This window comes from Polyodon spathula, chromosome 32 (genome assembly GCF_017654505.1).
Source record: "Polyodon spathula isolate WHYD16114869_AA chromosome 32, ASM1765450v1, whole genome shotgun sequence".
NCBI classification, from domain to species: Eukaryota; Metazoa; Chordata; class Actinopteri; order Acipenseriformes; family Polyodontidae; genus Polyodon; species Polyodon spathula.
Window position 1 is genome coordinate 5,041,109 of NC_054565.1, and position 122,272 is coordinate 5,163,380.

Genomic DNA, 122,272 nt, shown 5'->3' on the forward strand with positions numbered 1-122,272 from the left:
AATAATGAACACTAAACACTCCCCTCTCATCTCTCCAGCACTGTCACTACCAGCACCTTAATAATAATGAACACTAAACACTCCCCTCTCATCTCCAGCACTGTCACTACCAGCACCTTAATAATAATGAACACTAAACACTCCCCTCTCATCTCTCCAGCACTGTCACTACCAGCACCTTAATAATAATACTGTCACTACCAGCACCTTAATAATAATGAACACTAAACACTCCCCTCTCATCTCTCCAGCACTGTCACTACCAGCACCTTAATAATAATGAACACTAAACACTCCCCTCTCATCTCTCCAGCACTGTCACTACCAGCACCTTAATAATAATGAACACTAAACACTCCCCTCTCATCTCTCCAGCACTGTCACTACCAGCACCTTAATAATAATGAACACTAAACACTCCCCTCTCATCTCTCCAGCACTGTCACTACCAGCACCTTAATAATAATGAACACTAAACACTCCCCTCTCATCTCTCCAGCACTGTCACTACCAGCACCTTAATAATAATGAACACTAAACACTCCCCTCTCATCTCTCCAGCACTGTCACTACCAGCACCTTAATAATAATGAACACTAAACACTCCCCTCTCATCTCTCCAGCACTGTCACTACCAGCACCTTAATAATAATGAACACTAAACACTCCCCTCTCATCTCTCCAGCACTGTCACTACCAGCACCTTAATAATAATGAACACTAAACACTCCCCTCTCATCTCTCCAGCACTGTCACTACCAGCACCTTAATAATAATGAACACTAAACACTCCCCTCTCATCTCTCCAGCACTGTCACTACCAGCACCTTAATAATAATGAACACTAAACACTCCCCTCTCATCTCTCCAGCACTGTCACTACCAGCACCTTAATAATAATGAACACTAAACACTCCCCTCTCATCTCTCCAGCACTGTCACTACCAGCACCTTAATAATAATGAACACTAAACACTCCCCTCTCATCTCTCCAGCACTGTCACTACCAGCACCTTAATAATAATGAACACTAAACACTCCCCTCTCATCTCTCCAGCACTGTCACTACCAGCACCTTAATAATAATGAACACTAAACACTCCCCTCTCATCTCTCCAGCACTGTCACTACCAGCACCTTAATAATAATGAACACTAAACACTCCCCTCTCATCTCTCCAGCACTGTCACTACCAGCACCTTAATAATAATGAACACTAAACACTCCCCTCTCATCTCTCCAGCACTGTCACTACCAGCACCTTAATAATAATGAACACTAAACACTCCCCTCTCATCTCTCCAGCACTGTCACTACCAGCACCTTAATAATAATGAACACTAAACACTCCCCTCTCATCTCTCCAGCACTGTCACTACCAGCACCTCAATAATAATGAACGCTAAACACTCCCCTCTCATCTCTCCAGCGCCTACCAGCACCTCAATATTGAACATTAGTTCTAAACACTGTGTTCTCAGCTCTCCAGTGCATATTAAAGCTGGATGCCTTCTTTGTCTCTGGTAACCGGCTCTGTAAACCATCTCAAATGGCTATCTGAAATCTGGCCTATACCTGCGCAGCTGTGCACCCAATTATCTCTAGAACGGTAGAGTCTTCGTGGTTGCTAAGCGCCTGTTGTCAGGGGAACCGATTCCATAGGACGTGTGCTTGTTCGATAATAAACCTAATCTTTAAGGTCATATAATACATGCTTTTTATGATATATCATGGATTTTATCCCTAGATTAGGCCACAAATCAAGCGGCTGGTGAAATTCAGATGGATTTCCCAGTGCTGTAAAATGCTCTAAAGCCGGCTGTAGTTTATCCGGACGGGTACAGGTTGATCAGTTATTAATAATACGTAGGGCTTTGCTCTTCAGTGTGATGGGGGCTCTCTTCACACTGACCCAATGTTAAAATAAATTATTTGCATTGATTTTCACACCTTTTTTTATTAAATAAACACTGACATATCCCAAGCGAATCAATGCGCTTAATGTATACATCAGCTGTTTATTACAATAATGACAGATCACACATGAAACAGACCCTAACTGTGAATCTCCTGACACAGAGAGTGAGAGAGTCCAGCCCTGATCATAAGCTGTCCCTGCGGTTTTCTGTGCTGGGCTTCACTTTAAAATCCTTAAATAAGAGTGCGTGCTCCAGAGACCCTCACTGTGAAACCCCGTGCTCCCTGTTAGAGAGACGAGAGTGGACGCACACATCATTACACTGCAATAAACAAATACAAATACAGGCCACTTGTACTCCAGCCTTTAACCAACTCCTTATATTCCTAATCTATGTTACAGAACTAAGAATTGATCAACTGCACAGAAGTGAAAAGACATGAATTTCATTGCTTAGTTGTTTGGGTCTAGTTTTGCAAACTGATTTTGTTTTACTTATTTTCCTTGATTGAGAAGCCAAACAATGTTGCGTGCAGGAGAGTGAACATCCTACCAGTGCTTTGCAGAGCTTCTAATTTTAGTGTGGTTGTGTTTTATGTTAGCCTCTGTTCGCTATTATTTCCACCTTGTTGTGGAAAAGGGGTGTGTTTGAGGGTACGGAGAAGAGAGGGGAAGGAAGAGAGCTGGAGAGGAACAGGGTAAAAAAAGTTGAATTTTGAGCGATGGTTTGTCTGTCCAGCACACTCTACAGCCCCCGCCTGCTGGCGTTGCAGGGTGGTGCAGGGGCGGTTGTTGTCTGTCTGGTGAAGCCATGCCATGCAGGCAGGCTGGTGTGGGCGGTTTTATCTTTAGCTCCCAGGCTGACACAGGCTGTGTGGCTGCATCCTCACCCTCCTGTCTGTGTGCTGGCAGAGCGAGCTGAGCATGATACTGGAGTCAGATCAGAGGATGAGGGATAATAAGAATCAAAGAGCTTACACAGAGACAGCTCGTTCGCTCGCTCTCTCGCTCTCGCTCTCTCTCTCTCTCACTTCTGCCTCTCCCCATCTCTTTAATTGAGGAACCTTTTTCTACCCAGCTTGAGCGATTTGTTTGTATCTTACACAATGGAGAATGGGGCAGCTCTGTCTTTCCAGTTTAACCTGTGTCTCCCACAATCAATTGGTGCAGTCAATATAACAGAAATATGAAATGGCAGAGTCTCTGCATGGGTCTCTTCTCTGCACCTGCAGTGAGGTGACTGCAGGCTGCACTGTACTGTGCTCAGATTTCTGCAGCCTTCTCTTTTTGGGCCTCCCTGCCTCTCTTCCTTCATTTTCTTTCCTTCTAGAACTCTCCCCCCCTCTTATTTAGCCTTACAAAAAAATGCAGTTTTCTCTATCGCCTATTTGAACACACAGCCTGTCGTCTCTCCTCCCTGTCATTCTCTCTTACTCTTTCTTCTCCTCTGTTCTTCCTCCTCCTCCCCTCTATTCTATTCTTGTCTCTCAGTTGAGACCCTTGATTGCACTGGGCTCTGGCAGGGAGTGCTGTGTGATGCTAAGCATCTGTGACTCACTGAGACTTCATCCTTATCTATTTGTTTGTTTCTAAAATGAATTATTGACGGGGTGTTAGCTAAACACTCAATGTCAGATTAATCTTGCCTTGTCACACATGTATACTGGATCAAGGCGATACTGTTAACATGGGCACAAATGCAACTGCTTTGCCTGAACCTGAGAAATATTGTAATAGGGTTGTCTGCTTTGTGCTGGCTTGTCATTTCGCTGCACTGTTATTGTGAGCAGGAGGTGTTTATGTAAATCAGTGTAAATTCCCTGCCTGCTCCTTACTTTACTGATCTCCTGGTCCTTCCTAAAACACAGGCTATGCACACACGTTTGGTTAGCTTTCCCTGACTCCCTACAATGGTAAACATTCAATTATTTTACCTCTAAAATATTGGTCCATGCAGTCTTCCCTGGTAAAGGCGCGGCTGCGTGGTGTACTGGGCAGTCAGGGGAGCGCAGGTTCCTAGCTGTGTGAACTCACCCAAAATATATTTGAATCACACAGTATCTACATTGGAGAGTACATTACTCATTGAGCCCTGATTATACTAATATACACATTAATAAATACAAGAAGGCATCTGCTGTTTCATTAGACCCTGGCATTGCTCATTATGAAACAAATCCACACGGGAGAGCTTTAGTCTGAAAGGAACAAGGAAAGCAGGTGTCGCTGGGTAGCAGCATGAGGCTCCAAACCGGCCTTCAGGGCTCTTCATCTTTCAAAGAATCAACCGATCGCTGATTCAATCTTTAGCCATGTCTCTTTTGTAACATTCCCACGGATTTTACTCCTGTCTAAAAAGAGGAGCGCACTTGAGAGTGCAGTGAATGCTTCAGTCCACTCCACGCGGCGGCCGGACGCCTCGGCTGTGCGTTTGGGGTCCCGAGAGGCAGACAGCAAGGCGAGGGTTAAGCCAGCTCCCCTGTGCCTCTGGAGGCAGTACTGCTCTTGTGTGATAATAACTGTGCTTGTTATTCAGCTGCCTCTTGTGCTCCTCACTGGCAGCGCCTCGCTGGCATGCATTCAGGCATTCAAATATTCATCTGTACAACCATTCTGCAGTGGATTTATTCATTCAACTGCATGTTACCTAACACATGATGTCACTGTCACATGACAGAATAACTTAATCTGATGATCTGATCATGGAAGAGAGGGATCCTGATACTGTATCTCACAATGTGTCTGGTGCTGATCACGGAAGAGAGGGATCCTGATACTGTATCTCACAGTGTGTCTGGTGCTGATCACAGAAGAGAGGGATCCTGATACTGTATCTCACAGTGTGTCTGGTGCTGATCACAGAAGAGAGGGATCCTGATACTGTATCTCACAGTGTGTCTGGTGCTGATCACAGAAGAGAGGGATCCTGATACTGTATCTCACAGTGTGTCTGGTGCTGATCACGGAAGAGAGGGATCCTGATACTGTATCTCACAGTGTGTCTGGTGCTGATCACAGAAGAGAGGGATCCTGATACTGTATCTCACAGTGTGTCTGGTGCTGATCACAGAAGAGAGGGATCCTGATACTGTATCTCACAGTGTGTCTGGTGCTGATCACGGAAGAGAGGGATCCTGATACTGTATCTCACAGTGTGTCTGGTGCTGATCACGGAAGAGAGGGATCCTGATACTGTATCTCACAGTGTGTCTGGTGCTGATCATGGAAGATTGTAAACTTCAACCACATGGAGTTCGACTCGTTTTAGGAACTTTTGAGGAAGATGACAAAACATTTTAATGGCATATTCCCAAATCCCCCTAGCAACTGCCCCCTAGCAAAACCATAGCAACGTGCAATAACACACAGTGAAACCCTGTGAAAGCATAGGTTAGGAAATTTAAAAAGGTAGCCCTTCACACTGTGTCTCTAATTACTGTGCATATACACAGTAGCTACAGAGTAAATACATGTGCACTTACACAGCTACAGTGTTATTATGCATAGCTACAACCTACTTAATGTGTAAATGTTTTTGCACAATATATGTAAGTAGACAACTGTATCAGAAAAGAGTCAGATTTCAAGTTAGGATTAGGGTTAGCATGCACAAAAAAGCAGATTGCAACTACGCATAATAACATTGTAATTATGTGTAAGTACACATGTATTTACTATGTAACTACTATGCAAATACACAGTAATTAGTGACACTTAATCTAAAGTGTTACCTTAAAAAAACATGGTAAGCCTTGGTAACTACAGTTAATGCAAATTTACTGTAAACTTTTATAAGAGTCACTCCTACTTGGCTCTGAATGTGAACATTTAAGAAAATCTTATCACTGTGAACATACCAACGATAGCCTCATCCATTGTAGATGCCCCGGTGTGCTACCATTGCCCTGAAGTTACTGAACATTGTACCAGACACACATCTGAACAGAGAAGCAGTAGGAGGACTTATTGAAGTTAACCCAAACCAATAGTTTAAGCACAGCACAGGAACCAGGGTACAGTTTGAAATGAAGTGACATTTAGAACGCTTCTTTGCTCTGAGAGTGGTAGGGTATGGAAGGGGTTAACTAGCCATGCTGTTGATGCTGAATCACTGGTTTCCTTTTAGACCCAACTTGACAAAGGTTTGAGATCAATTAGCTGCTAGGAACCGGACAAGCTTAGATGGGTAGAATGACGTTCTGAAACTTTCTTATGTTCTAATGTTGCCTAAAAAGACTGCCTAGCTGTTTCTCAGCACTAGTTATCATGTGCTGTGTGTGTGTGCATCTGTATAAAAGAGTAGACAGTAGTGGGGAATCAAAACCGTTTTGCACTCATGTTTTTCTTAATCATATCAATTTCTTCACGTTTTTGGAGTTTATACAAAAAAACCTTCTATAACGGACTCCCACTCACCCTCCCTGTTTAATTCTGTGCCCTCCCTTTGTCCTCTCCATGCACTCCTGTTAGTTTGAAAGCCGAAGATGGACAGGCAGCCGTTGCCATCTGTAGTGATTCTGGGGCTTTGGGGCAGATGCTGCAGATTCCCAATAAATGATTCAGTCACAGAGGGAGGAGGGTGTACATGTACATGATTGGGACATTTTTAAAATTAAAATGTGTGTTCTCATTGTTCAAGTAACAGGTTGAAGTTCTATGCGTTCTTCAGACAAAGAGAAGGAGATGTGATACCTTTTTATTGGACTAACTAAACAACAATTAATCACAAGCTTTTAAGACTTCAAAGGTAACTTGATGTGCCCCCTTCCCCTAAACGTCTGTAATGTCAGGAGTATTGATTGCAAAGCAGCCAAGTCCAGTTGGACATTACACTGATTCAGTGGGGGACTCATCCCTTCAGATAGTCACAGGTTAAACACACATGCTTGTTTTTTTCATTGTCTGACTGTTGTTTTTTTGTATTGTAAGAATAGATTTGGGAAGGCGTCTCCTTGAACTCAGTTAATCAGTCTCTAAAAACCCAATTGTTTAAGCCTGTTTTTCTTCTCAACTGCTGCTCTATCACAACAGCTATAGAAGGTCTTTGGGCCTTCTCAGATTCCACCCCTAAGCCAGTCACCTCGTTCCACCCTGGAGCTCCACTGTGAGGTGTCCGTTATGAGGTCACCAGGCCCCTGGACAGTGGGGACACGTTAAGGATTCTTTTTAGGCCTTGTGTTAAAAGACCAGGGTTTGGTCTCAGTTTCAAAAATAAATAATATCATTTTATTGACAGGATAACGATTTCACCAATTCAAAAAGAGAGAATAAACAAACAAGCATGCTATCTTCCTTACACCTTTATCAGCAAGGCATGGAAAACACAAACAAACTCAACCAAACTCCTGCATACTATCAGTCGCTTCTGTGGAACACTTCCCCCCTTTGTCTTTCTCTCATAGCTTTTACACCTTGACCAATCAGTCTAACGAGTTACTCGCTAACGAGTAACCAGTGCTGCCTGTGCAAATTTACCAATTGACCAGTTAAGTCTTCTAAAGACCTAATCATTGTAATTTTAGCATGGAATCTTAACCTTCCCACACTAGGACTCCTGCACCAGGCCACTGGGCTTGTTATGTCAATTAAGTCCTTTACCTTGCAATGCTCCCTGTGGAAACCCCAGCGAAGGTCAGCAAACTCACAGAGCCAGAATGAGAACCTGCACACCCATGACTGTGTGGCTCACCCTGCACACCAGACGGGCCTGTCTTTACCAGGCGGGCCGCTCGGCCGTATTTATTCAGCTCCACATAGTGCTGCTGATGACAAGACAAGGAGCTGCTAACCTTGGTTAGCAGTGTGAACATGAAGGGCTGTGTTTATGAAACATGTTTATCTTTTAGGCAAGTGTAAAAATTATAACTCTGTATGAACTTAGCTAAACAGTGCTTTAAGTTTAAGTTGATTTATGAATTGGTTGAGGTTTTGTTGAAAATCCTTTTAGCCAGACGCCCTTAACTGAAAGTTGCAAGCGTGTAACTCTGAGACGTGTAAAGTTAAAGGCCTGGTAAACACCATTTATGAATACGGCCTTACGTTTTTAGAAGATTGACAGAGTAAGATCACACCAGTGAGAGAGGACACTGTATACTTTGCTGCCACCAAACTTTTCATCTTGAAAACACTGGTCTAGAACACTTTCATGAACATTGAACTGTACAGTATTGAACACATTAAAATAGAAGTAAATAACTCATAAATTGCAGCTTTGTGAACAGAGAAACTTTACAAGGCATAAAAAAATCTTGATGGTAGTTCAACACTTGAAGTTCACAAAGGTTTTCCTTGAGTAAAAGTTCTGCATGCATGTGGAAGTTGTGTTTGTCGGTTTGAGTGATACTACTAAACAACTGGTTTGCCACCCTCTCTGTCACAGCTTCATAGTCGGTTTGATTCATTTTATTCCAGAAACACTTTTATTTTAGTTTCTGTCACTCCAAAAAAAGTTGCTAAAAAAACAAGCCTAGAAAACATAATGCAGATAAATAGAGCAGATCTGCTTGATCATACTGACAGGAGATTTTACAGAGACACCCTATTTGGTGTATTTAATACAGAACATTTGTTAAGACATAATATGTACAATTATGTTTCATTACCGCAGCAACTCCCTGCTCAGCTCAGGTCAAAGTCAGTGGGAGTCCTCCCATCTCACCACCCAGACAATTGCCTCTTTACACTCAAGAGCTTCTTATCATTTGTGACTACCAGCTCCTGGAGGACAAAGGCTGCCAGAGCCAATGAGACGCTCCCTGCGGAATCCTCAGCACATATCGGCAACTTGGCACAGCCAGGATACTAACCTGCTCTCCCCTGACTGCAGGACCCTGCACACCTCACGTCCGTGTTTTTACCAGGTGAGCCACTCAAGGACTCCCTTTACATCCATTATGTTTAGAAACAGTCCAACCCACTTAATATCGCTCCTGTAATGCATTAGGACCTGGGATTAAGTGCTTGTTCCATTGGAGGAAGGGAATGTGAGAGGGACATTTCATGAGGTATTGAGGGAGGCACAACTCCGCTATCGCTATGATCAGAGGGGTCCCCTTTAAAAGTGTCCTTTAGGACACAGCTCAAGGTAACCATAACTCATCCTTTCCAGAGCCTGTGTGATTAAAGCCTCCAGAGCCCTACTGTGTCTGAGCTGGGTTTGCACATCCCCCCACCCCCCACTGATGAGCAGAGAGAGGAAAGGTCTCTTTCTCATTGCTGAAACCACTGGGGAAACAGACACTTCCACTAGTCTGGGATCAACAGCCTGTGACAATATCACTGCTGTAGCTGCAAGTTATCAGACAACCTCTTCAATCTGCCTCTGACAAGTTTTAGTTCAGCCTGAATAGATTGGAATTTCTGCTGTGAGGAAGCGAAATTTGAAAATTGAGGAGAAACTGTATGTATTTTTATCCATGTCCAGGATAAATTTGAAAATTGAGGAGAAACTGGGGTGGAAATATTTTTAGTCCTGCACTGAAACATCAATTTGCTGGACAGACCAAGGGGCAGTGACTGAAGGAGACAACGTCATTGGCAGCCATTATCGCTAACCGAAAAGCATGATAGACCCCATTGGAATCCCATTAAAATCCCATTAGTATTGTAACGAATACTATAGTATACTAGTACAGTGCAGTGTTTTGGTCACTACTGTAGAATCTTATAGTATTTTTGTGGTACTCTTAGAGATGGCCTGAGTCTTGCTGAGCCTTGCTGGCCCTTTTCTTGTTCTCAAACTGAACAAAGTAACTAGCTATCAAGAACCTAATAACAAATAATAAAAGAAATGTAATAAATTCAGCCTGCAGCAGATTTGTAGGCCTGTTGCACCCGTCTGTTTTTATTAACAGGCTGGGCAGGGCATTAATTTGGCTTTGTGAGTCTGCGAACCCTGAAAGAAATGTGAAAAAAAGAAATAAGAACATGAACCGAAGAAAGCCTGCCTTTCCACTGCCAGTCCTGAGTGTGTAATATAACAGGACACAGGCTTAGCCAACCCCCTTCCCAGTCTAATTACATGCCTGCCCTCCGGGAGACAGACAAGCCTCCCTGGAAACAGGGATCCACCAATGGGGAATACATTCAGAGCTGTGATGCTCATATTAAAAAAAAAACTATTGAAATCTATAGATATTTTTTAAATGTTTAGCAATATATAGGCATTTATTTAGCAAGCATATCAGTATATATTTATCTATAAAAGCTATATCTATAAAGTTAGATAGTTATACAAATGCACTTAATAACATACAATTGTGAGAAAGGGTTACTCAACACTACAAACCTGTATAAAAGAGAATTCAACATTGCAGATCTCTCTAGGAGTATAGGAAAGAGAACTCCACTCAGCAATGGGACTATATATCACTGAAATCATGTATATTTGTAAAAAAAAAAAAAAAAAAATTATAAAAAGGATTAAAATGGGGGTAGCTTTAATTTTAAAAAAATCCATCTGGCTCTGCTCAACTTTCCCATCCCAGATTTGCATCTTCCCTTGGCCTATTTTCTATTCAAGAAGCTGACAAACACTGGAGGCAGACTTATTTGCAGACAGAGCTGGCACACTACTGCGGGGGGGGGGGGCTGGACAGAACCATGGCAACGGGCTCTGCGTTGGCTCACACACCAGAAAAGGCACACAGCCTCTCAAGGAGATGTAGGCTGGTTCCTTAGAGACCAGCCTGGTTCTTCCCAGTGTGGCTCTTTCTCCTCTGGTCTGGAGTGGAGCATTCAGTGGTGCTGTGCGACTGTGTGTGTGTTTGGTCTACAACAACCCAACCTGAATGAAGAAATGCAAGTTATTCACATGGCTGCTATAGGTTTTATCACAGCTCTGGGAAGCGGTTCTTCAGAGACGCAGTATCTAAACAATTTGAAGTGCTGTAAGTGTGACATGCATGAACACAGATGCACCGAGGCCTGCTCCTATCCCCAGATTCTGGCAATCTCCCTGGGGTCTGTTTTAATGCCACCACCCAAAAGTTTCTAAAACTGATTTCTGCCTCTGTATTCTCATTGTGTTTAGTGATATTAACAAGCATGTTGGTAACATACAACACCCGCCACAGTTGTATATTCAAAATTCCAGCTATCAGTATGATGAAAGTGTTTATGACTTGACATATATCAACAGAATGTAAAGAATTGTATAGAATTGCAATTACCAAGGTTCTCCAGAGAGATGCTAAAGTCCCCTGATCAGAATTAATCTCACTTGACGCAGCACAAGAGCCACTTTGATCGCATGACACAGTGCTGCTCTGCGCTGTACATCATTTAAAGATGATGTTTCTTAAGCCTTTTCCCCTGTGAGACCCCGCTCAGCATCAACTGTCTATGAACAATGAGGTAATCAGGGTCTTACATCATCTCTGCTGTTGGGGGTGATGTCATCCCTCCCAAGGGAATCCAGGCCCGGTGTTACAGAGCAGATTAGATGGTAAACACGAGACACTCCTATTGCTTATTAAAGCACAGGGTTTACTTTCAACCGGCAAATTAATTAAGACAGGGCTTGAGAGGGTGGGGGGGGTCTCGGGGCAAAAGACTTTGAATCCCTGTTGTATGTATTTTTATCCATGTCCAGGTTCAGGGTTTGTAATGGTGCAGCTCTGATAAGAGGGTGCTTCCGTTAAAGGGGTTTGGATGAGGAGGTCTGTATCAACTGTTTCTGCTGTGCAGTATATACCATGACAACAGGATGGCAAAGTGTAGTAAAGAATAGACAAGGTGCTTATGACAATGCTTTGTAAGAACCAAGGCTACTGGGAGTGTTTTTTGCAAGAGTAAGGTTGGGTTAAATAATATTAAAAAATGCAGTACAATGCAATTCAATGGCAAACGTTTGGACTAGAAGTCTTTATCAATATATAATTTCAGCTCTTGGTTCTGTGTTGAGCAGAATTGGAAACTAAAGTACAATTTCAGTGACTCGCAGCCAGCAACAGTTTCACTGTAATTCTTGAGATCTCTTTAGTCATGTAACTGTTGAAGCATTATAGTAACATGCTAAAATGCATGTTGGTTTTCGAAGCCTTTATGAAGGATGCAGAGTAGTCATACAGGGATTAATTAAAGCATTATTCAGATTCATTACTAAGGAGCCACACTTTTTGTTTGCTTACTAGTATTCAGTCCTTCTCTTAGTGGAGCTTTTTTTTAATAATGTCATGTTAAAACAGCCGCTCAGTACAGTTAAACACATGTATTTTGAGTGTGTCTTGATGGGGGAAGTCTTTTAATTTCCCATTTTTCTTGGTGTAACAGTTGTCAGTTTTAAAAGAGATTTGCTTTGTGTTTGGAGACCTCTCTGTCTCTCTCCCTCTCTCACACACACACACCCACTTCCTGTAGAAACCTTGTCACCTCTCTGTGACCCTAATGTGCTTTCATTCTCAGGATCAGCCAGAAGGTTTGCTGGATCATTGCAGCTCTTGGTTTTGTGTTCTGCAGAACTGAAAGCTGTGTAATACATCACTATGGACAAATAATTCTCTCTCTCTACTACGAAAGTGATTTTTGGAAAGTGATCTTGGAAAATATCACCTTATATTGTGCCTGTTGTGAATTCAGATCTGTCCATTGAGAAGCTGTGAACCTCAGATTTTCGGACCTATGGAAAATATACCTAGGGTTAACAGATTTCCGTTGTTTTCGTTGTTTTTTGTTATTTGGCCTTGTTTAAAACAATATTTTTTTTTGTTGTTGTTGTTGTTAAAAAAGTGTTAATCATGGTCATATTTTTTTGAGCGGCCTGCAAGACTCCCTGCCTGCGGTTGCCAAGGCAACAGATCCAGCTGGTGAAAGTGGCAGGTGCAGCGCTGAGAAGCAGAGCGTGGTGGGTTGGTTTCATGCTACGAAACTGTTGTTTCCTCCCAGAAGACATGCTGCCTCTACTCAAACCCACAGAATGACAGTTTATTCTTTCATTTACTTTCCTTTCTGTACACCGTATAGTCTTCTGAAGACAGATTGATTCATAGAATACAACATAGGCTGCTGTGAATTACAAGAAAATAGTACCACAAACCCCAGAAATGCAATCATGTCTTCTTATTCTAAAGCCCTTGTGTTATTTTTGTATGTATTTTATATTACCATATTAAGTGTTTTCATCACATTATTGAATCATTTCCAGTAGACTATATTAATATTTCAAAATGGCCTGATTCTGTATTTATATCTTTTACCAGCCACTGCCTTAAAATATATTGGCAGAATAAAAATTAAAAATAAAAATCCATACACTGACTCGTCATTAAATTAGAAATGGTCTTTACATGTGGTTAGGACCATGTAGCTCCTGCTTCCTTGTTCCAAAGAGGTTAGTGCTATCCAGTGTTGAAGGTTTGAGTTGGGCCACTGTAGCACGTCTATTTCCTGCTGCAACACGTTGGGCAATCCTCCAAGCTCGGTCCATCAAGGCTCTCTTGCCAGCAGAGCTGTGCTTTCCACTGGTGGCTTTCTGCAAACGCTGCCGTTCCACGAGCACCTGGCAGTCTTGGTGCACACAGCGGTCAATGCAGCGGTTTCAATTATGCTGTCTGTTTGCTGGGACCCCTGTGAGTATGGTATGGCAGGAGAGAGCCAAGTTAACACATCTTTTATGGGATAATCAAACAGGCAAAGCAGCCACCGAGCTTATGAAACATGTAGAAATTCACACTCTGAGATCTCAGTGTCATGAGAATGACCATGGTGTATAGCAACAGTTTGTACCAAATAGTAAAGAATAAGAAATGTTTGGAATGTTTAATCACAATTCAACACGCGATTCTCCAGATATATGCAAGAGAGAAACCGCACCCCTTCTAGATCAGCTTATATCCCCAAAATCTGATATTCTCAATGGCTTAAACTAAACAGTGTTACTATTACTATTGGATCAGTGGTTCTCCAGACACAAGCAAAAAATGCAAAAAAGTGTGACTTTCCTAAGTGCGGCCGCCTGCACTATAATAATAAACAGACTCCACCAGGAATCAATTGGAATGAATTAAATGACAAGTGGAACTGCTCTGCCATTCACTTTCATTGGGATTCCAAATCCTACTATCCTGCTTTACAACACAGCTTGAATCAACAAACATCACAAAGACACCCATTCACACCACAGCACATCCTGCAGCAAAATGAGAAAGCATCACATAGCCGACCATCAAAATCCAGGACACTAAAATTTAATGTCCAAAGCTCTTGTGCTGTAACAGAGACGATCATCTCCCTTTGTTAGTATAATGCAGTTATTTCCTTCAATAGAAATATTGACACCTGCAGTATGTAGCACACACTTTTGTCTAAATGGGTGGCCCTCACATTTGTTTTTTTTTAAAGGACATCCCTGACATGGGTTCTGTAATATATACAAGCTGCATATCCCTGTTTAAAGTCAGTTTCAGTCACAATCACAAGTACTGATTGTAAGCTCTTGGTTGGTAGGTGCTTCCAAAAGGGAGGGCTCATTTCTGTTTTTATGCTTAATCACAGGTGGGGTTATCTTGGACATTTATAAGCATCTCTCGATGGCTATATAACAGTGAATGGAGTGCTAACAAAGACCTTATAATTATATAAGCACAATACTGTGGTCCAGGTGTATCTTTGCACGTCCTTTGCTGTGGGTCAGGTGTACACCTTACAGTGATCAGGTACATTTCCACAGCAGCAGCTCATGTGGTATTTAATTGAAGTCTCTTATTGATTTCAAACTAAACAAAATGACATTATGCACTGCTCATCTAAAGCACCGTTCTGCAATCAGTGCAGAAAACACTAGTGCAGGCTGACAAGGGAACTGAACCGGCTAAACCACAGGCTTGCTGGGAATCGAATAGCTTTTTACAATGTATAATTCAGAGAGAGCATAAGAAAGCTTCCAGATGCAATATTTAAAGGTTATAAAGCCCAGGAGGCTTATTAATGTTCTAAGGGAGTGGAATGCATTTTAAAATACTTTTCTCTGAGGTAAATGAAGGTTAATAGATCAAGGAAGAGTGAGGCTACCTGAAGGTAAGACATGGACACAAAGCTTTCTTTAGACTAGAACGGTTTTATTTTCAATATAGGGTTGTAATAATAAGAAGTTATTGTGATACAGTTTGTTTAGAGTATTTGTTCTACTGAAGGATTCTTATTGATAATTGCATTATTATTGATTTGTTCCTCGTACTTTCATTAGACAACTGATTTGCCCTTCTGGGAGAGAACAGTTTACTATTTTTTAAAAGACAGCAAACGAAAATCTAAAAAAAAGAAAAAGGGGAGGAACTGCAAACTAGGTAGAACATCACAGTTAATTGCAGTTAGATATGTTTCAACCAATACAATGTATTTGAACATGTCCTTTTCATCCAGCTCTGTTTCACAATCTGATTGATTTCACAAGTTGAAATTAATTATAGTAGTATTTATGTGCGTTTTTTATTCGTTGTTGAAATTTGACCACATCTCCCAAGCTGCTGAGTGCTCTAATAGCAATATACAATGCTATTGCTGCAAACTAAACGAACACAGATGGCTTTCTAAAACCCTACACCTACAGCAGTGTGCACATTTATTAGAACACTTCAAGATTTGTCATTTATATCCTTTACAGTATATACCTGCCTGCATGAAAACCTCTGGGTGTGAGAATTTCAATTTCCACTCAGTAATCAGTGATATTGAAACAATAGGCACTTGTGTGTGAAAATGTCAGACCGCTTTGTGCTTTAATTAGGCACCTTAAACAGCTTCTAAAAAGTCTCATGCATTTTATCATGTGTGGCTCTGTGTTTCTTTTCTCTTACTGATTTTTAATTAATTGCATGTATGGCCTATTAAAGTCATCTCAATTAGACAATCACTACTTTGCATATTTTGACAATTCTCCAAGCTTTCCAGCTGCAGTGGTTTGATTTCATATGCACGACTCAATGGGGAAGCATCGCGGTGCTCTGATCCACTGCATGTCTCTGTTTGCATTTCTAGTCAACGAGGTGTTTCATTCTGGAACTGCAGCTGTTTTCAGAAGGCTGTGTGCTGCTGATGCTGAGTGTGTTCAATATGATGACAAGACGAGACCCTGTCTCAGTGCTGGAGAGCCTCCCTCCCACACGAGGAAAGAGGCACGTGTTGCCAGTCACTGCTCTCTGGAACTGCTCTCTGGAACTGCACTCTGAAACGATGACATCATTTTTCTAATGAACTGCCATCATGTCTTCTGCACAGATGCATTACTGCAGATTACAGGAGCCAAGAACCGCAGCCAAGCAGGTGCAGTGATACTGATGTATACCAGTGTTACTGATGTATACCAGCTGTTTTTAAACTTTTTAAGCTGCACTGTCCAACAAGAGTTTAATTTTTTTTTTTAAATATAAAAGTAATGCTGAATGTTTTTCTATAGCTTGGTGTAACAGGGTGCTGGGTGCTTAGAGATCTCACACAGCAAGTGAAAATCTTAATTACTATGCAAAAGAGCCGGGCTTGTCTGCATTCATGGCTATAGAGCTTTTAACATAATCTCACCGATAATCTTGTTGGGGTCTCAGAGGAGTGTACTACAGTATTTATATTACTGTGCAATATGTTATTGTACAATATCTTCAATATGTGCAGTTGGCTTTTGACAGATCATACCGGACAATATTAAGTGCTGGGAGATGCGAGGCCTTAGCATCTACAGCTATGGCCAAAGCTTTTGCATCACTCTATAAAATTAACTAATTGTGCTTTTAAAGTCAAAACCGAACCTGCTGAATAATGTTATATTAATATATTGAATTACATACCACATTGTAGTTTTCCATATACTTAGTAAAACTGACAAATATTTAAAAAATTGACATTTTGAAATCTAGCAGGAAATACTATACTACTGTTATGGTTTCTGGTAGACTTTTTGCAGTATTATTTTGTAGTCTCTTTGATTGTATTGTGTTAAATAAAATATCTAAATTATGTTCATATAGTTTTTTGTTTTTTTTTATGATGTCTCAATTCTAAAGATGTAGGTGATGCAAAACTTCTGGCCACAGCTGTAGATAGACAATAATTTATTTAGAGGAGGTGGGATTATAAAAATGTATCCAATATTTGTTCTAAATTGTCCTTAGTGCACTTTCTGAAAGGAAATTAAGGCAATTAAAATTATAACAACAAAAAAGAAACAATATATAACTTTTTAATACATTTAAATAGTTGTTTCTAATTTGGTAACTCTTCTGTGTATTTTTCCTTTCTGAAAAACTGTGTTTATGATGAATTGAAGCAAATAGCTTTGAGAATCCAACACACTGTCTTTGGATTTCAAGTCTGCTTTTCAAGGTTTAACCTTCTGTTGATTACATGTTAAAACACTGACAAGCAGGTGTAGGGTCACTCTGGGCAGCCAGGACAATAGTGGTTCAATGTGATGAGTCTGCAAGGTGTTGAAAGTGATTACCACCTCGAATTCCTGCATTGCATTGGGGTTAAAATCCACTGTCAAAGTCTCCACAGAGAAGTTTTCTTTATGAAACACCAGTGATTTAAAGTTAAACTTAACCCAAGATACTACTAAAGTTAACCAAAGATACTACTTCAAATTTAGCAAAGAGAGAAGAACAAGACAGCATATGTGGATGCTGAATAAATGCATGGACTACCAGGTGAAGCAGCAGGAAAACTGAGAATATCTGAAAAAAAGGACATGATTCTGTGCTTTTAAAGGGAGAAAAAGGGAGAATAGTGAGCTGACAAGGGACAAGCCTTGGTAGACCAAATGTGCTTATCTCGTTCACTTTTCTTCGCTCTTATCCAGACGTGGATATGGAAGCACCTGCCAACTGAACACCTACTATTAAACCCTACATCAAAGTCAGATTCTGCAGTCCTCCTGCTTGTAACAGGAAGAGGCACCTTGTGTATCCCTGAATATATATTGGGGTGATTTAGCATAACAAACGAATCAGGTAAGTGAAGGACAGCCAGTGTATGGACTCAGGTGGCAGGTGTGTTACTAACAGGGGAAAAAGCTTAGATTAGTAGATTTAATCTGATTAAATAGGAGCAACTGCACTAAGACACCAGTTCAGGGGTTTTCTGATCATTAAACATTACATGATAAACAGATTCCATTCTGTTGCATCTTGACTGCATTGAAGACAGCAGACTGTTCTTGCAGAAGCCTTCAATGAGATATGTAGTGAAGATCAATGAGCCGTGCAATGCACAGGGGCTGTCCTTTGCACAGCCCTGGCATACAGTCTGATAAACTGGGTGAGTCAGCACTTAAACACTGAGTCAGGCTGGCAGGCTGCTTGGGTCAGCCTTGACCCAGAGAATAAAGTGCATGGCCAATTGCTGTCAGATATATATTTTCATATGTAGTGCATCTGATTGGGAATAATACAAAAAAAGATGACTTTGAATGAAACAAGCTACTCCATTGTTCAGGTTTGATAAAGGATCGATTGTGCAGCTTGTCTTGCCTTCAGATTCAGCATCCTGCATGGCCAGCTCTCTTTAAAGGAGCTTTGTCCCCCTTTGGAGGCATAACACATAAGATGAGAGGGTTTTTTTTTTTTTTTTTTTTTTACCTTAGTCACGTGAAATTTTATTGTGAAATTATAAAGCCCTGATTTACCAGTTATTTACTGAGATAAAGAAAGGCAAATCATTTTGTATTATTATATATATATATATATATATATATATATATATATATATATATATATATATATATATATATATATATGTATACATTAAATATGTTTAGCCATTTTTGATAAAAATCTTGAATGTAGCAAATTACGATTTTCCCATTAACATACCATGTTAATAAAGGAAAATAACTAGACTCGAAATTTCCGTTTTAAATATAATAATGGTTCTTGCAGATGTCATAGATGATCAACCATGAGATGCTGTTAGAACAAAGAAAGATACTGTACTAAATGCATGCATGCAGACACCACCCTTGCCAGACGTGACGCTTACTGTAGCTCCCGGCTAAAAAAACAAACTACAAATACCAGAAACGTGTTAAAGATGGGTTCGTCTAGCCAGCCAATAGAACGTGAGCGTGAAAAGTGACGTATGGTGGTTCGGTCTATTTTTGTGCAAACGGGCAGGTCTGGGCAAAGAAAGAAATCGGCGCGGGAGTACTGGTTTGGTTAGAAAGCAGGTTGACGGTCTGCAGCGAAGGTGGGTTCAGTGCAATACCAGAGCGGCGGCTGATAATGCTGATTAGTCAATTAAATCAAGCAGAAAAAGAGTATCTGGTGCAATTTAGGACAAGGGTTTTGGTTATTTTAAATTAATACCTTGCAGCATTTAAGAGGGTTGCATAGTAAATCTTATTGCAAAAATAGACGGATGCCTGTAGCACAGTGACTTAAGGCAGCAGTAAATAAATAAAAATGCGTTCTTTACTTATTCATTTATTGATTTATTTCAACGTGCTTGTTAATTTTATTGTCTTGCGATTTGTGCATGCAGTACTTTTAAAGGAGATTTCGCCGTGCATGTGTTACATCAATATTGTCTTTTGTTCTGGATCGAAATAGGCGGGTGTCTGGGAGATTCTGCTGTAGGATTGAAGCGGGGCGTCTGGAATATTCTAGTCTGGGTCCGAGTGAACACGTTTCTGATTTTGAAAAACGTGCTGGGAGAGGCGAGGGATTTAGTAGGATGCTGGTTTTAAAAAAAAAACAAAGACAAAAAAATTAGGAGGTGAGGCGTTGTCTTTTGATTGGGTATATTTTGATAAAGAACTGCGTATGCACTAGATGTAGAATGCAAACTGCTGCTGTTTTAAATGCTAACCAAATGCATTATTTGATTAGTGTTGCATTTTCAAGAAGCGTATTTTAAATGCATACAATCAAGTTTTGCCTATATCTATCGCTGGCAATTGAAGGCAGCAGGCCCGTTGTTAGCGGGGGTCCTGTCAATTTGGATTTAATTCAATTTGTGCAGAATGTGGAACAAGACATTAAACTAACAAAGAAATGGGCTGTAAAATGGAAGTAACAAAAGGGAGGGTGTAGACGCGCTCCTGGCTTTGTTTATAAGCCGTCAATGCTGTATTGTGTGAAATAACTCGTTCTTTGTTTTTTTCAGCCGTTGGTGTCTTCCGTTATCGCTAATGGGCTGCTTGTTCCTTGGGGTAGCAGTTTAGTGCTGTAATATTGAATGCTCTTTAATGTGTTAGTTTTGAGGTCCGGGTGTTTGAATATTTAGGGGTCGTTTAGGCGGGATAGGTAAACCAATCGAATTGTTCTGGCTTTCTTAAACCTAAAATTGTGCAGCTTTTTATGTACCGCATCAAATCCCGTTGTCGCCGAATCTGTTCTGTATCAAAAAGTACCTGCTGTCGGAGTTAATCGACAGTGCTTTTTTTAGACTATTGTCTCGTTGTTAGTCCGTCGAGGCTGATTGTTCAGCTCTACCGCACTTGTTTACCGAGGAGTAGCCGGTGTAATAAACGTGTGCCTGTGTGATACGGAAACCGCTACTCCTTTTGTATATATAAAACCGTCTGCTAAAATAATTTGGGCGGGTCTTGTTAATACTAGAGAAGGGAGTGAAACCGAATCGGCTCATATGCCGCTGGCAGGGGTAGTTATCGGGACCCCAGTGAACCGTTTGGGGTTTTTTTTTTTTTTGGGTCAAAGCGGCGGTTGTCTGCGCGCGCTACACGCGTTCGAATATTTTTTGAAAGTGATAAGCGCGGGCTTGAAGTTAAATATTTGTGTGCTGATTACCGGCAAGGATAGTATCAAAATGTAATATATACATATGAAAGTTGAGTTCATGACGGTTGCGTTTCCCATTTTTTTTGCCATTTTAAATATATTTATTGAGACTATAGCTTAACTGCGATCAGATGGTACAAAGTAAAACTAAAATCTGGTGAAAACTAGCTTTAAAGAAACGTAAATCCTAAACGGGTTTCATAGCAGTACCGTGTTAAGATAAATGACGCTGCAATTCTTGTGCTGGAATATTATCGCTCCCTGCATTCAGTGCTGCTTGGCTTTGGTTGTGCTCACTGAAAGGAGGCTTCATACTTCAAGACTTGCCAGCAGTGGGCGTCGTTCTTCATCCAACGAAGAAACAAAAGGACACTACCCAGTTTAAGGCCAAAATTCAAAATGTTGCATTTAGGGCAAAAATATGTGCGCAGTTTACAAATCAGTACACAATTCTAACCCTGTTAAGAAAACATGAAGCTATTTAAACGTCTGTCCTGAGCTTTGTATAACCAGATACTGTGCTTTGTTCTGCAATGTACTGCATTGCACCTCGTATGCACATTCCTACAACAGTACACTAGTCCTTGTGTGTATGGAAGTAAACTTGGTACACACTGTTATATTTGTAAAGCTATGGATTTAAAATGTTAAACATTTTGACCAGGTACCTTTTTTTTTTTTTTTAAGATAAACAACCTGCTTGATCACACAGTGAGCCATTAGTTATGTTTCTATCTTTTAATTGCAACAGATTGGCTTGTATTAAACAAAGCATGGTGGTTTTCACACAGTCAGGTATAGATTAACTGATGGTGAAATTGGACTGCATATTGTTCTGCTTAGTACGTGATTGAGATGGTGTCTGGGTTTTTGCAGCTACCATGTCATTGTAATTGCATCTACGCTGAGCGACTTGTGCAATGCAGCTGTCCAGTAAACCCTGTCCTCGCAATATTATATGCAGTTACGCCCCTACCCTTCCAAAAACTGCTGCATGATTCAACAGCTGTCCTACTCGCCCACAGTTTGAAGACAATGAATGTGTTTCAAAGTGATTATTTAGTGAAGCAAGTATAGGGGTAATGGCTGTTAACCACTTCTCTTTCTCACTTGTTTAGGATTTAACAAGTAGCTCTAGTCTTCAGTCGACATGGCCACATCAGGTAATTACAACACTTCAGGCTTTTTTGTTCAGTTTATTTGAAGGTGTTTGTTTTTTATTCTTGTGAAGAGAATCTACTTTAACATTTCTTGTCATGAGTAAACCATCTGTACCACCAAGTTGAGTTAATTTGGTTCCAAATGAGTCCTTAACTATACCGAACAATATCCTGTTTACGGATTGTTTTATTTTTGTGGATATCGGTTACGCTAGTTGTGCTGTGATAACTGTACTACGGCATTTACTTCATTTATTTTTTTATAAGTGTGTAAAATAAGAGGGATGTTCTACAGTTTTTGGGTGTCTTCAGATTGGATTAAATCCTTTTAGTGCTGTTATTGCTTCTGTCTTGTTTTCTGGTGCCGTTGACAGATCTATGGGATAGCTTAGACAGACATATCAAAGATGGAAACTGTTTTTTTTTTCTGACCACCTCTTTCCTCCTCAGAGATCCATGTTAAGGAGTTGGACAAGCGTGCCTCTGGCCAGGCATTTGAGCTGATCCTTAGTCCTAACCATGCCGAAGGCAGGCCCGAGTTCCCCCTTTCACCGCCCAAGAAGAAGGACCTTTCCTTGGAGGAGATCCAGAGGAAGCTGGAAGCTGCAGAGGAGAGACGCAAGGTAACATTAATAACATGCATCCTCTAGGTGGTTCTGTTGAGAAACAAGTTTTTGGCATAGAATGTTAACCAACATTAACATTAAGAAGTGCACTGTCTTTTATGCTTTGAGTACCATTTAATTTCTTCTAGTCCCATGAAGCTGAGGTTCTGAAGCACTTGGCTGAGAAACGTGAGCACGAGAAGGAAGTTCTTCAGAAGGCCATGGAGGAGAACAACAACTTCAGTAAGATGGCAGAGGAGAAGCTGAATTCTAAAATGGAGGCCAACAAAGAGAAGCGTACTGCACAGATGGCGGCTAAAATGGAACGCTTAAAAGAGAAGGTAAATGTGTGGTGCATTGATCCCTGTGCTGAGGCATTGTTTCCTTTTCAATTCAAACTTGGTTGCAAAACTGAATTAAGCCAAATGTGATTGCAGTTGGCAGTAGCCATAGGGTACAGGTTTTGCTTTTCTAACTCCAATGTTGATACACATTTATTCAAATTTAGTGAGGCATTGCAATCCAACTTCCAAATATTTGCTTTTTTTTTTTTTAACAGTAAACAAGAATCTCTTAAATTCATGCTTGATAGAACTGGTAATCTATTAAACATCTGGTGCCTAATGCAAAAGCATAGGTCCTTGTTTTACTGCAATAAAACCATAGTTTTTAAAGACTTTAATAGCTTTGGTCGTAAGTGAAACTTCAAAGCAGGTAATCTTAGGTGTCAATTAGACCAGTTGTCCCAATGCTAGATAATTGTTTTGTACACAGACTAGTGTTTTTTAATACATTTCTATTTTTAGGATAAGAAAATTGAAGAAGTGCGTAAGAACAAAGAGACCCAAGAAGGTGCTGGAAACTGAAGTTTATAATGTAGGGAATATACTTTTTTTTTTTTTTTTTTTTTTTCCCATATCCAAAGATGTGTGTTGCTTTTTTTTTTTTTTTTTTTTTTTTTTATGGCCAATATCTTTCATTTTGTTTCCAATGGTAATTTAGTTCACTGCCTTTCTGGTTACCTTGTGGGGACAAAGGAGTCATTCCACTCTAAGTGTTCTTGCAATGATATTTTGCTGTAGATAATTCTTGTTGCATCTTTTTCTACTTGTAGTGTTGAATTGCAGAGGCAAAGCTTTTAAATAAGCAGTGTTCCCCTTTGGGTGGGATGGGGGGATAAAAGCATGTCTATAGTGCATATGTCCTTAACACTGTCTGTTATAGTGCAAGCTGAAAATCTGTATCTGTGGAAGTCCAAACTGCTGTTTGTTAACCTTAATAAAACTACACGGAGCTGTTCGTTTGTGTGGGGTTTTTTTTTCTCTCTGTTCCTCTGGTTTGGCATCCCCTGAGCCTGATGTAGCCAACACCACTATTGCAAGTGTATGGATTGTTTCAGTTGCATTTGAGAGAAATGTTTGAAATGGCATGAATGGCTGGCTGTTAAACTAATGCTAGTTGTGTGGTTCTTGTGCATTTAAACCTGGTTTAGCCCTGACTACACTGACCAAAAATAAACACAATAATTTCAAAGATTTTACCGAGTTTGTTCATGTAAGGAAATAAATTCATTGGGCCCTAATCGATGGATTTCATATGACAGGGAATACAGATATGCATCTGTGCGTCACATCATTTAAAAAAAAAAAAAAAAAAAAAAAAAAAGTTAGGGGTGTGGATCCGAAAACCAGACAGTATCAGATGTGACCATGTGCATCGTGCACCGCAACACATCTCTGCATAGAGTTGATCAGGCTCTTGATTGGCCTGTGGAATGTTGTCCTACTCCTTTTCAGTGGCTGTGCGAAGTTGCTGTATTGTGGTGGGAACATCATTCCAGAGCATCCCAAACATGCTCAATGGGTGACATGTCTGAGTATGCAGGCCATGGAAGAACTGGGACATTTTCAGCTTCCAGGAATTGTGTACAGATCCTTGTGACATGGGGCAGTGCATTGAAACATGAAGGGGTGGAGAAGGATGAATGGCACGACAATGGGCCTCAGGATCTTGTCACTATCTCTGCATTCAAATTGCCATTGATAAAATGCAATTGTTCGTCCGTAGCTTATGCTTGCCCATACCGTAACCCCACCGCCATCGAAGGTGAGCATTTGGCCACTGACGTCGGTTATGACACTAAACTGCAGTCAGGTCAAGACCCTGGTGAGGACGACGAGCACACAGATGAGCTTCCCTGAGACAGTTTCTGACACTGCAGAAATTCTTCGGTTGTGCAAACCCCAGTTTCATTAGCTCTCAGAGTGGCTGGTCTCAGACGATCCCGCAGGTGAGGAAGCCGGATGTGGAGGTCCTGGGCTGGCTTGGTTACACATGGTCTGCGCTTGTGAGGCCAGTTCGATATACTGCCAAATTCTCTAAAATGATGTTGGAGGCAGCTTATGGTAGAGAAATGAACATTCAATACTCTGGCAACAGCTCTGGTGGACATTCCTGCAATCAGCATGCCAATTTCATGCTCTCTCAAAACTTGAGACATCTGTGGCATTGCATTGTGTGATAAAACTGCACATTTCAGAGTGGCCTTATTGTCCCCAGCACCAGGTGCACCTGTGTAATGATTATGCTGTTTAATCAGCTTCTTGATATGCCACACGTGTCCGGTGGCTGGATTATCTTGGCAAAGGAGAAATGCTCATTAACAGGGATGGAAACAAATTTGTGCACAAAATTTGAGAAATAAGATTTTTGTGCATATGGAAAATTTCTGGGATCTTTTAATTCAGCTCATGAAACATGGGACTAACACTTTACATGTTGCGTTTATATTTTTGTTCAGTGTAAATTGCATTGACTTGTTCCGTAAATCGCACTAGCCTGACTTGCTTAATGCCAAGCTTTGTATTGTAAATGTCAATTCAAATTTTCCAGTCTTCACCAAATGCAGGGAATAAGATGGCTCACTCCCAGATTTGTTATTTTGAATATCAATGTGGGTGTATAGCCATTAGTAAAATGTTTGCTTAACATTCCTGGTGCTCTTGGCAACTGCAGGGCACACTATGATAGCCACTGTAGAGCACTAAATTGTGGAAAGCAAGTACTTGTTGGGTAAGCTAATTATTGCACCCTTGCCCTTTTTATGGCTGCAGCTGTTTGCACATGACTGCCATCTAGTGGCTGAGTGGGGGGCTTGTGCAATTTATGTGCAAAGTGTGGTTTTCCAGTTATTTTTTTGAACCCTGATTTCAGCTGGCTCCAAATGTATTTAGCAGGCATTTTCAATTGACAGTCTAGAGCTGTTGGTATAATGTGTTTAACTACCTTTTTTTTTTTGTAACCTAGGCTTAGAAAGCCATATTCTGTCTTGCTGTAAGGCTGTTACACCTCCTCCTTCCCCCTGATATTCCTTAAAGGCAAATTTATTTATTTAAATATTCATGCATTTTAGTTTATATTCTGGTGTGTGTGTGTGTGTGTGTGTATATATATATATATATATATATATATATATATATATATATATATTTTTTTTTTTTTTCCTTCACTGACAGGCACAACGCTTAAACATTGTTCTTCCAGCTCAATTAATTTTCTCTACAACTAGTATTAGGCCTGACCTCTGCCTCAAATTCTGTGAAGCACAGTTTGTGCCTAGCAGCCTTAATACCTTCTGCACATGAAGTGGTCATGTTCTGGGAAAGTGAATTGAGTGTGTCGCAGTTGCCAACTGGCATGATGTGATGGTGCATCACCATCTTGGTAAAGGAAGGACTTGCACATTATGAATAAGTCTTTGGGAACAAAATGTTTTGAGACAAAAAAAAGCTTAGAAAATCCTTTAAAATTAAAAATACATTTTTTTCCCCCAAAAAATAAAGCCTTTGCCCATTTCTTACCTCCGTATTGTTATAAGCAGAAACATACAGCCTGTGCTTGTTTAGTCCAGTAGGCTTTGTTTTTGCAGAAGCCCTGGGGTGAATAAATTGAACCTTTTTATACCTGACACCCTGCTGGAACACCTACCTGCTGATTAGATTCCTGTTAATCCCAGGACCGTCAGGCAATTTTTTCAGCTCCAGTCTTTCTGTACATGTGAAAGCATTGTGCTACATGTGCCTTCTGGTTCTGCTTTGGTTTTGGTAACTCCCTAAATCCAAAGCTTACAAGGTGTTTTTCAGATGTCTTGCCTACCATGTGAAACACACAGTCTCTGAATCTCAAGGTGTGTTTACACTTCTACTGCATTCCACTCGCAATGGGAACCCCTCAGATTCTCTTCTGCTCGGGCTGGTTTACATTAGTTAAAGCAGCATGGGTTCATCACAAAGGATTACAGTACAGGCATGCACACTGTGAAGCAGCTGACACTGAAATAGCTGTCGGTACAAGCGGAGTGCATTAAAAAAGTGAGGGAAACACTAGGATGTAACTAAAACTTTAATCTAGAGGGCCTCCCATGAGTCAGGCACTACAGACAATGTCATACACTACTGATTAGAATGTTCTGTGTCAATTGCTTGCTGGCTATCTGCACCACACAATATGTGAATTTGTTCCACAAAGACATTTTATACCTGCAAGAAATAGAAACATAAGCATGCAGTATTCTGTGGGGTGGGGTGGGGTTTGCAGGTTTGCATTCTGGCTTTGCCAAGTTGTTTGCTAGGCTTTCCAGAGGGAGCATTGCATTGGCTCTGTCGCTCCCCAGGGTCGTAGGGCAGGGAGTGATTCTTCTCGCCGCTCTACAGCGCACCCTACTGGTCAACACCTCACTGAAGTCCACTGTCAAGCACTGGGTGTAGAGAGGCAATTGGCTTGATCATTGGAGGGCGTCCATTGATCTTCAATTCTCCAGAGCTGTTGTGGCGAGTCTCTGGTGAGAGAATATAACTGGGCATTCTAATTTGGGGGGATAAAAACCGCTCAGAATGAAAGGGTAGCTCGTGAGCCCAGCAGATAGTTCACCAGCAGAGTAAACATTTCCACTGGACACATTGAAGTTTAGTAATCTGCATGGCCTTTTAACCTGTCCACAGTGAGCTGGGTTTTTGACAGGCAAGGTAGTCAGCTAATGCATTTGAATATACACCGGAGATGCAAAGGGACAGATTCACAATCCCAAAATACTTGCTTTCTCGATCATTCACACAGAGAATCCCATCACATCCAGTCTGTATCGACTTCCTTCATCGCCTGCCTTGGCTATCACTTTCCTATCCTGCACAAACACAGCCTCCTTTTCAGCTGCCCCTCACAGCAGGTCATATACCTTTTAATTGCTGTATGTGCCTTTCTTTAATGCACAGCTTTGCACGTATGAAGCATTGTATCGTTGTTTAGAATCACTATCATTTTCTCACTGGTCTCACTAGAGCTGTTAATGTTAACAGCGCTACATTTAGAAATACTAAAAGAAAACTTAAGTTCAACGACAACATTTTGACCATAATGAACATTGAAGACAATTAGATAGTCAAAATGTATTGTCAATTTAATTTGTTAGGTTTCTTGTAATATTTCTAAATGTAAAGACATCTGAAGGGATGTATTGTTAGTGGCATTCGTGTTCTTGTAAACTTATTTTGTTTCCTGCAGTTGGAGCAGCACAGTTGAGCTCTGCATTGGTATTCCATGCTGGGAGTCCAGTCCTGGAGAACAAGGGCTCCTTTGTTTTCCCTGCGCAGCGATGGCTGTGTGATCGGATTATAAACTGGGTACCAGCGCACACAGCTCCACTACCACGCCCCCTCCAGGATCTTACTAGACCAGAAAACTGAAACTGACCTGCTTCTGAACAACCTGCTTCTCTAGAATGGCTTTCAATAGGGACGCTGTAGTGAGTTTTTATTTGAAGTACTTTCTGTGACACAGACATAGCGGTCCTCAAAAAAGATTGAGAGCATGATCCTTTTTCTCTTGAAATTAACAGCTGTAAATTGGCATACAATTGACATAATAAAATGACCATGTGGATTTATGAAATGACACAGGCAGCAGATTGTAATGCCTTCAGTTCCTCTCCTGTTGCATCGCAACAGTCGTATTCTAGGTAAAGTGAGTTGGAATAGCGGGTACAACCCTTAGTTTGCCCCCATGCCTTCCCTGTGATTATACAACACATTTAACATAGTTTCCCATGGTTTGCCTTTTTTTTTTTAACATGCTTTCCCATACCTGTGTTTTACAATGCTTACCTATGATTAATCATGCTTTTGCACTTTGGTGTTCTATGAAACTTTTCTAATGGAACGCTCTGGTCTGCCGGTAACAATTTTGCCCAGGGATACAGCTCAGGATGGAGGACAGAGGATACTGTCTAGACATTTTCGGTATACTGTTTTAAAGACCTTCAGTTATTTTAATACTGGATAACACATCAAAGCTCCCTGCAGCCTTTTACCTTGTATTCATTAAAGAGGGATAGCTCACATGTCATTGTGAATACATTTTTTTTTACTTTGCCCTTATTATTTAGGGTAGGTGGCTGGCAAGGTCATAAACGGAGCAAGGAAGGCTGTTCAGCCTGGCGCTTAGGATTCTCCAGACAAGCTCAAAGCATCTCAAAGCAGGTAAAGGCAGATTCAGTGAAAAAGATAATATTGGAGGGGCAACAGAACCAAGAGCCTCTCAGAATGACTGTAAATAGCAATCAATTTAAAAGACATGACGCTGCTCTGTAACTCTGCATTTATGCCGTAGTTTCATCATAGGGCTTTCATCCTGGTTCACCACAGTAAAGGGTTATAAGGGCCAGTTGCCCCTTAGAAAAGTTTCCCACAGAAAAAGCTGGTGAAAAAGCTTGGTAAAGCACAAGCAAACATTGTAAAGCGCGGAGAGGTATGATAAAGCATATTACAAAAATATGCCAATACCTGGTGAACCATGTTAAATGCATAGGATAACCATGGGAAAATCATGGTGGAAACTGAAAAATTACCATGCAAATTTACTATGGTAAACTTTTCTAATGGGCAACACAGTTTAGAATACTATGTCAGCTATACACCACAGAAAGAATTGAGTAACATGCTGCATAGTGCGTGTGAAAGATGAGAATGGGACTAAACAAGCACCAAGAATTGCTGTCTCTTTACTGCATTCCTCAAGAGCATTTTTAGCAATTTACTGCATTCAGAAAAATCCGTCCGTGTAGACAGTCCAGTTTGTTACACCTTCTGAAAGGTAATTTTAGATGACAAAATGGAAATTAAGACTGCCACCGTTGGCTGTCCAGTTTGTTTCCATTCCCTGACGCCAGTTTCAGTCCCCTCTCTCATCTGCTCGTGCTGTCACATGCACGCTCCTCATGCTGCCAGCAGAGCACAGTGATTATTCGTTCTTTTGTGTTTTTTCAAAATCACGATCTTCATGAATAAATTGCACCCTATGGAAAGCTGCACATTGGAAATCAAGTCATTCAGTACCTGATTAGAAGCAATAATTGCAGGGCGTGTTGACTGTACAATGAGATAAGTCTTCCGTGTAGGTGAGTCCAGCATTTCATATTGGACTAGTTCCAGCTATTATAGGACAATGACTTCTATATTACTATTTTCAAGGTCCTGGAATTGAAAAAAAAAAAAAGTCATGGAATCAGGTATTCTGCTTAGCAACAGGCTGCTGTTGCTACGGACCCTTTGTAACATTAATCCACACTCTACTGTTGTCATGGCAGTGTAACATAATTTGGAATCCAAATGAAAGTGAATGGCAGAGACATTCTGCTTGTCATATAATAATAATAATAATAATAATAATAATAATAATAATAATAATAACACTTACTGCTTTGTAAATAGCTCCATTGCTTTGTGTGGATTTGAGTGTTGTCTGGTCTTGACCACAGTGCTCTTTTGTTGGTTTGGTGGGAAATGTTCAACTAGCAGCTGAGTAAATAAAATAAATGAAACTACAATTCTCTGAACTCCTTAGCTGCTGATTCTGAGCATTCCTTGTAGCATTAAAACTAAAGAATGTACAGCACACATTTGAAATTTGAACTGTATTGTGGAAAGGTTAATGCATATTTAAGCATGCATTTATCGTGAATAAACAATGCCAGGCTTTCATGGGTATTCATCACAAAGGACTGTACAGAACCAGGACGAAGAAAAGGCCAGCTTGAACGTGAGCGAGTGAGAAGAAACCGCGTAGGATCTGAAACGCATTTCCTAGTCTAGTTGAAGCAGTGGATGAGGAAATGCATGACTGTACAAAGGACTGAACTTCATTCCACATTTAAACTGCCCATTGGAATGCCATTATTCCTGCATATGCTCCAACATTTTTAAAAAAACACCTATTTATTAAGCATTAATGTCCTACACAGAGGTCATTGCATGTCTTTACTAAGTGGCTCACTAGATGGCGCTGGCTCTTATTCCAATCAAATAATCTTTGGCTGATGTAGCCTATATAACCATGGCTGGCAATTAGAACTCTGGTGAAAGCAGCTGAACTCATAACCCATATAAAAACAAACACAGAACTGCAGAACTCTGGTGAAAGAAAGCTGAACTCATAACCCATATAAAAACAAACACAGAACTGCAGAACTCTGGTGAAAGCAGCTGAACTCATAACCCATATAAAAACAAACACAGAACTGCAGAACTCTGGTGAAAGAAAGCTGAACTCATAATAAAAACAAACACAGAACTGCAGAACCATATAAAAACAAACACAGAACTGCAGAACTCTGGTGAAAGAAGCTGAACTCATAACCCATATAAAAACAAACACAGAACTGCAGAACTCTGGTGAAAGAAAGCTGAACTCATAACCCATATAAAAACAAACACAGAACTGCAGAACTCTGGTGAAAGCAGCTGAACTCATAACCCATATAAAAACAAACACAGAACTGCAGAACTCTGGTGAAAGAAAGCTGAACTCATAACCCATAAAAAAACACAGAACTGCAGAACTCTGGTGAAAGAAAGCTGAACTCATAACCCATATAAAAACAAACACAGAACTGCAGAACTCTGGTGAAAGAAAGCTGAACTCATAACCCATATAAAAACAAACACAGAACTGCAGAACTCTGGTGAAAGAAAGCTGAACTCATAACCCATATAAAAACAAACACAGAACTGCAGAACTCTGGTGAAAGAAAGCTGAACTCATAACCCATATAAAAACAAACACAGAACTGCAGAACTCTGGTGAAAGCAGCTGAACTCATAACCCATATAAAAACAAACACAGAACTGCAGAACTCTGGTGAAAGAAAGCTGAACTCATAACCCATATAAAAACAAACACAGAACTGCAGAACTCTGGTGAAAGAAAGCTGAACTCATAACCCATATAAAAACAAACACAGAACTGCAGAACTCTGGTGAAAGCAGCTGAACTCATAACCCATATAAAAACACAGAACTGCAGAACTCTGGTGAAAGAAGCTGAACTCATAACCCATATAAAAACAAACACAGAACTGCAGAACTCTGGTGAAAGCAGCTGAACTCATAAACCGTATGAAAAAAAACAACTCAGTATTTGGGTAATGGTATGAAGAATCACTCTGAAGAGTGAGTGTATTGAAAACACATAACAGACTTGTAACAGGGCAGCGGCAGGAAAGAAACCCCAAGACTCACGTACTGCAGTGAAAAGCACTGGGTGCACACTTTAATAAACAAAATAACATAAATAACAAACAAAAGGCACACAAGGTCCAAAATAAAGGTTTAAGACACACCACAGCTTTCACTGAACTTTTACAAACAATACCACCCCTCGCCTCTCACAGCCTTTCTGCCTGCTTTTGTGCAGGTGGCAAACACCCCAATTAGCACAAATCTGCACTATCTGGAGAGTGGCCACACCTGTGGTTGTTGGCTGATGTGTGTGTGTGTGTGTGTGTGTGTGTGTGTGTGTGTGTGTGTGTGTGTGTGTGTGTGTGTGTGTGTGAGAAAATCCTGGGCAGATTTTTAGTAAACAAAAAAGAGATGACAGTAATAAAGCATAGGTAAGCATTGTAAAGCATATTAAAAGCATGGCAAACTGTGGTACTCTGTGGTAAAGTGCATAATATAACCATGGGAACAGTGCAGCATCGTACAGATCACCACCGCATATTATTACAGATCCACAGATTGAAATAGTTAAAGATTATACGGTTGCATTTGTCAGAACAGTTTGAACATCAGAACATAAGAAAAGGTGGTTCAGCCCAGCAGGCTGGTCCCTTGTTAGCACACCATTCTCCCTACTGGGAGGAACTCATTTAAAAGCACAGCGTACAATATTCTTTTTTAATGTTCCCAGTGTTATAGCTTTATAAATCTGTGTCAGAAAGTGCTGAACTTGTATTCATACACTTTTTGCAATATAACTTAAAATTCTATTTGCCTTTTTAATTACCTCATTAATCCAGGACCAAGGGACAGAACAGGTGAAAACTAAAACAGGAATTGTATAACCTGTGGTGCAGAGATTTAAAACAGAGCTCAGAACTGCGCTGGGCAGAGCCTCAACAAAACAAACAGGTAACACCTGCTATATGTAGCACACACTTTCCTGTAACTTGGCTTTTGCTGGCTTGGCTGATTATGTTGTTATGCAAATAGTATCCCTGGTATTGTGTAATACAGAAAATCTGCCATCTCCCTGTTGCAAGTCAGTTCCAATCCCAATGGGAAAAAAAAACAAAAAAAACAGCTGATCTGACTGGCTCTGAACAGAGGTCTGCTAATGGGTACTTGGTTGGCAGGTGCTTCCATAGGACAGACTGAACAAATGAATAGTGTTCCATGAGTTTTTATATAAAGCAGCTATAAGGAATTCAGCACGTCTATTAAAACCGAATGCCAGAGACAGTATGACATTTCACATGTCTGTGCATTGCAATGGTAATTCATTGTGCATGTTTTTGTTTTCTTTCTATACCACTCCCTTGAAACCCAGTCGAAACCCGACCCTTGATATATACTAGTGCAGCCGGTTATTCCGAGTCGTGCCAAGTCGGTGTGTCTCGGTTTATTGGTTGGAATGTGGCAGTGGGGACCGGGTTCTGTCTGCCTTACAGACAGAATGTGTTTAGTGATTGGCCGCCGTGCCTGTTAGTCAGCTGGAAGCGGCATGCCTACCCTATACCACACAGAGACACACATAAGGAGTGTTTCTCGTCTTGCACCCTTGCAATATTGCCCGTGCTTGAGGAATAAAGCCATCCCCCAAAGAGAGCGAGCAAGAGAGAGAGAGAGATGTGCAATGAATTAATTGAGCAAATTCAACTTCCTACCCTTTGAAACGGATCACCACGCTATAAGCCGGGTTTATTTGCCGCCGCGGTGCGTTTTTAATAAGGTATGTGCTTCAGCATTTAATTTATTTTAATTACATTTTATTCACAGACTTTACTAATTCCCCGGCTCTATAATTATAAAACAAACATATTCCATAACTGTAATTTATAATGACCGCGTCAAATATACAATTATTTTAAAAACACATGTTTTTTTTTGTTTTTTGTTTTTTTTAATTTAAATTAATGAACACATTTGAAACAGCTAGTAGCAATTTTAATATTTAATTGCGTTCCCAAGTAGAATACTCTGGAATTCTATCTGTGTACACTGGCTATGGTCACACACGCGATACGCAGTCAATAATGTATTGTCTCTTATTTTTTCATATGTGCACCTGCTTTTCATAATACGGGAAACACGTTTAAAATAACTGAATTCAAAGTTATAGTCATCTCGCATTCTCTTTTCTCGTAATTTGCAGTGCTGTGTCGCTGGCTTGTGCTCGGCGTTTTGTTTCCCTGCATCATGCAATTTTTGGTGCATTGACTGTCTCACAGATTAGGTTTCAGAATATCCTGCCCTGTAAATGTCATTTTGTCTGCTGCAATGATCATGTGAAAAGTACGGTGCAGGTGTGTTAACTGGGTACCGGTTTGTGAACATCATTAATGGGTCTGCACATCATTGTAAGGCTGATACGTGATGTAATGCATTTTTGGTCACGTTTTTTTGTTAGGCGCTTGTGCAGTACCACAGCGATGCACCATGCTCCTTTGGAGGCCATTATACCCAATACCGTTTTTAAATGGCAGTAAATAATCTTGTTATCAATTTTACACTGAAATAGAACAAATTTATCAGTAAGAAAGCAGGCCTTGTTGACGGTGCAGTTTGTTTACCTTCTCCTTTATAACCTGCTTGCCACTGCATGCTGCTGGGCAGTAGACATTTCTATGATGTCATCATGTACTGTAACAGTATCTCATAATCTCAATAAGTCAAAACTGCAACATAAACTTGTGAAATCTACAGAGATAGTTTATTTTGGAGCACAGCAGGTTTCACTGCGCTTATCCAGTAGCGTTACCTCGGGGAAGGCAAGTCAAGATTAATGCCAATCTGGTCTGTGAAACCAGCTGATAAGGGAACAGCCTTCTAAAGTGTGTATGTAAAAAAAAAAATCTGTGACACCCATAGACAGACGAGATATACCTGCCATAACACTGTCAATATGCTGTAGGGTCACCTAATAAATAGACACCATTCTGTTGTTGATTAAAGTGCAATCCTGTGCTAATGCCTGAATAGATATTACACATGAAATCTGCAATGAACGTCCGCACCATCACTTACTCCCTCCAGCAAATCAGAGCTGCGCAGGCACACCCCTCCCTCTGTCTCTGCAGGCTTCTGGGAATTTTCTTTAGCCGATCCACCAAACATGCTGCAGTATGGAGTTGTCAGCTGTTAGATTAAAAAAACGAAGCTTTTATTTAAAAACAATCTTTAATTAATAAAAGAAGCTGGTGGCAGACTGCAGGCGGTGAGTCAGCTTGTCAAGTTGCCTGGAGGGAAACATGACAGTTCCCCAACGATACAATACGCATTTATCCGAGGGGAGCATCCCAGGGCGATTTACAATAAACACTATAAAATAAAAATAAAAATTAAAAAAAAACATTGCCCAATCAATCCAACTCAAGAATAAGCTAACACACACAAATATGTTTTGAAATTTGATTTAAAAGACTTCAGCATCCCTACGTGGCTTCGGACCGAGCACCACAGGCAGGGAGCATGACAACTAACACCCTCGCTCCTTCTCATTTATACCACTTACTTGAACAACCAAAAGTTGAGCATTTGTTGATCTCAAGGAACGACTAGGAGCATCAAGTACCAACATTTCCTGTAAATACAAAGGCCCAAAACCACGAAGGGCCTTATAAGTAGTAAGCAGGATTTTAAAATGGCTGCTGACAGGAAGCCAGGGCAGTGATTCAGGAAGCAGAGTGCCTTGTTGTGAACGGTGAGTGTGTCAGCACTCTGGCACCAGCGTTGTGAACCAGTTGGAGCAGACGTCCTTTAGAATGGGGAAGGCCAGCAAACCAATAATGTAGACCAGAAATAACAAAAGCATAAGCCAGCATCTCAGCATCTTTACCAGATAGTGTGGGTCTCAATCTGGCAATGTTCCTCAAATAAGCATTGCTAACTCCTTCAGGGAAAGATGTTTTACTGTCTACGTGGGTTAACTGTGAATTAACTGAACTCAGGAATTACGGAATCGTGAAGGGAGAGAAAGAACTACAGCACCTCAACAGCCCTACCGAACAGACAGGCTTCCCACTTCAGTTTCATTCAGCTGTTTAGCTGGAGTTTTTGTTGTCCCACAATACCCTGCTGGACCCCACGTGATCAAAACAGCTCCGCCGCTGGAACTCTGCAGCAGTCGGTTTTCTCCTGAGTCATTGCTGTTCCTTCTCTGATATGGAAGCACCTACCAACTGAACATCAACTATCGGACACTATCGAAGAAGACTAGAATTAAAAACACATCACTACAGTGTTAATGTAGAAGACTACACATGTACAGTTTGTGTGTGGAAATACTACAGCATAAATAAATACCGAATATTACAAAATAACCATGCACTGTATAGTTACTGTATAAAAGATCAAACTCGACTTCACTGGATGTTCTAAACATTTGTGGATAATCCTTATACCACAGGCACTACTTCTACCACTTTTCCCAAGGTTATACTGTACTGCTACACAGAGTGATTTGCCATGTTTTTTTTAATATGCTTTATCATAGTCATCAGGGCTTCACAATGCTAATGCCTCTTGAGGCCTGGGTTTTAATCCCACAAGTGTAATGAGTGTGGTCAGTGGTTGCAGTCTAGCCCATCAAGAGGAAATAGCAAAGTGGATTGAATCAGATATGTGTATATCTTGGGATGTGGGATTTTACAGGTGCCAAAAATCTCTGGTGAAATAAGGAATCCGAATGAAGCGGTTTATTCAGTTGTGCAAATGCATTGATTTCGGAAATATTGTTATACCATGAACTGGGAATTCAGCAGTAAACCCGGGAGTATGTTCAGTTTCAAACCGTTGAATCACACACACACACCCTTTCGGTAGTTCATTTACAGTGTGGGGGAAAAAAAAAAAAAAAAAACATTATCTCCACTGGATTTTGATTTCCAGCCTCACAAAGGATGCTGTAGTGCATGTAGAAGAGTGTTTGGACTTGGAAATGGCATGTGCACAAAGGGTGAAGTGGGTGTCGGTAAAGAAGAGAGGAGGGGGAACTCTTTCAGGGTCTGCACAGTCTTGATTCGCTGGCTCCTGAGAATGCTATCAGGACCTGAAAAGTAATTATGGAAAAGAAGCAAGCCTAGGTATGTTGTGAAAAATAATATGCTATGAAAATGTTTTTTAAAAAAAAAAACGGTATAAATTGAATTGGGCAGATGCTTATTAACACTTTTTTATAAAACCGTTTTTGGGATAGCATCCTAAATTAAGTTCTATCCCACAAGCTCAGGCTGGCCGCTCTCATGCGTGTGTCGTGTTTAACGGCCGTGTTTGTCTGTCTCCAGATCCCAGAAGGAAGTGCTGCTGCCTGCCCTCCTGCAGCCATGGCGACCGTCGTCATGGAGCAGATTGGACGGCTCTTCATCAATGTGCAGCAGATCCGTCAGATCCCTCAGCTGCTGGAGACAGCCATCCCCACCCTCCCGGGCACAGTGAAGGACTGCGAGGTCCCCTGGGTCTTCAGGGAGCCCCACATCCTCTCCGGCTACCGCCCTCACCACCAGAACTGGCGCTACTACTGCCTGACGCTCTTCCAACGCCACAACGAGGCCGTCAACATCTGGACACACCTGGTGGCTGCTCTGGTGGTCCTGGTGAAATTCCGGCAGCTCTCGGAGACCGTAGATTTCCTGAGGGACCCTCACGCCCAGCCCCTGTTCATCGTCCTGCTAGCCGCCTTCACCTACCTGTCCTTCAGCACCCTAGCGCACCTGCTGTCTGCCCGCTCGGAGCTCTCTCACTACACCTTCTTCTTCTTAGATTATGTGGGAGTCGCTGTCTACCAGTACGCGAGCGCCATGGCGCATTTCTACTATGTGGTGGAGGAGGAGTGGCACTCCCTGGTTGGGAGTATCTTTCTCCCCTTGGCTGCCTTCCTGGCTTGGCTCTCCTGCACCGGGTGCTGCTATGGGAAGTACCTGAGCCACCAGCTCCCCAAGTTCGGCCACAAACTCTTCCAGGTCGTCCCGTCTGGCTTGGCCTACCTGTTAGATGTCAGCCCGCTGTTTCACCGCATTTACAGGTGCTGTATGACAGGCTGCTCAGACCCGGCTGTCTCCTATCACCAGTATCAGGTGCTGCTCTTCCTGGTGTGCGCCTACTTCTTCTCCTACCCCCACCCAGAGAAGTGGTTCCCTGGGAAGTGTGATTTCCTGGGTCAGGGGCACCAGATCTTCCATGTCTTCCTGGCGCTGTGCACGATGGCGCAGATAGAGGGAGTGCGGCTGGATTACGCCACGCGGCGCCCCCTGTACGAGCGTCTCCACGGCAACTCGGTGCACGACTTCACCGCCCTCTTCGTCTTCACTTCCTGCTGCAGCGCCTTGACCGCGTTCTACCTGCGGAACAAGGTGCGCAACAAAATCTGCAGCAAGGAAGAGTGATCACGGGAACGACTGTCTCAATTCTACAGGAAGGTGCCACCGGACAGTGGCGCTTGAAGTATTTTAAAAATTTCCTACTAGGCTAAACATTCATCACAAGACCTGTCAGTATTTAACGTATTCAGGCTCTGCACAATCATGTTTAGTAAAATGTGATGCCCTGTGTTTTGACTGTTTTCCACATTGTTCTTGTAGTTTTGTGTGCCCTTGTTGACTGTCCAGGTTGTTTATGTTCTCTATGAACTAAGCATTCAAGCTATTGGTTCTGTCCTCTAAGCGGGCTACGAGTTGTCATCTGTAACTTCTGCTGTTGTGTTTTTGTAATATATAGTTAATACCTATAAACCAGATATTTTCCCTGTGGGATCGTAGGGCATTCAACTTTCACATCATTTTTAAAGCTTTACGGGATAAAAAAAAACGTAACTGGAGTCATCAGTGAAATTCTATGATAAGTCCTACTTTCTGAAACGCATTTGGAGTTTGAGCCACAGAGCTTCAGTGTTAATGACAGGAAGGGGTGGGTACTATGTCACTATGAGTACTTGAATTCAAGACCAGCAAGCAGAGATTTCTTTAGTCTAGTGTAGTACCAGGGATCGCGTTTTCAAATCACGTTTGCTGGAGCATGTGTTTCTTTCAAAATGGCACATTTGAGCCCTACACAAAGAATGGCATTATTTTGTTCGCTGCAACCACGTTAACATTATATAAGAACTGCACTAAGTATAAATGCAATGAGTTTTTAAAAATCCATAAATATTTATTATGACAAAGGCTAATCTCAAAGTAGGTTTATTAGTGGAGCTGAATTTTCAGATATTTTGGCAGCCTTGGGTATTTTCCCTTCAATATCAGTTAACCCCCCTTTAGAACTAGCAACGTAACCATGGCTTCATCTATCTTTTGTCGAAGAGATTTCAAAGACCTGCTGCTTCCTTTTATAGTTCCAACTCACTCCATTGGTCGAGCTGCACTCAGTTGGCGTGACCTACAGCTACCAGGATATAGCAGTTTATCATTCGTGTTGTATTCGAAATATTTGCATATCCTGAATTACCAGGACAACAAGTGAGAAGATTCTCAGCACACTAAAAGGAGGTCAGTGGTAATGTTAATAGAGGAAACTGATGTCAAAGCATTGCTCCGCACTCCTGTAGCTGGTTAGTATTTAATACAGAACCAGTATATAACTTAAAGATAGTATCTGTATTGATGCTATATGAAAGTGTGCTGCGTACAGGAGACAGCACGGCATACGATATTTATATCATGGGTGGACGCATTGATACTCTTTCATCTCACACTGCCCATGACTCTAATACCACACGTTATGGTTTTTCATGACATGTCTTGTTTATGCCACACGTTTATATTTTCTATCAATAAGAATATACTGTAGAGCCCCACACTCACTTGAAGGTACTGTACGGTAATCTGTTACTTCCGACAGGGGTGCTGGGTGTAAAGTGCATTCTTCAGACCTGCTCTTTCGTAAAGTCTTTTTGAAATAAAAAAGGCTAAATTTAGATCAAAATTTACTCCCCATCTTAAAATATTCTGTAAATATCAGCAAATGCAATTGAATCCCTTCCACTCCCCAGTATCCATCGCTGGTATGAGTTTCAGGTGAGCTATGTGGGTAGAGGGCTGGCTGCTCTAGAGCTGTCATTTAAGGGTGCATATTTGCACTGTCCACTGCCAGTGAATTACAGTGACTACAGTGCTATGACTTCCAACAGCTGCAGTAACTTTAAGATACAATGGGCATGTAGTTTGTTTTGCATGTCATGTCTTTTTTTTTTTTTTTTTGTTTTCAGGATATAATCATCTGTCAGTTGTCCGAAGCTTTCCCCAACCTCACCAGCGATTGGTAGAGAAGAGCCGGTTCATAACTTTTACAATTTGATTATTTGAATTTAGTGCTGTTGGAAGATAAGGGAGCACAAGAGCGAGAGACAGAAGATAGAGAGAGAGACACAGTCACAGAGACCGAGATAGAGACAGAGACCGAGGATAGAGAGAGAGACCGAAGATAGAAAGACAGAGGGGGAGAGACAGATACAGAGGATAGAGAGAAAGTGAGACAGAGACAGCGAGAGAGACCGAGATATAGAGACAGTGAGACAGAGACCGAATATAGAGACAGTCAGAGAGAGAGGTAGAGACAGAGATAGAGATACAGAGATAGAAGAGAGAGAGACTGAGGATAGAGAGAGAAAGACAGAGCGAGCGTGAGAGATACAGAGACCGAGGAGAGCGAGAGAGACTGAGATACAGAGACAGAAATCAGAGACCGAGGATAGAGAGAGAGAGAATCTCAATCATGAAGCTGCTTGTTTTGGGAAGTGGATGCATGGGATGCTGGTTTGAGACCACTCACCAAACTCATTTCACTTGTGACCTGAGCAGTATGAGATAAGAAACTTCAAACATATATTTAAAAAAAGTGGGATTTAACAAGTACTGTGCTGTAAAAGCACAGCAAAGTGTATCAAAGCATGGTGACGCATAATTAAGCATTGTATAGACCATAGCATATAGAATATTAAAAAACATGGTAAACTGGTAGATGGCATGAGAAAGCATGGGAACACTTCACAATGATTGTGCAGTATTACTGTGGTAAACTTTTACAAAGGAATCGTTCCATTGTTGCAGTCTGTGCTGTATGATTTAAAGGGGCAGGGCTCTATTTTACAGTGGCTGATCCAAGCACCCGATAACGTTTAGAGTGACAGCATTAATATTGGCCTCTTTGGTAACTGCAGCTAACAAAATAGTCCCATGAATCTTGAACCTGTTTTCCACTTCCAGTAGCTACGTTAGCCTCAAATGTGGATTTTAATTTTAACGTATAACATGGGAGACTTACTTAGGTTATGCCTTTTTGTGGGGTTGTCTGTTTGCACTTCTTAGCCATTTAGGAGCCAGAAATAAATGATGCCAGTCCATGCTGTGTGACAGCCTTTGTGTGGAGGCAGAGAGGCGTGAAGCTGGCTAGGGTCGCCATCAGTGACCATGTGACTGTAGAGCAGGGGTCACCATCAGTGACCATGTGACTGTAGAGCAGGGGTCACCATCAGTGACCATGTGACTGTAGAGCAGGGGTCACCATCAGTGACCATGTGACTAGAGCAGGGGTCACCATCAGTGACCATGTGACTGTAGAGCAGGGGTCACCATCAGTGACCATGTGACTGTAGAGCAGGGGTCAGCCCTGGAGATACAGTCCAGACTGCCAGCACTGAAGCACAGAAAGACTGATCAGTATTGACCTTCATATAATCATGAGCTACTGATAAAAACGTTGTTTGCATTTAACACTTCCGTTAACAGTAACAAAAATGAAATAAGTGAATAAATAAAATGTCTGATGTCTAATCACATACCTAGTGGCTTTCTTTTTTTTCCAGTCAATTTATCTGTAGATCAGGCTTTACTTTTATTTTCTCTGGGTTTTTTTTTGTTTTTTTTTAGGTAAATATGGAATGAAAGAATGGGAGAAAGTATTCAAAAAGCAATCATGTAACATGAAAACATTTAACATGTTACTTTTCAAAAGTCATTTTTGTAGAAACAGAATTATCACAAAAGTATTTCACAATCTGTGGAGAAGTTGCAGAATTTCATCAAGAATAAAATATAAATATATATATTTAAAAATACTGTAGATTGTTTTCAGGCTGTATTTGCTAATGCACTGAGAAACAAACTCGAGAGCTCTGAACTATGTAAGGTAAGAGGGACGTGTGTGTCCCACAAACAACACAATGCTGACTTTCCTATTTTTGCACTGAGGTGCAGGAAACAGGTTTTAAAATTCACAGACAGGTTGCATCTGCTCATCCAAATGGTCCATTTCCTCCTCATGAGTCGCTCTCAAATGTGTTTGAAGAAGAAGCAGTTTGAACAGCCGCTCAATTCCTTGTGCTCCAGAAGGTGTTAAAAGGCCTCCAGTCACATTACTTATATATTTGATGCTGTGTAAAGTCAGTAAGGGTTTTTCTCCTTTAAAAAAACAAACAGGAGCTAATGAAAGACTGGAGTAAACTTTTTAAAATATAATCTTTAAATCTCTATCCAACTGGGGTCTGAGATTCTGTCTCTAATGATTTTTTTTTTCAAACTGGAGGAAAAGGTTATCATGAGTCCTAATAACCGTCTCGCTTCTTCCTGCGGTCACATTCGACAGTAATGATCCTCACAGAGTTTGCTCTCATTCCAGTTGACTCTTCTTATACATTTTATTTGTTCTTTTTATAATTAAAAGCACAAACTTTAAATTTCACTCAGAAGAGGATATTGTGCACAGATAGACCACTAGTGTATGGAGATAGATAAGTAACATGGATCGACTGATAGACACACTGATATTGTAAATGGCGATAAATAGATTGATACTGCATATATAGATATTGTGGATATATTAATAGTTCGATACTGTAGATAGAATGATGTATTTATAAACACTGTAGATATTGCATAGTGTTAAAGAGATTGATAATCTATAGCTTGATAGTCACTAGATGGATTGATAGATACTGTAGATGGATCAATGAATGTTGTAGATCGACTGATATACTGTACAGAGATATGGTAGATAGATCAATGATATGTGTGATATTGTAGATAGACTGATATACTGTAGATAGATCAATGAGAGTTCATGTGTGTGATATTGTAGGTCGCTTGATAGCCACTGTAGATTGCATTTAGTAACACTACATAAATTAATACTGTAGATAGTTCTTCTCTGAGAAGAGACCCCTGGCTGTATCCATCAATGCTAATACCCTGTCTGTGCTGGTGTGCTGTGAGTAATGGTGCTGTCAGTGGGAGCAGGCTATCTATTCCAGCATCTCCCCCTCCAGCACTCTGAAGATACCAATTAACTGAGCGCCCAGAATAGACTAAAACAGTCCATTAACAAACTCATTTTTATAGTTTTTAGCAGGTGTTTATTTGATTTCAACATTTATTATTATTATTATTATTATTATTATTATTATTATTATTATTATTATTATTATTATTATTATTATTGTTAATTATATACTGTTTATTATTACCCCACTGTTTATATAATTAAAGTAGACTTCATAAAAAGTCTGAAACTTTTTTTTCTTGACTAATTGCTAAAACAAATACCATTTTAAAAATGTAAGTACTTGTAATCCCTAAGAAGTGATGATATTACATATTATTGAATAGTTTATCAAACACTCATTCATAAACTATTCAATACAGCTGTGAGAAACTTATAGTACAAAACATTTTGGATAATGCATTCTTAAGTGCAGTTTTGTCAAGTAAGGATTTTTATACTGTGCTTTAAGTTTCTTAACGTCTTTTTTTTTAAATTCATATTCAGATATATAGTCTCCAGTTTTATAAATAATGAACATTTGCCAGTGCTTCTGTGTCATTAAAATGCAATGAAATATGAAATGAAGTTGAGTGAGAGGAGCTGAGTTCTGCTGTCACAGGGGGCAGGGTAATGATGTGAAGACGCAAACACATCTAGCGCTATCTAGATTACCCCTGGACTTTTAGAGCATTCTCAACACTCACTATGTCACAAATGTATTTTTAAACACTTTAATTAGCAGTATATAAGACCTGGAGCGGTCAGATGTTATTTAGCTAGATGTGAAATGGGTAGAAGCATATGCACAATAGCGAGTGCCTGTCTAGGCAGAGTATCTGTAACTGGGAAAGGTAGACTTCCCAGAAGACAACTACTGATCGGACAACCAGAGACTAGGAAGAAGATGGCTGCAGAGGACTGAGCTGTCTGAGAACACATCAGTGAATCCACGCACTAGCACAGCCTGCAGGTAGGTAGTGACCATTCAATATGGAGTGTGTACCGGACACTGGCTGACTGGTGCCGCACTGTGCTGTCAGGTCAGATATATCTTCAGACACTAGATGGCAGTGTGTCAATGGCAGAAATGCAGTTTCTGATCTGACTGATGGAACAGCTCAGCTTTCTATCACACAGCACTGGCTCCAGGGTACCACTGGACACACTTCTCAAGGTCTTTATATCAGAATGCATTAGCATTCAATTTTGTGGCTGTAAAAGCCTAATGTTATACAGCTATTAACCATTAACTTCTGCAAGCCCTTAAATTAATTGTTTTTGTAAAATGCACAATTTTATTTCTCTTTCCCCCCCAAAAAATGGTGCAAATTGCATTTTGGTGTGAAGACTGTAATGCAGCGTGGCCCATATCTCTAATATTTGAAGCAGGGATATCTATTCTCTACAGACTGAGAGCGGTTGCATTTGTTACACTGAGGAGGATCTGTTAGCAAGCACAGTGAATCCCAGTGTTCTGTTCATTTTCCATGCTTCTATATACTGTCCTGTTAAACAGAACCGGACATGCACACAAAGGTGCGCAGGCAGCCCCAGGGTGTGTCTGTTTTAAAACAGAGGTGGTTTAAACTAAGATTTCATCATGGAGAAAAGCAAACGACATGTTTTATATTGCATTATCGAAAGCTGGAACAACAAAGATTTTGCATAGTTAAGCAAGAGAGATGGTGTGGAATATTTCAAGAGAGATGGCATCACTGTAGATGTTTGTGTCTGAGCCTGCGTGCCACAGAGATGTTTGTTTCTGAGATGGCATTAGTGTAGATGCTAGTTTCTGACATATTTTCCTTTGACCAGCTTTGGTCTTATTTCCCTAGCATGATGCATGGTGTGAGACAAAGCACATTAATAACATCTGTGTTTCCTCTTTGCTTCAACAAGGTCAGCAGAAGCCCCAGATAACAAGAAGTTACATTTAAGAGTTTTGCTAAATTCTGACAGGCAGCAAAGAGCTATATCCATGCATCCCAAGGTCGAACGACAAGGCTGATCATTGCAAACTGCTGATGTGCACCAGCTATGTACAGATTAATTTTAAGAGTTCATTAACACTGCATTGATTCAGAGCTTACATTAAACTCAAGAAAATCACACAATGTTTACAGACAGTTTCAATGATTTCTTTACCATGTAAAGGGACAACATAAGCAACGGGTTGCATAATGGAAAGGAGCAAATGGCTGATGAAACAATAAGAGCTTGTGCAGTTTAACTGGAACAATGTGCACACCGCCCCACACAGGGCGAGTTATGAGGCATTCCGTGACATTTACCTAAAGTTATAGCATGTCACGTTTAATAAAAGTGAATGGTTTTAGAACCGGTTTTAATTGGTTTGATTATGGTTTGTACATACACATGCTCAAAACAGCTTATTAAACAGAAACAAAGGTTTTTTCATCCCTCCGAGGTCACAGCTGCACTCTGAGCTATGAAAAGCCAGTCACTCCAACATGGGTGTGTTTCAGGCCACATGCCAAGCCAAAGAGCTACAAGGTCAAGGCAATACATAAGCAAAATTTGAAAAGCCTTACAGTGTGTAGTATTTCAAGAGAGATGGTGTGGAATATTTCATTTTCTAGAAAAGAAAACCGCCAGTCAAGCCTCACATGTTTTGCTGTATCAGTGGAGTGACCAGTCTTGCTAAATGAGTCTGTAGGGTTACAAAGAGAATGTCTTCATGCAGCTACAGCAGTGTGCACATTTATGAGAACACCTCAAGAGTTGTCATTTATATCCTTTATATCCCTGCCTGCATGAAAACCTCTGGGTGTGAGCATTTCAGTTTTCACTCAGTAATCAATTATATAGAAACAATAGGCACTCCTGTGTGAAAAGGTTAGAGCACTTTATGCTTTAATTAGGCACCTCAAACAACTTTTTAAAAGTCTTTTATGCATTTTTCATATGTGGCAGTGTGTTCCTTTTCTCCTACTGTTTTTAATTAATTGCATGTGTGGCCTGTTTTGAAGATTTTCAGTTCCAGTGGTTTGATTTCATAAGGACAACAAATCCAAACTACCGAAGCAACGGGGTGCTCTAATAGTCTTGTACACTACTGTATTGAATATCAAACCCTTGGCTCCTGATCGTTTTACCAGTATGCATAATGGAAGGTAGCTATGAAACCCAGGACTGGGTCACAGCAGAGTCTGTAGATGTACCACCAGGAGAAGTTGTTCAAGAAGCTCCTGGGATGTAACATTTTATTCAGCAGGGGCCAGATTGTTCAAACTCCTGGCTCCTGATCATTTAAACACTTCATTTACAGTAATTCTGAAACCGAGAACTGGTTGCTGGGTGCAGGACATTTTAACCAAAAAAGGTCTGCTTTCAAACACAAATTGCACAAATCCGACTCTTCATATTTTCTCATATTTCATTTTTGTTCTCCTAATTTCTAATATCTTAATGCGTTATATGTTAGAATAAATACAAAAGGGAAACAGAAAGATTACATTTAGATGAATTGCTTTCATTTAAAAACCCACCAGACTTTATACGATGCCATTCTGTACTAGAATGAAATATTGATGGCATGCTGCGATCCTATATTCAAGGGGATTCATAATTCGCACAACATCAGCATCGTAAAAACTGAGAGGTAGGCTACAAGGAGGATGCGATACAAAGGCAGATGTCAGAGACAAGAGACACTGTGTGACTCGTCATTTGGCACCAGAAGGTTATTTAATGATGTCAACATTTAAGTAACAATGCAAAACAGCAATGTTGCTCTGTATATTGTCTATGCATTAGATCAGGGCTGGCCAGCGCGTGGCTTCTGGGTCACATGGCTTGTTGACCTCCACGATGAGGCTCTTTCCATTAAGACAATCGCTCATTGTTTGGCTAAAGCAAGACAGAATGCAGCAGTGTCTGGTTAAGAGGTCTCCCCATGACACTGCAGTAAAACCTGTCCAACTCGGCACAGCTTGGGCCAGAGTGCTGCTTTACAGAGGTACTGTCAAATCCAATACCTTACAGTACTGACAGCCACTCTGGTACAGTACATACAGTAGACTCAGTGTGCTGGTTTGTAGAGGGACTGGAAGAGACAGATTTGACATGATTTATTTCATTTGTTAACCTAGAGAAAAACCAGCTGAGCGCTTGTTTCAGTGGGGCTCAGGCTAAAAACTCTTCCTGTAGATTGTGAAGATTTGAGAAGTGCTTTGTTTTGAGTTCAGCAATGCAAAGAATGCAGGCATGCTTGGCAGCTGTCTTGCGTGGTTTGAAATGTGTCCTGGTTAGAGTTCAGAGGCTGTAGAAACACACATTTTTTGACACTCTGCTATTGAGGAATGGACTTCTGTTCTTTCAAAGTGTACAGCAGTCACTGACTGTAGAATAAGCTTGTTAACAACACTTTTAATACGTCTTCCATATCACAGGCCCTATTCACAGAGACTTAACAGTAATATTTTATTTTGGCATGGCACATATATGGAATTGATATGCAATTACCCATTTATCACTTACATTAAACATAACAGCTATAAACAATAGGGAAATGGAGCCATATGGAAGGTACTGATGCACTTCCAAAACATAACTATGTAACTTTGCAATGGCATAGATCTATTGACTTGTGTATTGACATTAACTGAATTTGAAATTAAATATTTATTTGTGCCACACAAAATACCGTTTCTTTAAAGAATGTTTTTCTGTATAACACACAGTCCAACGTTAATGAAACTGCTCTAGAGTGTGTATAAAGGACCCTAACACTTCAGAATATCAAACAGGAGTATGATGAGCTAAAATTCATAATATATTCCTTTATAAAATGGCACACAAGTGGAGACAGCAATCTCATTGGCTAACGAGTGTTCCAGCCTGTGCAGATGTCGCAACACAAGCACAGGTTGCAACTTTCAGAACCACGGCCTGTTTCATTTATCAACCAATTCACTGGGAGAGGTTGGAGCATTTGACAAGCACAATAACACACTCCAGGGTGATCAAATACAGTGTAATACCCTCAGGCCTGGACTGTGTAATGACACTTGGCTTTGCTTCATAGTAAACAACACTTTCTTATTAGATCAACTATGGTATACCTTCAGCAGCTTTCAAGATGTAAGTGCACATGTAAAGAAATAGGTTTTATTTGTATTTAACAGTATGGTGGATTTTACAGTGCTGTGCCAGGTAAAGATTTATTTTCATCTCATAGGAATCTTCTGTGAAAGGGATATAGAGGAGGCAGCAGCACGCCCGTCCGTGTGTCACACTTCACATTGCTCCATATATCTTGAGATCTTATTTCATTTTCATGAAACCTGGTATTAACATTATACAGCGTGTTATTGGGGAGATCGAATTGTGGGGATATAGAGGGGTGTCTGTCTGTCTTCATCAATCGGTATGTCACACTTACATATTTGCACATATCTGGAGAATCGCTTATCAAGACGGGGATTAAACATTTCATTGCCTTATTGTATAATATTCAATACATGCTGTTGACATATGTCTTAGCCATCCACTTTTTCATCTTGCCAATAGCAATGTTACTGACATGCTTGTTTTATTTGCTTTTCTGTAAACTAATCCAACATGAAACACAGTTATCTGATACCCTACTGGCAAAATCCCCATTTCTTTTTAATGTGACAATAATGAATCAGACAGGTCTGCAGTCCACAGTCTAATATCTCAGTGGATACACGTACCATGGCTTTAAACTGTAATATAATATTTTGCAGTTTGAAATAGCTGTGCAGGGGGGATATTTTAAGCTGGAAGGACAGAGCTGAGAAGGGGTGGGGGTGATGGCTAAGGTCCTAAGTGGGAATGGCTACATTTAGACTGGACTAGAAACGAAGCACATTCTATCTGACCAAAACATCTCCCATGGCAGGAAGTCCAGAATGTCACATGGTGATTTTTAAAGAAAAGTTATACTAGAAACATACGGCCGTGGCTGTAAATTCCACATCAGAACTGACAGATGACCATTATTTATAGGATAGTACAGAACCAGAAGGGGGTGCTCAAATGAAAATAGGATGGTATTCAAGACCTAGAGCAGGTGTTAGCATCGTGATATTTACAGCATATTGGATTCTTCTTCTGTATAAAAATACAAGTGTGAAAGACAGACAGAAGGATGAGCAGAGACAGGCACCTTCAAAAAAAACCTAAATCCGAGATGCCCAATAATCTATGCTTAATAATGTTCGTACGTAGCGTCATTCCATTTGCATTAGACCCCCCAGCTTTTAAAACTGAGCTTAATAAAATAAACAGCTGGCATCTCTTTGATTCAATAAGTTGAATGAATGGATCAGCTGTTTAAAACGTGACGTGATTTACAGAAAGGGGTCAAGTTACTGTTGGCAAACAGAAAATTTTAAAAAAAATAAATAACGTTCATGTCCACTAGATGGCAGCTCCAATCATCATTAAGTCAGCGCTTTTCCAGTATGACTAACAACATCTTCAGTGAGAAAGTAGTCCGAGTTAAGTGATCGGGCAACAAACTCTCCACCCCCAACTGTACTGCTTTCCTAGAAAAAGGAGAACATTTCGGGGTATCATTCTACTCATATACAGCTTATTTATAAAGGAGACGATTATCTATTCAGAGATACCCGGGTATTAAGTAAGTGGGTCTGAATGAGGAAAAAGGCTGGCGGGGCTGAGCTGCACTGTTGTGGATGTGAAAAATGGATCACAGCGCAACAGCGCGGTGCATTTAGTTTCGGGAATGCGGGATTCGCTAATGCGATATACGAGGGGAGAGAGTGTAAACGGGTCGCCTCCCATCGCTCCTCTTCCTGCGTCGATTCAGTACCAAGCCCGGTGCAGTGAGCAGAAGGAGGAATTGCTGCTTGTTTAGTTGCTTGCTCTGGAAAACATTGCATATGCAGCAGCAGCTGCAAGTCGTGTTCATACAAGGAAAGCAGTCTGCAGAATGTTTCAGACAAACTAGGATAAGCGATTAATGTTATATCACTCGTTCAAACAGGATATGTAAACAATGTGAAACTGCGAGGCGCTGTGCAATGTGCAAGGACGTTCTCCACAGTTTTACAGGAATATGTTGTGATATATCTACCGCATGTATACCTGTGTGCACAAACTCAGCGGCGAATACAGCTACCAGCACAGCCAGGTTGCAGGCGAAGAGACTTATTGCACAGCCACTGCAGCATCTCCGGCAGTGGCTGGAACAGCTGGGTACTGTCTTCCATTTGTTTTTATCTACGGTATGAATCTATTAGGACTGCTGGTGCCGCTACATGAAGAATCCAATTTCGCGAAATCCGAGTACGTATAACAGATGCAGTAATCAATAACAAGTAAAAGGGATCGTTTTACGCCGGTGACAGGGCTGTGGGTTCGTTTAATGTACCGTGGTGGTGATCCAGCACGGTGTGCTGTAACCAGGGGTGGCGTGCCTGTGCTAGCTCACTGTGGCTGTGTGTGCGAGTCGAGACGGCTCGCTTGTTGAAATTGGTGTGCGTGTGTTTGTATTTCCAGCTGATAACACACGCATGCTCTACTGTGCACTAGAGGGACTGACACAAGCTCAGCTTTTCATTTAAATACATTTTTTAAAAAAACTCTTTGGTTGGAAGTCGAAGGCCGTATTGATAAAGAGCGGACCACAATCACGGAGTTTATCTGTTTTCAGTTGTCAAAGCCTTTCAAAGTTTACCGGTAAGTCTACAGATGGGTCATGTTTAGGGGCTGTGGCAAAATGTAAACCAGGATAATACTACTCAAATAGATAGAGTTTTTGAAAATGTTTTTTTTTTTTTTTTTTAAGTTAAAGCAGACTCTGTTTAAACAAACTAATGTGATGGGTAGTGAGAACAAACGTGCGCATGTGCCTATATAAATATTCCACAGGTAATATATAAGGACCAGGGTTCTATGCAGTGAAAGAAACGGTAGACTGCATTAGGGTTCAGCCATGCAATTATTAATTATTCAATGCTAATAATGTGCTGATTAGGTTGAACGGGTTTAAATAACACGTTAATGACTAAACATTACATAATTGCAATAATAATAATAATAATAATAATAATAATAATAATAATAATAATAATAATAATATAAAACCACCGAATAATTAGTTAAAGAAAACAATGCACGCATTTATACAGGACACGCATTAAAGATTGAAACTATATTTTCTTTTGACTCCTGTCCTTAGCACCTGGGAGCGCTGGTTCATTTTCTTGCTGTCAGTTCATCTTCAGAATAAAGGATCTGTTCTCTATGCAATGTTAACCTGCTGGGCTTTGTCACGTTATTGAACTGTATTATATTCAATACACACCAATGCAGGGACAATCTGAAAATACTGACACTGATCGACGAAGGCAGTGCTGTATAAGCAACGAGGAGATTAAACAAGGCCGTGAACCTAATGGATTACCCGAGCCTATTAACTTATATCAAAATAAGTTGAAGTATGCACAGTCATTAGACAGTTCTCCTTTACCATAGTCTTTACCTTTACAAACAGCTCCCTAATAAAACACGTGTATTCGTTGTAGCGCAAGCTGTTGTTGTATATTCTAAGAAGGAAGGTAGAAAGCATCTCATTACTGAACCGATCGCAGAGCCGCGGTAACTGTGCTGCTTGTTGCCAGGACTGCGCTCAAGAGATCGAGGGTCCGATTCAAAGCTTCCCTTCCACGCTTATTAGAGGGGACGGCAATACTGCTGCTGTCAGAATAATTGTAGGTAGCAAAATAATACCGTAATTCTTACCCTTCGCTACTTGGCTGTCAGGTGTGGTTTTAAAGAAACACACCGTACAGCTAACATACAAATTCGTTTTCAAACACGGTACTAGTCTTACTCTCAGGAAGACTTAATGTTTCACTTGGGTCAAAGTCTATTACTGTCTGAAAACATGTCAGTCCCGAGTGGGAGCAGTTCACTTATGACTGGAGAGCAGGGGTGACCTTAGAGCAAAGCTAATGTAGCAACAGATGGACCTATGGAAAATGGAAGTGTAAAACAGCTAAGATGTGTTGAATTATTTTGTTAGCTGGGCGTTTTATAACCCTAACCCCACTGTACCAATCCATTTACTCTTGGTGTATGTACAGTACTGAAGATCCTGGGATTACATTGCAGCGTCATAATCACCATGACCTGTCATTAAGCAAAACAAAATGCCGCCCTTGCCTAGTGTGGTAATGAACCACACTCTGCAGTGTAAAGTGACATCAGCCCTTGAGAAATCAGCAGCTGGCTGCAGGGTCACCATTAGTCAATCTGCTGTAATCCACAAGATTAAACAGTATGCTTAACCCGTTCAAGTCCATACATGTTGAAAAAGGCAAATGATTGCAGCTAATAAAATAATTCCATAAGCCTGACCTGTTTTCACAGAGCCGCACCAGTCTGGACACACGTTAAAGCAAACTTGTCTTTATTTTGAAGCGTGATGTCTGATACTACCCTAGCTTGAACAAAGGTCTCTGTTTTCATGTCTTAAGCTGAGGGAACATAAAGCCACTTTGTGGCTTGGAACTTGGTTTCAGGAGACTAGGTTTCAGTCCACTGCACGACACACCAGGGGAGACTTGGGGTTTGATACAGCAACGTTGCCTCAAACTAGGTCTCCTGGAACCAGGTTTTAAGCCACTGCTCCTGAGAAGTGGCTTTGTGCTCCCTCAGCTAACTCAGGAAATGTGTTACACTTGTACTTCCTGGGTCATCACACCTCAGCAGTGTTTTCTGGTTCAAAGCATGTTACTGGCTGAAGGCATGTCTGTCAATAGGGGAAGCAGCTGATTGAACAATTTGAAAGGACCAGGCAAGTACAACACTATCTGAAAGCATGCCTTGCAAACTGAGATGGTTTTCACCTGGTGTAGAACTGGATGTTATGTTTTAAAACAGAAATGTACCCCTTGCCATGTAATATGCAGATCCACGTGAAAATTCCCATTTCTGAAAGAATAGTTTAAATATGATATTTTTATCACTTGAGATCTTTTTTTGTATGGAGTTTATGTGGTTAAAATGAAACAAGTCTTTTTGCTTTGAGTTCACATTCTCTGTTGACTCACAGTTTGTGCCAAGGAACACAAACCAGCGGTAAACACATGGAATTAAATATTTGCAACTGCATTTATTTTCTTAAAACTACAGTATAGTGAATTCATTTGCAAAAATAAATTCAAGCAGACCACCCCAAATGAAGCAGCGCTTTAAAGAGCAAGTAGCTTAAGATAACCCTGTCTTTGTGTTTCAGTGCCCTTTACCCTTTTTACAATGTTTGCAATTATTCAATTAGTTTCTTTATTATTTCTTGATATCAAAGTGTGTGTTTCATTGACTCTGTTTTTGTATCAGCAAGTGTCATAAACACAGAGCTCTATATACCTGCTTTACCAGCTTGACAAGTACTGTGGGATGTTCTGGAATCGGTCTACCCTGAAGGGACAGACGAGCCCAGCTTCATAAATAGCCCGTGCTGGCATTTCTCATGCAACTCTGGAAGTAAGTGTTAAGTAACCTGGACTTCTCTTTAGCTGGATGTCTCGGTATATCTGTCTGTCTGTGATATATCACTTTGTGTGCTGGTCTTGCTTGTCTCTGCATGTTTTGTTATTGGGAAGCTATTTTTAAAAAGTAATCCATTGCACTGAAAAATGTAATCAGATTACACTTTCATGCAATGTGTTGCATCCAGCACTGGAAATAGCTTGGTTGTAAATGTAGAGTAGAAAGCAAGGGAGGTTATGGGTCGCTTATACAGTATTACGCACTGGTGAGACCACACACATGAATATTGCATTCGGTTTTGATCATCCTCATTGCAAAAAAGGATGTTGTGGCCTTGGAAGGAATTATGAGAACAGCGACCAGGCTTATTTCTGGGCTAAAGAGTATTGAAGAATCTACTGCAGTTAGCCAAGAACAAAGCAAGTGAGGGGAGATTGGATTGAAGTTTTAAAATCCTAAAATGAGTTGACAAAGTTCATTCTAGTGGGTGGATGAAAGTACCAAGCCAAGTTGCTGAAACATATAATGCTTTCAGAAGTGACTAGAGAAAGTTCAGCAACCGAACAAGCACTGATGGGTTCAATACCTCCTCTCTTTCATATACCGGTCTGTACTGCAGCCTAACTGACCGCATCTAGTACAGCAATTCCACGGGGAGTGGAAGCAGCATCCTGTTTCAGCTGAATGAGTCACACCAACCTGAGCTACACAGTGTAGAGATGACAAGCCTACCTGTCACTAATGTAGAATTCACTGTTCTGACTTCTGCTGTAATACTGAGACACCCTTTTCTCTCGGTCTGCCTCTGACAAGCTTTGAGCTCACTGTTCTGTCTGTGTTTTTTGGGTCCAGGAAAATAATGCAGCACCGTGATCTTTCAGCACTTGCTGGCTTCTCCAGTACTCAAACCGACGGCAAGAAAATAAAAACCAGAACTTTTGGTCCAGTCTACTAAAGGGCCTTATTCAATTAACTTTTAGCAGTGATTTAGAGAAATCCGGATTTATACAATAAACTGAGGCAGTATAGACCCATCTGAATGACTTTTCTTGTTCTTGATTCTTTGCTTTGGTATTAATTCCGTTGATTCAAAGTGTCTGTTGCTCCCTGGTCCCTAATTCACTTCCCGCTTCACTCTAGTGTTCAACAGCCTTGGACAGAATCTCTTTAAAGGTGGTGCAGTGATGATATTGCTACTGCTAATATGAGACAGGATAATAGGTTGTAAAGTTGTGGATAGGACGTCTTTAAAGGTAATGTTGCTAGTGCTAATAAGAGGGAGGGGAATTGATTTTAAAGTCTCCTGTAAAGGTGATTTCTGATAATGATGCCAGTGCTAGTAACATGTAAGAAAGTAGTTTTTAAAATTTTGCTAAGCAGGGAGACTAGGGATAATGTTACTAGTGCTAATAAGATAAAGAAGAAATGATTTTTCAGTCTTAATAAGCACTTCTTTAAAGGCAGATCAGTGATAACATTGCTAGTGCTAATACAGTGTGAGAAATGGATTTCAACGCTTTGCTGAGATCTCCTTTAAAGAGGGATCAGTGAGAACGTTGTTAGGTTTAGTAAAGGATGGATTTAAAAGCTTTGGTAAGCACTCTATCTGAATGGCTGACCTTGAAGTTAAGATATTAATGCAGAGTATCGAGTGTCATTTTGGATCTTTTAGGAGATGTCAGTATTCGAAAAGCTGGAGGCTGGAGAGACAATTAGCTCACAAAAGCGCTGCCAATAACCGACTGTTAAAAACTGCATCTCCCAATGCAAAGATAAACAGGGGATATATATCGTTTACCCAGTGATTGATTGCTTGGGAATTCAGGATTAACTAAAATGGAATCTTGGGGAAAAAATCAATAGTTTAACTAAGGAATACAGTGAATTATTTATTGGGAGAATGTAATGCAATCTAAAGTCATGTTCAGCGCATTGACACTCGTACAGGTACAGTATATGTTTACTGCTTCTGAAACAAGCTCCCCCTTGACTCAATAATTCAGAGGTCCTGGGACTCAACAGTGGGTCACGTGGGACCTACAGCGACCTTGCTATTGCCCCAGGGACCCCAGCACCCCCACACAGCTTCAGGAGATTAAAAGCTGTTCTAACCGCGAATGCAGAGGAGCCCGGCTGTTTTGCATAGCGGTTAAGAAGCCCGCATATGGAGTGTTTGCCAGTTTGTGCCCAGCCTCCGCCCTGGCACACTATCTGTCTGGTATTTTCACAACAACGCACACCTTGAAGTTTCTTCTTGCGATTCAAATAGAACGGCCCGTTCCAGAAACCTGAGAAGTGTATGAAAACAAAAGCCTTTTTTGTTAAACGTTTGACTGAGCGGCAAACAGCAGCTCCACAATGGATTCAAGAAAACACACTGATTATTTCTTTTATTTTGCTGCAGCAGCTCTGTTTTTTGTTTAAAAGCAGAGCAGTGTATTCGGCACTGCCAAATGGAAAGTTTTGGTTTAGCAATGCAGAGTTTCATTACAGAATTTCTGAATGTCATTTTTACCATTTTAAACTTAAATCTCAGTCCTGAGCTGAGCACCCCTTCCCTCTGTGATTCAGTCCTGGGCCCCTCTCAAGCAAAGTCTGCCCTTCATACTGTGGCTTCTGCCATTTGGATCCCACTACTGTTCACTAAGGGCTAGTTTAGGAGAACCCAACCTACTGCACTTGTGACCTGAGCTGGAAAAAGAAATCCGAGGCTTGTGAGTTAGCCATGGATCCACTCGTTTTGTTTTTTAATTGGACAGTTTCCGAAGCTGCGTGTTATTGCTCATTCCAGCTCGAAGCTGCAGTGTCTGTATAAGGGTGCATTGTAGCTTCCAGCCAGTGGGAACGAAGGCAGGAATTCTGTTTGGACCAGTGAAGAGGAAGGAGGGGGCTTCGTCTAACCTGGGAAACTGGAGCAGGTATAGCTATCTGAAAGCGGCTATTGTGTGGAGCTGGCACTGGGAACAGTAATGTTTCCTGTACTGGCTGCTCAGCCTCTGTTTATTTTGTTAACCAGCATGCAGGCCATGCATTGGATCCGAATGTGAAGACCTGTAGTGATCTGCTGTGAATGCACATGTGTATTTCAGGTATCGCTTTAGCCTGTGTAAAAGCTTTTTCTCCAGGGGTTGAACAGTTTCTTGATGAATTAATTTCATACATTGGCTGTTATACATTTCTGTTCTGTTAGTCTTGCATATTTGGTGTTGGGAGAGGCACACGCTACAGCAAAAATGTTAAATGAAGAGTGTTCCCTGATACCGTGGTAAAGATAGCGCTCAGTTTTTTCAGTTACGCTTGCTGTTGGTCATGTCACCTCATGTGTTCAGGGACAAGGCATGTCTGCCAATTGGAGAAGCTGCTGTGCGGTTAATGACAGGAATGAGTGTGTTGAAGGATGTGGTCAGTTTCACTCTCCGGGTGAAATTACCTCGTGGGAGGCGATTGGTAACTTGTTCAAAAACGATCCATTACGTGGTACAGAACAGAAAAGCCAGAGCACATGTTGTTATGTTTTTTTTATTCTTCCTGTGTGATTTAGAGGACAAATCTCAAACCCCAGTGCACTAGAGCAGACATTTTGAAAAGAGCTTTGAAGTTATAAATGTAAAAAGTTATCAAGATTTTAACAATGAAAAGAAAAATTACAGGTACGCTATTTAAAACAGTTGTAGCAACACATGTTCAGAACTATATATATAACAAGAGTAGACTGTATAAATATTTTTTTTTTAACTAGGTTCTGTTTTGTCTCCTGTAGCCGTGAGAGCAGGACTGGGAAGGACTTTGGAGAATGAAGCCTTCTAGGAACGATGCCACTGGAGCTGCTTTTCCTGGCACGTGTAGGATCCTCTGATTGCAAGAAACACGAGTGTGACGGAGTGACTCAGAGTCCAATTCTCTGACTGACTGCAGTCCCACAGATTGGCAATTTACTTGGAAAATGGCTACAAAGTCCAGGACAATCACTAAAGTGCTTCTCGTCTTCAAGATCACTTAAGAGTTTTGAGGATTATCCTCGCCGTCGTGGAAAGTGGGCACCCTGGAGAAACCCATGCAGGCTCGGAAGAAATACATCCTTCTAGCTTTCTGTGCCTCCTGGCTCCTGGTGTTCTACTTTGGAGGGGCCCAGATCCGACTCCTGAACTATGTGTCGCGGAGGAAGAACGAGGAGGTGAGACCCTGGCCCCTGTGGGTAGACAGGCATGCCCTGCAGGGCTACGCTCCTCTCCATGAACTCCAGAACGACGGGGCTCCCCAGCAGGGCTCCCCGAAATCCAAAAGCGAGACCAGGACCAACATCTACAAGAACAGCAGGTGCCGGATGGAAACCTGCTTTGATTTCTCCAAATGCGAAAAGTTCGGATTCAAAGTGTACGTCTACCCCTTGGAGAAAGGGGACCGCGTGTCGGAGAGCTATCAGAAGATCATCACCTCCATCGTGGAGTCCAGATACTACACGCCCAACCCCCAGGAGGCCTGCTTGTTCGTCCTGAACATCGACACGCTGGACCGGGACCAGCTGTCCGTGCAGTACGTCCACAACGTCAACGAAAGAATACGAGGTTTCCCTCTGTGGAACGATGGGAGAAACCATCTCATTTTTAACCTGTACTCAGGCACGTGGCCCAACTACACCGAGGACCTTGGGCTTGACTTGGGGCAGGCCATTCTTGCCAAGGCCAGCTTCTATGTGGAACACTTTAGGCCGGGGTTTGATATTTCCATCCCCCTGTTTTCCAAAGAGCATCCCCAGAAAGGTGGGGAGAGGGGCTGGCTTGTCTATAACAACGTCCCCCCTCGTCGAAAATATCTGCTAGTTTTTAAAGGGAAGCGGTACCTGACCGGGATTGGGTCAGACACCAGGAATGCCTTACACCACATCCACAATGGGAAGGATATTATTTCCCTCACCACCTGCAAGCACGGGAAGGACTGGGAGAAGCACAAAGACAGCCGGTGTGACTGGGACAATAAAGAATACGAACAGTAAGTCATGTGTTTTTTTTTTTTATTTATTTTTTTAAATATATTTTCTTGCAAGGATTGTCTCTTTACGAAGTGTGATATCTTTTAATAAGATCAGATGAATATGTACATTAGTTTGCAGGTTTATTAAAATACCCTGTTGCTGTAATTTCGGTTCATTGTGCCTATAAAATCAAACCACTCGAACTGACAATCTTGGAAAATTGTCAAAGTAGACAGATTAGTGATTTTCTAATTTATTTGTTGACTTTAATAGGCCACACATGCAATTCATTTAAAGTAATAAGAGAAAAAGAACACACAGCCACACATGGTAAAAGGCATGAGATGTTTTAGAAGTTGTGCCTAATTAAAGCATAAAGTGGTCTAACATTTTCACACATGTGTGCCTGTTGTTTCTATATCACTGATTACTGACTGGAAATTGTCACACCCTGAGGTTTCCATATATTGCCTGAAAGAAATGTGTTGGGGGTTGGCAGGGACAGGGTTAATTTCTGTCCCTGCCAGGAAGTGTGGGGGTGTAACAGCCACAGTTGTAAATTAGTTTATTTTATTTGATTACCTTTTTAATTGTTTTATGATTTAATTAGTGTCACCTACCTGGGTTTAGCAGGCAGGTATTTAAGAGAACCAAAATGTTTATTCAAGGCAGTCTGCAGTCTGTGTGCAGAGAGAGGCTGTCATTGTGAAAAGACCTGTGTGGTTAAAAGAAGGTAGTGTGTACACCTTTTTGCTTGTGCTGTACTGTTTATGTTTGGTGGCTGGTGAACAGCTTAGCGGTCCAGTTTTGTTAGTTTAAGGACAATGAACAGTTTAGCTAGTACTCCATGTGTGAGTTAGGTTTTTGTTTTATTTTGCTTTTTTTTTTCCTGTAAAATGATAAATTTGCATGAAAGTGCTTAAAAACTTAAATTTCTGATTCTGGGTCTGCTTCAAAAGGGCTATCGAACCTTTAAAATAAGAAGAGTCTTTTACAGTATATAAAGGATATATGTGACAAATCTTGAGGTGTAATGAACTTGCACACTGCTTCATATAAAAGCCACGCGCTTGCGAGACCACAAGGTAGTGGAACCTGAGGTAAAGAAACAGGACCGTTCAGCCTCAAAGAACAGGTAACCCAGGGATATGGAAACAACTTGGTGTTTTATTGAATTTTGATTGAGTGGGGGATATTGTATTCTGTGTTTTAATTACTGCATATATGTAAAGGTGGTCTGTAGATTAATGACTCCAGGGTCATTTGTTAGAAGAACTGTGTTTCTCCCACAGATCACCCAGTCAAACAATTTGTACAGCAATATAAGTGATACAGCTTTCCCTACTTAAATCAGCCTTATGGAAATTCTCTTGTACCTTTTTCACAGACATCAAGGGACAGAAACTAAAAACTAAGGTTAAAAAAAAAAAGTACAGTACAGGTGACTGTTTCTATTACCTGAGCTGTAGAATTTGTTGCAGCCTAGTTTTGTTCACGTGGGCCAAGTCACTGTATGTGATTCCAACTGCCAGTGAAAACAACCTAACCTGTCAATTCTGTGCTTTTTATAATCAGACCTGGGGCAGGTTGAGGAGCCTTCTAAATGAATCATTTAGCAGCTGCTTCTGTTTAGATAAAACACGTGTATTGTGATCCGCATCAAGCAGTATAAAAACTTGTTTTAGCGTTGCACTGTGTCATTACCTTCACACAAACGATGCTGACAATCTGCGATCCGTTGAATTGTGAGAACAGGTGCCACTGCACAGTGTGAGGGATGAATTCACTTCAATCTGCTCTGGGGGGCAGCTTCTCCACTGCCAGTATACCTCAATGACCAGGTTTATAAGAACAGACTAGGAACGAGAAAAGGCCATTCGGCCCATCCCATGTTAGCCCACCATTCCCCGACTGGGGGGAACTCATTTACAAGCACAGAATGTAGTGTCTCTGTTTTAAATGTTCCCAGTGTTTTCAGATCCTGCTACTTCACTTGGTAGGCCATACATTAATAACTGTTAAAAAAAAAAAAAAAGTGCTTCCTACCTTCTGTTGTAAACTTGTGCTCTGCTTTCATTCATGCCCTCTTGTTCTTCTCTCTGTGTTGAATGTGGAGTCCTGTCTTGGGTTAAGGCTATCTCTACCGTTTATGATTTTAAAGACTTCAAGTCCCATCTTTCCCTTCTTTTCTTTTTTCCAGGCTGAAGAGATTGAATTCTTTTGAACCTATCCTCCTAGCTCATGTCATTAAGTTCTGGGATCAGCCCAGCTGCCCTTCTCTGTACCTTTTTTGAGTGGTGTGCGTGTTTTTTTTTTAAGTGAGGTGACCGAATGTACTGTAAGGAAAAAAAATAAAAAAAAAAAATATATATATATATATATATATATATATATATAAGGATTGAGCAAGTAAAAAATAAATAAATAAATAATAATATTGTGACATGTCATGATTTAAAAAAAATTTAAAAGTCTTAATATTGGTTTTAATCGCATCTTTAATTGATACAATTACTGGATCAATTTCATTAAAGTTTATTACTGATGCTGTTATTTTAAAGTTCTTCTTGTATTGTCTTATGTGGTCTTGGACCTTCAATATCTGCTGATCCCGTGTGTCCCTGGTCGTTCCCTGAGATCAGAAAATGCTAATCATCTGACAGTCCCTAACATTCGTATAATAATCCAAAAAATAACCTAGCAAAAAAAAAAAAAACAAAAAAAAAACACGATGTCCTATTTCTGGATGAATTTTGTTTCCCCTTCAGTTTTATATTTATTTACACAGCATTTGCTGTTAAACTGTTCAGTCAGTGAAATCAGTTTATTACTCACCTCAATGCACTTCAAATTGGACTGCATTTTCTTATCAGCTTCCTGTAAAAGGGTATCCTTTAATGATATTTCATTGCTGTTTTATATAAAAAAAATCTTATAACTTAAAATTGTCTAAATAAAACAAAGCATTAATTGGGTAATATTCTGCTTAATTGTAACTTCTCGTGTGTCTCTCTATCTATCTATCTATCTATCTATATCTATATATATATATATATATATATATATATATATATATATATATATATATATATATATATATAGAGGTCTCTCTTCTCTCATACGAGGCTTGATTCATGGACTTGCAGCTGTCCAGAATTTTCTAAAAGTGAAACCGACTGGGTTCATTCATTTGTTGTTTTGTTCAAAGTGTATTTTGACAAGTGAAAGCGTGTTTAGCACACAGGTAGTGCGTCAGATTGAATGTAGCCTCTGTTTGATACTGAAAGCTTCAGTTTGACAGGAGATGCAGCAAAGATTAAAATAAACTTCCATTCGCAATAACTGCCTTTTTAGCACTTTGTTCCGTAATGCAGCTTTATGACTAACTTTGTATGCAAACGCCGGCTGCGCTCATTACTTTGCATGCATGTGCTCGAGTATATATTAAAACGATTTCGCAGGGAGTGACCCACGGTATGCTAAGAGGGTCAAGACAGAGGAGGGTTTTTTTCCTCTGATTTTAGTGACCAATTGTTATTTGTATTTATTTTTCCCCCTAAATTTGGAATGTCCAATTATGTTTATTCTCCTCACTGCAGCGAGTCCCCACACGGCACAGATGTTCCGAGGGCGTGTGAGCGTCCTCCGATCTATTCTTTCACTGAAATTAAATACATAAATTAATTAATACATAAACACAGTTGCCTTGAGATTTACAATCCATAAAGTGTTGTACAGAATCGCATATATAAGCATTTAATGTCTATTATAAACATTGGTCAGTCTTCATGTTTTAATAGTTTCACAAATCAGTGGATTGTGCATGTCCAATTAACTAATATCGCTTCTGTTCAAATCCAGTACACGTTATTTTTATTTTTTATTATTTTGTTTTAATATTGTTTCAAGTAATAATAAACTATGGCAAACTAGGTTTGCAACATTAAAATTGAAAGAAAAAATCCTGACATTTTTTGCCAGGGAAAGTTTGTCACGAAATGCTTCGGGATAGTAAATTTCACATTGTTTTTAAACAGTACACACATGGCCAAATAGTGTAAAACTTGGAAATCACTTTATAAATCAGACGCCGTTGTTTCTAATCCACTTATACATTAGTGACTGGCTTTTTTTTTTTTTTTGTAACTTTACTAGATTGCCGCAATTAAGTTTTCAGAAACTTGAGTGGCTCTCTAATAGCAGAAGAAACATGGGGGGAAAAGACATGATCAAAACTATTTGTCCAAAGGGTATAACAACAGAACTTCTTGTTTCCTCACACAAATGTTGTTGTCCCAGGCGTCGGGCGATACCCCTGGGCTAGAGTGTCAGGCTACCATGGGAAGCCAGGATGGGACTGGTTATAATTGGGTTAGTTCCCGCGATGAATCAGAAGTTTAGTTTTTCATTGCAAATGCACACGATAATTTAAAACGGTAAACGACCGTTTGCAAAAAAGCTTTTAAACGTAGGTACAGCCCTGAGTTTGAGAACTTTGCCCAGTATGTTACCAAAGTACTTCACTCCATGGAAACAACCACTGTGGTCGTTAGTTTTTTGATTTCCTCAATGTTTAAACTAAGTGCATACAACATTGTATTGTATATTAAAAAGGCTGAGGAGATATTGAATCGGAAATAAACTGGCCTACACTGTACACTTACTACCATGGTAACACTAAGGCTAATAACATTTGACCTGCAATGGTTAAACGTTTCGGCAACATTCAAAATTGTTTAACACTTGGCTAATGTTTCAACATTTAATCTAAACAACAAAACCCCTTGTTCTTGTACAGAAGTGAATCTCACTTTAAGCTCTCTGTCCCACCCTTGATTATGGGTCCATTGATAAGAAGCAGCAGTTTTTCTAGCAGGTGATGCTTTGCAGGTCACTTGGGTCTGTCCTGGTGTGTGACTGATGGTACAGTTTTATTTTTAAAGTGGGTCGCTGGAAAACCTCTACGTCTTCTCCAGAGTGTGAGTGAGTTCAGGCTGAGGAGAGCGGGATCAGGATCAGCCAGTTTAGGGTTACTCACCTGAACTGTTCCCCGGCTCAACACAAGCTCCTGCCTGCTTGCCTTGCATCACCCGAGCAGTGATCCTCCGTTTTAAGCTTGATTTTGCAGGTTGTACAATGACTGTCGTGGGTCTGTGGGTTTTAATGCCAGTTTGCAGCTCTGACCCAGGGAATGCATCCATTTATCTAGCTTGAGTACCATGAACTCTAATCTTCAGTCTGTTTAACATGATGAAATGTCATAAATAAGATGGTAGCGTCCTTCACGTGAATAGAAAGCCAGGACATGTTTTTTGACAATAAGCTGTTTTTAAAGTCCTTTGACTTATTTTATAATACTAAAAACAGTGACGATAAGCAGAGTTAACTTCATCGGCGCTCATCTGACAAAATAAGCTGTTGAAACAGTAAATCTACCTCTTTTGCTGTAGAACTGCCAAAGAATATAGCACCACTGTATTGATTACAGTAGTTTTGTGTAGTGCAATTTCTTTAGTACTGTCCATGTACATACATTAAAACCTGAGAAAGCTGTTTACACAGTGTTCTGTTTGCTATACTGTGTGTTGTATATAGCAGCACTTACATGCTGCACAGAGACTTCCTGAAGCTTTCTAAACCTGCTTTTATTTCCCTGAGTGCTATTAGTGGAAATCACTGGCACGACTCAAATGGGATTCATATCAAGCAGAGTGTGATGATAACCAAAGTGATGTCCCCATTGACTCCCGTAGTCTGGTCGGAACATTTCAGTGCTGTGATAATAAGCAGAAGGTGTCATGAACAGAAAAAAATATGGGTTGAGTATTTCTTGAGGTGCAGGTTTGTTTGCAGTTCAGTGGTATTTAGGAGAGCCTGGCTGCTGCTCATAGCTCAGTAACTATGGTTTGTTCCAGATTAACTCCATCAGAGACCGACCCTGGAAGAGCTTCTCAATCTGCAAACACAGCCCTGTTAGGGCCTTCTTTCAGTCACAGCACTGAATTGAAACTCTGTTTTCAATTGTCATCTGAAACTGTATTGGGTTTTTTTAGTATATTTTCATTGAAAAGTAGGCAAGAATTGAAGAGAATACTGCAGCAGAGATAGGTGGTTGATTGTGATGTCACTGTTTTAGAATTTACTTTGAAGTTCTATAGAAAAAACAGTTGGTTTTTAAGGACTTGAATAGAATGCATATTTCATTTGTTTTGTAGCAAACCCTCATGTGATGTAATAGAAGGAAACAAGCCATGATGAGTCAGATTGTATTTTGAGAATAAAAGAATTTGAATAAAATCGGCCAAAGTGACTGTAGATGCCACCACAGGCTGCAAAAGCTGCACAAATTTCCATCTTCAGAATGTATGCTCTACTTGTGTGAATGCTGTAGTGCTACAGGGCTGTATACAGTAGTGTCGCCACGCGACCGTTGCCCTGGTTACAGTACAAGCCCTGCTGAGCTGTGTAGCTTGAAACGGCAGAAAACATCGCTACAGCAAGCCAATGTCAAGTCTTGTGACAATCTGTGCATCGTTTTAGTCCTTAAGTTTTGGTCTGTAAAGTCTTAATAAATCAAAATAAATATTTTATATTGGGGTGTCAGTGTCTGTTTAATTTCCTAAATGAAATTTGGGGTATGTGAAACCAGCCCAATTTTTTTTTTTTTTTAACCAATCAGAAAAGCCATCCATAAAAATCCCACCACCACTATTTGTATGTGAACAGCGTTCCATTGTATATGAGGAAAAATAAATACTGAATGTAAATAAAGTAGCCTGCTCTGTGCACTTACTGGCTGTGTGAAGGCAAATACCTGGATTCGGACAGTAGATTTTGGACCATGGTTAAGCAAAATTCAAAAATTCTTAACACTAGGCTAACCTTTAAACTTAGAATTCCAAGTTTTAAAGTGGTCTCTAAAAACTGTGCACCTATACACAGAATTAAGTGACACTGGAAGCGGTTTCCTGTACACTTAGAACGTGCCTGGGACTGTAGAGCTCACTCAGACTGTCCATAACAAAGCATTTTAAACCACACCAGGTTCTAAAAAACCAGATGAAGTACGTTCCCATCTGTTCCATCTGGTTTAGGTTTAATGATTTATGTGTTAAGTGTTCAGTGGCTACCTTTTTAATCAAGTTAGTGTACTTCCCTTCCACTCTTTGTATAAGTCGTCTGTCAATACCTGACAAAGTGTGCGTGAAATACACTCTCTACTTGATTAGAGGGAGACCCTGAACACATCCAACCATGCAATATAGGTAGAGCACGCTAGCTTGGCTAGCGATGATGAACACTCTTTATAAATGACAGTATTGAACTGTTCCATGAGTTCTTCTGGCATGTCGGTGTGCTAATGAAGTCTGCATCTCGCCAGCGTGCTGCATTTTAAAACACTTTATTTATCCAGTTCTAACAGGAAGCTGTTTTGAAATGAATGCAGGGCATGGTGTATTGCTTCAATAGTATGTCAGTCTTAAATTAAATGCATTTAGTTATGAATCTTCTGTTCTGTACTGGGACGCTCTAGCTCTAATTAACCAACAGTGTAATAGTATAAAAAAAAAAAAAAAAAAAAAAAAAAAGGTTTTTGTTTTGTTTCCAGAGCTTACAATTCAATTTTTGGAAATATCTACACAACAAATCATGATATTCAGCTGATGTTTAGTTCTGCAGATGCATGAGCTCTTGAGAGAATCAGAGTCTAGATGACAGTGGTGCTCAAAGCCTACAAGAGCAGAGTGTAGCTGCAATTCCAACTTTCATCATCTGAACACGTGTAAATGATGCCTTTGTTATTCAAATCAATGGGAATGGCAAACGCTATGATATACACAGCTGCCCACAGTAACCCTGGACCGTGCAAGTGGTGGATACTGTACTATAAGTCCTCACACCAACATCTCCATGACAACCAGTAGTACCACACCAGTAGTAGCGCCTGCTAAGAAATACATAATAAGAGGGCCAGTGGTGGCGCTAAGGCCCCACAAACATGGGGTCAAAAGCAACTTGCTGTGGTCCGACACAGGTTTAAACTTATTAGGGTTCCTAATGGGATTGTCCCACTTTTCAGCCTTAATTGTCTGTACCATTTGAAAGCAGTAAAATCGTTAAATCGTCCTGTTATGCTTTTGATTTTTTTTTTTTATTTTTTTTTTGAAAGCACAAAACCTTGTCCATGTGCTCAGTAAGTTAACAGCAGAGTAATTGATTAGGTTGTTTTAGTGCCATTCAAAAATAAAATGAACAACGTCATGGATAAGTCATGTGATTAAGTAGTAATTCTGAAGCACGGGTTTCAGACGGACAGAAGTGCAGTTTCAATTGCAATCCGCTGATATACATTTAAGAACACTGATAGGTTTTAAAAATTCCAAGCCGTTTTACTTGACATCGGTGATGCATTCATTGCCTTTGCTTCATTTTCTTGTTACATAGTCATCTATAAAATTAGTCTTTCTTTCAGTTGTCTGTTCCAACATCTGAATATTTAACCCAGCACTTAGATTTCATTAAGCCCATCTCTGCACTGTAATCCCTTTGTTTCTCTACAAAGCAGTGTATTACACTGAGGTCTGTATTCAGACCACAGTGCAAGCACACAAAGGGTTGAAGATGATCTATTCACTGGCTGGTTTACTTTCCAGGGCAGTGCAGGATCTGGTACGACCCAGGCTGGCTAGCGGCAGGGAACTGCACCCAGAGACAGAAAGCTGCAGTTTTAAAGGCTGTTGCGCACCTCCTGAACCAAAACAAACAAAGCATGGCATGAGGGATGAAGTTAAAGGGTTAAACAAAGGAACACACTTGTTGCCTTCACTACCATGTTGATAAACAATACAAAAACCACAGCACAGCCCAAACCCCTCCAACAAACAAAAGGGAATGGCCACACCTGTGATTGCTGGCAGGTACAGATTTAACCCCATCCCTGCCAACCTTACATTCCCACACACACAGTACATACATTAAGAGCTTTCACTGTGCCACAGCCTACAATCGTTTGTGTGTTAAGGCTCGCTCACGTTACCGCATTGGCCACCGTGTCAAGTTTTCTATTATATAAAAACAGAAGCAGAAGAAACTTAATTTATGCAGGCAAACATTTCATTTGATACTGGTAAAGGCAGTAGCCGAATCAGCTGTCTAGTTTCTTTTACTTCTGTAATGCTGCTGTTTAAAGTTATAGGCAAATGTATAAAAGCTGATTGGTGCTTGGTTGGCAGGTGTTTCTGTATCCAAGACTGCAGACATTCCATATTTTTCACAATAAATAAAATTATTGACCCTCTGTATGGACTGATTTCCACCGCTGGCCTCCCCCAAGGGGGTGGTATTCAATTGAGGAATAGCCACGACAGCACAAGAACAGACAGCCTGCTGATAGATGTTCGGTTGGCAGCTGCTTCATTTTCCAACTAGTACAGCTTCAAAGTCTTTAGCGTTTCAGAGAAACTACTCAGTTTAAGATACAGTTATTTATTTATTGCATTTATATAGCACTTTTTACACAAGCATCGTAAAGCACTGTACAGTACAGCAGAAAAAAAGAACAAACCACAATGAATTGTATAGCATGTCAAACATACAATTGCCAGTCAGACGATTTAAATAACAGATTCAAATAACAGTATACACAATACAAAAGCAGCAATTTTTAAAGTTGCATTTAAATTCACTAAGAAAGCTGTTTTATAAAAGTATGTTTTTAGTCTTGACTTGAAAACTTTAATGATCCCACCGTCCCTGACAAACTAAGGCACAGCATTCCATAATTTCGGAGCACAACAAGAAAAAGCCCTACTCGCATGTACTGTTTAGTTCTCCTGTCTGTGTTAAGGTGCTTCCACCAGAGTTCAAGAGGTGCTCTTCAGTTCTACAGTCAAGCCTGCTTAATATTGCTTGAAAGGGACTCTTCAACCCCAACGACTGTACAATTAAACCAATTGCAGTTCTCTTCTAGTGCGCCAATGTTCCGGGACACATTCTTTTAGTAGTAGAAGCCTCTTGAGTTGTGATTGGCACTCAGGATTGCATTCCCGTTTTTAACAGTCTTTGAGATCGTTGACAGATGCGAGACATGATCCCAGCTGGGTGAGCATGTGATCGCAAGGCTGTCGAGTACAGTGGATACTGAATGCGTCAAAATACAGGACAGCTGATGCAGGCATTCTGAAGTGATATTAAGTGGGTGGAAATCAATTATATCACTCTTGCATTGCCTTGCTATTAAGAGGAGTGTGACATAACCAAAGTGATCTTATCAGGAGCTTGTCTTCCATCGACTCCCATGATATTGTGGTCATTTTAGTTTGATAACCGAACACTTTGGATCAAGTTTATTTTACAGGCAGTCCATTGCTGTGTACTAGATGGTCCTGGTGGTTAAAAATTTAAACACTTTGTCTGATCCAACCTACATTACATTAGCCTGTCTAGAACTGAAGAGCAGCTCTTCAACTCCATTACCTTAACACCCATCAGAAAATCTCGTTGTGCTCAGATCTCAAAACAAACGACACTCTTCAGCACGACTGACAGCCTGAACATATTTAGTTTGTAGTCAATTTAAAGCACTTTCTGGTGCCTGAGTTGGAAGATTGAGATTACTGTTGTCAGAAACGGTGACAAAGCCTCCAAAGGTGCTGGTGATGCTAGAATGCGGGGTTTGATTTAGGGCCTTATTTTTTGCCCTATATTTGTAGACAAGGAAGAGGGAAATGCATTGAAAACCACTTCCTTTGTAGAGCTGGGGTTGGTTTTTACTTAAGGTGTTTTTTTTTGAGGTTTGCAGATTCATTTGACCATCTGTCCCCTCATGAAAATGAGTGGTTGAAAACATCCTGCCACAACAACCACGGGTGGGCTGTTCAGCGTACCCCCTGAAACGTGTGTTGTGCAGTAAAACTCCCACCTTGAATGTCACAAGAAACACATTTTTAAAGGGATAAAATTTCTAGTTTCTTGCTAGTTGTATTCATCTCACCAGACTTTAAATTCTATTTTTTTTTTAAAGCGCTGAATTAACACCTGTTCATTGTACAAAGCTAGAACCGAACAGCTAAGCTGTATTTCAGGTTTTCTTGTGCTACGTACACACAGGCTAAATGCGGTGGCGAGTTCACCTTTTGCTCTTAATACGGTTTGTATACGCACACCTTTTCAGTTACAAAGGGCAGCGATGACAGCACTAGTTAATCCTGTTTGGAACAACTGTCGAGTGTGGTTATTAATTCAGTTTGGTTAGTTAACGCGCACTGACTGTGTGTATTATAACTGCATTAACACAACCGCTGCTGGCGCTCAGGGGATTTCTGAGCAACTAATGATGTCATTGTTTATCAGACATTTCCATGTGATAAACTAAATAAAAATAAATAAAAATACATAGGTGCTTGATGAGCCAAGTTGACTTTATAATGTTTGTGAATAGTAAATTCATTATAGTAAATAGTGCATACATATAATCTACTTTTTTATTTAATCAAAGTACAGTTGTTTAATATTTTGTTGTAAGAAATGTATTTTTTGGTTTTACAACTTAAATAAAACAATATGGGACAATTCGTATCCCCAAACGCCACAGTGCTGCAGCAACTCGCTTCTCCACCGATGCTGAACGTCTCATCTGTGTGTTTTGGCACTAAAGGAAATGTCTCGGTAAATGGCAAAGACGCTTATATGACTCCTTAGACATGCGTACATTTTTATCCAGTCATTTGGAGACCACTCAAGTCGTTCCCACCAGAAGGTCGGACCGACTTGAATGTTTGGATCTACCGTCATGGTACTGCAGATCATCACCACCGTATTTAGCAGATAAACTAAAACAACGTCTCCGCTGGTTTTGCAGAAACGAGCATAGCTGTGCTTGACGAGCTCTCGATCGATTACGTACAGAACTTTTCAGCACGGAGAATCCGCTGCAGTGATTGAATGATGGTGATAGCGATTGCAGTTGCAGATGATTGGAGACTGTGTGAAGGGTGCTCAGGGCCGAGTGAAATATAAATTTGGCCGGAGGCCTCGTCCGCTGGTGTCCGACTGCTACTTGTGCGAGACTGGCTGGAAATACATAAACAGTTACATGCATCCCAGTGCCGCAGATAGGACGTGGTTAAAAGATGCCTCCTGCCTCCAAAATACGAGACCGCCAAACCAATGGAGAATAATAAATTAACGCACACCACAACAGCGAGATAAAATTGTCCGGAGGCCTCGTCCGTGGGAGAAAAACATGAACAGATACATGCATCCCAGTGCCGCCAAACCATACATGAATAATGAAAAAATATGTGGCACTCTGCCACCTAACCCCCAAATATTGAATTTAATGCAAATCAGCAACTGAGACACGACCCGTCCCCCAGAGCATGACTGCACTGAGGGAGAGAGCCTAGCCTCTCCAACCCGACCACTCTCCCCGCAGAACTACTAAATAGGAACCGCTCAGCACTCGGGTAAGGAAAACCTCCGAGTCACTTTTAATTTTTTTAGGAGGAAACCTCAAGGAATCCGTGGCTGAGGGCAGCCCTTCCTCCAGGCTCTAAGCGGTCAACTCCCGTTTTGGCCTCCCAGCGCTTGACTGAGCAGCCGAAACAAAAAGAAGCGACAAGAAAGGGTAATACACAGAGCTTTTAAGCGCTTGCTTTTATTCTGCTTCCAGAAAAGCAACCAAGTTTACAATTCTTCCAAAAGCATAAACAAAAAACCAGCCTCCATGTTCTCACACAACGTCCCGATCGGCGTGTATTGATGGAGTATTGATCCAGCGGTTTGTTTAAACGGCGTGCACTCCCTTCAGTAATGAAAGGTGTGTCTGTGCAACAAACAACTGCGGCAAATGCCCTTTCTAAACACGGTTGTCGAGCCAACAACACTGTGTTTACGTCGCCTCAAACTGTCAAGGTGTTTTTTTATTTTATTTTTTTTTAATAGAGGGACTATTATTTCAATAGAGGAACTGCTTTGAAAATATGATCCAATATGTTTAACCCTTTTAGTCCTGGCAGGACCTCAATCTTGCCTTAGGGCCGTATGTTAACGTTTGGTTTCTGTATTGTTTTGATAAAAGGCAAGTAATAAAAATATGATATCAGCTGTAATGTTATAGAACCGAGTGCCAAACAGGTTTTTGACATTTGAGGCCAAAGTTTCCTCAACTGTAATCACAGAAGTTATTTTTCAATATGTATAAAGTATCCTGTTCTCATGTATACGCAATAAAGCAATTCCTTTTTTAATGATATCACTTAATTTCGCATTCTTCAGCTCAACATAAATAATTCAGCACTGAAAGGCCTGTGCTAAAGGCTAAAAGGTCTGTGTTTTAAAATACACAGACAACTCTGCATCAAGGCCAGTCGGGACCAGCAAAATGTGGTTTTACAGTAGCATCAATAGGAACAGATGTGGACTGTTGAAATGTGGCCTTGAAGCAAGGTTTAACTGTAAATATTCCCTGGTCCAGTTAGCTTTACTGCTTCCCTCATCTTTGTGGAGTTCAGCTTTTCAGTTGTTTATTTGCAGCACAAAAAGGGCATTGGTAATGTTGCTGGTGCTAATACTATACGGTAAGCAAATGTTTAGCAAAAATAGATCATTTAAAAAGCCTTGGCTAGCACTGTAAGATGTGATCCAGTGGGTTTAAAAGACTGAAGCCTTATTCAGTACTCCTTTTTAAGGGGGGGGGCTGATGTTTATAATGCTAATATGTAGCGTAGTAATATTGATTCGAAGGCCTTGGTTTATAGCAAGCACAGCCTAACTCATTGTAGTTCACCAAAAGGTTCTAAATGTGGTTTTTGTAGTTGGTATGAATTAAGAGTTTAAATGATCAGACTAAATAAATGTAAAATGTTTGTCAGATATTTAACCAATAGCTACATTGAATACAGCAATAAACGCCCTGTGTATAAAATGTGTAATGTGTATATCCATTTGAAAGAACAGTGCCACTGAGTCGGCTTAAATTAGTGAATGCCTGAGTGTAAGAGGGGTTGAGGACCATGCGATTGCTTTTGGCTCAAAAAAGAAACCCTTTGAAAAAGTGTACTGTAGCTGCAACATTGGGAGATGGAACTAGCCTTTTAACCATTTAAACTATAGGTGGTCAAAAATTATTATTTGATTTTTAATAGTTTCATAGTATTTGTTAATAATAAAACTGGCGAGAGTCTCTTACATTCTTTTCCACGCCTCACTTCCTGTTGAAGGCACGAATGACACAAGTGCTTCTGGGAGTTTGAGTCCGTGTTAGAAAAAAAGAACGTGTCTTTGTTTTAGACGATGGCTCTGCTGGAGCGCGTTTTTTAAACTATACATTTCTCCAGATAAAAACCCAAAACATTCTAAATGTATGCCATGCATTTTCTTTTAAAGAACTCACTCCTGGAAGCTAGACGCATTGGTTGGCATTTTGAGCAGCAGTCACTGCTTTTGACGTGCTTTCTTTGTCGACTTAGTTCCGTCATGTGACTTTACACAGTTCTTCTCTAATAGCTTGAAATAAATGACCATTAAAAAAAAAAATCAAGTTCACCTTTTCAAATCGGAAAATCTGAAATGGTGATAATTTATATCCGGTCAGATTTCATGGAATGACTTTGTTAGTGCCACAGGCTTTCAGAGGTGACTCTATTCTAACACCCTTCTTATAGCAGCCAGGTCCAGGAAAGATCTGATGAAGGAGCAGGATGGGAGAGGCATGTGATTGGTGGGAGCCATGTGGCTCATCCCTGTGATTTTCTAATTAAGATGGCCGGGGTTGCACTGCAGTATTACAAGGTGTTTCCAGGTTAATAAGCAGACAGCATCTGCTGCAAGGAAAGCAGATTACTTGGGCAGGGAAGAATCCCCACTCTGAAAACCAGGAACAAAGAGAAACTAATGGGGCTTCACAAAGCGCTTGCCATCTCTAAAGCTTTAACTGTGTTGGTAAATCAAACTCCCTGGCAGGGGAACTAGCCAGATGCATGCCAGTGGAATTGTGGCCTGACCTCTCCAGTTCTGGAACACAGATTTCTATGACAACGGGGGCAGAATGTAAAAGAAGGCGTAGAAAAGTACAGTAACATAATCTTCTCAACTGGAGGACTTGTTCTGCTAAAATAAACACTTATCTTCTAAAGAAAGTCTACAGAGCGGGACGTTGCAAATCACATAACTGTAGGACTCGACAAAGTCTCTTATCAAGTAAAGTGCTTTTCTTTGCCTCTGCCTGTAATAGATCTGCACCCCCCTGCTGCAGTTTCAGTCACACGTGAGTAATGGAAGATGAGGGTCATTCCAGCCAAAGTGGACAAAGGGAGGTTGCTCGACCCCTTTACATCAATTTGTTAGTTTTACTATCCCAAAGACCTTGAAACTAAGTTTCAAATGACACCAGCTTACAGTGTTCTAGGACAGTCAACCCCTGTGTCAAGAAACATGATGTTTAGACACCTTCTCACCATGTGGGGTTGGGGTCCTCATGAGCTCAAATGACCCAAACAGATGGGTAAATATCTGTATAAACCTTGTACAAAAAGATCAATCCAGTTTGTAAGAGATTGGGAGCCTAAGATATAAGTAAACATGTGGTCATTGTCTTCACCATGTGGAGCGGGGCAGACAGACCATGGTCATTGCATAAGAGCCACATTTTAAACATTCCTATCCATGCATATGAGTTAATAACAGGCATTGGACATTAGGGCTTGTAGTAGTTTCGCAAGTTTACTTGTGTTTCTGATAAGAAATGGCCTTGATGAATCTGCCCATTCTGTAGGTCTCTAGGGCTAGTGTTGAAACTCCCAGTGTTGTAATCTGTACAGAGTGCTACTCAAGATGTCAAATCTGCTTCCTTACCTTCTTATTAAAATGAAAGCTTAGATCTTCCTTGGCTTTCTATGGTAAAGGTCACAGGGGCCTTAGTCTGACACAGGAAGTGAAAAGCTGCCAGCTAGAGAACACCCTACAGTGTTTACATGAAACATAGCACTTTACCTGCTGTGTCGCGTGTTGTCTGCATCACAGCGATTTTATTTCAATATTTTTCTTCATGCATCAGAAATCTATTTCTGCACTTTTATTCTGGACCGTTAACCAGGAGAAAGAATTGGTCTTGCAAGAAGCGCAGCAGTGTATGCAGATGATGCTCCCTCCTACAACATTGCTGATGGAAATGAATGGCGCTTTGTGGGAACAGAAAACAAGCATTGTTGCCGGAGGGAGCACCACAGCGTTACGATACTTATACGAGGAATTCTCTTACAAGCATCAATTAAATTTGAAAATATCTGCGATATGGGCAACACGGGATCCAACGAAGATAAAGTAAAGTTTTCTCTGTGTTAACTCTTTCATATTTCCAAAAGAGGGGACCGTGAACCCAAATACAGTAAAGAGAAAAGGTTTTCTGGATGTCAGGATTATCTCCATGCAGCAGGAAATGGATTTCTCATAAAAAGTTTATTGCAGCCTGAAACCACACTGCAGCAATTTGCTTGATCTCATTTGGTCAATATCCCTAGGGTCTGCAATCGAATTTGTGTTCAAACAGAGGGCATCTGTGTATGGTTGTATGAATCTAATGCTAGCTAATGACCTCGAGCCATCTGTAAATCTAGTAGATCAAATGTATAACCTTCTGTGCAAAAGATTGTTTGTCTTGTAAACTACCGGTATTGCATGCATTTTCAATTTAACAGTTGACTTGATTTATTATGTAGTTATCTTTTTATATTTTTACTTACAATTTGCATTTCACACACAGTATTCAATTCCAGTGGTTCACAACGTGGAAAGATTCTGTAAAGGGTGAAACATCAGTGGAAGGTCTCTAGAAAACCTTTATTAAAAGTCTAGTAACATGCTGTTTAGTATTTTTTCTTTTACTGTTTAAACCTTTATAAAAGTTTCCTATAGTAAAAGCATAGCAAAGTGGAATACAGCATAGGTAAGGAAGCCCAGAGAGGTCTGGCACATTTTAAAAACATGACCAATCACGGTAAGCTATGGTAAATGAGTAGTATAACTGTGTGCATTTGATGTGATAACCTTTTGTAAGGGAACCTTTGCAGATTTTAAAAAGGCATTTCTTTGTCTCTGGTTTCCTGGTTGAATGTTGCAGCTTTGCCTTGCATTATATGTAGGCAGTATAGGTAACGGGAGCAGCTAGTCCTCTTCCCCTGTCTGTTTCCCCAGGGCAGGTCTCTGTCTGGCTGGTATCAGTGCACTGCTAACACGGTTATTCAGCTCTTGATTGTCCTTTTGATCCGGACGGTCAGTCTGGTAATTCTATTAGAGATCATCAGCAATCTCCCTGTTCTCCTGGTGAGCTGGAGCAGACACCCGCTCAGAGTTCACAGCCTCTCAGAACTCTCGTCAGGCAGGTCTGTGACTGTGTGTCAGTGCGCTCTGATCTGACAGCCAAGAACGCCTTTGAAATATATCAGAAAGCATACATTTGGCATATCAAAAAGTGCAGGGTGCCTATTTGACCAGTCTGCATGCCTACAGATATCCCAGAATTGATATTCTCTTCCAAATGAATTGCAGGAGTAAGCGCACATTCTCTGTCTCGCCTAAAAAGGTGTTCTGGTGACGACATTACTGATATCAAATTTAAAGTGCGCCAGTCATATTTCTTTGTAGATTACACTTTGCTACAAGTTTTTGTTAATCGATTTCAATCCAGTCTGAGGCTATCGTTATTGGTGCACTAGAAACATTGTACACTTTACTGTATCTGCGTTAAGCTTGGTTGGAGAATGTGATAAATTGTCATTTCATTGACTGTTCCAACCCCTTGCTATGGACTTGATATATAAAATTAGTGCATGCCATGCAGTTTAAAACACCTGTGCTGGCAATTACTCGGTTCAGTGTATCATGGTATTAGATGTAGTCCACACTTTTGTCCCTTCAAACTCATTTTTATTGGATACAGAAGCACCTGCTATCAGCTCTTTTTTTTTTAAATCTTCTCAATGGGAAATCCCTCCAGCATCCCATGGTCCAGTGCACCAGCAAAGCTTACCCCTCTGTGCCCCTCTTCAACAAAGGCCTTGCGCCACAAGCAGCTCCTAACGACTCCTAATCATCTTCTGACCCTTTTATAACCTAATGGATTTATACTATTATACAGTTGAGAGCGAAGGAACTGGATCTATTGTATTAAACAGGAAGGATCATGAGCTGCTTCTATTATATTATGCATTCCGAGAGTTTCAAACAGTCACGTGGTGTTGTTTCCACTGCGCACCGCGGCACACAGAACAACAGAGTTCTACAGCACTGTGGAATCGCCCTGGATTGAATTGACCAACTACACATGAAGATCTTGATATTATTACAGAGGTGCAAATCGTTTTGAAACCAGAGAGACTACTGTTGCTAAATAATCAAACCCCGTCCTAATGAAGCCCCTCCCCTGCTGTTCAATTTGTTTTTTTTAGTATTTTGTGGGCGAGTCATGTGAGTAGTCCAGTTCCAATAAGCAACAACCCTCCAGAATTGAATGTGGCTGGTGCTATGAAACTTGCACCACTGTATTACTCTGTGTTTTTATCCTTACCTGCCTGTGCCTGTCTGCATGTTAAACTTAATGTTTTTCCATGTACATACAGCAGGTATAGTTTTATCCCCCGATAACAGAGTTTTGAATTTACAAACGTGGCGAGGGATGAATCCCTCATAGTTTCCTACAGTAAAAGCACAAAGTGTGATCAAGCATAACGGAATAGCAAAGGTAAGCATTGTAAAGAAAAGGGAGGTCTGGTAAATCACATTAATAAACATGGCAGTACAGAGTTATTCGTGGTAAATGCATACCACGAGAAAAGCAAGTTCAACTGCGAAAATACCGTGGTAGACTTGGATCAGGGATGTCCCTGCCGTCTGGTTTATAACTCATGGCGAAACTTTAATAATGTAAGATTAGTTTGCAGGAGCTGTGTTGAAAGACTGCTTTACTGAACCGGGATAGTTCTGCTTTTATGAAGCCCTGTGGAAATGCTGTGATATATAATTCACTGAGGAGGCTGGCTGCCAGCAGACACAGCTCCTACAATAATAACACAATATCCATTGTGAATTAAACATGAGCTCTGCAGTGTAGCCCTAGAGTAGCACACAGCCTGCACTGTGTCAATTGAAGACAGTGGGGAAGGCCTTGCTGGCTCCAGCAGTATTTACATTGAATTTAGTTGTGAACAGAAAGCTCTGTCTCTAGGTGTGCCTCAGTAAAATATAGCTTGGTCTAAACAGTGCACTAAGGCGAACAACTAGATTTGGCCTGAATATATCTGACAGCCACATAAGCATTTAGCAACATTCCAAAGCGCTTCACTCTTATAAAGGTTTTCCATAGTAAAGGCGTAGCAAGGTGTAATAAACCACAGTGAAGGCATGCTAACGCATAGGTAAGCATTGTAAAGAATAGTGAGTTATGGTAAGCATATTAACATACATGGAAAATCAGGGGAAACTGTGGTAAATGCAGAGTATAACCATGGAAACGCATGGTAAAACTGCAAAAGATCTGATGCACAAATACCGTAGGAAACATTTATAAGGGAACACTTGGTTGAAGTATAAATATTTAAACTCTGAATGGTCTTAATGCTTTCAAAACTGCATGTCTGAGACCCGTATAATAATATCTTTATATAGCGCCTTTCATAGTGGACTACCATCACAAAGCGCTTTACAGAGGTAGCCTGTGAACTGTGAATTATGTGCAGAGTCACTTACAGTAGGACATTGATTTAACATCTGATCCACAGGATGGAGCACAAGGAGGTTAAGTGACTTGCTCAGGGTCACACACAGCAAGTCAGTCAGTGGTAGAGGTGGGATTTGAACCGGTGACCGGTTGCAAGCCCTGGACTCTAACCATTGGACCACACTGCCTCAACACTGCCTACAGCAAATAGAAGTGCAGAACAGCCAGGATTTATGAAATGATCCTGTTAGTTACAATCACTAATACAGAACCAATTTGCCAGTGTAGCAGCTCTGTTGCTAACACAGCTCTGTTGTGTGAACTAACAGCATCTCTGATGTCTTTGATGTGATACAGCCATGGTGTTAGCACTTCAACTAGAAATGTAGGGTGCGGAATGAGATCAAATGAATTATTATATTTTGAAATGTAAAACAGCTGTTTAATTTGTGTTTAAGATGTTGATTTGCATTTCTAAAATGATATTTAGATGAGAGTTCCTGAAAAGGGTGGGTTTGAAGATCTCTACTCAAATTAGAAGACGAAACTGGATATGCAAACCATCCTATATCCACATCCATTTCCAATACTGTACATACCGGTTTGTGGACGATAGTGTGCTTGGATGAAGACGCGTTTTACATATTTCAATATTCATTCTTTTGAGTTTGCTGTGTAATTCAAACATTATATTATATAATATAAAAAATATAACTCAGAAGAAAAATAAGCCTATCAAAACACTTGTTAATGACGGGAGAGAAATCCTGTTATATACAGTAGAATGTGTGTCATTTATTTCAGACGTCTTTTCATTGGCTTTTTGATACAGTCATTCACACATCCTGTTATATAAGCATAGGCGTAAGTTACACAAGGGATCTGTAATATTAATCCAATTCTGGAGCTGCACACACCCTAACTAGGGAAACTGACCAATGAAAAGTGAACATGCGTGGTTCATAGTTTAAAGACCACAGCTGACAAATGTGTATACAGCCTGAGGTCACAGTAATGTTGGGGAAAATGGCAAGCGAATGGACAAAGATAGAGGCTGATGCATTACGCTGCTGTGTCCAAAACACAGGAAATGGTTTAAGATTGTAATTCACCATAGCTCGTGTTATTTACTAATGTTATCACACGAGGTTTATCTACTTGCAGTCTAACTTCTCCTTTTGAATTGAAACAGTAAACTTAAAATGGCAAAATGACCTTTGTGCAAATATAGCCATTAGTAACAACTAAATACCAAGAACTTTTATCAGTGTTCCAAAAACTCACTCTTGGTCACATATTACTAAACATTTTTAAACTACTAAACAAACAATTACGTAACGAACATTATTGTATTCATCGCAGTGAAGCTGAGTTCTTACCTGTAAACCAGAACATGTTTAAAATTTGCAACTCATGGTCTGGAGCTCTGGAGTTTTTTAAATTATCTTCCATACACTGTGGTTTGAGGTTCAAGCTACAGCTGCATATTTTAAGTGATTACTGTACTTGTTTTGTAACATATTTGAAGCCAAAGTTACACCACTGTATATAAACGAATACAAACATGTTTGTTTTGCCTCTAAATAGTTAGTGTTTAAATATTTGGATATTGTCCCAGCACTCAGAGTCAACGCCCCTGACATTGAAATATCTGTGGGAGAGCCTATCCCCGGACTAGTCTGGCAGTAAGAATCCTGCAGAATCTTCTTTGACAAAAGTTTACCCCAGAAATCTTGCTTGCTTCCTGTTCAGGGCTGGATAGAAGAGAAGAAAACGTTAGTGGTTACAAATAGTTTGTGGACTCTAGACTGCGTGGTCATTTTTGATCAGCTGCTGTGATCTGCACAGGAATTGAACTGGAGGAATTGAATTGCAGGCACATTAACAGAGGGGATGCTGTGTGATCGAGTGTGGAGCCCTGTCCCACACATTCAGCATGTGAGAAATAACGGCAGTAAGGCTGTACCCTTATAGATGCACAGTAATTAGCAGTTATTACAAGGTTACAGGTCGGTGAACCTCTATATGAGGGAATATCAGCATGAGGAGAAGTGAACGGGTCAACGCTGAAATGCGAGGTCTGTTAACGTGCCGTGTGTGTTGCTATAACCCACCCACAGACGCTAGCAGTGTACTTTGTGTATTGTTAAAGTAATTGAAACAAGCACAATTTCCATAAGTATTCCTCATTTTGAACTTAGCTGCATGGGTCTCAAATGTGCAGTTATGAAAGAAACAGCAAAGATGGGTTTTCATTTTCAAACAGACAAGTGGTACTGCACGAGGTGAAAGAAAGTTCTGTTTTGCTTCCCTTGCCTTCCAGTAAGTTTGAAATCCGCTTTACCTCAGCAGTGTTTTCTGGGTCAAGTTACTGGCTGAAACCATGTCAGTCAATAGGGGAAGCAGCTGATTGGTTATTGACAGGAAAGAAGCCAGGGAAGGGGTGGGGACAATCTGATCTTCTGGGGAAAATGACCCTAGAAGTGCAAGACATTTTAACAGCATGGCTAGTTTCTATCATGTTTAGAAAATACATGTTTGCTATAATATGTTTCTTTCAAAACTGCACATTTGAGACCTGTATAATGAATGGATGGGCATGGTGGAGACAATTGAGGGAACTAAACATTAATATACATGTTATTCCAGCTGTATTTGTTTTCTGTTCATGAACAACCTGTATTTAGTCCACTGTCACTTTCAGTGAAGAGGGGAAAGGCTGATGAATACCTTTGTGACTGAGGTATGCCACTGATATACAGTCCCTTAAATTATTCAAACACCCTGAGTTTTATATACAGCATATAGTAATAGAGATTGATTCTGTGCTTAAAAAAAAATAAGCATTTTGCATAGCAGAAGCTTAGTAGTGAAAGTAGGGATGCCAGAACATTAATAATACGATAATCAAGAGGGAGTAAATTATGATAAAATGTCCGTTATGCGTGAATGCACACAGTGTGCACAAATATAATGTATGCATAAACTGGTGATTCCAGATGGATTATTAATATTATTAATTATTATTGTTGTTAATGTATGTAGGTATTTTCTATAACAGACTCCCTTATCCAGGTTCTTCCAAAACAAACAAAATCAGATCAGTCCAGACAGGGAGCAATAGCGGTTTGATAAGCGAGATCACAGGTAATATTGAGAAAGAAAGAATAAAAACAGAAGATACTGTAACAGAAAACAAGAAAGCCAAAATGTAAATGAATTAGAAAAGGTAACAGGTACTCATATTTGTGACACCTGTCAAAATTAGAGATGGATGTAGAGAAATCATAAACCCACTTCCCAGCAAACAGTACAGATATAGCAGTTTGAATTCCATAGAATCTGTGATGGTCCTTTTTACATATTTAGCTTATTAGCCATGCTAATGCCTGTGATCATTATACACATTAGATACAAATGTATGGATGTGCGCAAATTTCATATGCTTAAGTACAACATTATTTGAATTACTCCGAAGGTCAAATTTGAATGAAAATGGCTACGTTTTGTGAGCCCAAGGGCTCAATCCTTAAAATACCCATGTAGTTTAATTCTCCAAAGACTCCCTTTCCCTTTTCATGCCGCTCACCTGGTAATTCCACACTCGGGTATAAGGACACAGCTGACTTGTTTTTATTTGATTTTTTTATGTATAGTGTAGGAGCACGGGTCAGAGCTATTCAGAACACGTTTCTGTAAAATAGACTTTGATGCACAGAGACATTTTGCCCGTCTCCTTGTGAGCCTATACTATCCTGTGGTCCATTGTTTCATTTCTCCATTTAGTAGCTTATTTATATATTTGTGGGGGTGGGCATGCAGCTTTGGGGGTGCCAATGCTATAGATGTGCTATAGTTGTGTTGAGCTTTGATACTGCATTCCATGTGCAGGTTACATTTGAGTGTAAACTCGTCTGAGAAATATACAAGTTTTACAAGAAAAAACTGCTATTTTCCAACTTCGCAACTGTTTTATGCCATGTTGGAAAATATCAATTTGTGTAAAAGCACTCATTTTTTGCGAGGTACAAATTTTGCCAGGGGATTGCACATCACTTAGAATATCTGGGCCTGTATCTCAATAATTTACAAAGAATTGCACAAATGTGATAATGCACATTTTTATAACTTTTCCTAAATTGAGCTTCAATCTATATGTAATTTAAAACTATACAGGATAATTGTAACTGTTAATAGATTATTAGTTTTCTATGTGGAGTGATCTTTCTATCTTGCATTCATTCAAATCCAGTGACATAATGACCGGGTGAATCGTACTGTTCTGGAGCTCGATTTAGGAAAATAATTCTCAGATTTTAGCTGTTTAATTTAGGTAGGTAGGTATGAGAGGGGAGGGACGCGCACACACTGTACTGGTTGTATAAACAGAATGTCTCATGACGTTCACGGAGCTCTCTGGTTATTTCACTCATGGGGGGTATTCTCCTATCCTCATTTATGGAATAACTACAATACTCCATACATGTTTCTATCAAGTGAAAACACTTGAAACTCAGTGAGGAATGGGAAACTGCAAAGTTGACTATGCAAATGTACCAAGACAAACTGTCCTTCCTTCTTTCTGCAGTAAAAGCAGCTGCATCTGTACCTCTTGCTTCAGTACGGTATTTGTCTGAATTTTGCTGTTACTGACACACTTAAAACAATTAAATAGCCAGGCAACTAATTGTTCTATTGGCATTAATTAGTTTAATTGGTGAAGTGTGTTCTTGTAACGCTCTTGGGCACATAAACTGCTGGAATAACGACTGCACAGTCATGTCCCCCGATTGACAGTGTTTTGGCAAATGTGTAACCTTTTTTACCCTCCAAATTATTAAAATGACAGGCATTTTCAGTGATTTATTCCTGCTTTTAGACACTCTAATTCCTTCTAGGAAGCTGTATTATGTTTGTTTTGAAAGCAAAGTCTGTTCTTCGGAGTGCCACCGAGAGCATAAATCGGCAAGGATTTATGTTGTCTAGTTACCAAACACCTGCACAGCCCTGGTCAATGCGACTGAAAGGATATGCAACAAGGAGATGCAGCTTTTTATATATTTGTCATTTACTGCAATCAGCCCATTCATACAGGAAGTGTGTGCTATGTGAGGCAGGTGTTTCTGTCAAGTACACTTCTTCCCAACGCTTGCCTGTAGTACATTGCTGTACCTCCCAAGTTTTTAAATCTGCTCCCAGCAATTCATTCTGCTGTGATATGTGCACTGTGCTGTGGATAACTGAGGATCGGTTTGTCTTGCTGCATTGAATTTGTAAAGCTTTCAACAAACATGTTGTATATCAGTTTGAATATGCATGGCCTTCTGCCGAGCACACCCTGTACAGCGTATACGCATGCATCGCTCATTTACTGTGCTGCTTTTACACATCCATCAGAAGTTCTGTTTTTGACATTAATGAAAAGTGGAATTAATGAGAGCTGGTCTACTGAGACTGTAAGCAGAGCCATTGGCAAAATGACAGAGAGGGAGAGAGCAGGAGATGGAGGGGAAGAGAAAAAAGGGAGGAGGAGAGATAGAGGCTGAGAAGGGAGAGGAGAGGAGAAGAGGGAGAAAAAACACTCCCAGTAAGTCTGGGAATCTAAGCGCTTAACAAATAAATCAACCATGCAAACTCATTTACACAACAGGATGTGCTACATATTGCGGGTCATCAGTCTGTACTAAACAATATAAAGCAAATGTTTCATTCTTCAGACTTTAAGTCAAACTGCCTCCCACTGCCACCTGATCCTGAAGCAGCTCTTGCTGACTGCCGTTGATAAAGTGTTGGTTTTGATAGCTGGCCCTTGTGTTGTTACTGTAGTGAGATCATGTGCTGTACTATAACAGGGCTGGTGCCTCCCTGTCCCTTTTGAAAATGATACTGATTTACAGCTTTGCTCTATCTGACTGGGAGCCAGAGAGCATTTCCTACAGACACACTGACTGCAAGTAATGGAAAGCATTGTTCAAGCCATAGCTAAGCCTTCAATGATGGGTCGATAAGCTAATCGGGACCATCTAACCAATGAAGCGCTGCACCAAAATGTGACTCTCTGTATCATGGACAAAAAATATGTATGTGATTGATTGTTTAAAGTAGCTACATTTATTTTCAGAATAGGTACAGAGCGCATAAATGGAAGCTGAGTAAAAGTAAGTTTAGACGCACTGGGAGTATTTTAAAAAATGACTAGATTCTGTGCTATTAAATGAGACCCCCCCTAGCCAGGGGCAAATGGCGTGCTACGAAGAGACAAGCCTTGATGGGCTGAACAGACTCGTCTCGTTCACAGGATTTTCCTATGATAGACACACACATATTTAATGTATTGTGGGTTTTTTTGTTTTGTTTTTTAGTTTTTAAATTTGGAATCGCCAATTATTTCTTATTTTCTTCCCAATTTGGTAAGCCCAGTTATTGTTTATTTCAACCTGCCACCCCCGTGCTCACTCGGGATAGATGAAGATGAACACACGCGTCCTCCGAAATGTGTGCCGTCCGCTTCTTCTCACTCTACAGGCCCGCCGTGTAGCCACCTTGGAGCTACAGTGTCAGAGGACCACGCAGCTCTGGGCATCTTGCCAGTCCACAGGTGTCGTGGTGTGTGGTGAGCCGAGGACACCCTGGCCGATCTAATCCCTCTCACTCAGGGAGGTGCTCGGCCAAATGTGTGCTGCCTCATGGGAATTCCCATCCACTGTCGGCAGTAGAATAGCCTGGACTCAAACCAGTAACCTCCAGGCTGTAGGGCACATCGTGCACTCCATGCGGAGCGCCTTTACCGGATGCGCCAATCGGGAGCCCCCCGTCTTCATGGGTTTTAATTAACTTATCGATGTGATTGTTTTAAATATATTTTGCCTTGGAGAGCAGTTTTCATGTATTTATAAGATGTTGTTATTGTTAAAGTGATTTGTTCCATATGTTTGCATGTCTTAGTGTTCCCTCTGGGCAGTATATCATTAAGAATCTCTGGAATGGGAGCTTTTATGAGATTGTCAACCGTAATACTGCTAATATCTCAGAAATCATTTAAGCTGGTAAATGTTCAGTGTTGTGGAAACTGGGCAACATCTAACAACACCCTTTTGACTTTTGACCTAAGATGAGCATCATATTGTGGTCATTACTTTTTGATTTCCGTTTGATAAAGAGCTAGCGCTCTAAATACTCGGTGCACGGGTGTACTCTTTGATTTTCTCGGCCCAGTTCGATCGTGGGTGTCATTCAAGAAAAAGGAGCTTGCAAAAAGTTTTTGCAAAGCTGTCCCCATCAGTGCCATGGCCTTGTATCTCAGAAACCATTTGAGATAGTGACTTCATATTGTCAGGGTTAGAATAACCCTTCATACTAAATGTGCTGGCCATGAAATTGACCTTTGACCATATTGAGTTCATGTGACTTTTAGACTTCATAGAGATAGTATGCTTTAAAGTATTGTTTAGTGCTTATTACACAGCTGTATTCTTTGGTATTGAACAATACATATTAACCCTTTTAATGCTGCATTTTGTGTGCCACAATTCCGTTCCTACAAAGCACACCTTGCTTTTGTTACTCCTTTACCCTCTTGTAGACTGTACCTGCTCTGGACCAGTCACCAAGAGCTGTTCTTTTAAAAAAACACACAGCGCTGCTGCCTGTAACATAACATCTTTATTTTTATATAGCATCTTTCATAGTGGACCACCATCACAAAGCACTTTGCAGAGGTAGGCTGTGAACTGTGCATTGTATGCAGAGTCACTTACAGTTGGACATTGATTTAACATGTGATCTTCAGGATGGAGCACAAGGAGGTTAAGTGACTTGCTCAGGATCACACGGTGAGAGGCAGGGGTGGCATTTGAACCGGTGACCTTCTGGTTACAAGCCCTGGACTTTAACCACTGGACCACACTGCCTCTTCATAATATAGAAAATGCTTTTTTTTTATATGAACAGCATTGCAGTTTGTGTGATTGCTGCTCTGTCCTGTAGAGCCGTTTGATTTGAGTGTTTGAACGTGTCTGTCCTGCTGTCTCATTAGTCGAGGAGTTAATTAAAAACTCAATAAGACAGAGCTGAGCTGTGGCTAACTCATATTGATCCCCTGGGTTCGAGGCTCAGAACATGTGTAATTGCAGGCTGCATTACCACTGGAGGGAATAGAAGAGGGAGTCTGCTGGGGCAGGCAGACTGGCAGGGTGTAGGAAGCACCCCGCCTCACTGCCTAGAATGGGAACACAAGCGTCTGATCATATTTCACATATATATTTAGGGCTTCTGTTTTTTCAAGTTTTATTAATTGTATTCTTCTCTACTTATTTTTTAGCTATTTGAGTTTTATATAAATCGTTTTTTTCAGGGCTTTCATTTGATATACTGGATGAAATTAGTGTTTCTGGTTACTTTCCAAAATGCTTTTTTTTTTTTCTATCAAAATATGTATAGTAGTATCTCAACAGTACTTGCACACTTAAATTGTATCTTTTTTCCTTTGCTGTCTTCTGGGGTTTTTGTGTGGAGGCATTTTTGTACATTTCGCCACAATTCAGTTTTAAATCCTCCATATCTTAACTGTAACACACCTTTAAATCCTGCTAACAAGCCTCCACCCTGATTGTAATCTCGTTTTGAGTCTTCAATAGAGATGTAGGAGTGTGCTGTCACTCAGTAGTCGGGGCGGGTTTAAAGTATTCAGAACGAATCAATGATAGGTGTAAGTCACGAAGGCGGGACATTGCCCAGCAGCACTGGGATATGTATTTATTATTATTTTTGTAGTAGGTTTTATTTTTTTAATAGGAAAAGGGGTAAAATCACTATGAATTGATTAACGATTTCCGCAGTTTTTCCAGTGTTTATTGGCTAAAACTGAAAATCAGAAGCCATATATATATATATATATAAGCCATATATATATATATATATATATATATATATATATATATATATATATATATATATATATATATATATATATATATATATTATTCTATACTTACTTACGGGTTCTTTGTTGTCAAATTGAGCTGCACACAAACGAGAGAAACACGTAGGTCAGAATGTATTATCCCACATTACACTGCTCTCCCATGGCTTGGCTAGCACGGCTGAGAGATGACATAAAATATTGACATGTGTTCTAAAACCACCGCTTCGTGATAAAACACTTCACACAGGTTATTTCAGACAGAGGTAAGTCCATATATAACAGGAAATGTTTTAGTATTCTAGTGATAATGTCACTGAGAGTTCTATTCTTACCTTGCAACACGACACAGCAGTGCCGTTATTCCCAGGCGACGTATTATTACAGTGATTAATATTTTTATACATTCTGTGTCTCTTTAAAATATGTTTCTTATCCCCATACCTTGGAAATATATCCCTAAATACCGTACAGTTTCTAAAGTGATTACTCATTCTGGAAAGCAGGCTGTCAGTGGGGTGTTTTTATTTTTGTACAGCTTTCACTGCTATTCTGCATAAAGTTGAAACAAACCCATTTCCTTAACATCTACACTCGCAGCCTCATATTCGTTCAGTTTCTGTTTTTCACTGGCCTTGTTTGATGTCAGATTTAGCATAGGAGTTAGAGCCGGTTTGAAATTGAAAGACATTTGAATGTAAATGAGGTGCTGGAAGTCGGTGCCAGCCCCCCTGCTGCTCCACTTGCTTTGGATTAATGAGAATCCCCACCTGCACTGCGCTGCTTCAGATACACACCCCCTCCCCAATAATGTTAAACACCAAAGAGGCGCTTCACATGCCACAAGTATGAGGAATCCTTTTTTAATCCTGAAAACCGTGCTGATACCTTTCCTGTTTGACAGCAGCTACTTAAACCAGCTAACAAATCTGAAGCATTCACTGCAGGTGCTGAGTTTAGACTGGGCTTCTGCTGCTAAATTCATGCTTGCATCGTTGTTACTGGAACAGTCTGTGTTCACACATGCTGCGTTGTTTTAAGAGTCAGTCTCCTCTTCAAACCCATTTTAATTGCTTTTAGTTTAGTTATTTACATCTTCCTGCGTGTTGTCTAGTGTTTACGATCATTCTGAGTAGTTCCGGGGTCTGCTGCTCCAAAGTTGAGAACTTATGAAGGTACAGACCACCCAAGTGGCCCACAAAAACCTGCAGACCCGCGGCAGTCATTGTGCACCCTGCAGAATAAAGCTTCTGTGCTTATGTATTGCCCTGACCTTGTAGCTCTTTGGGTTGGCATGTGGACTGAAACACACCCATGTTGGAGTGACTGGCTTTTCATAGCTCAGAGTGCAGCTGTGACCTCGGAGGGATGAGAAAACTTTTCTTTCTGTTTAATAAGCTGTTTTGAGCATGTATGTACAAACCATAATCAAACCAATTAAAACCGGTTCTAAAACCACTTGGTTTTTGTATAACTTTAGGTAAGTGTCAGAGAATGCATAATAACACACTATTGGAACACGTAGGCTTTTTCTGATTTAATACACAGCTTGGTAGGGGCGGTGTGCACATTGTTCTAGTTAAATGGCACAAGCCCTTATTGTTTCATCAGCCTTTTCTCCTTTTAATTATACAGCCCGCTGCTTAATGGTGAGAAATCATTGAAACTGTCTGTAAACATTGTGTGATTTTCCTGTTTTTAATGCATGCTCTGAATCAACGCAGGGTTAACAAACTGTTAACATCAAGTTGTACATAGCTGGTGCACATCAGCAGTTTGCAGTCCCCAGCCTTGTTGTTCGATCTTGTGATGCGTGGGTACAGCGCTGTGCTACCTGTGAGAATTGAACAAAACTCACAGCATTGTTCTTAAATGTAACTTCTTGTTGTCTGGGTTTCTGCTGACATTGGTAAAGTGAAGAAGAATGTAACTTTGTCTCACACCATTCATCATGATAGGGAAATAAGACCAGGTTTGGTCAAGGAAATTATGTCAGCTAGAGGTACAGTATATCTGTGCTGTACGAAGTCATTTCTTTGGTCAGCTCAGAAACTAACATCTACACTGATGCCGGCTCAGAAACTAACATCTCTGTGCCATGCCGGCTCAGAAAACAGCCAACATCTCTGATGCCATGAAAGCTCAGCTTGGCTCAGAAGTAAATAGCATCTACACTGATGCCAGCAGAACACCATCAGCTGAGACTTCACTGCATTTTGATTCCTGAATAAACAAAATTATTTTTGATTAATTTTACCTGAAAAAGATTAATTATTTTAAAGAAGAAATCAAACCTCTTACAAGTGGACGAAACTTGAACCTATGAGTTGGGTCATGTTGCATTGAGAATTATTGTCAAAGCAAGGTTGTCATCTTCCAGCACATTGCTGTTTTTAGAAATTAACTGAGGCTTTATATATTTTACAGTGAAGATGTGTGATCTTAATACTGAATACAGAGGTTGCATGAATACTGAAGGAGGCTTGTTTTGAATCAGGATTGTAAAAATAGTAGCGTTATGTTTATCTTTTCCTATAATGATAATGCTGATATTAAAACGTACTGTTCCTCTCATTGCCTCTGCAGCCCTCTCTCCCACAGCCTCTGCACACATCACATTCCCACTGTGTCATTGACTCAGCAGCGACAGATGGTAGTAGCATAAATAACTGAAGACCACGTCCTCTCTCTGTGCCAGCGCTGCAAACAGGCTGGCACTACCATAGTCATGTAACCTTGACAACAGATGGTGCCTGCTGTAATAAACTATAGGGGTTTACTTATAAGATCCAGCATGTATGCTGGCTTGCAAGACACGTGGTTCTCTAAAGTCGCTTCGGATCCTGGGGTTGGTTACGAGCCAGACTCTGTAAGGCTGGGTGGACGTGTACTTGTGTTTACACTCGAGGAAGAGCTGGGATTAAGTGGGGGTGTGGGGTGTGGGAGGATGTAAAGAATCTCCTCTGAGCGGCTGAGGCGTTAATAATAATAATAATAATAATAATAATAATAATAATAATAATAATAATAATAATCGCATTTCCCTCTCGGCTAGAGCTTTAGTTGAATGGTAAGACGTTCGTCTTTGAACACTGATTTGGGTCCAGCCCTTCCCCATTCCATTTAGTTCAATTGGCTTGAGATGCCAGTTCATTATAGTGGCTGCCTGTGTGGCAGTTTTAAATATATCCAGAGAAGCAATTTATTAGATTGTGATGGAAGTTAGCTTGCCCATTATGATGGTGTGCTGTTTATCTATCTGCATGTCAAACTTTCATTGAGTGGATCAAGTGATATACTTTGTCGTGTTACCGGTGTGTCTGATTCTGAATTTACAGCCGAGGCGGGGGGTGAATATCACAGACTAGTTTACATGCAGTAAACGTCTCTACAAAATGTCAATTGTGTTGTATTTTCTTGATGTAAATCAGTTTTTCATACGCTGGAGTGGGTCAAATTCTGAATGAGAATGGGGAAAAATATGATCTGTTTGCTCACAAAATATCTGGGTATGCTTAAATAGGTGTTTGACCCATCTTCAGATCCATGCAGCAGATTTTATTGAGCAAGTTGTCCTAGTGCAGTGGTGCTCCATGTGTTATTACCACTGCAGAGTGACAGGGGCTGAAGTAAATCAAGGTTTATGATGCTGCTGTAAAAATGGGAGGTTTGGCTCTAAAATGGTCACAAGCCTGCTACCAAACTGCCTGTAAATATAGCCAGGTTCTCTTTGCATATTCTTTGTTTAGAAGCACTTTCTGTATCGTTTTTTGCCTTTCAAAGTCACAAGCTAAAGCCTCAATAGAGCTCTCCAAGTTCTTCTGGTCCACCAGAGTGTAACCATTAACTTGTTCACCTGCAACACTCCTAGAGGATGGAAGAAATACGTCCAGTGCTTCATCCAACATGTCTTTATATTCGTAAGCGCCAGCACCATCTAGAGCACAGCAGTGTATTGCCAGAAAAGCAAAAGGAAACCTATCTAGTTTACTTTACAAAAGTCTATGACAGACCATTAGGACTTTGGAAGTGATCTTACATTGCAAAAAAGTAGCCTTAACTGGGAGGTGGTCTTTATACTGAGGTGGTCTTAATGCATAGATTGTACTGAATGACTTTTCAGATGAGGTCTCAAGCAGAACTTCTCCAAGTCCGTTGAGCTGATCTCTTCTTTGTCTTGTAAAGACTCCCTTCGCTCGGAGGCTGTGTTAGTCCTTTCCCAGCAGCGGGGGGTCGGGATTGAGGCAGTAAACAAAAACACCAACAAGGGGATTACTGCTTCTGACAGAGTGGCAAACCTGCAGTGGCAGAGAGAGAAAGGAAGGGAGCTTCGCACGGCAGAGACACCAGCATTCAAGAGTGTGTGAAGGGCCAGAGGCTGCTAGCTTGAGTCCAAGTTTGCTTGCTTCAAAGTAAACCCCAGATTCAATGCCCTCAATGCTCATTGTGCAAACTCAACGCCCTCGATGCTCACTGTGAGTGTGACTGGGGCTGTGTGTTGATGTACACCCCTCTACTGCTCCCGAGGAGAAGAGCGCTTCTCTGGTCATCCGTCGTTTTGTAGGGGGTGCCACACAGACATTGAAGGGTTTCCTTCTTGATGCCTGATCAAAAGTTTGTCTGCAGGAATACAATGAAAGCAAACACGCCTATCAATAAACATATTAATTTCACAACAAGAATTGAGTACCAATAAGTGGCAATTACCATCCACATTGAGGGGTTTAAAAGCCTATTGGTTGCTGACAATAAACTAGCAATGAAAATATGTCGTGAAATTTGCCACTGATTTGTCACATGCGTTTGCTTAGGCATACAGCTAATGCTGTGCAAACTGGGATATGATCAGCTGCTCCTTTGTAGAGTTTAATCAAAGGTTACAGCTCGTCTAGTTCTATTGTATAATCCCTCAGTTCACTGCAGAGAGGACACATTACTAAGCAAACAAGCAAAGTGAAGGCAAAATACATTGATATCAAAATGATAAAAGAAAGCTAGGGCATCTCATTCAAAATATAAGTGGTTTTCATTTCTTTGATCAAGGCAGGCTGTGTATTAAATCACACTACCAGAATGCTAATGATTGGCACACAGTAATTGTGTAAACGAGGGCAGGCGAGGGAACGCTTTGTTTTATTTCGTTTAATGAATACCTGAGAACTGAAAACATCTTAAAGTGAACAGCTTGGTAAATCTGAGTGTCTGCACTGCACTTTAAAAATGTCCAAAATAAGACAACCTCATTGATTGACCAGTAGGCTGGATGCAATGCAACAATGGTTCAATACTAGCTACAAACTAAGCGAACTTGATAGTAAGTCATTTCAAATTATAATTGTATACTAAATTGTTCAGCGTAACTTTGCATGCAGTTTGCAGTCATTCTTAGGAGTTTATATTGCAATTACTCAAATGCTATTTTTTTTTTATTTAAGTCTGTTAAGCAGCTTTTACCTCAGCTCAGGGGTGGCTCTTCAGTGTTAGGTGTCTGCCATAGACATATGTAACCCAGGCTAGATTAGCCAAAGTGTTAGTCAGCTAGAGCGCCACCTATTGAACAGCTACTCTGCATTGCCTGCATTAAAAATGACAACTCAATCCAAAACTCAATGAGTTTTGCTAATCTAGGTAACTGTGTGTGATGAAACTTACTAGACACTCTTAGTTCAAGTGCAAGACTATCAGGATCTGGGTATATGTGTAGGCGTCCTGTCTGTGTGCCTTTGTGTTCATATGTTACACTAAGGTTTACTACATAAAGAATTTGTTTTGGCAAATGCTATTAGGAAACCGAGGGTATATGATCTGTCTGTTTTCACAACGCCAACATTATCTTCAAGATTCAGAAAAGTTAACTTGTTAAACTTGTAGTAAAAAAAAATCTAATGAAACGGGTGCCAATCATACCTGATGCTTCCCTGTGGTTGGCTCTGGATACAGTATCTCTGCCCCCTCAGTCACAGATCAGCTGGTCAGAAACGACTTGTGAACTGAAAGATGTGAAACCTGTTGTGTAATAAACAGGTTGCATGGTGTTCCAGTGAAGAACCCCAGTCTAATTTATTTGATCTTTTTTGATATAAAATCATTTTGATTTAACTTTGATTTTTTTCCTTGGAAATGGGTCATGCCTGTAGGGAATTGCTGGATTGTAGTCTTGGTGATTTATTACAGTATGTTATTAAAAATAAACGTTGAAGTGGAAGCCTGGTTGTAGGTCTGATGAAATGTGCAGGTTTTTGTCTTCAATGCAAACACTATAAGAAGGATGAGGCTGGAGGGGAGAGCCTAAATAAAGCCAGTGCCCCAGCCTGTTTGCTGTGTTTGTAAGATCAATGCTGTAATTCATGGCAGTCCATCATATCCTGAATGCAGAGGTCACCCCAGCACAGTGATACAGCTATCCTGAATGCAGAGGTCAGGCACAGCGATACCTATCCTGAATGCAGAGGTATGCAGAGGTCAGGCACAGCGGCTATCCTGAATGCAGAGGTCAGGCACAGCGATACGGCTATCCTGAATGCAGAGGTCAGGCACAGCGATACGGCTATCCTGAATGCAGAGGTCAGGCACAGCGATACGGCTATCCTGAATGCAGAGGTCAGGCACAGCGATACAGCTATCCTGAATGCAGAGGTCAGGCACAGCGATACGGCTATCCTGAATGCAGAGGTCAGGCACAGCGATACGGCTATCCTGAATGCAGAAGTCACCCCGGAGATACAGCTCCTGCACTCTGTGTTCCACACAGCCCCTGTGTAATGGTTTTTATTGGGCTATCATGTTTTAAGTATCTAATGGGACCTCAACTGCCCTGATTAACTTGTATGTTTGCCTCATGCTGAATTACAGTTATCTAATTTTGTATTGACAGCAGTGGTGGGGATGAATGTTATTGACAGACTTGTTCATTTATCATATCTTTTAGATATTCCCTGACATAATGAGTGTTTTTTTTAAATGACTGGTTACTCCTGTGTCCTTTACTCTGGGCAACAGCACACAGGACACTCTGATACCCAGCTCTTACCTTTGCTGCTCTAATGTACAGCAGGGTGGATCAGAGTGGATCATGTCTGCACAGGTCGTGCTGGGAGAGAGATGTGAAATAATAGGACTGTAAAGGTCATGAAAAACTCTATGTCACTGCAGCAAAAGACAGGACGGGAGATGAGAGAGCTCTTTACTTGAACAGGTCTGTTTCCCAAGAAGGAGGGGGAAGGACAGAGGAAGGAAGGAGGGAGTCAGGAAGGAGGGAGCAAGAGAGAGAGAACTGAGGGATGGAAAGAGGGGTCAGACCAAAGGGAGTCAGGGGAAGGAGAGAGAAATGAGAGAAGGGGAGGGAGAGAGATGGCAGAGGAAGAGACAGGAGAGAGGGCAGAGGAAGAGAGACAGGAGAGAAGGGGAGAGAGGGAGAATAAGAAGGGGGTTAGATAAATGGGGTTAGGGAGAGTGTCAAAGAGAAGGGGAGGGTGGGAGAGAGAGATCAGGGTAGGAACAGGTAGGGTGATAGTATAAGGAAAGGTGAGAGAGAGATCAGGGTAAAAATAGGTTGGTGATAGAATAAGGGATCTTGAGAGAAAGGGGAAGGTTGGCAAGAGAGCGAGGGATGTAGAAAGAGTGATCTGGGTAGGAATGAATAGGGTCAAGTGAAATTCTGCTTGAAATAACAAGGATATACAGTATGTTCTAATCCAAGGCTATCAATGTAGCATGGTCAGGTCCTGTTGTAGGTGAGTATCCAGGGTCTGGAAGGCATGGGGATGATTTCAGAGAATACTATGGAAATTAAAATGGCCAAGTCAAGTACATCATTTTTTGAATAGTAGTGCCTGGGGTATTTCAGCCCATTATGCATTGTTTAATGTGGACCTTTTTGTATAATTTGTTCATAGCGCAGTTGTTTTAATACCTTTTTTTAATATTAGCATCTCTTTGTGGTACAGTTGAAGGTTAGAGAGAGGGGTAGGAATGGGTAGGGTGATAGTATAGGGGACAGTGAGAGACAACTGAAGGTTAGAGAGAGAGAGGGGTGCAGGGGATGGGGGAGCTTGGCCAGTGCTGATCTCTAGCTTGACAGATGAAACTGGGCACTGGAACAAGTCTGTTTTCCCATGAAAATCACTGGCTGCAGAGAGGCTTCTGGAGGATGTGCTGGGCCTGACCCAGCTGTCAACTGTTACGCTGACAGGCTTTGAAGTTTGAGGTCTGTCTTGTATTTTGTTATTTGATTATGTGAGGATATAAAAACAACCCAGCCAACTACAGTGTGTCACCGACGTGGTTCAGAGAGTTTCTCAAGTTGTATTATCCATCGCGTTATGGTTTGTTATAAAGGGCGGGCTCTCAGACTGTGCTGTTGTATTAAAGCACTCGGATTATAAAGCAGGGCGGTGCAGCTGTCAAAAAGGGTTCCTTTTCATTTAAAAAAGAAAATCTAAATCAATTTTGCAGCTCATGAAACTCTTGTGCTGTTTGAGAGAAGGTTTGAAGTTTTATTCTCATTTTCCAAAGCACGGATTAACTTAAGAGAATGTTTATAAACACTGTACAGTCCTAAAGTTTTGTGCCGTTTCATAGACAAACGTTTTGGGCTGTACCTTCCTCAGTGTAATAATGAAAAACTGTATGTGTTGCTATTTTTATATTAGTTATGGAGGGGAAGTGCCTTGTCTACTTGGTTTCTCATAGTTTTAACTTGAAGCAAACATTAATGTACTGCATTGAACATCTTTTTAATTTACAGGAACACATTTATATCCTTATGCAAGAGTTTAAAGTCAGTACCTTTTTTAAAACACTGCTCTTGAAGTTGTAAAATCAGAGCAAATATAACAAAGCAAAGTCAAAGCAATGTAAAAGCACTATTAAGCATAGAGAGGTATGATGTAAATATGACCAAACATGATCAACTCTGGTAAATGCACAGTATAACGACAAGGGCAGGGCATGGCAGGGCAGGGCAGGGCAGGGCATGGCAGGGCAGGGCAGGGCGGGGCGGGGCAGGAGGTGGGGTGCATAATTACCATGGCAACCTTTTATTAGAAAGGCTTTCTTTGCCAAATCATTCTAAACCTGTTTTTGTAAATGTTTTTTCTATTCAATATTTGAAATTATGTATACTATCTCAAACTCGCCGCCTTTATGGAAAGTATTTCCTATTTGAATAAGTTATTGTAATTTAGCAGCAACAGTTTGCTGCTCTGTAAGCTACAGGAGTGATCATTTCCAGTTCTCGCACAACCCCTATCAGAGAACAAGATTGCGAGTGCCACCTGTACTTAATAAATAGAGTCTTCAACAGCTGTACAAATCAACCAGTGCAATTAGTTAAAGAGGAGGAAGAAATAATGTGTTCAAACTAAGAAAATGCTGCAACAGGGAACAAACAAAACAATTGAGCGACAGAAATTAATATGAAGCTGAGGAACCAATACAGCGAGCAATACCCAGCTGTGCATTTATACAGCTGTGATTCCATCGCTGCCACTGAAATCCCTCAAAGAAACACAGACACAGTGCAAAAAAACCCATTCTTTTAAATATGATGTTTCCACGTTGTTTGTAAAATGGTCCAGAAAGTGAATTGACGGTTCTTAGATACGCATTAGGTTGATGGTGTGACCAGCACTTTAAAGCTCTGGGAGCAGCACGGTTGCGGACAGCTTTAGAAAGAGTCATGCTAGTGGGTGCACTCAGGGCAGCTGTGTGTTTTAGAGACTGCCTTCTCTAAAGACTGCGTATAACACTGCAGGTAGCATAGCACAGAACCACTGCTAATGCAATATTGAGCTTCAGATGTTTTCAACATTGTGTAAGAGAAAGGACAAGTATTTAACATGGAAGTTATTTCACCTTTAAACTACTCTACGGGATGTTGTTTCTTATTTGTTCCTTGTGAATCGAATACTATGAAGGCCCGCTATGTGCAGCTTTGCTCATTTGAAGGTCGCCCCCCTTTTTAATATGAGCGCCATCATTAAAAAACTCCAGTCTTCAGCGTGGGGTTTAGGGTTATGAGATGTGATCGATATTAAAAGATATTGATTAATAAAATGGAGACCGAGTCGGAAAAATGACCTTAAAACTGGTTCATTGCACATAAGAATGTGGCAATAGACAAGTTAATTATACCTTGTGGTATTTCCATTAATCATCTTCCATAGTAAATATTTTTGACTGTACTTCTAGACAAAAGTCCCAACTAACCCCAACCCTAACCCTTGTCCTTTCCATTGCACTGAGCAGGTACACCCAGGTGGTTAGGACACCCCTTTGTCTTGAGCTTATTCAACGCATGAATTACACAGCATTTCAACAGGTGGAAAAAGGACCACCATTCAAAAGTCCATTGAAGTTAGACACTCCGTCAGTCTTTTTTTCGATGCTTATTGTAGTGTTTGTCTGCCAGACAGAGCGGTTCTCCAGTGCGCTGTCTCCGAGCAGGGGGCACGCTGTGGAATTTTAATTCCGAGACTGGCAGTGTTGAGTCTTCACTCATCCTGGGATGGGAAATCATTGTGGAGTCTGCAGTCCCTCCGTGCTGATTAAACCAGTGGCCGCCCTCGCACAGCGGAGTGCACAATATATGGGCTTGCTCCTTTCCAAGGGCGTACTGAACACCACCATCAATCAGCACTGTTTAGAGCTTGTTTTGGAGCTGGCTAAGGTTCTTCATGGAACTCAGGAAACATTTTTATTTTGCAACGAGTTGAAGGTCTTTGCTACTGTATGCAATTATTTTCAGTTTCCAACATTCTTTGTTCCTGACTAAATGCAGCCGGGTTAGGGTTGCCAGATGTCCCAGGAAAACTGGGATTGTGTTGGCACGTTGACAGCACAGTAACTTTATTGTGCAAAAATAAAATTGTTTTAATAAAACAATTAATATATATATATATATATATATATATATATATATATATATATATATATATATATATATATATATATATATATATATATATATATATATACTTATTTTAACTGCTTCAGAGTTGCTACAGCTTCAACGAATTGAAGAAAAAAAAAAGTCCTGTTTTTTCATTGGAAAACTGGTAACCCTAAACCGGGGCGGAGATTTTTAGAAAATCACAACAAATGAAATGAGCGTCGGTCACAACTGACGCGTTCTTATTGACTTTGGATACCAGCATCTCCGACCCACTCAATCACAGTGTCAGTCCAGCTGGTCAGAAATGACTCGGAAACTGAAAGCAGCGAACCCTGTCGTGTAATTAACAGTTTTCACAGTGTTCCAATTAAAAAACCAAGCATGTGTTTGAACTCCTGAAAAATACATTTTTATAACAAACAAATTCAGTATTTACTCAAAAACCAGTCTCCCCTGAATACAAATCCCTAATTTTAAATCTGGTGCACACATACAGAGGGTCCTCATAATCGCCTAATAGTCATAGTGAAAGGTTACAGATTTGTATAAAATCGAGAGTTTATCAGATTACAGCCAAATCCAATTTGAAACATCTGCAGGAGGCTAGGAGTGTGTGATTCAGGTTTGGTGAAGATCAGTGCAAAATCAAGACGGTTATCGTGTCCACCGTGTAGTCTGACAGATGGACAGATCATTTTTTGAACGAGGACCCTAAATAAAGCATTCAACACTTACTAAAAACACGATTACATTAACCTCACAAGAGGGTTCGGCAAAAGTATCTAACAGCAACACAAACAGGAGGCCAAAGATTCAGTGCTGACTAGAGGAGCAGGCGTAATGGCTAATGTGACTGATGTAATAATCAGTACAAGTTTTGACAGAGCCCTCTCTTCCCCCCCGGCCCTGCATGTTTCAAAGGGGTCGCTGTACATTATCCACTCAGCCAGGCGTGGGAGCCCCAGTGAAGCCGCGGCTTGCGGCGCTCAATTCTCCAGGCAGCTCCAGTTACACTGCGTGCCAGTCCTACTGACAGCAGCAGGAAACGTCCTTGCTTAGGACACGGCTTCTGGGCTCTGGTTTGAACCCAGCCCGGGGAGTAAGAGCACTGCTGATGCGCTCATCCAAAATTAGCCCAGCATACTGCCTGGACTGTAGAGCTGTTGAAGGAGTGCAGCACAGTGGTTATTCAGGGCAATGGCATCGCAAGGAGAGCCAGGGTGGGAATGTTTCAATGGTATCACAATAGTGCCAGACAGTGTGCAGCTATATAGTGTAATATTTGTTCCCACTTTGTTGCCATTGCTGGTAATTCTGTGGTTCTGCAAGCTAGGGCTTTTTCGGGGTACATAATGTCTCCACTGCCTGCTTTGTCGTGTGCTGTGAGATACTTCAGTGCATTAAAGACGCTATAGAAATGTTTTTAATTTATTTTTTATGCACAGTAATTGTATTTGTTATCATTTGCCTTCACAAGAAGAGACTTTTGCGGTCACTCCTGCGATTCCATGACCGAGTTGCCTGACCGAATTGCCTCTTTACAGCCAGGAGCTCGAGAGCACCTGGCCGGCGAGCTACCGGCCCCTGGAGGACAAACGCCAGCCCTGAGCTCACTAGCCTGGCTAGTAGGGTCCGCTGTAGCATGGTGAGGAGAAACAGTCCTAGCCGGTTTTGTCTCCCTAACCTGCAACAGAGCCAATGCAACACCCTCTAGAATCCCAGTGAAGACCACGCAGCCAGGACGCAAACCTGCATCGCTGACTATGACTCACCCTGCACACCACGCAGGTGTGCCTTTACCAGGGGAGATCCTGGGACCCCTGCACTCCCCTGACTGTATGACTCACCCTGCACACCACACAGCTGTGCATTTACCAGGGGAGACTCTGTGTTGGTGAGGGACATCCTTTTTCAGTATGAATAGTGCTTGGCCACTGTTTGGGCAACTTTGATTTTCTAGTTGTGTTTTTAAACAGTGTTTTGTGTTATTAAACCACACACTCGAGTCTTTCACACTGGCATGGTCTAACCGGGTTGCGACCTGGAGTTATTAATCATTAATTTATTAATCAATATCTTTTAATATCGATCACATCTCATAACCCTAAACCCCACGCTGAAGACTGGAGTTTTTTAATGATGGCGCTCATATTAAAAAGGGGGACGACCTTCAAATGAGCAAAGCTGCACATAGCGGGCCTTCATAGTATTCGATTCACAAGGAACAAATAAGAAACAACATCCCGTAGAGTAGTTTAAAGGTGAAATAACTTCCATGTTAAATACTTGTCCTTTCTCTTACACAATGTTGAAAACATCTGAAGCTCAATATTGCATTAGCAGTGGTTCTGTGCTATGCTACCTGCAGTGTTATACGTGATTTCACACTGTTTTTTGAAGAAGCAGGGTCGACATGGGTGACAAAAGCAAGTCCACAATGCAGGTACACAATGCCCTAGAAGCAGCTTTTTACAGACTCGCCCATCCAAGCTTCTCTGGATTGAACCCTCGGCCCAAATTGTGATTGAAATGTTCTGATTAGCTCGACCCGGGTCAAAGCGCGTCGACCCATGTCCAGGTCAACCCAGGTACAACCCAGGTACGTGGTTTCACACTATACTGGATTGTGACCCAGATAGCCAGAACTCGGTTCAGGACCTGGGTAGGGGTACCAGTTTGTAAGGGGCTTAGGACCAACAATGTTGGTAGTGTTGGCTACCTGTTACTGCAATCAAAGTTGTGTAAGTAATGTAAACAAAACCTGGGCGTTTATGCTGGAGTGTCAGCTGCAGTCCCTGTGCCTCTCTCACAGCGTGTTCCCACACCCCGATTACATAAGGCCAGTCAGGGGACCAACAAGGCCTAAGTCAGATGTTATAAACTTTGTGTTTCTTCTGTGCAAACAGTCCTAATTTACAGCAGTAGTTTCTAATAGTTATTTTGAAATCTAAATCAAATGTCCAAATGATTTACATCATGTTGCATCCAGGTTTTCAGAGGGGTTGGTAGTTTCACAGCATTCTGGTCCAGAATATTTTCAGTAGAGGTTTGGGGACTCCAGACGGTGGTCTTAATGCTGAATACAGGGCTGGCCTTTATATTGATGTTTTTTTATATTGCTGTCCACACCAAAGCGAGGTTTAACTGTAGGGTTTATGCAAATGTTTATACTGCAGATGCATTAGTCTCGGCTTTCGCGGCCCTGCAGAATGTTTTTCTATGCAAAACATATTGTAAGCAATGGCTCCCAATGAAATCTGAAAGGGTGTATGCAAACATACAGCTTCAGTGTTTTACTGGTCATTTGAATTGAAAATATCTGCATTTATAAATTATTTAAATTCAATTTTATAAATAGAAACTTATGCTTGCTAGATTTGACTACTCAAAAAAGCGTTTTGTCTGCTTGACTCTGTTTCTTCTAGTTTCACCTCAGTAATAGTGCTAGCTGAAATTTTGGACTTGACTTGGGAATGTTTAGGTTGATTAAAGGGAGATCCCCTCTTGTCAGTAAGTCTTTATCACAGGCGGCACTCCAGCAATACACAAAGCTCCCATCCTGAGCGGATCAGCAGAGTGGGCCTGTGTGACAGTTGGCTCTCGATCAGTGGGCATTCCTGAAATTCTTCATAGGGTGGGGGTGTGACACGCTCCCCGTCATGTTCTGAGAGCAGCGGGGTAGCAACCCCCATGGTACAATAACCTTTTTAATCTTTACTTAATTACAGTCCCCAAGACTGACAGTGCTGACAGTAGGAGCTCAAGGAATAGATTTCAGTACAGCTGGGAGACATTCTTTTCCATTCAGTGTCTGGTTAACCTCTCCTCTGCCCAGCTAAACCACACTCTGCTGTGCCATTGAGAATGTGGCAGATTCAGTAAATCTGTATTGAGTTGTACAGTAGTTCACAAAATAGTTCCAGACATTTTCCCGCCAGGCACATCCACATTCACTTTCTCAAACGTGCCGTTTTGAAAGAAACACATTTATTAGCAAACATGTCTATTCGTTTTAAATATCTGGACCTACGCTAGGTTTGCATGACGTGTTTTCATATTTTGCACTTGCCTGAATTAAATCAGTTACACATTTGATTTTCCTGGAGGTGGCACAGCTACAGGTGCTGTGCCGATGCTGTCTGTGTAAGGTGATGGCTGCAGATGGCTAGTTTTTATGTCTAAATACAGCCTGCGACTGATTTTATTCCCAGTCTTGCTGGCTTATTAAAAGCCAGCAGATGTGTGTGAATGTTGGGAGCTATCAGTCATGTTTTAATCAGGCTCCGGGCTGGCGCTGACAGTTGGTGCAGGCAGGGAGTTATTGATGCGGGGGGGTGGGGGCTGTTTTTGTGATGAAGAGGCTTGTCTGGTTTATTGATGGAGCAGCAGTGACTGAGCAACTGAGGCACAGCATGAGAACTTCATCGAACTCACCTTTCCACAGACACGGGCAGCACTGGTAGCTTAATTTTCAACTGCTTCTGCTGGTTTAAGAGTTACTTGTTGAAGCTGGTTAAAACAGTACTCCTAAAAATGAAAGTGCTTTTAATACAGAAAGCCTCTTATCAACATCTTTACTGATTTCTCAAGTAGACATGTAAAATGATTGTAGCTAAAACCAGATAATTGGACTGCCATTTGTTATATAGGTCTCAAATGTCCAGTTCTTAAAGAAACATGTATTATATATTTTTATTTTTTTTATTTTAAAGCTTTATCTGCTATTATACTTGGTTAAAGAAACCTCTGTTTCATATCAGTGCTTTCAGATTGTGTTGCATTTCCTGGTTCATTTGGATGGTGTAATTGCACACCTTTTAATGTCTCCTTTCCTTTCATTAGCCAATCAGCTGCTTCCCCTATTGACTGACATGCTTTCAGCCAGTAACATGACCCAGAAAACACTGTTGAGGTGACATAGGAAGTGCAAGTGTAACCGATATCCCGAGAAAGGAAAAGCAAATTAGACAAAATGCACAAAATCTATACATCTTGATGGGGAGGTTTGATGGATTGCTATAGTTACACAGCTAAGAAGGTAGGCATGGCGTGGAATTGAACATGGCCGATGACAGCTACCCAGAGACCACTAGAGGAATTGAACACCGCTAATGGAGGCTGCGGAGGGATAATAAAAGAAAGTGATTCTTAATGTTGAAAATGGTTTGTATCTGGGAATGATCAGCGAGCAGTAAGATCCGAGTTGAGTATAGGAACACATACATGTTCAGGCCTCTTTGCAACCCTGCTGAATTTATTAGCTGTGACTTTAGTCTCTGCAGTTGCGAATGCATGTTTGGCATTGTAGAAATGTATGCATGGGAACTACCCAATGTAACCCTTCCCTGGGATTTCAGTCGGAGCTCGGAGGAGTGAATAACCCTGGAAATGGGATTAGGGCTTGGCTCATATAAATTCAGATTAGATCGTCAAGTCTCTTTATTTTACCTCTCTGTTATTAACCAAGGATGGGTCCTGTGGAGCTCATCATGCCTACAGCTGGATTAAGCTTGTGCAAGCCGACGGACTTAACCCCTTCAGCCCTGTCCAAACAAGCGCAAGAGCAAAGCTTTCCATAGACAAACTTATCTTTCTATCTGGCAACACACAATGTACTGCATGTGAACAATTCTGGTTTGTGAGGCTGGATTTATAAAATAATAATACAGAGGTGTGGCTAAGCACTTTCATATAAGATCCAGCAACTGGCATTAAACAATAAGTATATATAATGCACAGTTCACAGCCTGCCTCTGTGAAGCGCTTTGTGGTGGTGGTCCACTATGAAAGGTGCTGTATAAAAATAAAGATGATTGTAGTATTATTATTATTATTATTATTATTATTACAGGGTTTAATATCTTACAGTACATTGACCGGTATAATATACCCGTGGCACCAACGAAAACAAGGTTCCGTTTCTTCAGTTTCAGGCTGCAAATACTGCTGTATCACATATCAAATGTAGTGCCGGTTTCATCGATCCCTTTTAAAATGCATGACTGCAGTAAATAAAGAACAATTATCCCCCCAGTCCTTCTGCATTGGAGATATAAATAATGCCATAAAGGGTGCTAAATGCAAGCTGATATGCTCCCCAGGAGAGGCCTCAGTGTAACTTGGGGTCCAGCTGGCTTCAGTGAGTTATAATTCGTATCTAGCATCCTGTGCTCTACTTTTTACAATATAATATTAAATAAGAATAACTGGACAGTACAGCATCCAATAATGTGACGTCGTATCCATCGGATACAAACTGTCTGATGCAAAGACAGTGGCTGCATGTCAACAGTATCAGGGTCTACTATGTATTATAACTGGATAATGATAGTAGACATTTTTCAGCTGTTCGGCTTTGCTTCACCACTGTGATACTCCATACAGGACTGAACTTTGTGGTAAAACTAGGCTATCGCTAGATCTACAGTTGTCTGAATGACATTCTACTTCTGTTTCTGCACAGATGTAGAGACACTAATACCCCATGCAAAACTACATTTGATCTGTTGATGGACTAGGGAAAGCAATTGGTGCTCTGTGGCAGAGCACATTGTACAAACAAAGCATAGCAGCAGATTTCTCCAATAAGGACCAAGCTAGGGGCCTTGTGTTTAATAGCAAGTTTGAAGACTAGTTCTTTGCTCTCCCGTGTGGCCATTGCTGAGTGTGACTTCTAGTCTCTAGATGTGCGACTGTCTGCTGATTCAGGGGAGACTTTTCAGTAGACTTGACTCTAGCTGGTCAGAAGACTGGAGCCTGTCCCACCCTTTTAAAGGATCACTACAGATCTTTCTGTTGACTGTACGGCTCTGGACCAAACGTTTGCATCACCTAGAAATTTAGGATTGAGACACTAAGTTTTTTTTTTTTTTTTTTTTTTTTTTAATTAACATAATTTTGATGTTTTGTTTAAGTCTACAGGAAGCCATACAGCAGTATAGTATTTCATGTTAGATTTCAGTGTCTTATTTTTGTCTACAGATTGCTAAGTATAACGGTATGCAATTCAATATGTTAACCCTATTCAGCAGGTTTCATTCAGCTTTATGAAGCCAAATGTTAATTCTATAGGGGGATGCAACACGTTTGGCCAGAGCTGTCCCTAATGGAGAACTGTGCTGATCTAGGGCTTGTCGTCCATCTTCTGCACGCCTAGTGATGCTCATCTCTGCCCACTCGGTCAGACACGGTTTAGCTCATCTGATGAGAAACAATAGGCTGAAAGGTATCTCTTTAACTTGCAGAGCATGTGCATAATTACCAGGATTTGTAATATTTCAATGAAGACCCACAACTAGTTCAATACTAACACATTTCTTTATAATAATAATAATTCCAGTAACTCTTGCCTAGTGTAGTCACGTCCCTCATAGGAGTAGCAGTGATTGCTTCTCCAATACGAACCAATACATATTGCTAACAGTGTTAGTTGTTGAGTTCTTTAAGAGAGAATAAAGAATGTCGCTTTTTTTGTTTGTTTTGTTTTTTTAAAAAACGAACTTCCCATGGGAAGTGCAGCATGGAAAAGAGAGGGAGACGTTTATTGCTACGAAAAGAACACCATTAGGAGGCAGTGCGGTCCGGTGGTTAAAGTCCAGGGCTTGTAACCAGAAGGTCACCGGGTTCAAATCTCACTTGACCTGACCAAGTCATTTAACCTCCTTGTGCTCCATCCTGCAGATGAGATGTTAAATCCTCGTCCTATTATAAGTGACTCTGCATGTAATGCACAGTTCAGAGACTGCCTCTGTGGTCCACTGTGAAAGGTGCTATATAAAAATAAAGATGTTATTAAAATGAAGTGCGTGTTTAACATAATGTATGCATCTTTTGGAAAATGGGAGATCTACAAAGTGATGGCAATACATATGAGAGAAGATGTCCAGATTAGTTTTCTTAGCTCTGTTCACTGTAAAAGGTGAGTGGTTTCTTGTTGTGGTTTGGGTGCTTGTAAAGCATAAGCAATGAAAGGTTCAAGCCCCACACATGTGCTACTGTAGTGCTTTACAATGTGCTGTGAATAGGGCTCCACTGTTTAATGGAATTTAATAATAAGAGCGCTTGTAAGGGTTGCATTACTAATAAGACACATCCACTGCCCAGTAATATTTCTCTTGTATTGCCTGCACTTCATATACAGAACTAGCTCAGTATTGATTAACTAGGCACCCTAGACTGCTGCAAAATTCCTGACCGAAAAAGTCTAACAGCGTACTTTACGAGTTTGGGTTTATTATGATGTCATTATCCTAACACGTGATTGGTTTAAAGGCTGTTGCATCACCAGCCAATGAAAATAAGAATAGTCCTGTATTTTATTTTTTTAAGTGAATCTAAATGATCTGTCATTGCTGTCTGACATACAATAGAATCACCTGCATTAACACTGTTAGTGGGTGCAGGGAGACGGGCGAGAACAGGGGTAAGGAAAACATATAAAAGGTTTGTCTACTTACCTCAATAGCACTGACAGGCATTAGCTGAAACATTTCATCTACCTGACTCAGTTTCTTCTAGTTTTACCTCAGAGACACTGAAAGGCATTAGCTGAAACATTTGTCAGCTCGATAATAAAACTAATGAAGGCATTATGTTTGCTTGACCGTTTCTCATTGTTTTGTCTTGTATCCCAGTAACCTGATATTTCAGAACTGCTTCCATTACTAGACCCATATCCTTATCACAGATCAGAGTCCTGCAAAAACAAATGTATCAATTAAAATACCATTAAGGGATATCAATTGTAAACCAAACCTGACATCTATGGCTAACAGAAACACTAAACCAGCAGCACAGAATCTAGAGCTGAAATCTAGGCGCTGAGCACAGCATACATTATACAGCAGAACAGATGGCTGAAAGAAGAATAGGGCAGTAATTCAATCTCTGTTCAGATGAGAATCCACATACTGTACTGTAGACCACATGGAATTCAGGGGGATTGATTTGTCATTTTCAAGCAGTCCTTTTATGTTGTGAAATTTTAAAAAGCGATGGACTACTTTCCCTTTTGAAAGTAATCAGACCTGACTGTAAAACAAAATTACAAAGAACTGCTTGCGTATGAATGACATTAACACCCCCCATGTCTTTTAAAGTATTGTTTTACTGAACAATAAACCAGAAATATTGTCTCGCGCGTCAAGCAGCAATTTGAAATCTCTAATGGAAAAAACCTACTTTTGAAAAAATGCTGGTTCCTTTACAATACAATATCTGTGACTTGCTGTTTTGTAAATCCTAATTCCAAATGCTGTATTCTTCTAATTGTAGAGTATTGTGTTATTGTGTATCTAGAGAAGCGTGTGTCCAATCATGATGAGACTTGTTAATTATCTTTTTGAATGTGTCAGAATTTGGGCTTGTATGGAGGCAGACCTACTTACATTTTTACAGTAGAGAACTTGGTCCAGACTATTTGCAAGTGGGGGGGGGCTTCTTGTGCTGATGACTGCGCAGACGGGAGGTCTCTAGTCTTGTGCTGATGACTGCGCAGACGGGAGGTCTCTAGTCTTGTGCTGATGACTGCGCAGACGGGAGGGATGACTCTCTAGTCTTGTGCTGATGACTGCGCAGACGGGAGGTCTCTAGTCTTGTGCTGATGACTGCGCAGACGGGAGGTCTCTAGTCTTGTGCTGATGACTGCGCAGACGGGAGGTCTCTAGTCTTGTGCTGATGACTGCGCAGACGGGAGGTCTCTAGTCTTGTGCTGATGACTGCGCAGACGGGAGGTCTCTAGTCTTGTGCTGATGACTGCGCAGACGGGAGGTCTCTAGTCTTGTGCTGATGACTGCGCAGACGGGAGGTCTCTAGTCTTGTGCTGATGACTGCGCAGACGGGAGGTCTCTAGTCTTGTGCTGATGACTGCGCAGACGGGAGGTCTCTAGTCTTGTGCTGATGACTGCGCAGACGGGAGGTCTCTAGTCTTGTGCTGATGACTGCGCAGACGGGAGGTCTCTAGTCTTGTGCTGATGACTGCGCAGACGGGAGGTCTCTAGTCTTGTGCTGATGACTGCGCAGACGGGAGGTCTCTAGTCTTGTGCTGATGACTGCGCAGACGGGAGGTCTCTAGTCTTGTGCTGATGACTGCGCAGACGGGAGGTCTCTAGTCTTGTGCTGATGACTGCGCAGACGGGAGGTCTCTAGTCTTGTGCTGATGACTGCGCAGACGGGAGGTCTCTAGTCTTGTGCTGATGACTGCGCAGACGGGAGGTCTCTAGTCTTGTGCTGATGACTGCGCAGACGGGAGGTCTCTAGTCTTGTGCTGATGACTGCGCAGACGGGAGGTCTCTGGTCTTGTGCTGATGACTGCGCACGGGAGGGCTCTGGTCTTTCTGATGACTGCGCAGACGGGAGGTCTCTAGTCTTGTGCTGATGACTGCGCAGACACGGAGAATCAAAAGTAACCTTTGTGCTGATGACTTTGCAGACGGGAGGACTCTCGGGTCTTGAGTGTCAGTGTCAGTATGTAGGTCTGACCTTTGAATTTCAGCTCAGCTGGGTGATCTGATACTTGTATAGGCCTTTTGGTTACGACAGCCTGTGTCTCTGTATGAGGTGGGGCTGCACACTTACAGCCTGCTTGCAGGTTGTGCAATGACTGTCTCGGGTCTGCGAGTGTCAGTGTCAGTATGTAGGTCTGACCTTTGAATTTCAGCTCAGCTGGGTGATCTGATACTTGTATAGGCCTTTTGGTTACGACAGCCTGTGTCTCTGTATGAGGTGGGGCTGCACACTTACAGCCTGCTTCTTAATATATATATATATATATATATATATATATATATATATATATATATATATATATATATACTCAATTTGTTAAGATACAATTCATGCAGGTAACACTGAAATCCAACTTTAAATAATACCAGAAGAACATTAGATTAAGTGCTATTACAGTATATTCATGTTAAGGTGCCTACTGTAACAGTTTTATGCAATTAACCAGTGTATGAAATTATGAGTAACATATACAGTGTAATACATTTAATTGCTTACCTGACAATTGCATACAGCTGTGAAGTACATTTCTTTTGAAAATGTGTTTTCCTTATTCTGGTTAAAAAGCTGAAGGCAATGAATATTTGTGTACTGTGCTACCAGAGTACTGCAAATGCATTAAAATCCTTCTCACTGTGCCTGTCATCCCGCGCTGCAGAATGCTCATTCTCCCGCCTCAGACTTAAAAACGATCTCCAGGCATCAGGGACAGGGGAGACTGAACAATGCAGCTGTCCTTAGTGTTCATCAGGACCATACCAGAGAACTAGATGTAAATAACATTGCTCTCGGTTTCATCCAGAAAGCTTCAGTGAGGTGTAATGTCTTTAAACTGGGACATCAGTGAAGATGCGGCTTATGGGTGAGTGAGCTAAAAAAAAAATAAAGCAGCACCCACTGGCAAAAACAAAAGTCAGCGCCTACGGTGGTGGCTGCCAACTGGCATGATGTCACAGCACGGCAGCCATCTTAGTAAAGGAAGGACTTGCACATTATGAATACATCTTAGGGAGCAAATTGTTTTCAGATTGGATAAAAACCAACTCTGCCCTCCACCCAAAAGGCCAATTCCTTAACCTTTACAGGAGCACAAAGACCAACGCTGCCCAGCTCACCAGCGCTACACTGGCTATGGGAGGCACAGGGGACCCCCAAAATAAGAAATGTATATAGGAGTTCATGTTTGAATATTGTATTGTCTCTGAGTGACGTGCGCTGGAGAGAGCTGTGTAATCCACCTCTCTGTTGAAGCCAAACGCACAAAGCAATCAGATGATACACACAGCAGCTCAGAGAGAGAGAGAGAGCTCTGTGAGACTGGGATCGGATGAGACCGAGATTAGAGATTACAGCAGGATAAGGAGAGCCAACACCACATTATATCTAGAAGATCTTATTGATAGCAGTGGACAGTATGTACCCTCTCAGTGTAATAAATGTATGAAATCTGTGTCTATTCAATTAATCTAGATCCCAATTCCAAAATTGTTTAACCCCTTCAGTATGGTGGCTGAAAAATAAAAAGTGATAGCAAATCTACATAGGGATGTACAGTAGCTGCAACCAGGGGGCTGAAACGGGGTGATGACATCAGAGAAAGGGGTGGGGACATCTAAAAAACTCCAGCCACACAAACAGGCAGACGGGGCTCCCGAGTGGCGCAGCCAGTAAAGGCACTCCACACTATAGCTTGGAGATCGGCAGTTCAAATCCAAGCTATGCCACTGCCAACCGTGGACAGGAGCTCCCGGGGGCTGGTGCACAATAGGGGTTCGGTCAGCTGGGGAGTCCTTGGCTCACCGCACACCAGCGACCCCTGTGGCTGGCTGGGCACCTGCAGGCCAACCTGTACACAATTCAGAACTGCGTGCGCCTCCGATGCTGTAAGTTCTGAATATAGCTTCACGACAGGCTTGCTCATGGCTCTCATTTTAGAGGACGCGGATGCGAGTGCAAGTCTCTCCCAGATTGAATAATAATTGTACATTACAAAATTGAGATAAAAATTGGAAAATGAATAAAAACAATTGTTAAAAAAAAACAACATTAAGTCAGGCTGATCATTTAGAAAGCGTCTACCAGAAGTTAGATTTTATGGTAAAGCAAGGTTATGGTGAATGTTGTCAGCACAGCAATATTTCTGATTTTATTTTAGTATGTCTATTTATACCATATCTCAGAAGTGGATTCTGTAATGAATATGGCCTTCTTAACTAAACCAGCAATCTGTTTAATGAAATAATGGAGTTTGAATAACACTGCAGTATAAAACAGAAACACATGCCTTTCTGTCTTTTTTTTTTTTAAATATATTTTCTTTGTAATTAGATGCCACTGACTCTTAAACTAACCCTAGATACATTTTATTCACATAGTGTCTAGATTGGAGAGTAAATTACTCAATGACCCAAAACTTTATCTGGAGCGCTGGTTGTAGCTGCTGTCTCACTCCCTCTCTCCCCTGCACCTCTCTCTAATCAAGGGGTCTTGTCAGAGATGATGGGGGGTTAATATGCCCCAAGATGCCTGTGCAGTGCGGCCCAGCTTCAGCATTGCTACATTCCTTCAACCCACTTGCCATGTGTTTCTGCCAAGTAACATTCTTCCATACCCATTCATCCACACAATCTTCCAACATCCACAGCACAAACACAGTACTGTGTGTCCCTGCAGATGGTAATGAGCTCTGCTTTTTATTGCTTGTGAAATCCACACGGTACAACTGTGTGTGTGTGGAAACAGCATTATATAACCAAGGTTTATCCCAAAGGATGCAAACCGATCACTAAAAATAACTACATAAAATTGTAAAAAAAATACTACTGTTCAACTTTTTTTAAATCATAGTGCTTTTCTATTTAACGACTTATATTCTAAATATATATATATGGTGGTATACCCTGGTGTGGGGCGTGTGCTCCTGGTATACCCTGGTGTGGGGGGGTGTTTTCCTGGGATACCCTAGTGTGGGGTGTGTTCTCCTGGTATACCCTGGGTCCATTGAATACTCCCAAAGGTTGCATAATAGTTTGATTTAAGCCTCATTGCGGATCAAGTTCACCCAGTAACATACTTGACAACATTTGGAAACTGTTCAGCGGGATGTCTCCGGGGCAGGGGGCGGGTCATGTGCATCACACACATGGGAGGAGTCATACGCAAAAAACACTCATTATCATATAATAGACGTATCCCCCCCCAACTCAACACGACACGACCATCATGACAGTAAAAATAGACACAATGAAGCGTTCTTCCCTTTGTATGAGTTAGTGATCAGCAGATGTGTCAGCCGCACGAAGAGCACAGCGTGTGGTTTTCACTAACTCTACCGTGCAGAATAAATGATTTTTTTCCTATGGCTAAATATCAGGACTTTCTTCCTATGCATCGGGACGCGGGACATTTACTAGGAAATCGGGACTGTCCTGACCATATAGGGACTCTTGGCATGTATGCAGTAAGGCTGCACTAGTACCCTGATGGCAATGGCTTCTATCAAGATGATCCACTGAGCCAGACCTGTGTGGATGATTTGAGGAGCATGACACAGTCCAGGCGCGTCCATGGCTGCATTCAGCCCCTGATCAAGACTTGAACAATGTATTTGTTATCATCATGATCCAGTGCCTGCTGTAACTCAGTGTGCTGTTCATGTATGGTGTATTGGATATGGCAAATGAATTGTAATAATGAACACCATGGCAATCAATACCTAGTACGATTTTTCAAGTTGCACAGTGAAACAGGTGTATCTATAAGAACAGGATTACCAGAGATCCAGTGAAAAACTGTGACAGTTTATTGTTCAATTTACTGACGCCTTAGCAACTCTGAAGTGGTTAAAATAACCATATGTGATAACACTGTCATAATTACAAAATTAAACATCGGGTGAATTTATTACAGATCATAACAACTCATTATTTTCTTTCTTTTGTCATCTAATTAAAACATGGTAAATGTACAAAAAGCCAGACTAGAAAAAAATAGATCAGCTGTTACCATTTAAATATGTGATATACACATCATCAGAATTATTAAACAAATAATCCTTAAGATTTCAGTTTTGAAGGGCTCTTGTAACCTAATACTTTACTCTCTGTTTATTTGCTGAGCACACTGATGCAGTCCCAGTTTTCCCAGGACGTCTAGTAACCCTATTTAAGAACCTATGCATATTTATAAGGTTGGTCTCCTGTCTTTTGAAGCAGGGTAGGGCCTTGCGGTGTGTTTTATTAGCTGCACCTCTCTCCACTGCAGGGCCTTTCCTTTTACTGTTTGATTTCTGTTCATGAAGGAATGTGACAGCCAGTGTGTTAGGAGCCGGGTGTAGCCATCGCTTCATTAATAAAATCTGTCTGATTAAAGACAAGCTTGTGTTCAGCTTCCAAGCCCCTGCCTCTCGGGCCTGGGAATAATCACTGCAACGTGCCCGCACAGTGAGTAAGCTCCCTGGTGGAGAGTGGCAGGAAACCCTGGAGCATTCCATGGAAAACATCTGGGGGCAGTGGCTGTGTGTGAGCTACTGTAATGTTTCAAACAGCTACTGTTGCCTGGAATGAAACTGTACAATAAAAAATAATGAATCGTAAAGCTGATTCATGTGTCAGTATCACCCTTGACATGTGCTCTGGTAAATAGAACAGCTGCATCGCTCCACTATATATGTGCAGTTTTGAAAAAAACACGTTGTTTTGTGTCAAGGAGGAAGAGCTTTGATTTAAGCGAGGGAGAGAACGTAAGGACTCTCCTCCTAGTGGCTAATAAGACAACATAAACCTGTACTTGCCTCTCGACTGCAGAGCATGCTGTTTAGCTGAATGGTAAGATGTTCGTCTTTGAACCGTATGGCTAGCGGTTTGCATTCAACCTGTTTTTGGCAGTGGGGTTTAGTGGAGATCTTCACATCAGTCTGTCTGTCTGTCTGGATGTCGACATTGTTCAGTTGTGGTGGATATTGAACACTGTAATGCGCTGCTGCTTGTTACTGACAGCTGCCAGCAGTGACGGGGGACGGATGTCACTGCCAGTCTTGTTTCATTGCTTTCTGCGGAAGATCTTCAGTCTATCCAGACCCTGCTCTCCCAGGCTCTCATCTTTTCTGATGAATTTGTGTGTGACTGGAGAGAACCCGATCAATGGGAACACAGGAGTCTGAGTAACTGATACAGACACCATCTGCTCTGTATGAGAGGAACAGCTTCATTCTGCAGCACTAAACCAAACCAAAAAATACAACTCCTGCTTACCGACTGGCTTGTAGTCATGCGATCGGCAGTATTCATGTTTCTGAAAGTCATCTAAAGATGAGATTTACTGGAATTAGTTTGTATTTGAACAAAAAAAAAAAACACCTCATGCTGTATTTTGATAACACAGGGGACTATTAAAACAGAACGGGCTGACAAAGAAATCTCAGCTCAGATATTTCCCATAGAACCTGTTTTAAGTTTATTATTTTGCAGTTTCCCCTGCATTTCCAGTGATTATACTGTGCATTTACCATTGCATGCCATGTATTTTTGATATGCTTTACCATACTCCTTACACTGCTTACCTATGTTTTACCATGCTTTTACTGTGGGGATCTTTTGTAAGGAATAGCAAGTAAAATGCTACAGGAAAGATTTTTTTTTTTATGATTGTGAGACAATTGAAAATATCATTAGTTTTCCAGAAAAGTAATGTATCAAGCCAGTGAAAGGCACACTGTTTTCCTCAGTGCTGGGCTCACGGCTGATCACTATAGCCCTGAGTTTTCTCCCTCTCGGTGTGGGCTGGGTGTGTTTAGCCTCAATGAAGCAGGCTTTCGAAAGCTCGCCCCAGGCCGGCGCTCAGTGCGAGGGAAAGATCAATATTTGCTTTTCCTGTTTTTCCTGCTTGGCTCAGCTCAGTGAATGCTGCTTCTGTGGGTCGCCTCTGTCCACACAAAACACACGCAGAGAGTGGGGCAGAGGTGTGTGGACTCAGTGTGCACAGTGTGTCTGGGGTTCGGTTTTCAAAACCAGGAAACGTAGCCGGAGAACTTCATCTGGTTTTGTTGTAATGTATGCGATATTAAAGGAATGCTTTTATACCCCCTGAAAATTGCTTTTATATATATATTTTTATCTGTTTACCTCTTTGTCTCTTTGCCTGTAATGTATTTTTCATTGGTGATTTGTTGGTGAATTTTTTAGATACAGTCATTCCAAAAAGCGCTTGGGGGGCCTGGTTTGTGGCGATGTTGGAACAGTATCATCTTTCTGACAGTCATAAAGCTAAAAGGATCCGCGCTGGCAGTACTGGGATGTTTTGTTCTCCTCTCTTCCTGTGGAAAAGCGATTTAGGAGGAGGGATTAAATGACAGGAAATGAAACTGCTACATTTTAAAAGCCAGCCAGTGAAAAGCAGACCCACAAAAGAGTGTGGAAGAGAAATAAAGGGGAAAATCCATATTAATTGGCGATTAAAATATGATGTAATATCAATAACTAATAGTCTTAGATTTCAAAAGATTCCAGTACTTTTTATTTTTATGTGTTACTTGCCATCTTGTGCACAGTAGACTACCAACTGATACAGATTCTAAGGACGTGCCCAGTGTAACGGCATTTACTCTATCTTTTTACAATTCAAACCTGATTTGCAAAAAGAGAATCTGTACAGCTGGCCTTTCTGTGATGCTGTTCAATTGCCTTCTGGTTCTGGGAGACAGAACCTCTTGTACCATAAGAGACAGCGTCAGCTGTACAGCACATTATTTGCTGCTCCGCTGTATCGTGATGTGCGCTCTGCTGTGTTCTCTGTTGATCTTGTTGGCACCACTGTGTAAATGGGTAAAATAAGAGTTTGGTGCTAAAAAAAAGAAGCTGGCTCCAGTCCAGCTTGAGAACAAAGCTCCGTACACTCGCAGCGCGCTCCTCATTTATCAGAGTTGGCTCGACCGTTCAGTTCAGCGGTTAAACAAATCCCAGACTCCCCAGAGCGTCAGAACCATAGCTCAGGGAGGTCTTTAATTATGACAGGGCTTTGAAAGAAGTGCCTGATTGGGAGGAAGTGTTGTCCTACCTGTGCTGTTATTAATACCAGCCTGGCTGCCCCACTGTGCTTATTGTAACGCCCGTATCTTATAGGATTTTGTATTGATCAGCAAGATTCAGTTGACACTTGTTATGGTAGCTGTATTGGTCCAGAGATTAAACTGTTTGTCATAGAACATTGATGTTAAAGCCGAGGGAACATGAAGCCACTTGGAACTTGGTTTCAGGAGGCAAGGTTTCAGGCCACTGCGTCTGCATGGTACACCAGAGGAGACTTGGGGTTTGATACAGCAAAGTTTCCTCAAACTAGGTCTCACGATCTCCTGGGACCAGGTTTCTGAAAATGTGTCATTGTGTTGCCTCAGGTTTAGGTTCAGTCATGTTAGATCGCTTCTCTGTAGTTATTCCACAAATGTGTGCCAATTAATTGTGGTTATTGACTTGCGTGTTGCATTGATATTTATCGTATGTGCAAGGACCCATTGTGAATAAGCCTCTGTGGCTATTACAGCTAATAATATGTCTGATTCTGTTTATGAAATCTGTAGCTCTACATGTTACTGAAATACAGGTAAAGCAGCAGCAGCACCCAAGCAGGGCTGAGGGCTCTCGTTTGCTCCCGTGCCAGAGAAGCCTGGGGAGATGTGAGTGGCAGGAGAATGAAAGCAGACGGAGCTGTAAAACCTGGAATAAAACTTAATTCAGTTCCCATAAAAAAAAGAGTCATGCCTGCAGGCTCTAACACAGAGTTAGCACTGCATACCCAGCATGCAGTGCCGTACACCACTCACACTCCCAGCAAATAGTGCCATACACCACTCACACTCCCAGCAAATAGTGCCATACATCACTCACACTCCCAGCAAATAGTGCCATACATCACTCACACTCCCAGCATGCAGTGCCATACATCACTCACACTCCCAGCAAATAGTGCCATACATCACTCACACTCCCAGCAAATAGTGCCATACATCACTCACACTCCCAGCAAATAGTGCCATACATCACTCACACTCCCAGCAAATAGTGCCATACATCACTCACACTCCCAGCAAATAGTGCCATACATCACTCACACTCCCAGCAAATAGTGCCATACATCACTCACACTCCCAGCAAATAGTGCCATACATCACTCACACTCCCAGCAAATAGTGCCATACATCACTCACACTCCCAGCAAATAGTGCCATACATCACTCACACTCCCAGCAAATAGTGCCATACATCACTCACACTCCCAGCAAATAGTGCCACTCCCAGCATCACTCACACTCCCAGCAAATAGTGCCATACATCACTCACACTCCCAGCAAATAGTGCCATGCATCACTCACACTCCCAGCAAATAGTGCCATGCATCACTCACACTCCCAGCAAATAGTGCCATGCATCACTCACACTCCCAGCAAATAGTGCCATACATCACTCACACTCCCAGCAAATAGTGCCATGCATCACTCACACTCCCAGCAAATAGTGCCATGCATCACTCACACTCCCAGCAAATAGTGCCATGCATCACTCACACTCCCAGCAAATAGTGCCATACATCACTCACACTCCCAGCAAATAGTGCCATACATCACTCACACTCCCAGCAAATAGTGCCATACATCACTCACACTCCCAGCAAATAGTGCCATACATCACTCACACTCCCAGCAAATAGTGCCATGCATCACTCACACTCCCAGCATGCAGTGCCATACATCACTCACTCACACTCCCAGCAAAGTGCCATGCATCACTCACACTCCCAGCATCTAGTGCCATCTCATCACTCACACTCCCAGCAAATAGTGCCATCTCACTCACACTCCCAGCTCTCTCTCTCTCTCTGTCTATATATCTATGTATTTGTCTTGCTTTTTACAGTATAATGTTAAAAGAAGCATAATAAATTTAATGACCTACATTTTAACTTCTAGTCGAAACGTTTGTCATTTAAGTCTTTTAGTCTTTTTAAATTTGGCCATCTCTCTTTTCTCGTCTAGATATTTTTCAGAGCTGAGGTGTGAAGGACAGAGTAGACTGTATCAATACACACACACACACACACACACACACACACACACACACACTGCTCGAAATCATGCAGCAGGTGTTGATGGCCTTTCTCCGTATGTGCGCTGTTCTAATTGGCAGATTAACTGTTAAAACAGACCTCTTAATATGCTGCCATTTTTAACACTGCCTGAGTTAGTTTTACAATGTAAAACAAACCAAAAAAATGTAATGACATTGAAGCTGCTTTCTAGTTATTTAAACTACTGCATTCGTTTGGTCTTCGAGTAATCAAGACCCAGGGTATACCAGGAGAACATTCCCACACCAGGGCAATGCGAAATAGGAGTCAGCATGGTCCAGTGGTTAAAGTCCAGGGCTAGTAACCAGAAGGTCACCGGTTCAAATCTCTCCTGTGCCACTGACTGACTCACTGTGTGTGACCCTGAGCAAGTCACTTAACCTCCTTGTGCTCCATCCTGCGGATCAGATGTTAAATCAATGTCCTATTGTAAGTGACTCTGCATATAATGCACAGTTCACAGCCTACCTCTGTAAAGCGCTTTGTGATGGTGGTCCACTATGAAAGGCACTATATAAAAGATATTATTATATATTGTTATTATAATTAAGTAAACCTGCAGTGAGTGAAGTATTTTTTACATTTCAAATACAGTTGTACCTGAAAATAGAGCCTATGTAGTTTGGTAAACAGACTAGCTCAGTCATCTATAAATAGATGTTTTCATGTGCAGTGTACAGGCCCAGTGCAGCCGTTCAATGCCCAGGAGTAGTCAGTCTGGTGTCTTGAGTGCTGTCAGCTCAGTGCTGAATGTCAGGGAGGAGGAGACTGTGTCAGTACCCTCACCCTGGTGCTGAATGTCAGGGAGGAGGAGGCTGTGTTGGTACCCTTGACCCTGGTGCTGAATGTCAGGGAGGAGGAGGCTGTGTTGGTACCCTTGACCCTGGTGCTGAATGTCAGGGAGGAGGAGGCTGTGTCGGTACCCTCACCCTGGTGCTGAATGTCAGGGAGGAGGAGGCTGTGTTGGTACCCTTGACCCTGGTGCTGAATGTCAGGGAGGAGGAGGCTGTGTCAGTACCCTTGACCCTGGTGCTGAATGTCAGGGAGGAGGAGGCTGTGAGGACCCTGGTGCTGAATGTCAGGGAGGAGGAGGCTGTGTCGGTACCCTTGACCCTGGTGCTGAATGTCAGGGAGGAGGAGGCTGTGTTGGTACCCTTGACCCTGGTGCTGAATGTCAGGAGGAGGCTGGAGGAGGCTGTGTGTGGTACCCTTGACCCTGGTGCTGAATGTCAGGGAGGAGGAGGCTGTGTCGGTACCCTTCACCCTGGTGCTGAATGTCAGGGAGGAGGAGGCTGTGTCGGTACCCTTCACCCTGGTGCTGAATGTCAGGGAGGAGGAGGCTGTATCAGTACCCTCACCCTGGTGCTGAATGTCAAGGAGGAGGAGGCTGTGTTGGTACCCTTGACCCTGGTGCTGAATGTCAGGGAGAGCTGTCGGACTCTCCTGGGGCTTCATCAGCCTCCCAGCTGACGGTGATTGTCGCATCCTTTTAAAATCTGTTGAAACCTGTGGAGTGTGTTGGCTTGCTCTCTCTATCTCTCTCTCTCACTCCCCATCCTGCCAGGCGCTTCAGCGTCAGGTTATTTCTGTGTCCTTCAGCGCTGCGTCCTTTCATGTCAACTACCAACAAAATAGGAATAGGACGGGGGGTAGATCCTCTTCTCCAAATATCCCTTTATCATGTGATAAAACATACCATAGTTACCACAATGATCTCTGCTGCATTCGCTGATATGGGAAATGCAATTGTCTTTAAGCTATAGGTGCTCTTTCCACAGCCCGTTTAATACGTGTAGGCTTCTGGAGCCAGACCATGGCTTTACACACCTAGACAACATGGAATCCAAGGGTGATGACATTTGGTCAGGGCAGTCCTTTGTGAGTGTGTTAGAATGCAAATGGAAATGTATTGATAAGCATATGGTAGCAAACGTGTTGGTAATGTTAAACCAGTTTGCAGGAGGTGACTTAAGTAGAGGTAACTTTGGTTTAAAATGATTGGAGAGGTGAGGCATGTGCAGAAATGTATGGGAAAGGAAAGTATGGTAAATAATTAACCACAGTAACCTTGTACAATAGAGTAGTCAGTGTGTGTTTGTGTTTGTATAGCCCTGTGTGTTTGTATAGCCCTGTGTGTTTGTGTTTGTATAGCCCTGTGTGTTTGTGTTTGTATAGCCCTGTGTGTTTGTGTTTGTATACCCCTGTGTGTTTGTATAGCCCTGTGTGTTTGTGTTTGTATAGCCCTGTGTGTGTGTTTGTATAGCTGTGTGTTTGTGTTTGTATAGCCATGTGTGTTTGTGTTTGTATAGCCCTGTGTGTTTGTGTTTGTATAGCCATGTGTGTGTGTTTGTATAGCCCTGTGTGTTTGTGTTTGTATAGCCCTGTGTGTTTGTGTTTGTATAGCCCTGTGTGTTTGTGTTTGTATTGTGTGTTTGTATAGCCCTGTGTGTTTGTGTTTGTATAGCCCTGTGTGTTTGTGTTTGTATAGCCCTGTGTGTTTGTGTTTGTATAGCCCTGTGTGTTTGTGTTTGTATAGCCCTGTGTGTTTGTATAGCCCTGTGTGTTTGTGTTTGTATAGCCCTGTGTGTTTGTATAGCCCTGTGTGTTTGTGTTTGTATAGCCCTGTGTGTTTGTGTTTGTATAGCCCTGTGTGTTTGTGTTTGTATAGCCCTGTGTGTTTGTGTTTGTATAGCCCTGTGTGTTTGTGTTTGTATAGCCCTGTGTGTTTGTGTGTATTGTGTTTGTATAGCCCTGTGTGTTTGTGTTTGTATAGCCCTGTGTGTTTGTGTTTGTATAGCCCTGTGTGTTTGTGTTTGTATAGCCCTGTGTGTTTGTGTCACTGTGTATTTGTGTTTGTATAACCCTGTGTGTTTGTGTTTGTATAACCCTGTGTGTTTGTGTCACTGTGTGTTTGTGTTTGTATAGCCCTGTGTGTTTGTGTCACTGTGTATTTGTGTTTGTATAACCCTGTGTGTTTATATAACCCTGTGTGTTTGTGTCACTGTGTGTTTGTGTTTGTATAGCCCTGTGTGTTTGTGTCACTGTGTGTTTGTGTTTGTATAGCCCTGTGTGTTTGTCACTGTGTGTTTGTGTTTGTATAGCCCTGTGTGTTTGTATAAACCTTTGTGTTTGTATAACCCTGTGTGTTTGTATAGCCCTGTGTGTTTGTATAACCGTACGTGTTTGTGCTTGTATAACCCAGTATGTCTGTGTTTGTACCGCAGGTACGACTACCAGGAGCTCCTGCACAACTCCTCCTTCTGCCTGGTCCCCAGAGGGAGGCGGCTGGGGTCCTTTCGCTTCCTCGAGTCCCTGCAGGTAAGCCTGCTGCTCAGTGCTGTGTCACAGCCATCGCCGATACAATAACCTGCATCAGAACGCTTGTGTTCTCTCTGTGCCAGCCTAAAAATGGCACGTTTCCATCGTTCTTTTAAAATCTTTTTAAAGCTCTTTACAAACACATCACATTGTTACTGTAATCAGTCGGGGTGTGATGATACACTAATCTCACGATGCAATATGTATCGCGATATGCAGGCTGTCATACTATTTGTATCAGATTCATGTGGTTGTCTGAATTGTCTACGATGCATAGTAAGATCAGAGGGTAATTTTAATGACACACTATTTTGTTCAAAGACAAAAATACAATGTTAGGGAGTTTTGTATCCATAGCAACTATAAAACACACTCATTCTTCATTCAAGAACCACATGGTCATCTACAGTTAACTGTGTTGTGCTTTTAGTCCTGTATTACGATACAAGCAATGCATACCTGTTATGATTGTCATGTATCAGTTGATAACATATAGATTTGGAATCTGTGGCTACTGAAAGTTTGACTGCATTTGTAGTCATCGCATTGTAAGAATGCCTAATGAGAAAACGGCACAGTGCAGATTGCACACTGTGCCAGCCTTTACGTTGAACAATATATTTATGATGAGACCTGTCATCGTTAGCTCCAGGAGAGACGGTAAAATGACAAGATGTCCCGGTAGGGGTCCTGAAAGGGTGAAGGACTGAGGTTTATTTTTGTGACCCCAAAGGGCTCCTCGATCCCTCAGCAATAAAACAGACTCTGATCAATTATTGTTTCACCTGGATGTGCTGCCACCACCCAGCTTCCCCAAATACAGGATTACAGGTACTGAGGAAGTCCTGAAATCTTCTGTACAGTATAATCCCTGCAAAGATACTGTTTAGGATGCATGTGGAAGGAATACTATCTTCAGGAGCATTTTTCAAAGCAGTGCTATAGCTGAACTTTCCTTCGGTCCACAAAGTCTCTGAGTGACTCAGGGTCCATTTTAATAATCATATATGCTTTGGTTTTCATTTTGAATAGGGATCCCCAAATATAAACTGAGGAAAAGGCAAAAGAGCATTGACAGTGAGTGTTTAGTGTAAAGTTGTTCTTGCAATTATTTCA

General features: G+C 41.1%; 3 protein-coding genes across 3 annotated transcripts; all 3 read left to right on the top strand.

The window, feature by feature from the left end:
• The first annotated feature begins 18,992 nt into the window (after nucleotides 1-18,992).
• Nucleotides 18,993-23,707, top strand: LOC121303470 (stathmin-like). Its single transcript, XM_041234201.1, has 5 exons — nucleotides 18,993-19,090; nucleotides 21,762-21,806; nucleotides 22,254-22,426; nucleotides 22,558-22,749; nucleotides 23,215-23,707. The coding sequence occupies exons 2-5, from the start codon at nucleotides 21,794-21,796 to the stop codon at nucleotides 23,272-23,274; spliced, it is 438 nt and encodes a 145-aa protein (XP_041090135.1). The 5' UTR covers nucleotides 18,993-19,090; nucleotides 21,762-21,793; the 3' UTR covers nucleotides 23,275-23,707.
• A 9,783-nt stretch (nucleotides 23,708-33,490) lies between these two features.
• Nucleotides 33,491-39,675, top strand: paqr7b (progestin and adipoQ receptor family member VII, b). The gene is made up of 2 exons (XM_041234200.1): nucleotides 33,491-33,688; nucleotides 37,242-39,675. Exon 2 carries the CDS (start codon nucleotides 37,281-37,283, stop codon nucleotides 38,337-38,339), a length of 1,059 nt encoding a protein of 352 aa, XP_041090134.1. The 5' UTR covers nucleotides 33,491-33,688; nucleotides 37,242-37,280; the 3' UTR covers nucleotides 38,340-39,675.
• Nucleotides 39,676-49,687: 10,012 nt separating this feature from the next.
• Nucleotides 49,688-121,204, top strand: LOC121303296 (exostosin-1c). The gene is made up of 3 exons (XM_041233886.1): nucleotides 49,688-50,418; nucleotides 57,479-58,707; nucleotides 121,063-121,204. Exons 2-3 carry the CDS (start codon nucleotides 57,773-57,775, stop codon nucleotides 121,202-121,204), a joined length of 1,077 nt encoding a protein of 358 aa, XP_041089820.1. The 5' UTR covers nucleotides 49,688-50,418; nucleotides 57,479-57,772.
• Nucleotides 121,205-122,272: the final 1,068 nt, after the last annotated feature.

Excerpts from the sequence above, each read along its gene's own strand:
- LOC121303470 (XM_041234201.1), top strand. Across the intron at positions 22,427-22,557 it reads CTGCAGAGGAGAGACGCAAG|TCCCATGAAGCTGAGGTTCT; the intron begins GTAACATTAATA and ends AATTTCTTCTAG. Across the intron at positions 22,750-23,214 it reads TGGAACGCTTAAAAGAGAAG|GATAAGAAAATTGAAGAAGT; the intron begins GTAAATGTGTGG and ends TTCTATTTTTAG.
- paqr7b (XM_041234200.1), top strand. The coding sequence starts at position 37,281 with ATGGCGACCGTCGTCATGGAGCAGATTGGACGGCTCTTCATCAATGTG.
- LOC121303296 (XM_041233886.1), top strand. The coding sequence starts at position 57,773 with ATGCAGGCTCGGAAGAAATACATCCTTCTAGCTTTCTGTGCCTCCTGG. Across the intron at positions 58,708-121,062 it reads GACAATAAAGAATACGAACA|GTACGACTACCAGGAGCTCC; the intron begins GTAAGTCATGTG and ends TTTGTACCGCAG.